This window comes from Aspergillus fijiensis (genome assembly GCF_003184825.1).
Source record: "Aspergillus fijiensis CBS 313.89 unplaced genomic scaffold BO72scaffold_89, whole genome shotgun sequence".
In the NCBI taxonomy this organism is placed as follows: Eukaryota; Fungi; Ascomycota; class Eurotiomycetes; order Eurotiales; family Aspergillaceae; genus Aspergillus; species Aspergillus fijiensis.
The window spans coordinates 1-125,312 of NW_024469065.1; the positions used below are offsets into that span (position 1 = coordinate 1).

General features: G+C 28.6%; 21 protein-coding genes across 21 annotated transcripts; 11 read left to right on the top strand and 10 right to left on the bottom strand.

Moving 5' to 3' along the window:
* Positions 1 to 86: 86 nt before the first annotated feature.
* Positions 87 to 1,100, top strand: BO72DRAFT_391063 (ALDH-like protein; the record flags this gene model as incomplete). The annotated part of the gene is made up of 1 exon (XM_040941833.1): positions 87 to 1,100. A coding segment is annotated over one exon (1,014 nt), but the record flags the coding sequence as incomplete, so codon positions are not given.
* Positions 1,101 to 1,733: 633 nt separating this feature from the next.
* On the bottom strand, positions 1,734 to 4,654 carry BO72DRAFT_501568 (putative glucosamine-6-phosphate deaminase; the record flags this gene model as incomplete). Its single annotated transcript, XM_040948996.1, has 4 exons — positions 1,734 to 2,597; positions 2,652 to 2,800; positions 2,908 to 2,969; positions 4,587 to 4,654. 4 exons carry the CDS (start codon positions 4,652 to 4,654, stop codon positions 1,734 to 1,736), a joined length of 1,143 nt encoding a protein of 380 aa, XP_040795803.1.
* A 528-nt stretch (positions 4,655 to 5,182) lies between these two features.
* Positions 5,183 to 8,121, top strand: BO72DRAFT_463509 (putative beta-N-acetylglucosaminidase; the record flags this gene model as incomplete). The annotated part of the gene is made up of 3 exons (XM_040946598.1): positions 5,183 to 5,240; positions 5,430 to 7,942; positions 8,008 to 8,121. 3 exons carry the CDS (start codon positions 5,183 to 5,185, stop codon positions 8,119 to 8,121), a joined length of 2,685 nt encoding a protein of 894 aa, XP_040795804.1.
* A 2,790-nt stretch (positions 8,122 to 10,911) lies between these two features.
* BO72DRAFT_391088 (PhoG like DNA-binding family protein) lies at positions 10,912 to 12,773 on the top strand (the record flags this gene model as incomplete). The annotated part of the gene is made up of 2 exons (XM_040941836.1): positions 10,912 to 11,057; positions 11,141 to 12,773. 2 exons carry the CDS (start codon positions 10,912 to 10,914, stop codon positions 12,771 to 12,773), a joined length of 1,779 nt encoding a protein of 592 aa, XP_040795805.1.
* A 522-nt stretch (positions 12,774 to 13,295) lies between these two features.
* BO72DRAFT_453333 (cleavage/polyadenylation factor CFT1) lies at positions 13,296 to 18,538 on the bottom strand. The gene is made up of 9 exons (XM_040945956.1): positions 16,389 to 18,538; positions 16,029 to 16,336; positions 15,777 to 15,944; positions 15,352 to 15,711; positions 15,079 to 15,277; positions 14,956 to 15,031; positions 14,435 to 14,888; positions 14,229 to 14,376; positions 13,296 to 14,172 (listed from the first exon to the last, which is right to left on the bottom strand). The coding sequence occupies exons 1-9, from the start codon at positions 18,355 to 18,357 to the stop codon at positions 13,691 to 13,693; spliced, it is 4,164 nt and encodes a 1,387-aa protein (XP_040795806.1). The 5' UTR covers positions 18,358 to 18,538; the 3' UTR covers positions 13,296 to 13,690.
* Positions 18,539 to 18,701: 163 nt separating this feature from the next.
* Positions 18,702 to 21,032, top strand: BO72DRAFT_453335 (putative LMBR1 domain protein). The gene is made up of 3 exons (XM_040945957.1): positions 18,702 to 19,388; positions 19,500 to 20,501; positions 20,692 to 21,032. The coding sequence occupies exons 1-3, from the start codon at positions 18,839 to 18,841 to the stop codon at positions 20,880 to 20,882; spliced, it is 1,743 nt and encodes a 580-aa protein (XP_040795807.1). The 5' UTR covers positions 18,702 to 18,838; the 3' UTR covers positions 20,883 to 21,032.
* On the bottom strand, positions 20,713 to 21,968 carry BO72DRAFT_453337 (uncharacterized protein). The gene is made up of 4 exons (XM_040945958.1): positions 21,430 to 21,968; positions 21,318 to 21,376; positions 21,200 to 21,264; positions 20,713 to 21,144 (listed from the first exon to the last, which is right to left on the bottom strand). Exons 1-4 carry the CDS (start codon positions 21,706 to 21,708, stop codon positions 21,086 to 21,088), a joined length of 462 nt encoding a protein of 153 aa, XP_040795808.1. The 5' UTR covers positions 21,709 to 21,968; the 3' UTR covers positions 20,713 to 21,085.
* Positions 21,969 to 22,332: 364 nt separating this feature from the next.
* On the top strand, positions 22,333 to 26,820 carry BO72DRAFT_481454 (putative ZIP family zinc transporter; the record flags this gene model as incomplete). Its single annotated transcript, XM_040947679.1, has 8 exons — positions 22,333 to 22,431; positions 22,487 to 23,379; positions 23,437 to 24,373; positions 24,408 to 24,412; positions 24,559 to 24,602; positions 25,194 to 25,219; positions 25,447 to 25,607; positions 25,670 to 26,820. Exons 2-8 carry the CDS (start codon positions 22,746 to 22,748, stop codon positions 26,818 to 26,820), a joined length of 2,958 nt encoding a protein of 985 aa, XP_040795809.1. The 5' UTR covers positions 22,333 to 22,431; positions 22,487 to 22,745.
* Positions 26,821 to 26,876: 56 nt separating this feature from the next.
* BO72DRAFT_300656 (uncharacterized protein) lies at positions 26,877 to 27,382 on the bottom strand. The gene is made up of 2 exons (XM_040940433.1): positions 27,354 to 27,382; positions 26,877 to 27,248 (listed from the first exon to the last, which is right to left on the bottom strand). Exon 2 carries the CDS (start codon positions 27,149 to 27,151, stop codon positions 26,933 to 26,935), a length of 219 nt encoding a protein of 72 aa, XP_040795810.1. The 5' UTR covers positions 27,152 to 27,248; positions 27,354 to 27,382; the 3' UTR covers positions 26,877 to 26,932.
* erg10B (acetyl-CoA C-acetyltransferase) lies at positions 26,961 to 29,009 on the bottom strand. The gene is made up of 5 exons (XM_040945959.1): positions 28,766 to 29,009; positions 28,643 to 28,692; positions 28,510 to 28,585; positions 27,957 to 28,446; positions 26,961 to 27,890 (listed from the first exon to the last, which is right to left on the bottom strand). The coding sequence occupies exons 1-5, from the start codon at positions 28,828 to 28,830 to the stop codon at positions 27,372 to 27,374; spliced, it is 1,200 nt and encodes a 399-aa protein (XP_040795811.1). The 5' UTR covers positions 28,831 to 29,009; the 3' UTR covers positions 26,961 to 27,371.
* Positions 29,010 to 29,092: 83 nt separating this feature from the next.
* BO72DRAFT_441175 (116 kDa U5 small nuclear ribonucleoprotein component) lies at positions 29,093 to 32,768 on the top strand. The gene is made up of 4 exons (XM_040943473.1): positions 29,093 to 29,486; positions 29,542 to 29,690; positions 29,746 to 31,974; positions 32,072 to 32,768. The coding sequence occupies exons 1-4, from the start codon at positions 29,467 to 29,469 to the stop codon at positions 32,632 to 32,634; spliced, it is 2,961 nt and encodes a 986-aa protein (XP_040795812.1). The 5' UTR covers positions 29,093 to 29,466; the 3' UTR covers positions 32,635 to 32,768.
* Positions 32,769 to 32,807: 39 nt separating this feature from the next.
* On the bottom strand, positions 32,808 to 33,484 carry BO72DRAFT_391069 (iron-sulfur cluster assembly protein CIA2; the record flags this gene model as incomplete). Its single annotated transcript, XM_040941834.1, has 2 exons — positions 32,808 to 33,181; positions 33,250 to 33,484. The coding sequence occupies 2 exons, from the start codon at positions 33,482 to 33,484 to the stop codon at positions 32,808 to 32,810; spliced, it is 609 nt and encodes a 202-aa protein (XP_040795813.1).
* Positions 33,485 to 35,529: 2,045 nt separating this feature from the next.
* On the top strand, positions 35,530 to 38,585 carry BO72DRAFT_391081 (Zn(II)2Cys6 transcription factor; the record flags this gene model as incomplete). Its single annotated transcript, XM_040941835.1, has 8 exons — positions 35,530 to 35,584; positions 35,688 to 35,732; positions 35,797 to 36,321; positions 36,376 to 36,717; positions 36,789 to 37,070; positions 37,118 to 37,671; positions 37,727 to 38,184; positions 38,258 to 38,585. The coding sequence occupies 8 exons, from the start codon at positions 35,530 to 35,532 to the stop codon at positions 38,583 to 38,585; spliced, it is 2,589 nt and encodes an 862-aa protein (XP_040795814.1).
* Positions 38,586 to 39,169: 584 nt separating this feature from the next.
* BO72DRAFT_463518 (uncharacterized protein) lies at positions 39,170 to 40,951 on the top strand (the record flags this gene model as incomplete). Its single annotated transcript, XM_040946599.1, has 3 exons — positions 39,170 to 39,198; positions 39,719 to 39,870; positions 40,023 to 40,951. The coding sequence occupies 3 exons, from the start codon at positions 39,170 to 39,172 to the stop codon at positions 40,949 to 40,951; spliced, it is 1,110 nt and encodes a 369-aa protein (XP_040795815.1).
* Positions 40,925 to 42,128, bottom strand: BO72DRAFT_453349 (ribosome-recycling factor). Its single transcript, XM_040945960.1, has 2 exons — positions 41,581 to 42,128; positions 40,925 to 41,483 (listed from the first exon to the last, which is right to left on the bottom strand). The coding sequence occupies exons 1-2, from the start codon at positions 42,052 to 42,054 to the stop codon at positions 41,136 to 41,138; spliced, it is 822 nt and encodes a 273-aa protein (XP_040795816.1). The 5' UTR covers positions 42,055 to 42,128; the 3' UTR covers positions 40,925 to 41,135.
* Positions 42,129 to 42,390: 262 nt separating this feature from the next.
* hscA (putative Hsp70 chaperone (HscA)) lies at positions 42,391 to 44,926 on the bottom strand. The gene is made up of 7 exons (XM_040945961.1): positions 44,748 to 44,926; positions 44,603 to 44,653; positions 44,422 to 44,548; positions 44,196 to 44,361; positions 43,432 to 44,139; positions 42,896 to 43,376; positions 42,391 to 42,845 (listed from the first exon to the last, which is right to left on the bottom strand). The coding sequence occupies exons 1-7, from the start codon at positions 44,788 to 44,790 to the stop codon at positions 42,577 to 42,579; spliced, it is 1,845 nt and encodes a 614-aa protein (XP_040795817.1). The 5' UTR covers positions 44,791 to 44,926; the 3' UTR covers positions 42,391 to 42,576.
* Positions 44,927 to 46,784: 1,858 nt separating this feature from the next.
* Positions 46,785 to 47,303, top strand: BO72DRAFT_472952 (cyclin-dependent protein kinase regulatory subunit CKS1; the record flags this gene model as incomplete). Its single annotated transcript, XM_040947170.1, has 4 exons — positions 46,785 to 46,888; positions 46,944 to 47,088; positions 47,157 to 47,215; positions 47,267 to 47,303. The coding sequence occupies 4 exons, from the start codon at positions 46,785 to 46,787 to the stop codon at positions 47,301 to 47,303; spliced, it is 345 nt and encodes a 114-aa protein (XP_040795818.1).
* A 48,835-nt stretch (positions 47,304 to 96,138) lies between these two features.
* On the bottom strand, positions 96,139 to 97,253 carry BO72DRAFT_453353 (uncharacterized protein). Its single transcript, XM_040945962.1, has 2 exons — positions 96,826 to 97,253; positions 96,139 to 96,731 (listed from the first exon to the last, which is right to left on the bottom strand). The coding sequence occupies exons 1-2, from the start codon at positions 96,935 to 96,937 to the stop codon at positions 96,268 to 96,270; spliced, it is 576 nt and encodes a 191-aa protein (XP_040795819.1). The 5' UTR covers positions 96,938 to 97,253; the 3' UTR covers positions 96,139 to 96,267.
* Positions 96,844 to 100,713, top strand: BO72DRAFT_453354 (alanine--tRNA ligase). Its single transcript, XM_040945963.1, has 6 exons — positions 96,844 to 97,300; positions 97,367 to 97,512; positions 97,573 to 97,599; positions 97,666 to 97,701; positions 97,762 to 100,170; positions 100,268 to 100,713. Exons 1-6 carry the CDS (start codon positions 97,207 to 97,209, stop codon positions 100,439 to 100,441), a joined length of 2,886 nt encoding a protein of 961 aa, XP_040795820.1. The 5' UTR covers positions 96,844 to 97,206; the 3' UTR covers positions 100,442 to 100,713.
* cyp3 (putative peptidyl-prolyl cis-trans isomerase) lies at positions 100,624 to 101,738 on the bottom strand. The gene is made up of 4 exons (XM_040945964.1): positions 101,362 to 101,738; positions 101,092 to 101,237; positions 100,901 to 101,038; positions 100,624 to 100,849 (listed from the first exon to the last, which is right to left on the bottom strand). Exons 1-4 carry the CDS (start codon positions 101,429 to 101,431, stop codon positions 100,658 to 100,660), a joined length of 546 nt encoding a protein of 181 aa, XP_040795821.1. The 5' UTR covers positions 101,432 to 101,738; the 3' UTR covers positions 100,624 to 100,657.
* A 120-nt stretch (positions 101,739 to 101,858) lies between these two features.
* Positions 101,859 to 103,316, top strand: BO72DRAFT_416316 (E3 ubiquitin-protein ligase RNF103; the record flags this gene model as incomplete). Its single annotated transcript, XM_040942589.1, has 3 exons — positions 101,859 to 102,442; positions 102,498 to 102,849; positions 102,999 to 103,316. Coding segments are annotated over exons 1-3 (810 nt in total), but the record flags the coding sequence as incomplete, so codon positions are not given.
* Positions 103,317 to 125,312: the final 21,996 nt, after the last annotated feature.

Below are 125,312 nucleotides of genomic sequence, written 5' to 3' on the forward strand. Positions count from 1 at the left end.
CCCCTCTCTCCTCCTCTCCTTTGCAATGTGGAAGATGTGGAAGATGCTTAATGGATGACAAGGATGGCTAAGAATCTATATGCAGTGCGCTATGGAAATCCGCTCCCTGCCTGGCTGCGGGCAATACTATGGTTTACAAGCCAAGCGAATTTACGCCGCTGCATGCACAAACCTTAGCCGAAATCTACACGGAAGCCGGTCTACCCGACGGCGTATTCAATGTTGTCTACGGTGCCGGCGACGTTGGGGCGTACTTGACTGCTCATCCTACGATTGCAAAAGTTTCCTTCACAGGCCAAGTATCCACGGGCATGAAAGTGGCTGGATCCGCCGCTGGCAACATGAAATATGTCACCATGGAATTGGGCGGCAAGAGCCCCCTCATCATCTTGCCGGACGCGGAGCTCGAGAATGCCGTAGACGGGGCCATGATGGCAAACTTCTATAGTACCGGTCAGGTATGTACTAATGGTACTCGGGTGTTCATCCCCGCTAGCATGAAGACCACGTTTGAGAGGCGCCTTCTGGAAAAGATGCAGTACATCCGTCCTGGGCCTTTATTTGATGACTCAACCAACCTCGGTCCCTTGAGCTCGGCTTTACACCTCGAGAAGGTACTCTCTTACATCCGCCACGGTATCGAAACAGACAATGCTACTCTACTTTACGGCGGTTTGGGCAAGCCAAGTGTTCCGAAGGAGTTGGAATCAGGATATTGGGTGCGCCCGACGGTCTTCACTGACTGCACAGATGACATGCGCATTGTTCAAGAGGAAATATTCGGCCCTGTGATGTCTATTCTATCCTATGAGACGGTGGAAGAGGCGGTCAGGCGAGCGAATACCACTGAGCTCGGCCTAGCTGCGGGAGTCTTTACCAAGGATCTCAACATGGCCCATCGCGTTATTGACCAGCTACAGGCGGGAATTACTTGGATCAATAGCTGGGGTGAGAGCCCTGCTGAGATGGCCGTTGGTGGCTGGAAGAAGAGCGGGGTCGGAGTTGAGAACGGACGCAAGGGTATTGAGGCATGGGTAAAGAATAAGAGCACCCTCGTTGATATGAATGGAGCGGTAGCCACTGTCTTCGCCAAGCTGTAATTGTGACATCTTAAAATTTGTATATATTAATTCCTAGAATGCACAGTGAATTACGTACAAGCCATTTATGGGCTGCTAGTAAGTGGATGATTACTCTTCCACTCCAAGTGGTCGTTATACTGAGTAGCTGGTGTTTGGTGGGTCTAGTGCAGGAACTTCGTATAGTGCTGTTGGGATCAACTATTCGTCGACTCGAGCAAATTGGTCCGTATGAAGAGAAAGTAGTATTGTCCGAGGTCGCGCTCAGCACATCCCATCGGCTAACAATCGTCAATCTATTACACTCTGTAATCCAAAGCTAGCCTTTTGAGTTTCAGCGCGATTCCTTTGCCGCCCAACTTCAAATCACAACCGCTTGCAGGTGGCGCTGTTATATGCTTCTTGTCTAATGAGTTAGAGCACAGCCAATCCCTAATCCCCGGCTAAGTAATCTTCCATCTCAGCTCTTCTGCGAAGATGGCGTTTCCGAGGAGTTTCAAACTTGAGAAAATCATGCTAAAATCAACTGAGTAATCAAGCTAAGCAAACAAGTCGATTCAGTCTTCCGCGGTCAGATTACATTTCCCTTTACATTCAGCGGCTCTTCTGTGAATAACGCCAATCCGAATTCTGTTATATCCTTAAGACATGCAATCAGTGTGAAAGAACCCTAGCTCCCATTCGGTCGAAAAACAAATCGCCCTTCAATGCTGAATCCAGCCCGCCTATCGCCGAGTCAACCATTCGTGAGGACATACTGTCAGGTGTTAATTCATCGTCTTCCATGGAGCGACTCAATTCCGTATTGATTCTCAAATCCTTCGGGACCTTTTGTGGTGTACTTTGGGGGGTAAGTTCCTGGTGAGTCTTGCCCAGCCCAACCGGGCCGGGAACGTACATCCGAGGTCGATAAGTAAGAGGCGGGCCTTGAGTGCGCGCGTCTGTACCGGCTTGTTCGATAGACTCAAAATAACGCACTGTTTTAACCTTCAGCTCCAGAGTCGCATCCCGATCGCAGACAATGAGTGGGTGTGGGTGCAACTGCAAGGCCGAGAGCGTCCACATGTGATTGACGCCCCCTTCAAGGCCCTTCTCCACTGCGAGAGCCTTGTGAGCACCGGTAGCAACTATCACCACCTCCCGTGCCTCCATAATGGTCTGAATGCCAACTGTCAATGCATGCCGGGGTACCTGATCTACATCATTGTCGAAAAATCGCGAATTGGCTAAGATCGTGTCATATGCCAGAGTTTTAACCCGCGTACGACTGCTCAATGATGAGCCTGGCTCGTTGAAGGCAATATGACCATCGGGACCCACACCACCTAGGAAGAGTTCGATGCCGCCGTACCGAGCGATTCTGGCTTCGAAGGAAGCACACTCGACCGCGAGATCCGGAGCGTTACCGTCAAGAATGTTAACATTCTGGGGCGGGATGTCCACATGGGAGAAAAAATGCTTATACATGAAGCTGTGGTATGATTCTGGATGATCCCGAGGCAATCCGACATACTCGTCCTGCTTCGGTCAACAAAAGTTATGCAACTTCGCGGAAGAGAGGAATATACGTACCATGTTGAAAGTCACGACATTCTTAAAGGATATCTCGCCCTTCCTGTGCCGGTTTACCAGAGTCTTGTAGATGATCTCCGGGCTACTTCCGGTTGGCAAGCCGAGTACAAATGGCTGGCTTTCAGTTGGTCGAAACTTCTGGATGCGGCCTGCCTGAAGATTAGATGTGATCCACGTAAGAGTACCAATGCAGGCCACGGCCCAACACGATCAACTTTTCAGGCCTCACGCTGGGGCCGGGGGTTCATCTACATACTGATGATATAATCGGCAATGTATTCCGAAGCCTCCAGAGCAGTGTTGCGGATGATAACTCGCCTATTTCGAAGTGGAGTCAGTCTTGATCCAGGTTTGGAGGATATGTAGCACCTTACATTGTGGAAAATATTCCGTTATGCGGGGAGCGACTTGGCCAATGCCGGGGAAGGAAAATACCAATGGGTATGAGTGAGCCAAGCTTGCCAAATGTGATTCCAGCTAGCAGACAAGTAGAATCTGGTATATAGCGCTGGAAGATGTATTGAAACAGAAGAGGATGGGAATGGAGGGCGAAACAGAAGCTGGGGGTAGCGATCCTGGGTACAAATGTGTAGAGTTCTAGCTCCTGGCTGGGGAAGAGAATGAAAGGAATTGTAGCACTTTGTAAGTGCTTGACAGAAGACAGAAGCGTGGCCACTAGCTTTCTGTCAAACCACGGCTCTGTAACAGTTTCAATTTATGGGGAACGAAAGGGGGTGCGACAGAATGATGTTACTTCGATCTGGACGTTTTTGTAGGTGACGTCCATCGAAGCAATTCCGGCTCGGCTTTAAGGATGATGCCAGCCTACATACCTACTGATTTATCCTAATCACCATCTACTGTAGGTCCAGCAGTCATATGAAAGCATGTGCGCTAGAGGCGTGGAGCTATCGATGACGCAGTGGTCATACCACGGAGAGATTACAGCTGCATGTGCCCCGATTGTCACAGTTGCTATAAATTAGTATGTGAGGGAACGACGAGCAGTGCACAAGAAAGAAAGCCTTTGTTACAAATAGCATTGTCGGAAACTCTGGGCTGAGCATGATAGATACTGTTACAGACAAAGGTGGCATGGGAGCGAAGGTCCACCGGTGATCCACCATCATCATCTATAGGTAGTGAACTTTAGTTTGATAACTATGTTGGTTACATAAAGTTGAAGGAGACGTGACTTGACCTTTGGATAAAAAGAAAGAAAAGAAAAGAAAGTAGAAAAAGTATTAGCTAATCAATCGCCACGCCGTCAAGAGGCTGCGGTTGCATTCGGTCATCCATGATGGCAGCAGGCGAAACCTAAAAATTGAAAGAGATGGAAGTGTTTCATTCCACTGATCCATTCCAGCCATGCAACCCCTCGATGGCAGGAAGGAGGGAGATGGAGTACGCGGGCCTGTTCGGTAACGGACAGTTTCAATACTGCCTTTGAAATGTACTGTAACAACAACAAGACTGTAAGATACAGAATATGTACCTCATTGTACATTCCCGTACAGTGCAGTAGGATGTATGCGTTACAGAAGATAACACAGGGATACATACAGTACAGTACAGTACAGTAGTAGTTAACTTACTCATTGCTTCACCCCGTGCTCATCTGATAGTCTGGCATCATGTGGCCTTGCCTGCAAGTGCCAAGCACGGCACTGTTTGATTCAGTTACCGAATAAATTACAGAATTACTAAGTTTTTCTCTCTCCTCTTTGCGAAGTTTCGGGTCAAAGACCCAGTCATGGTGCCTCTCACTTATCTGAATTTGTGATCGCCCCCCACCAAGTGCTGCTGTTTCGACGCGGAGGTCCGGCCCTGATATAAACTAATGAACGACTGGATAGATGAAATGCATGTGCGAATCAAATGAAGGAATAAATGAATAAATGATTCCCAACCATTGGTCTATAGCTATTCAACTACCGGCTGACATCTTTACTGCTTGCTTCCTTGGTACTCACACGTGCACGCTTCATGTTTTCGTCACTCATGGTTCCAGCCATTATCAATCACTCCTACGGTACCCTTGCGATACACCCCTGGCTTTGTCCAATTAGCGAAGCCAGCCTGCCTGCCTGCCTGGGGCTCTGCCTGGGGAATCCGGAGCTTGTCTAAACTACCGTTTCTGGCACTATCCCCCCACCCTTTTCCAAAGCATCCGTTGACGTCTGCAGCTCATCATCATTTGTTTCACTGCACACCCATCTTCGCACCGGCATTATTGGTTTGGAATAGTTCTTCCACACCGGGCCCTCATGGCCCCCAAAGAGATGCTGCCGCCTGGCTGGGAGGATCTAGACAGGTAGGTTTTAACCTTGGTCTTGGCATATTTTGCTCCTCTCGAATGCCCCTCACCATTTTCTCTGATACTGCTGCTGCATTGCTTTGACCCTTGGATTTGCCTTCCTGTCTTTCTATGTGTGTTTTCAGACGAGGGATGCGCCTCTTATAGCAGAGTCTTCCTCAAGTCATTTAGTAGGTGGGTAAGCAGTTCACTGCTGACAGTTGCGTTATCCATAATGGCGCTTGGACAGGCAGATGGGGCAACTTTTCATGATGGGCTTCGATGGAACATCGGTCAGTCCTCAGATTCGCTCACTCATCGAGAACTACCACCTCGGTTCGGTTCTGCTCTCTGCAAAAAATCTCAAATGTACTCATACGCCCCATCCCCTCTACACTGTCTTCATTGTGGCCTTCACTGATGGCTTCTTTCCCTCGGCCGCCCAATTCCGTCTTTAGACATACGCACTGATATACGTCTAGCTGCAGAAGATGCAACACGGTTGGTCCTTGAGCTGCAGACAATCGCTCGGGATGCTGGCCATCCAGTGCCTTTGCTAATCGCCCTGGACCAGGAAAATGGCGGAGTAAACAGCCTGTACGATGATATCTACATCCGGCAATACCCAAGTGCGATGGGTATCGCTGCGACAGGGTCCAAGAGCCTAGCCCATGAAGTTGCGATGGCGACGGCACAAGAGCTCAAAGCCGTAGGAGTCAACTGGATCTTGGGTCCTGTTCTCGACGTGCTCACCAATGTGCGCAACCAACCCTTAGGCGTCCGCACCACAGGAGACGACCCACAAGAAGTATCACAATACGGCGTCGAATTCATGAAAGGCTATCAGAAGGCAGGCCTCGTGACGTGCGGCAAGCATTTCCCCTCCTATGGTAACTTGGAGTTTCTCGGGTCTCAGACGGATGTACCAATCATTACTGAGTCCCTAGAGCAGCTTAGTCTGACCGCATTGGTACCATTTCGCAATGCAATCCTTCATGGTTTGGACTCGATGATGGTAGGGGGCGTTTCAATGTCATCGGCCGGAGTCAATGTGATGCACGCCTGTCTTAGTGAGCAAGTGGTTGATGATCTGCTTCGGAAAGACCTTCAGTTCAAAGGTGTGGTCGTTTCTGAGTGCCTAGAGATGGAGGCCCTGACCCACAATATCGGCGTCGGTGGAGGGACAGTGATGGCCAAAAATGCCGGGTGCGATATCATCCTTCTTTGTCGCTCATTCCAGGTTCAACAAGAGGCCATCAGTGGCTTGAAGCTAGGTGTGGAGAATGGTATAATCGGGCGCGGACGCATCGAGCAGTCGCTCCGCAGAGTGTTGAGCTTGAAAGCCAAATGCACGTCTTGGGAGCAAGCCCTCAGCCCGCCTGGTCTTACTTTACTCACCCAAATGCAACCGTCCCACACGAGTCTCTCCATACGAGCATACAACAGTTCTATCTCAGTTGTCCGAGACAAGCAGAACTTACTACCCTTGACCAATATTCTCGAGCAAAACGAGGAGCTGCTCCTCTTGACACCATTGGTAAAGCCGCTGCCCGCTTCGGCTGTATCGCGCTCCGTGAACGAGCATTTGAACGTATCTCTTGACCCGATTGCGTGGGATCGAACAGCATCTGTTCTGAGTGGCGAAAGTGTCTTCAAAGAGCTTGGGAGGTCCCTTTCCCGACATCGCAGTGGTCGTGTTTTGCATACATCCTACACGGCCAACGGTGTACGTCCGATTCATGAGGACCTCATTGATCGGGCTAGCGCGGTCATCGTCGTCACCGCCGACGCCAACCGGAACTTGTACCAACATGGTTTTACTAGGCACGTGTCTATGATCTGTAGATCCAAATTCACTCCATCAGGCGAACCTCGCGAGAAACCATTAATCGTGGTCGCAGCAAGCTCGCCTTATGACTTTGCAATGGACTTGTCCATTGGAACCTATCTTTGCACTTATGACTTCACCGAAGCGGCCTTGGAGGCCTTGGTCAAAGTACTTTACGGAGAGTTGACCGCCGTGGGGTCACTCCCGGGTTCTATAAGTCGCAGTCAAAAGCTTCACCAGGCGAGGCAACACTGGCTGGTAGAGAGCTGGAATGAGGATAGGGATGCGCATGCCTTAGACTCCCTACTGAATGCTGTCCGAGATGATTGTGTGCAAGGACAACGTCCGGAGTTGCTAGGTGTAACATCTACCAGCTTTCTGCTCCGCAAAGAAGAGATTGATGAGGCACACTTTGTGGTTCGCAACAGCAGTACTCAGGCTTTATACGGATTCTGTTCCACGTATTACTTTCGATCCACGGGCACTGGCGTCATTGGGTCCTTGATCGTCCATCCCGCAAGACGGAAGCTATCTATAGGGAATTCTCTCCACAATCGTGCCATCCGAACTCTTCTGCACAGGAAGGGCATGAGACGGTTTCAGCTGGGCTCTCGCCTTCCGGGGATTTATCTGGGTATCCCATCAGCAAACCCGGTGGACCGCAAGAGGCTGCGCCAATGGTTTGCGAACTTGGGGTGGAATACGGCCCTTTCACGGCCTGTCTGTAGCGCGGTCCTGCGCAATTTGTCTTCTTGGACGCCAACGGACAGCTTGGTTCACGGCATCCAGCATGCGGACGTGGCCTATGATCTTGTTTATGGCTGGGACTATGCAGATTCGATTCTGGACCATATTGGAACGAACTCCAGGCAAGGGGTTCTAGATATCTACAAAGTGGCTTTGAGAGGATCCCCGCACTGTGGGATCATCCGGGCGACCCGCCCCGGTAATGGTGCTATTTTGGGCAGCGTAGTCGTCTACAATGGACGAGCAGCTTTAGCGGAGCACATGCCGGTTCTGAGATCGCTTCAAATTGCCGCCGGAGGTATCTCGTCTCCCGTCATATCTCCATCGGTCGGCGAGTACGCTACAGTCATGCAGGGCCTGATCTTACTAGGCATCAAGCAAATCCGCAAACAAGGTGCTGAGGCCGTGATAATGGATTGCGTGAGTCATTCTTTCCAAATGTGAAGCGGTCTGCAAAAGGGCGTTATTGACGATTTTTGCTACAGATTGATGGTGACAGCAATCTTGACTGCCTTTCCGGCATGGGCTTCAGTGCCCTGCATAGCTTTGAAGAAATCAATTGCGATGCCGCGACATGGACCATGGCACCTTCCTCGTAGATAGTGCTTTCTGAGCAGCCTCAGCTTTAAACTCTGTGTGATAGCTCCCGAGGTCTGTATATAGTCTTCTCACCTTTGCATGATGATCCACCCGCTGTAAATATCAGTCAATACATCGGACAAAGCAATTCTGAGTCGAATTCGGGGCCATAACGAGCTTCTAGCTATCTTTCTTTCTTCCTTTTTTCTTTTTACCTTCTTTCTCTGTTTTTCTGGGGGGGGAAGGGGGGTTAATGTCATCATAGCGACAGAAGAGACGTGCCGCCGGCGATGCAAGCGTTCCGATCCAACGGGGGCATATCTGCATTCGACTAAGAGTCTGATAAACTGTTTTCGGATGCCGGCGCCCCAACATGGTTGACTGGGTTAGCGGCCTAGTCGCACAATGTTCGGCCAGTCATCTTTTTGCGGACAGCATCATATGTGAGACATGCAGCTAGCTCTAGGCCTGCTTCAGTCTTCGGAGCCGATGCTAGACTGGTAGGGCCAGTCTCTACGTCTACAACTAAGTTACTCGTATATGATATATACACCCGAGTACGGTGATGGGTATATTCGCACAGTATCTCCATGAGTACTTCAGTGATCTAAGAAATATCCAAACTCTTCCTGCACTGGCCACAACAAAGGACATGGTTGATTGAGCCTGGAGTGGTGGGTGGAGTTCCGGAAACAGCAAAGGACATCACAGTCATTTCAGGGGAGACTCGGAACTGGGAATTGGAGGGAATCGAGCATTAGAAGCAAGCTCTCACCAGTTGGCGGGCAGTTCCGGTCAGTTCGGCTCCACCAGGCAAGCTGACCGACCGTAAACTTTAATTAAAAAAGTGATCCCCACTACTCTGGTAAGTAACTTTAACACTTTTAGGACCATCACCGTCTCCGGCCACCTAGACTACGACTACATGCATTCGCAATCTTCTTCCTCAGACTTGTTCCTTCTTCTTTCACCACTATGCGTACTGCATTGTAGGTGCATGTACACCTACATGCGTATCTCTAAATGACCGCCCCTACTCAGGCACAACCGCGAATAAAATGAGGCTGAGGCGCTAAGAGAGGCTTACACAGTAATAACTAAGTTTTAACTAGTACTACTTGAGTCCGTACTCGAGAATCTGTTCAACTCCTTGATTTGTCCATCTGTCTTCAGTATTTTTTCTTTCTTTTCAGTTTTCAGTTTTCAGTTTGTTCTTGTTAGATGAGTACGTGGGTTACTACGGAGTACTGTACCTAGTATGTACTCATTCATATTAACTTACTCGTGCCCCGGGGCAGAGCGAGGGTCTGTCTATCTGAATATGGATTAGTCTTGTTTGTCTGTCCCACCCACCCACCTGCAGTCTACGGAGTACTGAGTACTGACTGACTGGAAGTCAATTAGAGCCAGTCTATCTACGAGGCAACGAATGGTATGTTAATATAGTATCTATAGTATCTATAGTCAGTATCTACAAACGACTGTACTCCGTACTTGTCAACTCAATTGAGTTGTGGAGTGATTAAATTGGATTCATAACTAAGGTAGCTCCGTACTGGACTCCGTATAACAAATAGTACTGGGTACTTAACTCTCTCCTCTTTCCTCTTCGCTCCCCCCATAGCTCGATCCAGTCTCCGTGCGCCCCCTTCCCCTTCCCCTCCCCCTCCCCCCTCCCCCGTCTCCGGTCCCGATGGCCCTTTTGATTTGCTTGGCTTCCTGGCTTCGGGGAAATCTGATCCACCCTGCTCTCGGAATCTGGAGTCTCTTTCTTGCTCGTGCTTGCTCGTGCTTGTCTCGTTCTTTTCTGGTCTCTTTCTCTCAGCTTAATACTTCCCTAATTTACTATTACGACTACGACAACAAAACAACAACAACAACTTCTACTACTACTACTACACTAAGTTACTATAGTGCACTACCTATTCACTTCACCTATTCCTTCTGCAAAGCTGAGCTTCTAGCATCTACACATAGTTTCTGCTGGTCTCTCTGTTTTGGTTGGGTTCGATGTCGATAGGTTAACAATTTTCTTTTCCATTTTCCATTTCCATTGTATGTACTCTGTTTTGTCCGGTTTGCTTGTCTCCTCCGCCTACTGCTGATTTCCACTGCATCCCCCGGGCCTCCTCCCCTCCCTTCTTTCCTCCCTTCCTCCCTCTCTCCGCACGCGCACGTGTGTGCCGCACCTTAACGTTACTAGGTACTGGGTATTCATCCCTCTCATATCTATCCACAACAATCCAAAAGGGAACGATTGCGGAACCATCACTGCAACCGGCTTTCTAAACCATCGTTCACCCGCCCGCCCCCCCCCCAACCAATTTACCTTACTCCACCCATTTGCTTCTTTGGCTTCACACTCATCCATCTACTCATCCATTCATCCATTCATCCATTGATTCACATCAACCATATCGGTCTGTCCTTCCCTCATGAACCCCGTCTTTGGCTTCCTTCTGCGGCCGCGCTCGTAGCGCAACACCCCTCCCGCCGGAATCGATCTGGCTTTCCACCTGCTTACCTGCCACACCCTTCTTCACCCTTCACCCTTCACCTTTCGTCCTCCGTCCTTCAACTTCACTCAACTTTTTGCCCTCTCGCATCCTCTTCTCTTCTGCCGCTTCCCGACCTAGCTTTTTGTCCTGTTTCGCCTGCTCTTCCTTTCGCTCTTCCTGCCGCCTCACTCTCCCTCACCCTCTCCTCCCTAGGTCGCCCTCATTGACACTTTGCTTCCAGTCCCGCGGTTGGTCACTCTTCTGCGTTTGGTCTTTTGAGAGGTTCGAGCCCCGAAGGGCCAATCCTTCAACATGGAGGGCTTTGACACTATGTCTATGCCCTATTTGGCCAGCCCGCTTTCCTTGAGCAATCTCCAGGGGTCCGACTACCTCCATTCTATGCCTGGTATGGACATGCATGACCAGCGATCAGCTTTCGAGTCGGAGCCCTTCGTTAGGTAAGTATTATATAGGGCCCTTGAGAGTGGTAATTCCTGCCCGATCTGCGATCTTGCCGTGGCTAATCATTGTCCCGGGCTAGCGGCGACGACATTACCTTTACTCAACATGGTGTACCCCCCACAAGCCTGAAACGCTTTCCGTCAGACTACCAGGACCCCTTCACAGATATAGTGCCAACCTTTGACCCTGCTCCTCCAGAGCAACCTCCAGACTCTTCAATCGACCACAACAACAAGCTCTTAAGCTTTTCACTTCCGGCCTACAGTTTTACATTGCTTGATTACTCACTGCGGCGCACCTCGGTTTCTCTTGCAGCCCAACTGCATGGCATGTTCTTCCTCGCCGAGTCGCCCTGGACTACCTCGCCCACAGAGAATGCTTTACCCCAGCAAGGCGCGGAGTTGACCTGCTATCGGCGAAATCTCTTTCAAATCACCGGCTCGGTGACCCTGCCACGAAGCTTGAGATATATTATGACGGAGCAAGGCGACCGAATACCTATCCTTGCCCAAGAATTGACTGTTTCAGCTACCGAGTCGGTCGAAGGTAACTCGGTCAAGATTATCTCGGTACCTTGGAAGACGCCAGCCGCAAATCAGAATCAATCAACAGATGAGAGCAGCGTTACAGCGAATGGCATGAGTGCCAACCCAAGCACCGCTAATCCCAAAGTCGAAAAAGAGCCGCCACCGATCCCGTTGGACATTATGGCTGGTCAGGATCTTGATACCGACTATGCGACTTTTCCGATTGCATGGAAGCGACTACAATTTCGCGTCGCGACTGCCAATAATGGTCGAAGAAAAGAGCTCCAACAACACTTTGTCGTTCGATTGAAAGTCATTGCCACCTTGTCTACTGGAGCCAGAATTCCCATTTGCGAAGTACAGTCAGGTCCTGTCATTGTTCGGGGTCGTAGCCCACGCAATTTCCAATCCCGCAAGGACTTGCCTCTGAGCGGCAGCGCTGCTGCTTCACGAAAGAATAACCAATCCACTGCGGTGAACCGAACACCGACCAGTGAATCTGCCCCGTCTTCTAACCTAACACCGGCTAAAGCCAAGGCGACGGTGAAAAGTAGCTCACCTGAGACCGCAGTCTCTCAAGGCAGTATAGCTCCTCCTCCACCGGCTACCGCCGACTGGACACAGATCTCGCCTGCCGTTGGGAGAACAACAGCTCCCGCACCATTGCCTCATTCGTCTGTATATGCTCAATCGAGTCCAGATTTCCCGCGGCCTACGGATACACAGCGGCTTCACAATAGCATTCCGGCTCCCATGAACTTGTCCCTTTTCGACGAGGACGAGAGCGGAGAAAGCGTCAACATTCATGATTCAGCCAGAGCAGCTGCATCGTACAGCAATGACGTATCGCATAGGGATTCCAATATAGACGGCACTGCACCCCCAGCAAAAATGCGGAAACTCTCCCATGGCCCGCCCCAAGCGCCATCTCGATCTGCCTCTTCGTCGCTGCCCCTACTGAGTAGTACGAACATGCAGCAATCATTTGCGTCTACGCTTCCCTTCCCCAATGAAAGTGCTGATTTGTTGTACGAGTACTTTCCGTTGGGGCTGGATGATTGGCAGGCGCCTGTTGATGCTGTTTACCGACCGCATGTAGTGCATCACACCAATCTGCCGGAGGTCAAATTTGTGGCCGCGCGAGGAAGAAGCAAGCGATATTTTGCTGCAGAAGACGTCTTCTAGATGGATCTAGTCCATGAGCGATAGCACTGCACTCGAAAATATAGACTGGGAGCAAAAGTTCCCCCTCCCAAAGCAGCAGAGAATGGGTTGCGATATGCCCCCTCACTTGTATGGAAACCTTATCCACCATCGTGCTTCATCGTCTTGGGATGCTGTGTTTGATCTTCCAATCTTCCCTACTTTATCAGGCTTGTCGCCGACAATATGCAACCTGTTCGGATGACTTCTCTCTTGGAACACGACTGACACATAGATTTCTCAGGAACATATATAGGGGTGTACGGTTATGGAAATTAACTCCCGGATCAAACGGGGACGGACTGGCGCATGCTAGGGCATGCTGGAGTTTCTGCTTGTTCGATGTTTTCATCATGGCGTTTGGGGGTTCTTGATTGGTGTTCTTGTTGACTATAAGTTCTTTTTCGTTTCCTTTCGGCCTTTCATTTTTGTTCTTTCTTGCCTATCTATCTTGCAGATGCTCGGGTGCCAGGCTTATTACCTGCCTGCTTACCGCACTACTTTTGTCACTATGAATCGTTAATTTATAGACCGCATTTACCGGTCGTATATTTGACTCCACGTCGTCCTTGCATAAACTTGTTATCTTGCGGGTTGGGTGTTGTAAAGCAGCTTGATAAAGTGTCCGGTTACTGATTCAGGAAGCCAGCTAAGTCTCATTTGCTTGCGAGATGGATGCAAAGGACTAGGAATGTAATGAGTCGTGAATCTGCCATACACTGCGTGCAGCGGACATAGGTTTCTAGGCTTGCGGTACTGAAAAGTGAGCGGAGCTGCACATACACCACATCGTTGTGGGCCAAAAAGCAGTCGGCTCTTTGGAAATAAGACCGACGTAGTGCTTGCAAGTCCGCGTCAACTTAATTTGCTTGCATGAGACACCCGAAAATACAACCGCATCAGAGATATCCAAGTCCATCGCCCCCTATGCTTTCCAAATCCGCCTTGATCTCCCATTCGCTTGCCCCAACGCGGCTTGCTATCTCCGTTTTGCGCTGTGTACTGAGATTGAGCCATTGGTTTAACAAATTGCCGTCCAGCATCCCCCTTCCCGCAGTACCGTCACTCTCAACGGCGCGGAAAGCGCGAGGGTTCAATCCGCAAGGATGCTCAAGAATGTTAGTCAATTGGGACTGCAGAGCGGACAGTCGACGGTATGCCTCTTCTGGAATGCAAGTTATGAGGCCGATAGATCCGTTTTGTGAGGTCATGAGAGACTGGTAGAGCGGTGCTTGGTGATCCAGGTCCATGTCATCCTGTTGAGAAAGTAGCGATTCTGACGAAACCATCGTACGTGGAAGCAGTGTTAGCGTAGAGGCAAAGTTACCCGTATGGAATTTACTACGACTGAGTAGTCTGTCCCCATTGGAGGACTTGGGGTCTGCTTCTGAGTCAGTCAAAATTCTCCCCGAGAACGCCAACCACAGTGTTGCCTACCTTCGGGGTCATATTGTAATATGTGAATGTTGCAGTCGCTATCAGCCACGACGAGGAACAGCCTTCTGCCATCAGGAAGGAAGTCTGCGGCTACCACCTCCAAATAGTCCAGGTCTTTGGCGAACAGACTTAACTTATACGGCTCCTCCTGGAAACACATCAGTTGTCAGATCGGCGGCGGTATGTTTAGGCATGAAGAAACGTACCGAATAGCCAGCGAACCACAGCCCTCTCGTGGCGTCTCCCAGAATGCACATGCCAGTGCCTTTCAGCTCTTTCACAACACTGACATAGCATTGCATATCCATAAATGCCACTGGAAGAAGGCTGCCGTCCTCTTTGAGACCTCTGACCATGCATTTCTGCCCTTGGGAGACAATAATGAAACCCTGACCGCCAATTTCAGACAGTGCAGTTACAGCACCCTTTACCAATTCTTTGCCGATGAGTTTCAATTTGCGGTCCAATGAGGGATTATCGGGGTCCGGAACCACCTTGATCACCTCGAAGACATATATGCAACCTCGCGAGGGTATATCTTCACCGCGCGCAATCGCCGTCCCGACAACTATCATCTCTCTGCGTTCTCGGGTGTTTTCCGAAATTTCGAGACTGATATTTTTCATGGCCATCACATACTCACTAGCATCCAAAGAATAACTTAGGATTTACAAGGAAATGTCAGTACTTCTCGTAACCGAATAGACCTTCCATTGCTTCCTCTCACCTGTCAAGAATAGACCATGTCTTCGGGCTAACTATTTTCAGAGAGCTTCTATGCGCTTCAGGCAGGAATGAAACAACTGATGGCATTTAGCATGCATTCTGAAAACACGCAAAGACAACGAACCTTCGGTGCGCCACTCGGGATGCAGTTCGTCGTCTTCGGGCAGTTTGAATTCTGTCTTTTGGCAAGTCCCCAGTACATACATTCCTGACGAGGACGAGTAGGCTAAGTGATCAACTTGTTCACCCAATGGTACCTTCCGCAAAGGCCATTTGTAATCAAACAGCATGCCACGGGGCAATTGACACAGACGAATGGTGCCCTTCAGCGGGTCAGCTTATCACCTTTCGGGTAGAAAGAGTTGCACCTGGTCAAAGTCTGGGTTCTGAGACTTACATTCAATTCTAGATAGGCGAAACGGCTAATCGACGCCAGAGGGTTAAGAATGCTCACGCTTCGTGGATAATCCCCTCGTAAGCGTACAAAATGCGGCGGGCTGGTAGATGTCCGCACGATGAAACCAGCCGAAGCCCCGGGCATGAAGACGGTGGCGAGCCCGAACAAGTCGGGAAGGATACGCAATGGTTGGTCTTTACATTGACCTTTGTCAGCCGATTCTACGCCCCCACGAGAAGGTACCTTCGGAAGAACTGTGTTGACCTCCTTCGAGAATCGCAGGCTGGGTTTTCCATCTCCGGCACCCGTGGAGACGAAAAATGGTTTATATATGTTGATGCCGTCGTTCTGGCACCGCAACTAATGATAAGAACGCGTCAGCATGGGAGATCAAGTGTAGTGTACACGGAAACACTTGAGCATACAATCAAGTATGGCGAGGCGCTAGAGGAATCCCCAAGGTCGGTAACAATAGCCTCGGTCAATGACTCTCGTGCCCCAGATCGCTTTGGGGCTTCGGAGGACAAGATTGGTGGCAGCCCGGCAACTCCCTCAATAATAGTCACCAGGATTTGATCGGGAAGGCGGTACATCTGAACATCAGGTAAGCAAACGATCGGTGGTGTATACAGCCAGCCAACCAGCTCAAGAAATTTGAATACACACGGTGTACCTACATAGAATTTGTAATCCTGGTCCAGGAGGAATAAATAGAGAACGCCCGGTTCTTTGGAAGCTGAGTCGACAGCAGAGAATGTGCCAGTCTTGTCGTAGTACAGACTACAGGAGATCCATTTTTTTACTGCGAATTGCTCATGTAGGACGACTTCGTCAAGATCCCCACTTTCGTCGGATTGAAGAAATAATAACGTTGAGTCATCCCGAAGAATTGCAAGGCAGGGGTCTGCAAAGCTGGCACTAATAGCCATCCGTTCATCATTGGTGTCATCATCCCAGATGGGATATATTTGGGTTAAACCCAAATCTATGTCTCATCAGCGCAACTATTCCAGCACTAAATTGGGCCGGGGGCTTACCGCTATCGTAAGTTCGAACTTCGTTTTTCAGGACTTGAACTACCCGCTTGTTACCCATCAAGGTGTTGATTTCAATAGTCACATCTTCATTTGGATTGAACTCAGTGGCTTTGAAGGGTTTCAAGACACCGGAATCTTCCAAGTAAACAAGAGACTCTTCTTTATCGACGCTTTTCGTGCGAGAAGCGATGACAAAATGGCGTGATTGAGATCGACAGTCGTCCGAAATGCCGGTTGCCGCCTTTGTGCCTTGAATTACAGAAGCTGTCCAGAGACATTCCGCAGCCTCAACTTCAACGGAGTGTATCACATCAGGATCAAGTTCGCGACTCAGTGCTATCAAACCACCGCCACTATCAGAGCCCTGAGCTGCCACTAGTTCCAACCTAGCAGATTCATGTTCGGAATGATTATATTCCGTTTCCGCAACCACGGAGCGCCTGCCTAGGACAATGTCCCTCACAGGGGCGATGTTGATGAGTCTGTCGAGGACGCGAAAGTAACGTATACCAGAAGTATGTTCAAGCTTTGTGGAACCACCAGTCGGAGCCAATTTTGGTGATGTGGCATATAAATCGTCTTCGTAAACATCGTTTTCACTCTGGTCATCGTCCATGTCCACAGAATCATCCATAGCTTTCGACAATGGCCGAAGCTTTTTCGAGCTCGAGGATGCGAAGGAGTAACCTAAAAGGATAGAGTCCGAACCTTCGCTGCCTAAGAAAACCCTACTTTCACCAATAGACGCTGAGGAGGAAGCAGCTGATCTCATAGAAACAACCCCGGCGTGACTGGATAAGGGGTGTACTGAAATTCCAGAGACTGACCTGCCATCGAGCCTAAATTTCACAATCGCGAAGTCTCCTGTCGATAACACCAGCAGCAAATCACCACTGCCGTCGTCCAAAGTCTCAAGAACGCAGTTTTCTAGACGCAGAGCCAGGTCTGAGTGATCCGACATAGAAAATGCCGAGACAAGTCTGGAAAACTCGTTGACTCCGACCGCGTTGGTCTTACCGGCCTGATCAACATGCACCAGCTCATTGGACCCAATCAACAAAGCGCCGCCAACAGGAGGTGGGAGTGCTACCACTTTAAAGAGATCGCTGGGCAACCTAGATACTGAAAGCAGGGTGGTGGATGCTCGCTGTTCCAGATCGAGAGTAAACACGGAATAGAAGACAATGTCTTTTCTTTCTTGTAGGAGTGCGCTAGACGTCGCAACTTGCGAGTACAGTATTCCAAAAGTCGGTTCCCTATATTCGTAAAGAAATGCGAAACTTATTGGGTGCAGAATTGTTGGGTCCAGTGCACTCAATGGTAAGACGAAGGATGGAGCATACGGGGTTTGATATATTGTGGCCGGATTGGCCTTTTCACGATCGTTATCCCCAGAGCTGTGGCTTCCTGCATTCTGTCCTTCTAAGTCTGAGTCATAATCATCCATCACCAAGTCATCCCCTGGCTGATGAAAAGGAATGATGGCGAAATTCCGGATCCCGAAGTTGAATATCGCACATCTACTGCTTGGGTCCACACTAAGAATGCTGCCACAACTGCTTAAATCAGGGACCCAGGGACTACGGGTCAAGTCATCCCGCTCATAATAATGAATCGAGATTGTTGAGATACCACGGCGTTCCGGATCCCATTCAATCAAGCTGAGTTTGGCATTGCGAAACGAGATGAGAATGGCCTCTCCCCCGCTTCTTGAGTTCAAAATTTTGACCCGGCACAGGTTGGTTGCTGTGCCAGCTAAGGGGTACTCCTTCTCCAAGGACAGTTTCGTTGTTTGTTCGCTGAGCTGCCCATCCACTCGTTTTAGACCACAAGTTTTCCTTTGCAAAGAAAAGATTTGGAGTAAAGAGGTCTTCACGACAACGAGATTGGTAGATGATTCAGTCAGGAAAGGTAGTGCCAATGCATGAGTGACCCCAGTGGGGGCCAGCAATTCTGAATAGCACTGCATCTGCAATGTTGAGCGAGATCTGCGGTCGTCTTTTTAGTATAAATGGTCTGGCCAGCCACCCGGCTGCTTTAACTGCCTTGCCGTTTCCTCAACATTGCCTGATATCAAAGGCGAGGCAGGGTAAGGGGCGAAGAACAGGTCTGTGGCACAACAAAGGGCATACAATGAAAATTGGCGTGAGTCGAAAGGTACGTCCGGAACTTCAACAAAAACACTAGGCTCGGATCAAACAGAGCGATAATTTTCACGTGACGGTTCTATCAGATGATGTAAGACGCCACTGAACGGGCCTAGTCAAGTTATAGCTTTACTGACTAACCAACTCGGCTCTTTTCGCTAGATTACGGGGACGCTTGGCCTACGCTCACGTTCAGTTCAATGGTACTGTAAGTAGAACGGGCGTTGCTCGATGTGTTGACTTCTTCACTTCGATTGTCTCATAATCCGCATACATTTCATGTGAGCTACTGAACTATACCAAATGGCTTCTCTACAAATATCCCTCATTTGGGTCATATATGCCATTGCGATAGTCCTTGCGGTATTGGTAGCCTGGTTCCTCATCCACATTTATCAAGCCCCTCGAGATCGTTCGCGCGCTGTGACCTTAACTTGTATTTTTACCATCACAAGTCTTCTTGCAACTGTTCTCCTACTGCCAGTTGATGTTGCTCTGGTCTCTTCAGCGACGTCATCAAGTCTGGGCCAAAGGAAAGGTTGGGCCGCCCAAAATGATGTCGACAATGTTCTTCTTTCTTTGACTGTCGTATACTATCTACTCTATTCACTTGATGCCATCCTATGCCTTTTAGTCATCCCGTTTATTTATTTCTGGTACGAAGAGTATGATGAGGTTGCTACTGAAGCAGGTGAACAAACCTCGGCCCAACGACTCTGGGCTGCCCTCAAATATACTATACCTTTTGTCGCAATTGTGGCAGTGCTACTTCTGGTCGGCTCTCTTGTTCCTATGTCGAACGTCGAGAATGTCACTGAAAGTGAACCTCTTACGGCCTCAATGGTCGAAAATCGTATGCCCTTCGCTTCCTTTTTGAGCTTTGTTGCCCCTTGATTACCTCGAGCAAAATACTATCTTGATCTATTCCCCTTGCGAAGCTGACTCTTGACTTGCTTATATATAGGAGGCGAGCGGGCCCTTGTGTTTACAGTTGGAGTACTTATGACAATCGGAGTGCCTTTTTATGTCCTATATACGTCCACGGGCCTTGCTCTTCTCCCTCTGCAGGCAGTCAGAGTTCCGTCAGCACCGAAGGATACATGGAAAGCTGCCATCGCCATGCAGCTTGAGTCCAACAGAGAACGCCAACGCCAATTGGATCGGCGCTGCGGAGGAAATTCTGGGCTTTTGTCCTCCAAGGATCGTAGAGAATTGGATACCCTTGTTCGAGAGGAGAGGACATTAATCCGGCGCCAGCGCCTAGCAGACGAAGCACACGCGGAGCACCGAGACTGGGTCGTCAAACTGTTGCTAAAAGCAGAGGCTACATGCCGTCCATTGAGATTACTGGGCGGCATTGGCTTGTTGTTGATCGCGCTTCTTATATTGATATCCATGTTATTGACATCTATCGACAAGGCCAGCAACTCGCTCTGCAAACACCGTTGCGGATACCTCCTCAAACATATGCATATGTTCAATCCGATAGATTGGATCCTGGTTCAATCGACGAGGATATTTCCAATCGACTACATCATGTTCACGGTACTCACTTTACTTCTCGTCTCCAGCTCAGTATTCGGGATCGCTACAATAGGCATTCGATTCCTCTGGATGACAATATTTCGGATCAGAAGAGGCCATACATCTCCGCAGGCTCTTCTGCTGACAACGGTGATCTTGATGCTGACCATTTTAACACTCAACTATTCTTTGTCCATGAATGTGGCCCCGCAGTACGCATTATTTGGTTCTCAAACTTTTTGTGATCGCCCGCCAACCCCTGAAGGGCATCCAGATTGCTCAGATAACACGCAACTCATCAAACGATGTTCGGATATTGCAGAGAATACAGCTGCAAGGCAATCTTGTACGCCTAGCGTTGCTAGCACATTTGTGAATCATGTGACAACAAAGTTTCCCTTCTTTGGGGTGATACTTTTCTGGTCTCAATTCATGTTCATAGGTTTGTACACACCGCCCGTCGCTACTACCGATTGAATGGTTCGGTGAGACCTCCGGACTGGCTCAGGAGGGTTGGCAACGACCCCCCAGAGCCGGAAAGCTGGTCAAACCCGGTCAGTTGGAGGAAATAACACGATTCTACTCCCGCATCCCAGCGAGATCGATATTATTGACCTTTTTGTGTATCACAGGTTTTTATTTACTCGTTGTTGTCACGTTCATCATTCGCTCACCACGACAAGACGAGCTTTTACTTACCGAGGAAGCCGAAGTAGCCGAGGAGGAGAATCTCCTAGCGAGCACCGGAAGGCGTGGCAATACTGGGTTGGATGACACTGTACGAAGGATGGACAGGCAGGATGGCAGCAGAAATTTAGGATAACAATGCTTGTGTATCTCGTTCCAAGCAAGAGCTCAACCCAGTCATCAGAAAGCCGAGCAGCAGTGACACTTATTCGTAACATCATATGGCTAGATTCTCTTGGGTCGCCCACAAGGATGGCCCACCATTGCTGGGCAATTAGCAAAGCAGGAACAGGAGTGTGATCCAAACGACCGGGCTCGATTTTGTGGCCATGTGCATGTCTAAAGACGGTCGTCCAGCAATGCGAGAGCACTCTCAAATGCCTTGACAACATCGGTATCTAAGCCCCTGATCAGCACGGCCTCATTGACAAGAAGGTGTTATCAGGGCTATACAATGCCGCTTCTTCTTCTCCAAGCTCGCTTCGGAATTCTGAACATGTTGCATCTGGGTCTTGAATCTAAAATTGATATGTCAATATCTCACCTCTTGGAGACGAGATAGGAAGAAAACCTTTTGAAGGCTCTTGTTTCGTCGCGGGTAATAGTGGTTTGAGACCATGCCATGAAAATCTATGCAGAAATTAGAACAACACCATGTGAACACAAAGAACCACATGAACAACCTCTAGCATTCTCAAGATATGGTTCTGGAGGGCATCTTCTGCTTCTTTGTGTTGCTCCATGGCCTTGTAGAATCTGTTCTCAAGTTCTTTCCAGTTATATGCATCTAAGTTGCTGATGGGGAAAGCTTCCATTTGCACAGCTTCATGACACTCAATATGTGAGTGGACCTGCGCCTGCGAACAAGGCATTGTCAACTCCATTTCCGTGCTTGAATGTTGCATAGGGACTGGTGATATTGAGTCTAAAACCACAGTTTCAGACCAAGGTGAGGTGATCATCAAAAAGACTGTCAAGCGCAGCCGCTCAAAGATGGCAGGTTTGATCAGGAATGAGGTTGGAGGGAAACAAAAGGAAGGAAGGGGAAGCGGTCAGCTTCCAATAGGTATACTGCTGACACCTAAGTTATAATACTTCTACATAAGTCTCTTTGTGGTTTCATGGGCAGTATCTATAAGAGAGAGACATAGATACCAGACTCGATTTTTAGGGATGAAATTGTGGGTGCTCATATAAAATCAGCTTCGTTCAGCTATAAAATGGTCAGATGGTAATTATGATTATACCTATGAAGTGGTAGTATGTTTTACAGGTGATAAATGCTATTAAGACTTACTGTAATTTTAATACTTCATGAAAACTTTCTATGATGGGCGGTAAGTTAGAGCCTTTGAGTACTGTATTCTCTGTACTCTTACATACAGATACATAATAAAATAAGTAATAATGATATTGATATAGACTAATAATTATGACAAAAGCAATAAAACAAGACTTGCTTATAGAACACTTCAACAGCAATATCTTCAGCTACTAAAAACCCTAATAATCACTGATAACTATATCTCCTGATGTAAGAAGATTCCAACGCAGAGACTTGTGCTTTGAGTACAACAACAGCGCCATTAGAATTCCAGCCAGGGCCAATAGCCATCCTCTTTACAGGTAACTTGAGATTGCTACTGTGGTTCCCGATCTTCAGTCTGAGGTATTGTACGGAATGGGTACGGTAATTGATCTAAGCTTCGGCTTTTGCGTTAACTAACTAACTCGACTTAGCAAGTGACGTAAGCTGGAGCAAACCGTTCTTCCCTTTGGGACTGACTGACTACTGCCTGTCAACTTACCTCTGCGGCTCTATGTGATCGCCACTAGACTTCGACAAGTCATGAGGGATCTGTTCCCTCCAAGTCGGCACGCATGGGTATTATATCAGAGAACTTGACTTATAGCCATTTACTTAAAAGCTATCGCAAGACAGAACCACACCAGTGTCACCCTCAATGTTCAGCCTTCCTAAGAATCGGAGTTTCTTGAAATGAGCTGTCACATATGTTCCCGCCCTCCGACTTCAAACCTACGGTGCATCTGTTCCACATGTGCTCGCAATCGGCTCTACCAGCTACGGATCGAGTATTCCGAACTGCTACTTGAGAAGGAGTCTATAAAACAACAAATCGAGGCTGCAGTGTTACTGAGCAAGCTAGGCGAAGACCCGACGGAAAATGAGAGCATCTCGGATGTCTGCCTCGATGGAGTGTTTCCGTCCTGGGTTTCACGGAGGATCGTTGAAAAGGAAGCTGGGTCATCCGCGAAAGTGACACTTCTTACAAACCACATCGAGGGGCTAGTTGGTGATATCAGAGAAAAAAGACTTGAAATCTCCCGCCGCAGGGTATCTTTAGCACGGCGGCAATCGGACGCAGAATCTGCAAACTATCAGCTTTTCGAGCGAGAGACAGCAATCCTGGCCAGTATTCAGAACAGTATTAAAAGGACTGATCATCTCTGGCACTCGCTTCACAGCAAGACCACAGAAGCACGGATATTTCTGTGCCGAGAAGCAGCCAACCTCTACGATTTGCGACAGGGGGTGAAAAGGGTTGACGGTGCAGTACGAGAGACCTATACAATCGGCGGTATGCACTTGGTCGATCTCAGGCATATGAATGGAAAGTATACCCTGGGGTAATGGCTTGATATGTTTAATTTATTAATTCTTCAAGTAGGCATCTCACCAGCCCATATCTCAACGGCACTCTCATATATCGCACAACTACTTGTCCTCGTCTCCCACTATCTATCTCTAAGACTTCCAGCAGAAATTACGCTCCCTCACCGGAATTATCCTTTGCCAACTATATTTGCGCCCTCTGCATCGTACCTTCTAAGGGATGTAGGCTCGAAGTTGCCTTCTGCACAGCAGCCAGCGCCTGATCCAATGGAACCTCAGCGACTTGACTCACACCGTCTGTCTCGGCCAAGGCCTTTGTCCATCGACAAAAGTCTTCCCAGATTAGCGAAGGAGGATCCTGGCACATACGCCCTCTTTCTCGAAGGAGCGACATTGCTGGCTTGGAATGTTGCTTGGCTTTGCCGCACCCAGGGGCTCAATTCAATGTCAGAGTCTTGGGAAGAAATCTGCGACATGGGAAAAAATCTATGGCAATTGCTTGTGGCACCTCCCGCGCAGCAATCAACGCTAATGAGAGCGTTTGCTGGTCGAGATATTCACGTAAAGGTGAAGACATCCAAAGTCTCACCTAAGACTAGTATTCAACGAACCGTGTCATTCCCTATGCTGGGACACTATTCGCACGGCACTGCGCATTCATTTCTGGGTGCTGCCGAAGGTGCAGAGTTTATGCGCACTTGGAGGCTTCCATCTCCGACCAGAGTCATAGATAAGCTGAAGTCGACATTGATGGGAGAATTGGCGAGTGCAGAATGGGAGTTACTCGAAAGGCGCGAGTTGGATGACATGGCTCATGGCCGAAGCAGTTCCGTGTCTCAATCTTCTTCTATCATTCCCGTTAGTACCTACAAAATGGGATCTGTCGACGCAGATGCAGTCTCGGAAACATGTGATCTGGAGGTTTCAAGTGGTGCTGGCAACACTTCCCGCTTGAAAGGCATGAGTGGCTGGACCAAGCTGAGAAGCAGATAGTATATCCATGATGGAAGCCAATAAGCATTCAAGTTCAAGTACAAATATCGGTATCATATATGTTTGTAAATCGAGAAGCATAGAGCAGTGGCTAGAGTAACGTGACTTTTACCTTTAGAAGTGTTTGCACCCCCCTCTTTCAGATGACTCATCAATTGTCTAAACAAGACTACCTACCTAGTAGCAACACCTTCATACTGCGGGCAGAATCACGGTGAGGTGCTCTTGGTCATACAGATTATTATAGAATAGCGACCAGGTAGACAGTGCATAGGTGAAACGTTTCTGAACCAACTATTTTGGGGCAAGGGGTCTTCCGAACTCATTTCATCCCACTATACTCCGTACGGGGTAGATCTAAACTAATAATCTTAAGTCATGATGGCCTAGTACCAGTGCCAAAACTTCCTACCTTAATATGGTACATGTGATACTATTATTGAATCTGATTGGAATTACGTACTCCGGCAGGATCTTGAGACTTTGCTGACGCCGCGTAGCTAATTATAGCAACAATAGTACATACGTACTCCGTACTCCGTACTCCGTACCCATAGGTCCGCGGTATGTAACTTAATGTGATTACTTAGTCTATTTGGGCCAGTATTATATAATCAGGCTGGGAAGATAAGATGATCAGAAAGTAAACTCGTTTTCACCGAGTAATTCCGACACCAATCCTGCACAATGTGCCTTTGATACGAAGGTTGAAACCAACTTCATATGCCCTTTCCTAGGCAGGTCACTTGGAGCGTCCGTTAATCAGCTGGACATCGTTTTTGTCGTCCCTCACTTTTACTCGAGACCTTGCCGAAGCAGACGGCACGCCCAAAGTCTGCCATAAGGTCATGGATATAGCGGAAGTCGGAATTTCCACGGGCTTTAGACAAGAATGAACCCAACTTCATCATGGGAGCAGGCTAATATCAGCCATATCAGTGAGTCATAGTACACCCTATAAGCAAAGTGAGATTAATCGAGCACCACGACGAAATTGTCATTGCATGTTGTTGCGTTTCCTGAATAGCAATTAATAGACATTTGCTAATGTCGCAGGCTTCAGAAATGCCAGTTTGTTGATTGCGAGTATTCCTGATACTCTTCTACGGGCCGAAATAGCACGGCGAACCTCAAATGACAGTGCTGCAACCTGTGGCTCAAAAGAACGAGGTGCTTATAACACTCCAATTCATGTCCTAGCACTTTTTCTTATACTTGTGTTAAGCACACTTGGTATGTCTTATCTTCTTGTGCAGTACAGTCCAAATCCCAGGGTCTAATACCACAGATACAAGCTTGTTCATTCCCTGTACTTGCCCGCCGATTCCCCCGTTTACCAATACCGCGTCGATTTCTTTTTATATCTAGGCATTTTGGAACAGGAGTTTTGATTGCCACTGCCTTTGTCCATTTGCTGCCCACGGCATTCATTTCCTTGACTGACCCCTGTCTTCCTCGCTTTTGGAGTGAAACATACCGTGCCATGGCTGGATTTGTCGCCATGATATCGGTCTTTGTTGTTGTGCTTGTGGAAATGTTCTTCGCCCTAAAAGGGGCAGGTCATGTTCACGGGAGTGAATACGACAAGCTAATGAATGATGTCGGTATAGACTTGGCAAGTAGGGGTCTGCATGATGACTTAGAGAACGAACACGAGCCCGGAGGTCATGTTTATCTTGGTAGGCTTGAGGCGTATCATAGCACAGACGCGGTACCACCATCGTCAATTTCTAATATCGGAACCTCAACCAACGAGCCTACTCTGTCTAGCACTCTACGGCTTACTGAGTTGAGTGATGGTATAGACTTTGCCCGGCCACACCATCACGCTACTTCTCCTTTGGGTAGGAAGAGTGATCAAATGCATCGGCGCTCATCTTCTAGCGACCGACAAACTCGCGCTGATCTGCACCAAAGGACGAACATGGAATCATCTAGACATAATCCGCAGCGACAGCTACTGCAATGTCTACTGCTGGAGGCGGGGATTCTTTTTCATAGCATTTTTATTGGGATGGCCCTTAGTGTTGCCACCGGTACTTCATTCATTGTCCTCCTCGTCGCGATCTGCTTTCATCAGACGTTCGAGGGGTTTGCTCTGGGCTCAAGAATTGCGTCGCTCATTCCAGACCTCTTTGCCCCGTCTTCCATGAAACCATGGCTGATGTCTCTCGCCTACGGAACTACCACCCCTATCGGACAAGCCATCGGCCTCATACTGCATAATTTCTATGACCCAGCAAGCACTACGGGGCTACTTATGGTTGGGATCACGAATGCCATCAGCAGTGGTCTTCTATTGTTCGCAGGTCTTGTTGAACTTCTGGCAGAAGATTTTTTAAGTGAAACCAGTTACGCAACACTTAGAGGAAGGAGACGCATCGAGGCCTGTGTTGCAGTGCTGGCTGGAGCTTTATTGATGGCGGTCGTTGGCGCATTCGCTTAAGTAGTTAGGTTTCATCCTCAAGGACTCATGTCAGCTTACTCTCGAGTACGTAGTCACTTTTTCCACTGAATATTGAGACACAGGTTAGAGTCTGGTTTCCCATCAAACTCATCTAGCACCTATTGGATGAAACAGAGTGAAACAGGTCAATACATTCGGTTCTCGCGACACTCGTCGGTGCTAGCCATATTCTCTGATCCTTTTCCACTGCACCATATTTCCTAGATCTCTTTGAGCTATGTGTTCCCATAATTCTTTCGAGAGGTCCTTGCGTGGTCCAACATAGGATAGTGATCCAGGCAAGGCCATGGCCTGTATAACTTTTGGACATAGCTTCCACACTACGGCCTTTAATGTCAGAGAATTAGGCAGAAATGCTTAAGGATTGTTTTCTTCGGAAACAAACGTTGCTATATGACGTCTAGCATCTTGAAACCAACATTTGGCGGGAGAATAAATTGTTAGCAGACCACTCGTAAGGGGCTCGTCGGTCTCCTTCTGAACAAGAATGGCCATGAGCTCAAGTAGCTCACCAATTGCGCTTCCGAACATTAGACAAGAGATTCCACAACCATGGCGCTCGCGCCACCACCTCCATTACAAATTCCCACACAGCCAATCTTGCCGTTCCGAGCTTTAAGAACACCAAGCAAGGTAGTCAAGATACGGGCACCGCTGGCACCGATGGGATGACCGATAGCAACAGCACCGCCATGAATGTTGACCTTCTCTTCGGGAATGTTGAGCAATTTCATGTTGGCCAGAGCAACCACGCTGAATGCCTCATTGATCTCAAAGGCATCCACAGCATCCTGGGCAACACCTGCATGTTTGAGTGCCTTGGGAATTGCGAGAGCGGGTGCAGTGGTGAATTTACTAGGTTGGTGAGCGGCATCTCCCCATCCAAGGATTTTAGCAACGGGTTTGAGGTTAAGCTCTTTAACCTTTGCTTCAGAAACCAAAACGACAGCTGCGGCCCCGTCATTCAAAGGGGAGGAGTTAGGGGCTGTCACGGTTCCCGACCCAGGAATGAAAGCAGGCTTGATAGCCCGAAGCTTATCAGGATTAAGCTAGAAGGGAGAAAAGATACAACATCAGCCCGTGTGTGTACAAAAAAGCATTCTGTGAGAACCTACATTCTTCGGCTCCTCATCCTGGGACACCGTGACACCCGGCTTGCCCCTGAATCCAGGCAATTCGATAGGTGCAATCTCGTCATCGAAAAGACCGGCTTTCTGTGCAGCCTGAGCTTTTTCGTAGGTCCGGATAGCATAGTTATCCTGCTGTTCCCGGCTCAAATCGTGGTCTTGTGCACATTCTTCGGCTTGCAAACCCATAAGTTCCTGCTTGCCTGCATCGGTCAGGCCGTCTTTCATGATGCCATCCACCAGATTTTGATGGCCATATTTGGCCCCAGTGCGAAGATTTGGGAGATAGTGTGGGGCATTCGACATGGACTCGGCGCCACCGGCCACAACAACATCCGCGTTACCGGTCATGATTGTTTGGGCTCCAAGAATAACTGCCTTCAGACCAGATGCGCAAACCTTGTTGACCGTGGTACACACCGTAGACTCTTCAAGTCCAGCCCCAAGAGCACACTGTCTAGCGGGATTCTGACCAACGCTAGTAAGGACGTGTTAGAAGACCACTCATGAGCAGAGGCAATCTAAGTGGGAAGTAGCTCACTTTGCAGAGAGAACGTTGCCGAAGAATACTTCCTGAACATCCGATGGGTTAATACCATCGGCTTTGTTAAGGGCCGCTAATCATGAGTCCTGTCAGTTTCGGCACCGAGACTGGAGTAACTGGTATGTCAGACCTTTGATCGCATGGGAGCCCAGCTGCGGGGCAGTCTGGCTTGATAAAGAACTATGTAAAAGATAAGAGTGTGTGAGTTGAGGTTCAACCATTGTACATTAATGGTATCCTGGTGAAGACTCACCCCAAAAATGAGCCCACAGGGGTCCGCACGGCCGAAACAATATAAACAGGAGGAAGCGAAGACATGATGTACAGTTTTACCGTGCAGGTTACAATCCGGAGAAGAGGAAAATCTGTGCTGACTAGACAGTGAGCTAAATTCAGTGAAATACCAGACCTTTAGGGACTGCTGAAAGGAGAGCAAAGAAAGTGAGTCTGTAGGGGTAAATATGAAATGTCAAGCGGGATCGGTGAGACAAACGGAAACTCTTCACCTTGTACGGAGCACCCCACTTACTCCTGCCCAAGCGTAACTTAGCGGCCAGCATCGGACGGGCTTTCGGGGAGGGGCGGGCCAACGGACAAACGTACCACTTACGGAGGGATCAAGCAAAGCAGGACGCCAAGCTCGGGCCGGGATTTGCCTCGTACGTATCAATCTAGGCACAACCTCAACAGCTCGATAGCAGGGAAGCAGAAGGACGGAGTGGAGTCCCTTAACAAGAACAAAATCACATCATAAAGAAAGGCAAAAACAAAACAAGAAAGGGAACCTGACGTCAAACTCAACCGAGGAGCGCTCAAGGCCAGACAAAATAAAAGATTGGCTGATCGTCCCAATCAACATCCCCGAAAAAGAAATGCACTGTCAGTATCAACACTGCTAACTTTTTTGTGAATCTTGCGAGACAGTCTGTCTTCCGACTATAGATTGATATCGCAATGGACGATCTTTACGATGAGTAGGTCCCTGATATTCACTCCTTCTAGATATGCAGCTGACGGATAACTTCCCAGATTTGGCAACTATATTGGTGAAGTGGGAGAATCGGATGAGGAATCTGCTCTCAATGAAGGTGCTGAGCCCCAAGCATTCCAATTTGAGGAGGCTTTCGCGGGCGATGAAGAGGGGGAAGCCAGTGAGCATCAGTTGATGGAAGTGGATGGTACGTGTTTACCCGGTTCGCAATTGAAGCACCATCGTACTAAGCCGTCTATTAGAAGGTCCCTCAAATGCCGTCATCCTTCATGAAGATAAACAGTATTACCCGAGTGCCCAGCAAGTGTACGGGGAGGATGTTGAAACCCTTGTTCAAGAGGAGGACGCACAGCCTCTCTCTGAGCCTATAATTGCGCCCGTCCAACAAAAGAAATTCGCAATCGAAGAAGCTGAGCTGCCGCAGGTCCATTACTCCAGAGAGTTCATGATGGATTTGCTCAATTTCCCTGAGCAGATAAGGAACATAGCAGTTGTCGGTCATCTACATCACGGCAAGACAGCTTTTATGGACATGCTTGTTACGCAGACCCATGATTTAGCTGATCGTCTGGAGAAACGAGCCGGCAGACGAAAGGAGGAGCAGCTTCGATATACCGATGTGCACTTTCTTGAAAGAGAAAGGGGTATTTCTATCAAAATGGCGCCTATGAGCTTGGTCCTCCAGGGCACAAGAGGCAAATCCCATCTTTTCAACATTCTTGACACTCCGGGTCATGTGAATTTTGTCGATGAAGTGGCGGCCGCATGTCGACTAGCTGACGGTGTCGTGCTCGTAGTCGACGTTGTCGAAGGCGTGCAAGCGAATACCGAGCAGATCATCAAGCATGCTATACTCGAAGATCTTCCACTCACGCTGGTGCTAAACAAAATGGATCGGTTGATACTTGAGCTCAAAATACCTCCTAATGATGCTTACTTCAAATTGAAGCACGTGGTTGAGGAGGTAAACACTATCATCGAGAATATTTTACCGGGCCAAGGTGAAAAGAGGCGACTCAGCCCGGAACGCGGCAATGTTTCTTTCGCGTGCGCTTCCATGGGATGGTGCTTCACCTTGCATTCGTTTGCCAAGATGTATTCAGAGACCTACCCTCAGGTTGAGTCATCTGACCTCAGTTTACGTCTGTGGGGCGATATCTTCTACAATCCTAGAAGTCGAAAATTTACCCGGAAAGGATTGGAGGACGAATCAAAGAGGACATTTGTCAAGTTTGTTCTGGAGCCCATCTACAAGCTTTACTCGCACACGTTAAGCGAAAGTCCCGAAGACCTTAAGGTTACGCTGGCTAGTGTCGGTGTTGATATTAAACCGTCGCAGTTGAGATCTGACGCGAAAGCCCTACTTCGCCTGGTTTGTGATCAATTCTTTGGCGCTGCAACGGGATTCGTGGACATGGTACTCCAGCACATACCCTCCCCTGCAGACGGTGCACAAAAGAAGCTGGAGCGGTATTACACAGGACCCTTGGATACAAAGATTGCAGCAGCAATGGCTGCGTGTGACCCTGATGGCCCACTTGTTGTGCATGTCACCAAGCTCTTTACTAGTACGGATGCGTCGAAATTTCACGCTTTCGGGAGAATTATGAGTGGCACGGTCTGCCCCAGTCAACAGGTTCGTGTACTTGGTGAAGGCTATACTCCCGAAGATGAGGAAGACATGGTAGTTGCAACGATTTCCGACACTTGGATTGCGGAAACGGCATACAGCATCCCCACAACTGGAGTTCCTGCTGGCAACCTAGTTCTTCTTGGAGGCGTGGACAATTCCATTGCGAAGACAGCGACTCTAGTGCCACTTCAGCTCGAAGATCACGAAGATGCCTACATTTTCAGCCCAATCCGGCACATGACTGAATCTGTATTCAAGGTCGCTGTCGAGCCCGTCAACCCATCTGAATTGCCTAAGATGCTTGATGGTCTTCGTAAGGTGAACAAAAGCTACCCCTTGGTCTCAACTAAAGTAGAGGAATCTGGTGAACACGTGCTTTTAGGCACTGGCGAGCTCTATATGGACTGTGTGCTTCATGATCTTCGGAGGTTATTCTCAGAGATGGAAATCAAAGTCTCAGATCCTGTTACCCGCTTTTGCGAAACCGTTGTTGAAACATCAGCCATCATGTGCTATTCTATCACTCCAAACAAGAAGAACAAGATCACGATGATTGCCGAACCCTTGGATGATGGGATTGCCGAGGATATCGAGAGCGGCAGAGTTAGTATCAAGGATCCAATCCGCAAAGTGGCTCGCTTCTTCGAAGACAAGTACGAATGGGATAAGCTGGCAGCGCGAAGCATCTGGGCATTTGGCCCAGATGAAATGGGTCCAAACGTTCTGCAGGATGATACCTTGCCTTCTCAAGTTGACAAAAAGCTCCTCAGCAGTGTTAGGGATTCCATTACCCAGGGCTTCAGCTGGGGCACGAGGGAAGGGCCTCTGTGTGAAGAACGTGAGTCTTTTCCTTTTTGTGCTTCTTCGCTACCACTATTGTATACTGGTGTATATGGAGAAGATTAAAATTTCAAATAGCTAACTGCTGTTCATAGCGATCCGCAACACGCGTTTCAGGCTCACGGATGTCTCGCTTGCTGATCAGGCGATCTACAGAGGAGGTGGTCAGATCATTCCCACCTCCCGGCGGGCCATCTACTCCTCTTTCTTGATGGCATCTCCACGTTTGATGGAACCCATATACTCTTGCACAATGACGGGGCCCGCAGACGCCGTCGCCTCGGTGTATACGGTCCTCTCTCGAAGAAGGGGGCACGTACTTTCCGATGGGCCGATTGCAGGGACGCCGCTTTATTCCGTTCGCGGCTTGGTACCAGTGATAGATTCTTTCGGGTTTGAGACAGATCTTAGGATCCATACACAGGGTCAAGCAGCCGTGAGTCTTGTCTTTGACAAATGGAGCGTCGTCCCGGGAGATCCGCTCGATCGTGAAGTCAAGGTTAAGCCGTTGGAGATGGCTCCTGCCATGGCCACCGCCCGCGACTTTGTGCTAAAGACTAGAAGGCGTAAAGGTCTGGCAGAGGATGTTACAGTGAGCAAATTCTTGGAGCCAGAACTTTGGAAGGGATTAAAGGAAAGTGGAGTTCTAGACTCGTGAAAGACATCGTCATGATGATGTTGATTGGAATTACCTGTTGAATATTTTACTTGAAAATCATCTGTAGAATACTACAGATTCACTCATACGAATACCGTGCATTGTATGTAACCCACAAAAATATAAACAATTGCAGTTCAAGAGACATTAAATGATCATGACGTCCACTTAAATCATCGGCACGTTTCGAGCATGTTTGCAATAACACCCATAAGTGTTCCATTTTCCAACGCAGCAGCAACTCTTTCTTTATCAGCTAATTGTTTGTTCACCTCATCAGCTGTGCTATGAGAGCCTTCTTTAATTCGCACATCCACGCGAAACCGTGGCGGGAGTGATTGCTCAAGCCGAACACGTACACCGAGGCCTATTACTGTAGCAAGGCTGCAATGTGTGATCGTTGGTGTTATAAGAACAGATACTGTCCGAAGAGATGAGTCAGGCACATCGGGGAGTGTTGGCTTTATAGCAATATCTGGAAGTGATACAACGGCCAGTGCTCCTAGAGATATCGGATGCTCTGGATCGGAAATTGACGATATGAGATCTGACGGCCACAATCTAGTCAACCCCTTTTCTGGCACACGCAGAGACCAGAGGAAGCAAATAGCTCACCATAAATTTCTTGCTCATCAATCGGCTCTTCTCGCTCCTCTTCTTCGTCGCTAGAATCAGAAGATGAGTGTAGAGCGGTGGGCCAATCACTTGAATATGCAGACGGTGGAAAGATTGATGCAAGATTCTCGGCTCTGTCTGTGCCTGCCTTGCTCAATGTAGCCGAACCCAATCGAGTGGGGAGATCGGCAACATTCAATATGGTCGGGTTTGAATTCTGCACCTCGGACGCCATGTTTTCTGTGACTCCGGGATCCTTGAAGCAAGAAGCAAGAAGCGCGTGCGGAGTTAGATCTCTCCGCGAAGGTATTGAGTACAATACATCATCGACAAGCCGTGGAACAATGATGGCCCGAGTACCAGAGCCAATTGTTGGCAGGGCCGGGTAGACCAGCTATTTCCTCGGACAAGCTGCGTGCCAGCAGCAGCGTTCACCTCGTACTAGTTATGCTTTCAAGGGGGAAAAGCCATGTGCCAACTAAAGTACCTAACACTAGCTCTGATGTAAAGCAGGGTACGGGGTCTTTCTTTCCGTGTACTGGTATCACTGGCCAAAGCCGTGATTCACCAGATAAGTACCACAACACTGTCCTAAGGAATACGAGAGATTCCAGTGCTATCAGTGGAGCGCTGTGAATTCAAGCCAAAATCCTTGCATCGTAGCATGGGGACTCGAGATCTGCTTTAATTATATGCCAGACCACTTACGGAGTACTCCGTACTCATGCCCGACATGCGATAGCCATGGTGGTGATCATCGGACGTGTAAGGATTTATGTACAGGATGACTGCACATAGAAAAGGTATGATAATGCTAATGATGCTTCTCAAAGTCCTCTGGGTAATCAAGGGGGCCAACAAGCCTCTAGACACAACCTTGTGGATAAAATGACTACTATGTACTGGACCTACTACAGTATGTACGTGGATAGTGCCGCCTAGAAGATCGCGGCGGCAACACAACCTGATGACCTAACCAAGGTGGTAGGTAAGTTAACTTAACATGGATTCCTGCCGTAACTCCTCCAGCCCAGTTCAGAGAGTGTTCCTGTGCCTTAGCTGCAAAGACATTATTGCCTCAGTGGGTTTCCTCAATGCACTCAGGGCTTTGATCATATCTCTTTTGCCCCTTTACTGATAAACTGTGACCTCCATGGATTAGCTAAATTACCTGTCATTTATTCGTCCGATCACATCCGCATTGTGCTCGCATTTCATGGGTGAATCTAGATGGTGACCGTCAAATCAGGGTGTGATGCGCCAATACTCACTTCCTTGTCTAGTCAAATATTCACTGGCAGGTCAAATCTACTGGTAGTTTCCACTACAATGCAGACTGGATAACCCTTCATACCCCTCGATACAAGGTAAGTACCCTTGCCTCTTCTCACCCCCTCCCCCGCCCTTCACCATTTCTCCATTTGTGTCCGCTCTCGCTCCGCTCTCGCGCCCCTCTCCACCTCCTTCTGTTATGGCAATCATCACAGCCTCTCCGGCAGCCACGTAGTTAATACCCATCTTCTGGGCATCTCTGGTCGTTTTCATGTTCCTTGTTTCCTATGCCAGCGGGCTACTTCTGTTCGTCTCGCTGTGTTCCATTCAGCTCCTTGTCTTCTGTCAGGCGTCATGTTCTTTACCGAGCGGCGCATGTCTCAAAATAAAACTGACATCTCATAGTTCACGGATGCAGCTTCTTTCTATTCACTCGAAATATCTCTGGGCTGCGAATTACTTGTCTGACTTTCATTCATATTTGTCCGGATTTCGATTCATCTTTGGGTCCGTACTTACGCTGTGACATCCTGGTGCCGACTTGCAACATTTGTCCGGGTCAGTCTATACTGCGAAACAACAAGAGCTTTTTGAATACCTCATTATTGCACCTATAATCTTGCATGTTCGAGCGTATGCATGATCGAATCCGTGGAGTGCATCGTCTTCACCAGCAAGCAGCCTTCGATATAGAGATACTACTTCCCGCTCAGCTTTAGTGACACGGCTCTTCCATGGCATATAATTCACAGCCATAAAAGGGGCTGCTTTGATCGCAATATTTTCAGTGTCAGGCAAAGCGATCAGTTTCGCTCTGCTTCCCCTGCAGTTCTGTCTCAGGCGCTCTCCGTCGGCCGCATTGTCTAATACATTTCGAGTCATCCGGACAAGGCAGGCCTTACGGACATCCTCCAAAAATAGTTGGCAGCAGCGCCCGTTATATGCCGTTCACGAGCTGGCCTTGGCTTCATTCCGAGCTACTTTAGTGACTTTTTCAAGTGCGCCAATATGCAGAGCTATTCATTCGCAACACCCGTTGGTGCCCCAAGAGAAGGGCAAAAAAGTAGGTTTTCTCCGCATTGCATATTTTGAAGTCTTTGCCACCTCATCCATCCTCGCACATCTTAGTCATTTGCTTTTTCAAGTTGTTGATGGCTTGTATGCAGATTATGTCTTTGTCGATGAACATAATCGGCATAAAAGACTCAAAGGTACGCTGTGAAGCTATTTTCTCAAAACCTCGCAGCCAATTGAGACTAAACACTATATCAATAGTCATGCGAGCCTGCAATGGTTGTAGGAAGCGGAAAATCAAATGTGATGCTGCCACGACCAATACATGGCCATGCTCAGCATGTACCCGCTTGAAACTTGTATGCGTCCCCCCCACGATTGGGCAAGACAACGAATATTTTGCTGGGCACGGTATCGAGCCAAACTCCGGAGGTTCTCTATCAACGTCTAATGCACCAGAATCTTCGGTTTCCTCGTTTGCAGTATCGCAAGCCTTCAGAGATAGCGGACAACATCCTGCAGGGCACATGAATTCTTATCACGATGAACTCGGTGTCTATACACAATTTGCGCAGCCCACTTCTAGTCAGTCGGCCGCTTACGACCTACGGTCGTCGCATGTGCCTGTATCGCATGACTCCTATCAGCAACCACAAAGCTTCACAGGTGGCCATGCGCAGACGCTAGGCGCTACGGAAAGGGACGTTTTTAGCGAACATGACCCGTCAACTGCGGAGAATCTGAGTGAAGTTCTCGGCGAGCTCAGGATAGATGAGACCGGCATTGGTAAGCATTATACAGCCTAGCAACTGTTACAACCGGTAGCTTACGGCCACGCAGCGCCATACATCAGACAGCAAAGAAAGGAGAGAGCCGAGTCAGAAATCCCAACTCAGGATGATGCGGACGAGAAGCTCCCTCCTCTCAGTACTGGTGCCGGTTCCACCATACGTATTCCACCTGAGCTTATGCCGTCAGATGATGAGGTCATGAAATATCTCAAGATCTACTTCGATGACATACACCCTTATGTTCCGGTTGTTCATAGGTCCCATCTGTACTTCCAGTGGCAGCATGAACGGAGCTCAATCTCACCGTTGTTACTCGAGGCCATGTTTGCATGCGCTGGAAGGTTGTCGGATGATCCAGCTCAGGGAGCCCAATGGCTAGCGTTAGCAAATAGTGAGCCAGTGTAGCCCCTCTCTGCAGCCTGTCAAGGATCCTCTTGTTCTAATACCAACCTCTTATTCCAGGACACGAATCCAGCTTCATGGATGAGCCGCGGCTGAGCACAATTCAGGCATTACTCTTACTTCTCAAGGCTCGAGAATCACGGCCCAAAAAAGGCTATTACTACCGCTCATGGCAAACAGTCAAGACTATTGTCTCGATGGCCAAAGATTTGGATATACATGAGCATAATAACATTCATGTGGAGGAACGACGCTGTGATTTGAATCCTGTCGAGTGCTTGGTGCAAACAAGGGTGTGGCAAGCCCTCCTAGTCGTCGAGGTCATGATCGGTGCTCCTCAGGGTATGTCGTTAAGTCTTTCGTGGTTCGTAGGATACTGACATTGCCAGGCCGCTCGGATTATGGTGTCGACCCGAGCACTGTGAACATGAGTCCGACACTGGATATTAGGGGTCTTGATGAATTTGAGATTGATCGATCTAGGCAGTATGCGTATTTTGTTAAGAACGCATCCCATATTCGCATCATTGCGGACATATACCACAAGATCAAGAAGCAAAAAGACTGGGGAGCGAACCCTAAATTTGTCGAGAAGAACCCTTTATTCACTGACTGGCTTCAGAGTCTGCCTCCTGATCTACAAGTGAATTATCCGCCTGATGGCTCACCTCCTTGGATTCCCTCCCATTTCGTTGGGAACATGCATTCCCATTGCCATCTTGGGATTATTCTGCTACATCGGCCTCAGCTACTCGCGTCAAAATCTTTCACTGCCGGGGGAGGCTGGAAGATGCATATGGCGTTGTGTTATTCTTCTGCCAAGTACTTATGTAGACTACAGGAAGCCATTCTGAATCGCTTTGGCCTATCTGGCCTTCTTTTCATGCAACGGGGCATAAATTTCACAATCTACACTGTCCTTACCTGCACAATGCTACACCTTGTGAGTCACAACACTCTTTTCTCAATCGCTGGGGCTATCGCTAACCGTTCTCTAGGTCGCTATAACATCACCAGATCCTAATTTCCATACAGACGCCAGGGAGTATTTCACTCGACACATGAGGATCCTTGAGCGATGCTCGACTGCTTGGCCCATGCCAGAATTACAAGCACAAATAGATTCATTGCGTTTCGCATTTTCTGCTGATGTCCATCGACCATTCGAACTGAAGGCAACCTTCCCGTACGGCAGCCCATCCGAGCCATACCACCCAAGCCCACCGCTCGATCCGAGCTACGGTACTCAACTGAATCAATCCTCCAATTTTCCGAATAGAGTGGGTCATGCAGCATATCAAATTACCCCTCCAGTGTCTACTGTTACTGAGGTGTCAAAGTCGGATTCATCTCAGCTTCAGCCGTTGGGATTAATCCCGTCCCAGTCGATTTCGAGCCACAGTATAGATGCGCCTTTGGTCGATGAGAGTAGTTGGGATCCCACTCGTATCATCAAGTAAGAGTGAATCCCTTACCGTTTTATCTCATCTGTCGCAATTATCACTAACACACACCTAATTTCAATGAAGCCAATGGGACATGGCATTCTCTATTGGGCCACCCACGGTCAATACCAATTCCCCGCCTATGGCCATGAGTAATCATCCGCAGGCAATGCAGTCAACTATTGCAGGTCAATTTCCGGTCCAATATAGCACACCGACTACGAAAGTTGGCCCAATCGCCCCCTCTCACCCATTACCACAAGCTCAATTTACAGGGCAACAAGTACTTTTTACTGCACGTGACTGGCAACAGAGCGTTGCCAGCGTGTATGACCCTAACGGGTTAAAAAGACGCTGGAATTATTCTCTCGACTTGGGCACAGAGGAAGTTTCCAAACGACAACATTCATGAGCTTTATGAGATTCTTCTTGCCTATGATAGCACCAGTTATCTTCATGTTCAGCTGCTTCTGCATGCGATTGGTGCCTACTGGTTGGTATTGGTTCAGCAGATCACTTATTTCTTCCATGCACGTCCTTTTACTTTGCCATAAATACTGTCGAGAGTGCTTGTTTCACAGCTCTGATCTCTATACCCTCTATACGTACACTTGCACGGTATCATGCACAATCACTGACAACGGGGACAAAGCATATCATTTACACCTTTGGTGGTCTGAAACGACATTCTTCATGAGCGTAGATGCTCTAGTGTCCTCCCATCTGCAACAATAGCACAACCGGGTTGTTTGAGGCGTGCAATGGCTATCTTTCTTTCACTGGTCAAGTAAATGCAAAACACGACCTGATGTAGATCAGAGATTCTGGACCTTGTGCAAACAGGAAAGTGCAGATATGCAACACTCAAGAATTTCAGGTGAATTTTATACTTTTCAGCCTCGTCTAAGGCTTCGAGTGTTCCAAGAATGAGCATAAAAGGTAGGTTCTGTGTGATGGACATTGGCCGCGTGACAAGGATCTAGGGTACAAGGAACAATGGGCTGTCTCGAAATGCAATTCCCACAGTAAGCCGTGTGAGGCGGGCGAGTAAGATTTGGATAGCATGCAGACCAGCAACGACCTGTCCAAGGTGCAAGGGAAAATTGGTGAGGCAGTCGCGAAAACGAAATTTGCGGTTGTTCAATGATGACGAGAAACGCCTATACGTTCCTCACGCGAACGAACTATTCTTGCCTTGTCTCCAGGCAAAGGTTTCAATTCATCGTTTGGATCAAAGTTGACAGGATAGGTGTCCGTGGCATGATTTGTATTTCCGCTGCTTCGAGTGAACTTGCGAAGTCGCGCTTCTTCGAAAGCAGTAAGGTCTTCTGACGTCACGGCTATCGCGGTTGGTTTACGGCGTAGCATTTTGAGCATAGGTCTTGAATCAATCGATGAATGAAGCGTGTGAAAATAGACACTTTGAACCGGGTTTGGATGGTAAGAATGCAGGAGGATATGATAGCCTGGCGAGGCAATCATAGGCACGTGATCATGTAGCATCCGCGGCTTGGAACAAACAATTTTACACTTACCTGAACTCAGCTGTGATACATCTTCCTCGCCATCGAAGATGTTTCAATCCCGGATTCCGCTTTTACACCAGGGGTGTGCTAAGTTAGGTGAAAAGCCTCATGCATTTATCCGTTGCCTTTCTGCCACTGACTTGTTGGCCCAAACCAATACGCCTCGATCCGGTAAGTCTGCAAATTTTGTGGTGGTGCCAACCATGGGGCTGCCTGATACCTTCGCTTAGGTTGTGTCGATGAATCTTCGATAACACTCTTGGGGGCTTCTATTTGACTTGGGCATATATTTATATTTCACTGTTTGGTCCTAATCATCCCAGATACTCGAGGAGTCACTACCTCGTCCACCTCGAACTCAAGCGAAACCTCCCAGGCTCGACCTAGAAGGCCTATTATCCCGCCAGCTCGCCTGAATCCCAGAAACACGGGCTCCGATCGTCCTCTTCCTCGAAGAGTTATTGATGCAAGATCCTTAGCCGCCGGTCGAAGCGGTTCTCAGCCCACCAACATCATAAGGGGGCCGAGACTTCGGACTCCTCAGAACTTAACATCTGCCCGGAGCCGCGGACCGAGACCTCCCACGCAAAAGTCCACAGCCAAAGATCGGACGCAACGTCGCACACGCAACCCATCAGATGTCGATACGGATGAGGCGATCGATGGACAAGGAATCGAAGACGTTTTCCGTGAACTTGAAGAGCAAGCAAAGCCCGTCTCCGTTCGTTATGATCCAGAGCCCGTCACTTTAGACTCGCTAAGGGAGACGTGGCCATCTCTGCCCACCGATGTCGGTGCCCATACAGCTGGAGTTGCTGAGACACTGTCGTCGATCAGCGCCCGCTTCGCCCACGGTTATGTTTCTCCTACAGAAATGGGCAAGCGGCTTTTCCAAGGCAGATACGTCCGCTTCTTGGACGAGGAGGAGAAGTCATTTGCTGTAGCAGAGGCAAGGAGGCTGTCTCAATTACTTGCGGACAAGCTCTCACAGCGAAAAGGCGATTTGGTTGAGCCTATCGAAGTCACTTTCAGCCCAATTGACGAAAAGGATCGAAAGACTCTGATTGAATTGCTCGTTCAGGGTAAATACCCAGCGACCTTAAGTGGGCAGTCTGCCCAATCTCCCGTCCTAGATCAAATTGCGACGAATTTGAAAAACAATGGGTCATATCTCACAGCTGGAAAGGATACGCAGTTCTTTGCTAAGGTGGAATCACTTCTGACCTCTGGCCGTCCTACAAGACGTGTTTAACCGTCCTCATTTTTGCTGTACTTCCATGTATACTTAGTCATCTATTCTTACATACGTTGCTTTTGCTGATGTGGCTTGGGCTCCCGGTTGTGACTCTCGGCGACTGGAAAGCAGTTTCTAGAAGCTGTAAATGTTCATGACCTCTGGCCTCGCTGTGAGAAAGAGGCGTGATTGCCAGTTCATTTTATGCTCTCTCCATGGCCTTCTTTGCTGTTTCAAATAGTTCTTTCACATCTTTCTGCCCCTTCTCTGAGAGTTTTTCCATCTGTTCCTGTGCCTTTCGCACATCGTCCGGTCTAGCAGTCTTCTTTTTCTGCATGTCTTGGAGTCGTTTGTGTACAACACCTCTCGAATCCCGCACTGCCGTAACCGCTTTTTCCATCGCTTTCTTGGCCATGGTAACTGCCTGTTCCCGGGATTCTTTCGTAGGTGGTGGGATGGGAACATTGAGCTGGAGAGCATTGTGAGGATCGGCTTGAGGGGTCAAAGATAAATTGGAGGAAATGATCGCAGAGATAATTGATTTAACGTGCTAGAACTCAAGGTTAATAGGTCAGAGTAAGCTCAACAGCCAATCATATAGCATAAATATGTCGAAAAGGCCAACTTGGAAGGGTGAATTGCCATACATCCTCTTCCGCAGCCAAGACCGTAACCATGCGTCCGCCCTTCGGTATGACCTGGGCTAAGTCTCCAAGTCTCAGTGTCTCTTTCGTCGCCTTGCTGAGCTGTACCCGAAGGCTCTCAATGGCATTTATATCAAACCGACCACCGCCGCGGAATTTAGAGAGATCATCTTTCAAGCTGGACAAAGCAGTAGAAATACCATCATGAAGTTGTGAGAGATCGTAAGGGTCACCAGAAGATGGTGAGTCTTTAAGGGCTCTATCGTCGGCTACTGCGCTGGAAGATGATCTTAATTTATCCTTCTTCTTGTGAAGTGCAGCTGAGTTGGAAAAATTGCGATATTCCAATACACCTGCAACTTTGTGTTGAGCAGAGAGCCTATGCAAACCGGTGAGCGGTGAGGAAGAAACTATTGGAGCGATTGGAGGGAAGCATCGAGCGCCAAAGACTTGCGAAAGTGTTGTAGTCGCACGCATTGCTTTTAGATAGGTGTTGGTCTGTTTCGCAGAGTGGTTTGGTCTTGACAAGGTCACCACACATGCGAGGTTTCTGCTAAGCTTGAAGCTTTGCATGGCTTACTTAAGACTGGACCAGCCAGTAGCATACTGCGCATGCTGTACATATTACATAACAACATTAGGCTAGACCCACTTGGTATGGGTAACATCGAAGCTTTCTTAAGGTCAGAGTGAAACATTCATGTGTTGATTACGCCCAAGTGCTACTTAATTACTTGTGTGTAGGTCCATGTCTAGTGATGGCACATTGTGTAACCTTTGAACGAGAAAAAATGTACTTTTCATATTTGTCTCCCCAATCATAAATAAACACTCTCAAACCAGAAAGGGTCCGTAGGTAACATCATAGTCTTTGATCTCATGTGTAGCGAAATGATTCTTCACTGAAAATAGCAAGTAAGGGTCGGGGGTAACTCGGAAGGCAGGCTCTCTGGTCTCAAGACGGACGATTATTATAGCAGATGAGGCTTGGAAGAAGGATTAACGAGTAGCCATGGCCTTGGTGATGAGTCTCTTGAGAGCAAGCTCCTTCTTCTTCAAATCCTCGGGAGTGGAATCCTCAATCTCAAGCTGGGCCATGGCATCGCTGAGAGCGGATTCAATCTTCTCCTTGTTGCCACGCTTGAGCTTAAGAGACATGGTGGGGTCGGAGACGATTTCTTCAACGCGAGAGATGTAGGACTCAAGCTGCTGGCGAGACTCAAACTTCTTGGTGAAAGCCTCATCGCTAGACTTGAACTTGGCAGCATCTAGACGTGTGGTTAGTGCAAGGAACTATTAGAGCGGCAAAATGTCTTACCATCAATCATCTGCTCGATTTCAGTGGTAGAAAGCTTGCCAACAGCGTTAGAGATAGTGATATTGGCAGTACGACCAGACGACTTCTCAGTAGCAGTGACCTTAAGGATACCGTTGACATCAACCTCGAAGACAACCTCAAGGGCAGCTTCACCAGCTCTCATGGGAGGGATGGGTGCCAAGGTAAACTCGCCCAATGAGGTATTGTCAGCACAGTTAGTACGCTCACCCTGGTAAACGGGGAACTGCACGGTGGTTTGGTTATCAACAACGGTTGTGAAGGTGCGCTTCTTAATGGTAGGGACAGTCTGGCCACGGGCAACAACGGGGGCGAAGATGTTACCCTCCATAGCAACACCAAGAGACAGAGGAACAACATCGAGGAGCAGAAGATCCTGCGTCTCGGCGGAGGTGGCCTTTCCAGACAGAATTCCAGCTTGCACGGCAGCACCGTAAGCAACAGCTTCATCGGGGTTAATGCTCTGTCAATCATGTCAATTTATGAGTCGATAGGTGATTATTGGGTGGCATGTTTACCTTCTCCAGCTTCTTGCCATCGAAGAAATCGCTGAGAAGTTTCTGGATACGTGGGATACGGGTGGAACCACCGACGAGCACGATCTCGTCAACCTGGCTCTTCTCAAGACCGGAGTCCTTCAGGACCTGCTGGACAGGCTCAAGAGTGCCCGAGAAGGACTTGGCGTTGAGATCTTCGAAACGGGCACGGGTGATGGAGGAGTTGAAGTCCTCGCCATCGAACAGAGAATCGATCTCAACTGTGGTCTGGGTGGCGTTGGACAGAGTGCGCTTAGCACGCTCACAGGCGGTTCTCAGGCGACGGAGGGCTCTAGGGTCACCTGACAGGTCCTTTCCAGTCTTGCGCTGAAACTCCTTCTTGAAGAAGTCTAGAAGGTTAGTGTCGAAGTCCTGTCCACCAAGGTGGGTATCTCCAGCGGTGGCCTTGACGGTGAAGACACCTCCCTGGATGTTGAGGAGGGACACATCGAAAGTGCCACCACCCAGATCGTAAATGAGGACATTACGCTCCTTCTCGGACTTGCCAGAGCCGAGACCATAAGCGATAGCAGCAGCAGTGGGCTCGTTGATAATACGGAGGACATTAAGGCCAGCAATAGCACCGGCATCCTTGGTAGCCTGACGCTGGTTGTCGTTGAAGTAGGCAGGAACCGTGATAACGGCCTTCTCAACCTTCTTTCCGAGCTTGGTCTCGGCAACTTCCTTCATCTATCTCAGAGGTCAGTACCCGACCCGATGACCGGTTTTGGACACAACTCGATTACCTTCATCAAGACCATGGAGGAGATTTCTTGAGGGGTGAAAGTCTTTCTCTCGCCAAGGTATTCGACCTCAACGGCAGGGTTGCCACCCTGGTCGACAACCTTGAAAGGCCACGACTCGATATCCTTCTTCACAATAGGGTCCTCAGACCGGCGACCAATAAGACGCCTAGGATGCATCAGATTCTGCATGTAACAGAGGAGCCCTCGATGGGTTGATAATACTCACTTGATGTCGAAGATAGTGTTCTCGGGGTTCATGGCAGCCTGGTTCTTGGCGGCCTCACCGATCAGACGTTCCTTGTCGGTGAAGGAAACGAATGAGGGAGTTGTGTAGCTACCCTGCTCGTTGGCGACTAATGGACTTGTTAAGCATGGCGGCTAATGTCCAATGACAGGCAGATACATACTGATCTCAACATTGGTGCCTTCATAGTTGGCAACGCAAGAGTAGGTTGTGCCTGAATTTGTTGTCAGCCATGTTCAGAAAACATCTGCACGTTGTACAAAAATTTCACATTCGATGGATGAAGATAGCAAGGTGGGTTAGCATACCAAGATCGATGCCAATGGCACCTTCATAAACCTCGTCAGCCATATTGAAGATGTGAGAAACTGATATGAAGGTGGGAGGAATCTAGGTGAAAATTTTGGGGGAGATTGTTGGAGGGAGAAGGTCTTATAAAAAACGCCCCAGGTGTTGAGGTGGGAGTGATTAAATTTTTATTCTGCAAAGGGAAAGGTAAAAAAAATGGAAGGAAAAAACCCCACTTTTCCTCTTTTTCTTTGGTTCTCGTTTCCCTCCAAGGCTCCAACCCTCCCGCGCCCTCGGCTGAGATGACCTACTATCTTAGTAACACTTGACCCTTAGTAATCGCCGTTGCGCTTCGGTATTATGTTAACTTACATAGTTGCTTAATAGGCTAGGTCATCTAGCCATTACCTCTGTCAAGACTGGCAACTTGGAACCGAGAATATTCAATACGCAGCGCAGCCTCTTCCTTGCCATCTCAGGTACGGCCAGCTGTCAGGCTATGGATACTTATCCAGTCAGGCCTAGTATACTAGTAAGCCTAGGCCTCACTTTATCCTCACAGTCCACACATTATTCCTCACAGCCGTAAAAGTACTAAGCAACTGCCTGCGAGTGTCATCAACCAACTATAAACCGCTATATTGCTGACTATTTTGTAATAAGGGAGTACTGAGTGAAAGGCTACTGATAACATATTCTGTTCCTATAAGTAATCTGCAAAATGGAAACAGAAGATACAAAGAGTATATGAAAAAGAACTCTAGATTTCACATTACAGACTTGCTATAGATGAGGTCTTGAAGCTTGGTATAGAACTATATAGTACATTCTGAATAACACATAAGAGCTCATACTTTTGAACATATTAACGGCCTTGTATACCCGAGTCAATACAATTTCTACCTGTGATTTTCTCGCAGTCAGTCCCTTACTGGACTTATTATAGGTATAACTGTCAATGTTATCTTATGTCCGCAATACACCATCACAATGCCCTACAGAATACAGCGTAGCGATGGATAAGATATTTGAGTGAGACAGTGTGTAATCTTCGGAGAGATTGCTTTGTTTCAGAAGGGCAGAACCCAGAACCCTGATCACAGGCAACTTTTTATTTCTAGAAGGCCATTTGACCCATTTTCTTTTCTAAAAAAAACAGAGTGGTAAAATCATACAGCCTTTGCTAGAATGGCACAAGCTATCAGCTACGGTTCAAACAAAAACCAGACTACCAAGTGTTGTAAACTGTCCTAGAACATCAAGATATCCCAATACTAGAGGTATCTCAAATCGAGTCCAGCCTCCACGCTATTGAACCTATCCCTCTCCCGGCAAGATCAGATGTGTCCTTTGAACAATAGAACCAAGCATTCAATGTATTCATGGAACCATACACAGAGAAACAAGAGATATTGTTTTTGTCATGCTGCTCTAGTTGTTGCGAGGTTTCCAGTTCATTATCAGATTGGTTACTTACATGTTATTGATACTGCATAGGTTTTGCGCTATCGGCTTGTAACTAGCGAAACCTCAATTGGAAGAAGAGAATTTTTAGCACTATCCAATATGCTCAAAAACTTTTGTTCAAATAGAGTAAGACCAGTGCATAGTGTATGAACAAGGGTTTAGGACTTGATCGGTAGAGATATTTCCATCCTATATAATTGACACCTCAGGCACTGAAATTAACCTGGATAATCCCACTAGCAGTATCCCAAAGAGTTGCAAAGCCACTTGGTTAACTTAGTCGACCCCTTCCAATTTTCTCTCCCTCGGCCCGAGAATAATCACAAATCTTGCATGCATATCACGATTCTACTACATCCCGGGTCATTGGAGAGAATTTGATCGCACTGTACCCGTGTTCAAATCTTACTGTTTGTCCCGGTTCCTGCGCCTATTGCAGTCTACTGTTGCCTGAACCGTGAGTTTCCATACAGAACCAGAGATTATCTTCTTCTTATGAAATTCGAATTCTCCACTCACTAACCTAGCTATCTTGCTTATAACTAGAATACTTCGTCTGTACTGTGTCATCAACCCCTTCGTCGTTCCAGATGGATATCGATATGAGCAGAAGAAACAAGAAGCCACGTCTATTACTAGAATCAGAACGTGAGAGACTCGAAGAGTTCATTGACTCTATACACTACTCTGCCAGGTAATTAATTCGACCAGGAATGTATGGGTTGTTCTCACCGTCCTCTGGTTTCTAGATACTCTGATGATCAATTCGAATACCGACATGTCCAACTTCCTAAGAACATGCTGAAAAAGATACCGGCCGACTACTTTGATAGCGCAAAAGGAACTTTAAAACTGCTCTGGGAAGATGAGTGGCGTGCGCTTGGTATAACTCAGGTATGGCTGGTTGAAAATGATGCCTATAACGATTTGATAGGTCAAGGTGGTTCTAATCCACTGTACAGAGTTTGGGCTGGGAGCATTACGAAGTACATGAACCGGAACCTCATATTTTATTGTTCAAGTGAGTTTCAAACATTCGCCCGATTACGATACCTCTGACAACAACATATAGACGTCCTCTCAACTATCAGCCACCGCTGTCCCAGTGAGCAAGAGGAGTACGATTGAGAACTCCGTCGGGCTTGCCTATGCCAAACAGGAGACCGAGGCTCCGAAGCGGACTTTTTGTGCGATCAGAAGAGACTCGTACATGAACATCTAACCAGACAGTTGCTTCACACAAACTGATGCCACGAGTTCGTTCTTCACATGTGATTCCATTTCAGCCTGAGAAGTCACCTCATGTTACATTCTTGGCAATCCATTGCTCCAATTGGGTGGCCGTGAAGCTACTGCCAATTTCTGGTTCTTCAGTTACCTGGCCAACAAAGTCAGTATGAAGACCGAGGCGTCTTAGGCTATACGCTGCCCACATTGAACTAGACGGTTGGGGAGAGATGAGCTCCAATAACCCGGTTCGACTATACCCCGGATCAGCTTATTTGTGGTTGACTTAAAATAGTAATCTATCTGAATACGAACCTTGACCATCAATAAGTTAACCTCGGCTACCTTGTTTCCTGTATTCAATTGCTCTTGGTCCCCAGCTTCAACGCCCACAGAATCAAGCATTCTTCGCATCTCCAACGACACTTGCTGCAACTCTCGCCGACTTTTGATACACTTTACTGCATCGTGTACAGTGCGATGTTGAGATCGAAGGAAACACACCAATATTTGAGAATGCAGTGCTGAATTCCCATGATATCTCGTGAGCTATTTTGAGGGCCGCAGCAGCAGCTTCCTGTGTTCGTATTGATGAATGGTGACAGGGCTGAATATGCTGGTATATTCAAAACATAGACATTTGCATCCATAGGCCTAAGAGCAGATGTAGAAGGTATCGAGGAGCCTCGCGGAGAGTAAGATAGAGGTATTGCTCAGTAGACACCCTCGCAGCAAATATGCTTGAGCACGTAGGAAATTTTCAGCCGGGTCTGTTTGGAAGCGCAAGTTAAATGCTTGTTCAGCATATTAATCGCATTTGTAGACATATAAGGCTCCAAGATATATGCTTGTACAAAGTAGGACCCCATAGACATTGACAAGCCAATCTCAGACGGAGAGTCATTTTCTATCTCTATGTTTTGATCAGGGGAGTACGGATAACGAGCGAAGTAAAACACTACTGATGCCTTATGACCGCGAGAGGGAAAAATAAGTTTTGGGACGATAAAGGACAAGAAGGCAAATGAATGCACGGGACTACAGTCCCGCGAAAGTAGTCTGCGTACTTCCTCCAATGGAGCCTTGTCGGAAAGGGCAGGGTGCTTAAATGGTTGTTAAATGGTTGTACAATAGGTTTGAGGAATAAACAGTAATAAAACAGTAATTAGGCTTTAGATACAAGAAGAAAATATTTATATATAGTAAAATATGGTTTTCGTAGCTATATTTTTATAGTTATAATAGTTTCTAACTATTTTAAGCATTTTTACTGAGAATAATTATTTTTTATCTCTCGAAATATAGTTTTTATATTGTTTTATATTAATTACAAACGAATAATTATTATTAAGCAGCCGGAAAAATACTTTGTATATATATACAGATAATCTAATAGTATATAGCTTATACAGTTTATTTAATAGTATAGGTTCGATTTCAGCTGTTGTGGCATATATCGACCATATCAATTATTCTGCCGTTCCGTCTACAGACCGCTTTATTTATCGTCTAAGCAGAAGAACTTCGGCTTGCCCGATCTTTTGTGTTTTTATCTTATTTAATCAACTTACTTCTTTATAAACTTAATATACTCTATATATAGTAGTATATCCGGCTTATCCAGATTAAGATATATAATTCTAAAGTTGATTTTGGTTGAATTGTTATATTTTTAAACTTTTCTAATTTTTTATATTATATTTTCTATTTTATTATATACTGGATTATTTATATTATTATAGATAATTTCTAAAATCGTATAGTATTCCTAATAGATTAGCTATATATTTTTATCAAAGAAGTTATAATATTAATAATTTTTAATTATTTTAATATATAAAATCATTCGAATCTTAATATATCTAAAAATAGTAAAAACTAGTTTTAAAATAAAAAACCACTATTATTTTATATTTAATTAATATTTTTTATTTTTATAATTCTTACTTTTTTAGTTATTTATTAAGTATAATATATCTTAATAATAGTTTTCAATAAATAATAATTTAGAATTAAAAAACTTTATTATAACTAATAGCTTATTTTTTTTATTATTTTAAGATTTTTATAGAGGATTTTACTATAGTTTAACATATTATTAATTAATTATAAAACTATTAACAGCTATAGATATAAGTTGCTAAATTATAATATAAATTTAATCAAAAAATATTAGATTAATAATAAATTAAATATAAAAAGTCTTTTTTACTAAGTAAATTTAAAATAAATATTAAAATAAAAAATATTCTTTAATTTAAACTTTTTTTAATATTTAAAAATATTAGAAATAGTTTTATAATCTTAATTATAACTTTTTAAAAAAAATTTAAAGCTATTAGTTATATAACTCTAACTTATTAATAAAAATAATATTATTATTTTAACAAGTTAATATTGAAATATAAAGAATATATTAATTATTTCTAATTTATATTTACTAGATTGATTTTATTTAAAATATAGTTATTATTGACTCTGTTTGTTTCTTTTATCTTATTTCTTCTATCTTACTGCTTCTGTTTCATTTCTTTTATTTCTTTTTATTTTCTATAATTATATTTAATACTCTATATTTCATACTTAGAAAGAATAATAACTTTATACTATTATATTATTTTAATATTTTTGTGTTTTCAGGGCTTTTAGTCCAATATATTAATAATAAATTAATAGTATATTTAAGATAATCCTGGGTTTTTTAGATATATTTTTTTAAATATTAATATTTTTTATCAAGCTTGCGCCTTACTTTAATAATATAAAAACCAGAATTTTAACTATTTTCTTTTCTTTTATTTTTTTATCTCTGTGTTATAATATTACTATTTTTTATATATATAGTTATATATTATCAAGCTACTTTGAAATTATGATTTCTAATGTATATTAAACTGGTTCATAAATTATTTATTTTAAAATAAAACTATTTGTAAATTTTTATATTTAGTATATTATATATTAGATCTGCCCGAGTTTTATATCTAATAAAATAAATATAAATTAAATTCCAGATTCTAAACTAAAATATTAAATCTATTAGATTAAATATATCTTTTATTAACTATATTAAGTACTTCTATATTTATTTTTAGTTTTAGTAAACTATTTATATTAAAAATATCTGGCCAGTCCGACTTACTTAATTTAGTATATATATTATTTATTATATTTATAATAATTATATATTACTAATAAACTAAGATTAAAACTATTAAAATATTCAAAATAATTAAGATAATAAATATAAAATAAGGTAATTTTAGTAAAAAACTATTTATAAGTTTGACTGTTTATTCCTCTACTGCCCAACTATTTAGAAATCCGACTAATTTTATTATTATTTTTAATACTTTTATTTTTTGAAAATCTTTTTAGAAAGATTTTTAGCCTTTAACTATTGTACTATAATCCGAAATACATACTATTAATAAGAATATTAATACTTACTTTATAAATATTAATAAATATTTTAATTTTAGTAATTACTTGTGAATGAATCATTAATAACAAAGAGTAAATATATGGAAGTTGTTTATTTGATAAAGAGCCTGGAAGGCCGAAAAGCTAAGTATATCACCTATAGTAAACTATAGATATTATTACTATAAATAATAATATAAAAAGATATAAAAGTCTTAATATATCAAATATTAAATATAATAGTTATAGTTACTTCTGCCGAAAAGATATATTATTCTCAATATTATATATATATATAGAAATATATGAAAATAATATAAATATATTAAAAAATAAAATGTATAAAATATAGAATATAAATAAATATATAAAAATTAATAAAAAGAAAAAATATACTTTAGACAGATAGTCTTAATAAAATATAAAACAGAATATAAATAACTAGTTAATACTATTTTTAAAAGTATAAATAAGATCGGGTGAATTAAAATTAGTTATACTCCGGACCGTATTTAAGCTAACATATAAGATATTTAATATATATAAAATCTTATTTATAATAATATAAATATTTGTTAAGAATATATTTAATTTTCTATTAATTTTTATTAACCGCGGGCAGTTCGGGTAGTTAATATATAAAAAGATTCTTTTAAAATATAAATTTAAGTTATAGTACTAATATAACAGAATAGATTTTAAATATATTAAATAGTTTAAAATAGTATATATAGTATTTAATATATTTAACAATACTAAAAAACCGAAAAACTAATATGCCAGCTTATATAAAATATTTTTAATAATAAATATATTATATTTTTTATTTGGTCTTAAATATATTTTATTACTTATATCAAAGTATATAGATTTATATTTAATATTATATTTATATTTTATATAGACTGTAGTATACTTAATAATAGTTTTTATATTAAAATAAATAGATATAAAGTCTTAAAATATTAAGATAAATAATTTTAATAAATTAAACAGCTGGTTTAACTTTATATTATATATAGTTTTATATATATATAATCTGTTAAAAAATAGATAGATCTATTAAAGAATATAATAAGATCTAGTAATTATATAATCTAGAATAGTTTTTTAATAGTAATATATTATAATATAATTTTTAGAAACTAAATTATATACTCCAAACTACTATTTATTTCAAAATAATAAATAATATTAAATAATTATTAATATTTTAAGTTTTTAAAATGATTATAAGATATATTAGAAATAAGACATTAGTTTTTATTAGAAATTTATATATGAAAATATTCTAGTTATAGGATTATAAAAATATAAGAATTATTTTTTATTTAAGTATCTTTGTCGGCTTTATTTAAAACATATTTTAGTTTTTAATAAATTTATTTATTAGAATAAGTAATTAAATATATCTGTTGTATAAAAAAATTAATAAATAATTAAAAATAATTATATAAAATAGTACAAAAAATAAAGTAATAAATTATAAGTTATTATACAGCTTGTATTTAAGTATTTAATATAAATAATAATTAAAATAATAATATATATAATTGTATAAAAGATATTAATAATAGTAGAATATTAAGGTTTTTAAGATATTAAGGTATTTTTCTAAATTGTAGTAATATTAATTATTATATATTATCTAAAAGATATTTTAAATAGGATTATATAATAAATATAGTCAGAATATTTTAGTTGATATAATATTTTTATTTTTATTATCTTAATATATACTATATTTAGGTATATATAAAAAACTATTATACTTAATATAAAAAAGAACAGTAGGACTTATAGCTTTAATATTATTACATAATATATTTAAAAATTTAAAAATGTAAGAATCTAATATATATTTTTATTTAATATAGTTTTTAAACTGCTTAAACAGATATAAAAATATAATAAATAAATACTTAAATATATAAATAATAAATATTTTAATAAAATCAAATATTTTAATATTTATATTTTTAATATTGAAAATAAATATGTTTTCTATATAATTATTAGAACCTATATTATATAATAGAATTCTTTAAGAATTCTTTTTTCTTTTAGAAAAAATAAAATAAAGTACTTGTTATAATTGATAACATCTCTGAGAGGTGGAGAAGGCTTGTTAATTTCTCTATATAAAGCTATAGAAAAAACTAGCTAAGACAGCCGGTAGGCGGTAAGCTGGCATCTTAGATACTAAAACTCCAGAGCTACTGTTATACCCTCTTAGCTTACTGTATAAATATAAAGCTAAAATATATATAAAGAATTACTATAAAGAAAAAAAGTATAAAAGATTATAAAAATAAAAATCAGATAATATAGTAAAAAAATATCTAATTGTCTTAAAATTTAAGAAATCTATATATACCCGTCTGCTAATTGTCTTAGCTATATAAAAAACTAAAAATATAATAATATAGTATAAAAACTGTCTGATTTTTTTAAAATCTAAAAAACTTATATATACCCGCCGGCTAATTACTATATATAAATATCTTGGCTTAATTTTTAAAGATATTAACTATATACGGTATAGTCAAGACTTGGCTTTCTAGCTTTAGAAAATATTATATATTGGTTTTAAAAAGTTTTTAATTACCAGAATATAGTTTTAAGTATAGATAAAAATAATAATTAAAACTGTATATAAAAGAGCTATAAAAAATATACTTATTATTAATTTATTTAATTAATATAATAATCTAAAGAGCAAAAAATTTCGTATTAAATTAATTAAGTATAAATTTTTTAGTAGATAATTTAATATTATTATTAAAGTTTTTTTTAGTACTTTAACTGCAGAAAATAATATACCGAAGAGATTAATTTTCTTAATTTTTTAGTTTTATTTATAAGACTTTTAAAGTACTAAATTAACTTAAAAAGCTTTATATTATTGAAAAAATCTATATTATTATTAATTTTATTCTTATAGACTATAATTTATATAGAAAAAGTATTCTTAAACTTATATAAAAATATTAAAACTATAGAATATATATTAAGCTTACAGCCGAAATAATAAATATTAAAATATAAAACTTAAAAAATAATAATATATACAAATATATTAATAAAAATTAAAATATAGAAAAATAAAAAATCTAATATAATATTCTGTTTATTTATTACATTAGTTTTATAAATAATATAATATATTTTATTAAAAATTTTATCCGCGTGTATACAGTTAGTATAAATAGTTAAATATTTATTAAAAATTTTAGATAAGAGTTAATCTATAAATTAATTATTAATAGTAATAAACTATTTATTTTATATTATATATTTCTTTTTATTGTTAATTATATATAGACAGAAAAAAACAAAATTAATTAGAATATTAATTTAATTAATATAAAGAATAATCTTAATAAAATAATACTAAATATTTTAGTTAAGATGGTCTTTAAGCAGTTTTACTTCCGGAAGTATTATAAAAAGAATTATAGAAAGAACTTGGTTGCTATATTAATACTAATTAAATAAAAAAATAATAAAAAAAAAGATAGTTTTGTTGTCGGATCTGATTATCTTAATATAAAAGCCTACAGGCTAAAAAGCCTTGTTATTATAAATAAATAAAAGTAAAAAATATATATAAATATAAAATACTAAGAAGTATAAAAATATTAATAAAAAGTAATAAAATAAGATATTATTAAGAGTAAGAGCTTATAATCTAATAATATCTTTAAAAAATAAAGAAGACTTGTTGATTTTTCTATATAAAGCTATAAAAAGAACTAGCTAAGACAGCCGGTAAGCAGTAAGCTGGTACCTCAGATACTAAGGCCCCAGGGCCGCCGTCAATAATATTTATAATATCCGGTTTATAGTAAATATATAGAATAAATTATTATATATATTATAAAATACATAAAATATAAGTTTAATTTTTTAATTATAATAGTAAATATAGAAATATAGTATAATAAATATAAATATTTATAATAAATATATAACCAATAAAAATAATTAATAGCTTAAATATATTTATAAATTTAATTATATAATATAATTTATAAATTATTTATATAAAATAAGCAACTTTTATTTTAGTAAAATAATATCAAATCTTAACAGATTATAAAAATTAATTTATAAAAAATATAGATTATATTTTAGCATAAAAAATAGAATTAGTTTTTTAATAATAGTATATACGGAAGTATAATATATTATAATATTATATTTTCTTTTATATATTAAGATCGATATATAACTATTTATTAAATTACAATTAAAATAAAATATATATATAAACAAAATTATATTAAAATATTTTAAAGATATTAAGCTTTTTTTAATAGATTTAACTAATATATAACTAAATAATTTTTTCTAAAAATATATTTTAATAGAATTCTTTTTAATAAGAATACTTTCTGCTACTAGAATAGTATAGTTTTTTATATATATTAATCTATTTAGTATTAAAAACAGCCACCTAAGTTAAAAAATACTTTAATTCAATAAAAATATAAGAGAATAATAAAATATATAATATAATAAGTTTTAATTTAAATATAATAAATCTAAAACCATTAATTTATAGATTAAACTCTTTTAGTTTAATTTTTAGATTAATTAATTATATATATTCAAGAATCTTATATGAATATTCTAAGTAATTGTTAAGATTAACTTTATTTTTTATTATTTTTTATTATTTTTTATTATTTTTTATTATTTTTTATTATTTTTTATTATTTTTTATTATTAATAATATTATTAAATATCTCGTAGCTAGAAGTAGAATTATTTATATATGTTTTTATTAATATAAGATTATTTAAGAATAATTCTATATTATACTAAATATATAGAATATTATTAAAATATTTTATAAAAATAACATTAAAAATCTCTTAATTTTAATAGTTTCGAATAATAATTTAGTTTTAATAATTATATTATATAAGCTATTAATAGAATATTTTAATAATAATAATAATAATATATTAATAATAATAAATAAGCTTAAATATATTTTTCAATATAAAATAAAATAAATATTTTAAATAGCGTCGGTATTAGTATCTTAAAAATTAATTATTATATAATCTTTATATTTATATTTATTATTTTTAGTCTAAATAATTATTATACTATAAAAATAAAGTAACTAAATAGTATATAAAATTTAATAAACTTTGATTTGTTTTATTTTTAGAAAGATTTAAATATATTATTAATTATTTTTTTATCTTAAGAATTTACACGGTAAATATGGATTTTAAAAATTTGATTTTTCTTATCTATTATATAAAAATATTTAAATATATAGCTGTTAATAATTTTAATTAATTATTTAATAATATTCTTACTATAATTATATATAATTGTTTTATTTAATAAAATAGTAATATTATAGATACTAAAAATGATAAAAACATTAAACTAATAAATATATTTAAAAATTTAATATAGATTACCAATAATTTTATAGGTAGTATTAGAATATAAATTATTTTTTAATGTTTTAATATTTATATTTTTTATTTTTTAATATTTATATTTTTTATTTTGTAATTTTTAATATTTTTTCTTTTTTTAATAATATTTATCAGTATAATAGTTTTACCAGCTATAGTATATATATTTAGGCCCCACAAACGCAATTCCTTGCACGCTTCAACTACAGCCCTTTGGCTTGCTTGCTTGATTTCTTATATGCTTTAACTATAGTTTTTAGATTTACTTGTTTAATTTCTTATATATTTTAACTACAGCTTTTGAACTTACTTACTTAATTTCTTATATATTTTAACTATCGTTTTTTAGCTTGCTTACTTAATATCTTATATATTTCAACTATAATGTTTTAGTTTATTTATTTAATTTTTTATATATTTTAACTATAATTTTTTATTAAAGTAAATGAAATTACGGATATTAATACAGCTTTATATTATCAAATAAATTATAATATATTTTATGTTTTATTAATAACCGACAAATAAGCTGATATATTTTATTAATATTTTATATATTAAAAAATCTAATATTAATATACAGAGTTTTTCTGTGAATAAAAGTAGTATTAATTCTAAAGATTATATATATAATTAATATATTATTATAATTAATAGTAGAGCCGGCGTACTATTTATTAATATATTTTATTATTAGTTATATTATATAATATTAGATTAGCCGGTTAGTTTTAATTATAGCTAAATAGTAAAAAGCTATACAGCCGCTGATTCTACTTATAAATAAATATTTTATTTTTATATTAAATATATTAATATTATTTTTTATTCAATCTTACTTTAGAGTTTAGTACTATATTAAATTTTTTATTATTTAGTTCTATTTTTTAATATACTTTTAATACTATTTAATTTTAATATTTTTAAGTTTATTATCAGACGGTTATATAATATATCAAAAATTATTCTAAAATAAAGCTATAATCTAATATATAATTATATTTATTAAATAGATCTATAAGATTATCAGCTGACTATATTATTAATTTATTTTTATAAAATAAACAAGTCTACAGAATATAACTATAATATTATATTAAATAATATTAATAATCTAGTTTAATCCTATTCAAAATTAGATTTAAATAGTCTTATTAGCTATTTTAAAAATAAAAAAATTAAAAAAGTAGAACTTTATAGTATTTTTTATAGTTTTATTTATTTCTAGCTAAATCCTTATTATTAAATTTCTGCTGGTAGTTTGTAATAACAATATTTTTTAAAAATATATATAGTAAAATAATAATTTATTTTTATATAAGAACTAATATTTAGAGATTATTTAGAAATAGATTTAAAATACTTTTATAAAAATAAATAATATTATAATAATAATATAAATCTAAGTAATAGAATATTTATATTTAAAAAATATTAATTTATATATTATAATCCAGGATAATACTAAAAAACTAATTTATAATACTTAATACTAGCTGTTGGTACGCTGGGCTGGAAGCCCTAAGACAAGAAGATATTAAGATAATATAATAATATAAAGTTATTATTATTTCTATATACAAATAAAATATAGAATATTAAATATAGATATAAAGAAATAAAATAAATAAATAAAAAAGATAAGACAGAAGACATAAATAAGCAAGAAACAAGATAAAAAAAGTAAAATATTAAGATAGAATTAATAGATAATCTTCTTATACTAGTAATATCTTTATTACTTTCTTATATTTTTATTAGAGTAATATAAGATATTATTATTATTACTATTTTTATTAAAAGTACAAGCTTTATTATTTAAATTATTACTTTTATTTAATACTGTTAATATCTTATATTTCTTTTCAATACCAGTTTTTTTTCTTGTCTGCAACGTCTTTAATAATATTTTAAAAAAAATTAATAAATAAAATAAATTCTTAAAACATTATTTAGCAGCTTATAGCTATTCTATTTATTTAATCTAATACTATAACTACTATAGTTAGATTTAAAATAAAAAATATTAGTTATTTATAAAAATAATATCTTACTGTCCCTTGTCTTTCTGATCCATATTAAAAAACTATATATTTTTCTATTATAAATTTATCTGAGCTCTAAAATTTGTCGATTTTATTCTATATTTTATTATTTAGATTTTAATATCTAATATTCTTTTAGAAAACAATATTATTAGCTTTTTACTAAAGTAATTTTATACATTTATTTACACCTGGAAGTATTAGTGTTTTTCTTTTAAATATAATATAAAATATAAAAAGTTTTGTTTTAATAATTTTAAATATATTTATTTTAAATATATTTATTCTAAATATATCTATTTTAAATATATAGGTCTTAGATATATTTATTTAGAATCTTAGCTTAAATAATCTAAATATAATACTAGTTTTATAAAATATATTAAAGATATTTATTTAAATTCTCTTTTCTGGCTTAGATAGTTTAAGCTTAAGATTTATTTTATGAAATATATTATCTAAACTAAGATTATTACAGTTAAATATTTAAATTTCTTATATAATTATTTTAAAAAGCTGTTAGATTTTAGTTTTAACTATATTTTTATTTAGTTGGATAATAGTATTTTAGTTATACTAATATTTATGGTTTTTTCTAGTATTTTAGACTTATTTATATTAATAATATTTATAGATTTAGCTGTTTTAATATGGTTTATATTTATATTAGAAAGATATAATATATAGTTGATAAATAGTTTAAAAATAAATTAAATAGAAATTTTTTTTATTATTAGAATTTCTATTTAATATAATACTGTATAATTAATTATTTTTATTTTTATATATATTATTATTACTAATACCAACCAACATCTTAAATAAGATTTAATCGAAAAAAAATAAAAAAATTATTTTTTTATTATTTTTATTATAAATATAAATTATAATAAAATTATTATTATAAAAATATCAGATATTTATTTTATTTGAATTTAGTTAATTTAATTTTTTTAATACTTATACTTTATAATATTATAATCTATTATAATTATATATATTTATATTTTATTTTAAATATTTTAAATATTCTTAGATTTTATAATATAATATTTAATTTATATAGTATTTTTAGAAAGACTATTAGTTTTTATATCTTACTATTTTATTAAAAACTATAATTATTAAAAATAACCAGTTTTATTATAAAAAATATATTTTTTATATATAATTAGATACTACTAAATTATATATATATCAATTATTATAATTTTATTTATTAATATTTTTTCTATTTAAAATAGATTTTAATAAATAAAATTTATATTATATTTAGCTTATTTAGCTGCTAGTAAAAGTTTATATATTATATAAATAAACTAGTTAAATAAATATATATTATAAAATAATTATTTTTCAAAAATTAGATTTTAATATTTTTTTATTATAAGTCTTGAGATTTAAATAGCTTAATTATATTCTACTTATCTTATCTTATTATTTTTTATTTTTTTAAAAATAGATATAACTAGATTTTTATTATTAAGTTTTTAAATCCCGAAGTAGATATTCTTTTTATTTATCATAATATATTATTTTTATAATACCAGAAGTATACTGTTAAAAAATATAATAATCTTAAAAATAAATAAAAAGTCTAGTATATTAGATAATAAAAATATATTAAAATAAAAAAAATTAAAATATTAGAAATATATTAGAATAGAGAAAGTTAGAATATATTTGAATATAAATATCTTAATAAAAAAATATATTATAATATTTAGAAGATAAGAATATAATAGAAGGGAGAAAAATATAAAAAAAATATAAAAAAAAGAAAATATATAGAGTAATAATATAATAAAAAAATATTGGATAATTTAATATAGCTTAATAAATAAAAAAAGATAATTAGAAATATTAGATAATTTAGTATAGCTTAATTAATAGAAAAAAATAATTAAAAATATTAAATATTTTTAAATTTTTTAATCAGATTTATATTACATATTTTTAAATTTTCTAATTAGATTTATTATGTTAATATCTTTCTTACTTATCTATTTATCTTTTTTAAAATTATATTTTATAAATTAAATAAAATATTTGCTTATTTTAAAGTTATTTTTTTTAATTAACTGTATGCTGGTCTGTTTATAAAAATATACTTAATTTTATATTTATTTTCTTTTTTTTTCTTTTTTATATTACAGGCGGTTAAATATATTATTAATTATATAGATTTTTAGTTTTAGACGCCGGTTCCAGCTGTATAATTAAAACTATAAAATATATTTATTAATTTAATAAAATATTTAAATAATAAATAAGTTTTTTTAATTTATTCTAAAATATATAGACCGGTATATTAATAATTACGTTTATTTTTAATAATTCTTATTTTATTAATTAGAAGATATAAGATTTTATAAAATTTAAAATATATTTTATTTTTAATATTAAATTTTATAAACTAATAATTCTTGTTATAAACACATTTTATTTATATAATTATAAATTTATATATTTTTTACTATCTAAATATATCTTAAAATATTATTTTATAGATAAATATCTAGTCTATATTTATAAATTATCTAAAAATATTTTATATATAAGATTATACAGACTTATTTTATAATTATATTAATTAAATTATTAATCTAATTAATAATTTATAATAGAAATTATATTTAGTAAATTTAAAAATCTTATATATTTATATATTAAAATATAATTTTTACTATCTAATTTATTTTTTGTATTTGTTTATCTATTTATAAATAATATATAATAAAGTATTATTATTTTATATTTAGTTTTTGAAATATTTTAAACTATAAGTTGTTAAAAAATCGGATATTATAATTAAATATTAAAATATAAAATAAACTTTAATTATATTTTTAAAAGTATAATATTAGCTAATATTTTTAAAAGAAATATAAACTATTTTATATTTTTAAATATCAGATTTATTTATTTTATAAACTTATTAATAAAAATTATAAGTTAATTATATTTATTTAGAATATTTATATTTATAATATTTTCAAATTTATATACTAGTAGATATTCAATAATTAGTAAATCTATAATAAAATTAATTATTATTATGTAAAATAAAATAATTAAAAACTAGTTAACTAAAAAATATTAAAAGATCCATATTTTTATATATAATTAAATAGATATTTAGAAGAATAATAATATATATACTTATTAAATATAGTATAATGTTAGTATAATATAAGACTTTTTAGTATAGTAAGATCTTTATTAATATTTTAGTATTTATATTTATTATATATAATATAACTAAGATTTTTAATATAATTAAATTAAATTATAAGAGAATTAAAATATTCTTAAACATATAAAAGAAACTATTTTTATATATATATAAAAAAGCTGCTTTAAGATTATTTTATAATATTTAGATAATATTAAATATTTTAATATTTTTAAATAAGCTATATAAATATATTTTTTCAAATTATTTAATAGTAAAATTAATGGAATATTATATTTTATTATTTTATAATAATATATTAGTAAATATTTAAAAAATGATATAATATTTTTTATACTATTATTAATTCTGCTTTAAAAAGATTATCGAGATTAGAAAATATATATAATATATTTTTAGCGAAAAAACAGAATAGTATATTTAACAAACTATCTTCCTAATTTATAATAGATTTATAAATAATATTTCTATATAAATTAAAATATATAAATAAAATAAAAATTTAAATATTCTAAAATTATTATATTAAATATTATTTTTTCGATAAGTTTTATAGTAATTATATAGTTTATATATATAACTATTAGTATATATATGATTTTAATATAATAATATAATTTATAAAAAATTTATATAAAATAAAATACTTTAAATTTTATTAGTTAATAATCATATTTATAAACTATAAGAAATCTATTAAAAAATAGAATTAATTATATTTATATATATAAAGATAACTTGAACAGTTTATATAACTTATTTTAATTAATATAATATAAAATAATATGATATCTTTTATATAAAATATCTAGAATAATATATAATTAATATTTAGATTCAAAATATATTAAATATTTTATTTTTATTCTTATTAAACTTTATTTATAGATTATTAAATATAGTAAGCTTATTAAATATTAATATTTAAATAATATTATTGAAAAATATCTTTTAGTTTTAATCTTTTACTTTAATAAATCTTTAAAAAATATTATTTTTCTATTTTAAAGTAGCTATATACAGGTAGTATAGTATAATATTTAATATTATAAATAACTTATAATATTAAAATAATACTTTACAATGAATAATATATTAAAAAATATAAAAATGATATTATTACTAGTTTTTTTTTCGAAGTAGACAGACTAAGATTATTAATTTATTCGTTTAATAACTATATAAATTAAAAAATTATAAAGATCTTAATAAACTTAACCTTAATATTTATTATTTTAAAATATTTAAATATTTAATATAGATATTTATTACATTTATTAAAATCGACTAATATAATTATTAGATTATTAATATATATTTTATAAATTATTTAAAATTTCTTAAAATTAAGATTTATTAATTTTTAGATATATAAAACTAAATTAATAAATTCTATAATCATAATATAAAAAACCTTCTGATCTTAATATATTATAACTATTTTATAATTATAATATACATATTTAATAAGCTATTAATAAATATATTTATAAATATTAATTATTGTAATATAAAGACAGCCGGCTATTAGTTAGATAATATTATTTTATAATAAAATATAATAAAGATTTAATATAGTTTTTTTATTTATTCTTTATAGATCTACTACTGTATACTTTTCTATTATTTTTATATTTATAATTAGATTAATTATTATTTTTTAGACTATAAAAAGAGAATATATTATTAGGTTTTGAATATATTTACTATTTTAATATTAGATCTATTAGCTTAATTTATATATTATATTTATTAATTATTTCTATAAAATAATAAATAGTTTTAAAATTTTTATTATAGATAATTTCGCCTGTTAGTAACATAGTAATATTTTCTAAAACTAAATATAAAAATTTATAGTTTTTATCTAGTCCTTTTTTTATTTTTATATTCCTGTCACGGAGCATCTTCGGGTACATATTTTAAAGAATAACTGTTACACTATTAGTAAAAGAACTAGAATATAAAGCCGATGGCTTTATACTATATATACTATATAAGATTATATTAATATAGGATTCAGGCAGGATTTAGACAGATAGGTACTTTTAGTAGTTTTTTAAATATTTTTAGTTTTTAGTAGTTCTTCGGATCTAGGGTCAACAGGAGCTTTTTATTTATATTATAATAGTATATTTCTTCTTTTAATAGTTAGTTTTTTAGCCGAGGGGATATACAGGCAGGCAGACTTTGTGAATATATATTTAATAGAAATTTTATATAGCTAGCTTAGTAGTTGAAAGTTTGTGTTTCCAGCAGATTGAACCGGTAACCGGTAGAATAACTTTATATTATATTATAAAGTATCTTCGGGTATATATTTTAAAAAATAACTGTTGTACTATTAGTAAAAGAATTAGAATATAAAGCTGATAGTTTTATACTGTATATACTATATAGAATTATATTAATATAGGATTTAGGTAGGATTCAGGCAGACAGGTACTTTTAGTAGTTTTTTAGATATTTTTAGTTCTTAGTAGTTCTTTGGATTTGGGGTCAACGGGAGCCTCTTGCTCACACCGTGATAATTCTATGGTTTTTTTATTATTAGTTTTATTTTTTATATCTGGTGTTTAAATATTAATAATATATTTATTTTATAGTCTTTTTATTACTAGTCTTATTATTTTTATATCTACTGTTTTAATATTAATAATATTTTTTAATATTTCTGTTATTATTATTCGTATTATTTTAGTATTTCTATTTTTTTTATCTGGAAGCGATTAGTCTTCTTATAACTAGAACTTTTTTATTTTTTTTAATTAGAATTTTTTTATTACAATTATTTTTAAAATTAGCAGTATATACTAATTATTTTTTAATAAATATTTAGTATATTTTTACAATAAAAAGTAGATAAAATATTATTGCTAGTATTTATTAAGATTAATTAAATTAGTATATTTTAATTTATTTATATAATATAATAACTATTTTAGATTATATTTATTTAAACAATAAGCTAGTTCTATTATATAATTTCTTATTTAATATATAATAATATATTTATTATCTAAAACTACTTTTCATCTGATATATCTAGCTCTTATTATATTATATAAAATTTAATTTGTAATCTATATAAAAATAAAATCTAAATTAACTAAATATATATCAATTATAAGATTTCTTTATAGTTTAAATTTAAATATATAATTTATATTTTTTAATAGGTTTTTTTCTATATAGATAAATAAATATATTATATTATCTACTAATATTATAATATACTTAATTAAATAAACTAATATATTAATTTATTTTTTAGCTTATATCTTAATATTAATTAGTATATTTTTATAATCTTTTAAATATATTTTTTAGTAGTAATAGTTAAGTGGAATATTTTTATAGCTAATTATATGAATATTTATAAATATATTTATTTTAAATTTATAATTATTTATAATAAATATTTTTATAATAATACAGCTGTATTAATGCTTAATATTAAATATTTTAATTAAAAAACTAATATTTTTTTATTTTATTATTATTTTTAGAAAGTATTTTTAAAGAATAATATATTTAATAATAGTATATCTAAACCTAATATTCATAATATAAGTATTTTTATTAATAGAATAAAACTTAATATTTTTTGTATTTAAAATTATTTTACTAATCATAATTAAGCTATATTTTATATTAAGATATATTAATTAAAAATTAGTTCTTTTATTAAAATCTATTATTATAATTACTGCTTACTATATATAGAATATATTAATAGTAATATCTTTTCTATATTTTATAAAAATAATATATTATTAAAAGACTTGATTTATTCTAGTATAGTATTTTTTTAGAAATAATAAAATATTTTTAGATGTATTATTATTATTAGAAAACTTTAATAATATATTTCTAGATTTTATTATATTAGTATCCTTATATTTCTAATTATATATCTTTTAATTTTATAATATATCAAAATCTTATATCTTTATATTTTTTATTATTAAATAAAAATTTTATTATAATTTTATAATTATAATCTCGGTCTCAGACTTCGCCGATTATAGTATATTTAATACTATTAATATTAAGATTTTAAAAAAGTTTTTTATTTTTATATCTTTTATTTTTATATATAAACTATATTAATACAGCCTGTTACAATATATAAAAATAGTATAATAGTAGTTATAAATTACCATAAATTTATTAGATTTAATATTATAAAATAGAAAAATAAAATATATATAATGATTTTTATTTTTATAATTATAATATTACTTATTATATTTATTATAATAGTTACTATAATAAATATTAGTCTAACTTTTATAAAATAGTTATATTTTTTATCATAATTATAATATATATTATTAAACTTATTAAATATAGTAAAATTAATTAAAACTACATATAGCTAAAATTAATTAGTATTTGAAATAAAGATCCAATATATTTATTATGATTTATCTATATTATTTTAAAACTACTATTATTTTATTATCTTTTATATTAATATTTCCAGTTTTTACTTTAATTTTAAAATAATTTATAAAGAATAATTATTTAAAATATAGAAGCTGTTGCTGCAGCTATATTTAAAAATCATTTTATTTTTATATATTTTATTTATTTTAAAAAAATAATTATTATTATTCTAGTTATTAGTAATTAAATTTATATTAATAAGCTCAGACCTTTTAGAATTAAAATTATTATTATACTAGTTATAACTGGATTATAATATAAAGAAATTTTTTAAAAAATAGTTATTGTAATTATTATAATTATTTTTATATTAATTTTTAATAGCTCTAATAATTATTCTAATTTTAGTAGATATTATTAAAATAATTCTAATATATACTATTAAAATATTATAATTTAATGGTTGTTATTATAATAATTATTACTTTTATCTTAATATATTTACTAGATATTCTATTTATTATTTAATTATTTTTATTGAAAAGATATCTTACTATTTAAATAACTAAAAATTTAATTATTATAATAGTTTATATAAATAGAATAATATTAGCTGTAAAATTAGAATAAAAATATATTTATATTAATATTAACTAATTATAAATATTATTAATATAAAAAGATTCTATAATTATATATACTATCTTAAATAAATATTTGAATAGACTTATCTTAATATATGTCTATTTATTTATATTTTATAATAGCTTGTTAATAAGTAAATATTTAAATAATATTAAACTTAAATTTAATATAAAGATTCTTAAGTATTCTATTTGTTTAAAAGAAATATATATATATATATATATATATATTATATTTGTTAAATATAAGATCTTAATTAAAAACTGCTTTTTATAAATAAATAATAATATTTATTTATATTATAGATTTTTAGTATATAAGAATTATATTTTTAATATAGTTAATAAAAAGATTAATTTTCTTAAAATATATAATATATTCTTATTATTTAAAATATTAATCTATTTTTATATTAAAAAAGAAATAATCAATATTATTAGATTTTAGAATCTAAATATATTATACTAGTTATTTATTTATTTATTTATTTTATTTTTATATTAGTTTTATTTTTTATATTTTATATATTTGTTTTAACTAGATTAATTATATTTTTATTTAAAATTCTAAAAATATTAGTTTATATTTTTGAGTTTTATTATTATATCGGCGAGCTGTAGTTAAAACTAAGTTATATTATTTTATTTATTTTTTACTAGATTATTTTTTTATATTTTAGAAAGTTTTAATCTTATTTTAATAGTAATTATATTAGTATTTGAAGGTTCTGTTTTTATAGAAGCTAGTACAGATATAATTAAATTAAAGAATATAAAAAAGTTAAGTAATAATAAAATAAAAAAAATAAATCAAAAAATTTGATAAAGAATAGAAAAATAAATAATTTTTTAAACTGTTTACTACTGTCTAAGCATATAAAAAATAAATATTTATTAAATAAAAAAATAATAGGCTTTCTATAAATATTTTTAGTTCTAGAAATAATTAGAAAAAAGAATATAGAAAAAAATACAAAAAAAAGCTGTAGAAAAAAAATATAAAATTATAAAATACTATTAGCTGTAGATAATTAAATAAAAAAAACTTTACAAAAATATAATAGATTAGGCTTAGTATAAGTATATAATATTTAAATAAATGATATAAATATTCCTAAAATTAGCTGTCTGAATATTTATAAAACTGGATATTTTAATATTTTATTAAAATCTTTTTATAAAAGGTCTATAAAGAAATATTAAGTTTTTTAATATCTAAAATCTTAATATAGAAATATTTATAGTTATAATTTTCGGAAGTTTTAATAATATAATACTAATTAACTTTAATTTTATATATCTAAGAGATTTTTCTAGATTAATATTAATAACTTACTGTTTAATTAATTAAGATATATATATTATTTCTATAAAAAGAATTTTTATAAAATATTCAAATTTTTAAACAGTTTTATTAAGTACTAAATAGTTAATATTTTAGTTTAATAAATAAAAAATTATATCTGCTAATTTAAATAGTCTTAAATTCTAATAATATAAATTATATAATATATTATATTTTTATTTAACTGTTAAATATATCAGTTGATCAATATATTATAGAATATTATAATTTAATATTTTTATTCTATAGATCTTAATATTTTTATATCTAGATTATTTTATATTAAGAAATAATAATATTATAAAATAAAAATACAGAGATGTATTAAAAAAAGATAGTTGAAATTCTGGTTTTTATATTATTTAAGACACAAGCTTGGTAGAAGAAAAAAAATATTAGTATTTAAAAAAATAATTTTTAATATTTTAAAAAATATATTTAAAAAAACCTAGGATTATATTAGATATACTATTAATCTTTTAGTATACTGGACTGGAAGCCCTAAAATAAAAAGATATTAAAATAATATAATAATATAAAATTGTTATTATTTTTATATACAAACAAAATATAGAATATTAAGTACAGATATAAAAAGACAAAAAAAACAAATAAGAAAAAAATAAAACAGAAAATAGAAATAAGTAAGAAGTAAGATAAAAAAAGTAGGATATTAAGACAGAGTTAATAAGTTATAAAATAAATAAATCTATACAATATAACTATAATATTTTATTAAATAATATTAATAATCTAGTTTAATTTTTTTAAAAATTAGATTTAAATAGTTATATTAGCTATTTTAAAAATAAAAAGTTGAAATAATAGAATTTTATAGTATTTTTTATAGTTTTATTTATTTCTAGCTAAATCTATATTATTAAATCTCTATTAGTAGTTTTTAATAATAATACTTTTTTAAATATATTTATAATAAAATAATAATTTATTTCTATATAAAAGCTAATATTTAGAGATTATTTAGAAATAGATTTAAAATATTTTTATAAAAATAGATAATATTATAATAATAGTATAAATTTAGATAGCAGAATATTTATATTCTAAAAATATTAATTTATATATTATAATCCCGGATAACACTAAAAAACTAATTTATAATACTTAACACTAGCTATCTTTTTTTAAAAAAATATATATATTAATTATAAACTATTAGTATACTATTTTAGTTTATAATATTTTATCATTTCTCCTGTTCCGGTCTAAAAAAATAGAAAATAATTATAAAAACTAATATAAAACAGCTTAATAGAATTAATATATTATATATTAGCTGATTCCGAAAAAACTATAATATAAAAACTAAGTATTTTTTAATAATAATTATTTTAGATTTATATACAGCTAATTAACTTATTCATAACCAGCTATATTTATAAAAATAAATATTAAATATAATATAGTTTAATTTTTAAAGATCTTATATTATTTAGTATAGCTAATACTATTTCTTTAAATATATCTAATACTATTTTAATATTTTTATATATTATTTATTTCATATAGAAAACTATAACTTATATTAATATTAGATTTCTAATATTCCGAGTATTTATTAATACTATTTTTATTAAAAAATTTATTTACCTATCTATTAAGTCTGTCTAAACTAAATAAAAAAAATTAAAATAGTATATTATTATAAAATCTAATTTTTTAAGCCATAGACTAATAATATAGCTATTATTAATATACTATAATACTTAATTAATATTAAGCTAAATATAAAAAAACCCAAACTAATATTATTAAATATATTATTAATCATATTTTTAAAAATATACAAGTTCTAGTTAATATATCTAGTTAAAATATATTAATATAAAAAACCTATATTATAATCTTTAGATCCAATTATTTTATTTATTATTAAACTATTTTTAGTTTATTTTATAGTACTATAATTAATATACTTATTAATATTGATATTTATAATTTTTATTTTATTTAATAAAAATATTTATATAGCTGTTTAAAATAGACTACTATAATAAATATAATATTTAATATAATAATTTTTTATAATAATTTTTTTATAATAATTTTTATTAGTATTTTTCCTATTATTTTAATCTACTAATATATAAAAAGTCTTATTATTTACTAAAAACTTAATTAATTAGTTTATTATCTTAATATTAATATTTCTACTACTAACTATAGTAAGATTAGTAATTATATTAATTTCTTTAAAAAAATTTATAAATTTACCGGTCTAAATCTATTACTTAAAAAACCTAATATAGAAGCTACTTACTAAAATATTTATAATTATTAATTAATATTTTAATAACAATAAAAAGTTTAATTAGTAATATTTGAAAAAAATTTAATTATTACTATAATATTTTTATAATATTATTAATTCTAATAATATTATTACTATTAGTATTTTAATTATTAAAAAGTAAGAAGTTAAATATAAATATAATAAAATTTTAAAAAATAATATTAAAAATATTTATAACTAAAATATACTAAAAAAATTATAGTTAAAAATAAAATAGTTAAGTATAGCAGCAAGCTTACTAAAAATAATATTAAATTTTGATAATAATAATTTTTTTATTTTTTAGTCCGGCTGAAAATATATTTTTAAAATTATATTTTTAATAGTTTATTTCTACAGAAATAGCTATATACTTTAGATTTTTTAATACAATATATATTAATTAATTATTCTGGTTATAATAGTTTTATTTAAAAAATATTTATATAAAGAATTATAATATAATTATAATATAAAAACTATAGATCTTAATATATACTAATATTATTTACTATTTTATAAAAATAAAAAAAACTATATATTAGTTTAGCTGATTTTTTTACAGCTATTATATTTAAAAATATATATTTTTATTTAAAGAATTTTTAATAGATTTTTCTTTATTATAATAAATATATTATATTAATATGTATTATCTAAGCCTAGCTAAAAAAAGATATTATTAATACTAGTAATATATAATATTTATAATTTTCTAAAAAATATAAACAAATTTTAAAATAATAATTTTTACTAAAATAATAACAGCTGTAGAAAAGATTTAAGCCTAAAAAATCTAATATTTAATAATTAATAATTTTAATATCTATAATCTTTAATAAATAAAAAACTATTTTATATTTAATTTATAGTTTAATATTAAGTATATAAAACAGCTAAATACTTTAATTATATAGTAGTTTTTAAAAATTATTATTTTAATAAATATTATTATTCAGTCGGCTTAAACTAATAATTAGTTTTAATTAAGTAGTTTATTAATTAGATTATTATTTAATCTGCTAATCAGTTTATTAATTAGTTTATTAGTTGATTGATTAATTAACTATTTAACTAGTCTACTAGCTAGCTAATCTAAATCTATTATACTATAGTAATTTAAATATTTATAAGTTTTATAGTAATAAACTTAGATTATAAATATTTTAAAAAATATTCTAAAAATACTAAAAAACTACTAGAATACTATTATTAATTTTTATTTTATTTTTTAAAAATACTAAAAATAAGTCTGTTATATAAAAACAATAAATTATTTTCTAAATATTTCTAAATATTTATTTATTAAAACTAAACTTAATATATAACTACAGCAGAAGTATTTATATTTTTAATATAATTAAAAAATAATAATTATTATTAAATTTATTATTATTGTTATTTTTTTTATATTTAATAAATAATATTTTATATTTATTATTATTATTATTAATCTTATTAATAAACTAGTAAACCAGATTACTAAAAATATAAAAATATTTATTTTTTAATTATAAATTATTTTATATTTTAAAACTAGTTATAATCTAATATACTACTATCGATAAAAAACTATATAAAAATAAAAATAGAAAATCACTAATTTTAAATAAATCTATTATTATATTTTTATAATCTAGATATTTAAGTACCGGCATACAGTCTAAATAATAAAAAAATAAATTATTTATTTTTATTATAAAATCTATTAAAACTGTATAAATCAGCTAAATAATAATTTATATAAAATATAAAGCTTAATAAAATAAAATAAAACCTGCTTTTTATATTTAAAATATATATTTTCTATAAAAAAATATTATTGTCTATTATTCTTTAAAAACTAAAACTAAAATATTATTTAAAAATATTTTTTAATATTTTTATAGATCTTACTAATATTATCGGTTATATCTATTTAAAAGAAAATAAAATAATAAAAACTATTTATCAGCCGGTATTTAATAAAATTTTTAAATCTAATAATATTTTTAATTAAATATTATAAATAATTATAGCTATTAAAACTCCCGGACTGATTCTTCTACTAATAAAACTATTTTATTACTATATGAAATAAAAATATTATTTTTAAAATTTTTAAAAATTAACTACTGTTGTTTTTATAAGTCTAATAAAATAATTATAAAATATTTAAAATATATTAGTTAATTACTTTATTTAATATTCTAAAAGTGACTTTAAAAAACATAATTACTATTTAATTAAACTATTTAATAAAAATTTATTTATTATTTTTAAAGAACTATTTTAGCGGCTGCTATAATCAGAATATTAAAATAATATTTTAAATTATAATTAAAATTAGTATTATAATTTAAAAAAAATTATATTAATTTTATATCTAAATATCTTCGGTGTCTTTGATAATATTAGCTATTTGAAAATACTATATAATTTTTATAAATATTATATCCTAAAAATAGTTATCTATTAGATTAGGTTTTTTTTAAATAATATATTATTTTAATAGTATCCGAGTATACCTGTCTCCAAAGATAAATAAATATAAAGATTTTTTAAAACTTATTTTTATTTTAATTCTTTATATATTTTATAATATAGATTTTATAATAAATAAATTTATAAAAAATATCAGCTATATTAATAATACTACTATTATTATAATAAAGAATAGTAAAAAAAATTATATTATATTAAATTTAAAATTTTAGTAGATCTATAAGATATAGTCTGTTATATATATATTAATATTTATATTCTTAAAATTTTATTTATTTATTATTATTATTTTTATTGTTTTAGGTAATTAAGATTAATAGAAAGAATTTCTAAATCTATTATTAAGCTAGTTATAAAATCTATTATATTAATTACTTTAAGTTTAAAAAACTATTAACATACTAATATAAATTTTATCAAAACTAGTTTTAATAAAAAATAATTTTTAGATTTATTAGTTAGATTTATAACTAAATATTAATCAGCTGGATTCTTTTTAAAATCTTAAATATCTATTATACTAAATTTTAAATAAAAAAAACTAATTAAAAAAATACTATATCTAATTCTTTAGAATATTATTTAATAAATATTTCATATTTTATATTTATTTTCGGCTTATAGAGGCCCGCGCTATAAAAATCTTATAAATTATTAAAATTTTAAAAAAGTTTAATTAAAAACTTATCTTTATTAGATAATATTTTTTATATTATTTATATAGTTTTTATAATAATATATATTATATTAGTATAATATATCTTCCGGGCTTATAGCTGTATTAAATAGTATAATTAATAAACTTATATAATTAATAAAATTTAATATTATATAAACAAAACTATATTAAAAACTTTTATTTAATAAATATTAATATTTTAATATAAAATTCTAGTTTCTTTTTATTTCGGAGTATTTTTACTAAGTCTGTTTATAGATTTTTTTTTAGTTAATTATTTTTTTATTATATATTTATTTTATTAAGTAGTAAATATTTTACTATAATCTAGTTTTTTAGTTACTACTAAAATCTGCAGAAAGAAATCTAAAGCTTAATACTAATATTAAATTTATTATAATAAAATAAAGACTTTTTTTTAGTTTTTTTATAATAGTATTTTTTAAAAGTAGTAATTAATACTATTAAAAAGAGTTTTTATAATATATTTTATTTATATAACTATAGTATTAACTACTATAAAAATTTATATTAATAAATTAGAAATATTAGTTAATATTAATATAATAAAATAAATTAATATTATTATTATAATTCTTAATCTTCTAATAGTTTTTATAGTCTATATAAAAATAAAATAGAAATATATAATACTAATAATAAAGTTAATTAATATTATTCTTATTTTTTTAGTAATAAGAAATAATCTTATTTATTAAAATCTTCTAAAAATATATATTAATAATCAGAATATTCTTTAAATATTAAAAAATCTAGGGCTTATATTAAAATAATATTTAATATAAAAAATTATTAATTTAATTAATTAAAGACGCCAGCTTAGTATTAATGTTAATATTTTTAAAATTAAAAATATTATTTTTTTGAATACCTATATATATAGATATTCTAAAGAATAGATTTACTAATAAAATAATTAAATAGATTATAAAATAAAAAAAAATTAGCTTTTATAGCCCGCTACTGTAAATTTAAAATAAAATAAAAATAATTTTTAATTTTTTTTAAAAACTTAAATTAAAATAATTAATAAATAGATTTAATAGATAAACTAATAATAATTTATATATAATAACTTTTTTTAATAGTAGATACCGCAACTAGAAAAAACTAAGAATTTTCGGCAGTATAATAAATTAAGTTTCTTTTCAAAAAAAGCTTTATTTTAAATTTATATAAATAAAATAAACTTTAACAGCTTTTTTATTTTTATTTAATAAGTAGATAATCCAGACTGCTTTTATAAAAAGATTCTAAAGATTATATATGTTGCAGTTCTGCCACCATGAACCGCCTTCCTCCCGCCGCCTCGGGCGACCTTTAATATATTACTAGTATAGACAGTAAATAATCAAGTATATATAATCCATTATAAATCTTATTTCAGTTAGCTTTATTATAGTTAATATTAGTAATATATCTATTACTGCAAGTTTTAGTTTATTTAAAAATTAATTTAACTAAATAAATATTAATTAAAGTATATTTAGATTAGTTTATTTATTTAGAACTGATATTTTGTTTGGGCAGATATCTGCGGTATTATTAGCTTTTTTTTAATTTTTTTTTATTGATTATTTACTAATTGTTTTTTTATTAATTTTTTATTTATTATTTATTATTATTTTTTCTACTATTACTTATCTTAATTTTTTTTATTTTATTTTGTAGTATTTAGTAACCAGCTTTTCAAAATAAATTACTATTATAATTAGTTTTACTAAAAATTATAAATATAATTAAATTTTAGTTTTATTAATTAGTTATTATTTAAATTTATAATTATATTAACCGAGGCTTTCGAGTTCTATATATTAATATATTTAAATAATATTATTTAGACTATATATTATATAATCTATTTTATTAAAACTAGTTATAAAAATATTATAAATATTCCTGCGGATATACTTGCTGTAATAAAAATAATAATATTAAATATACTAATATTTTTTATATTAAAAGTTTATAGTAATTAGAATAAGAAAAAAAATAACTATAATTATTTAGTTAAGTAGACTAATAAAAAATTATTTAAAACTATAATTTAAAAATTTAAGCTTATAGTAATATTTTCTTTAAAATATTTATTTATATTAGTATTTTTGCTGTATTTAATATTTTTTAAAAAAACCGAAGCTAATATTATTTTTTTCATTAATATTTTTTTATATTAGTTATTATATTGGTTTAGTCGACTTTAAAACTAATATTTTTAATTTTTAAATTAATTAAGTTAATATTAAGTATTTTAGTATTAAAACTATTAGTTATACTAATTCTAAAAAAAAAACAAAATTTATTATTAATTTATTTTTATTTATATTATATTCTATACTAGGATTATTTGTCGATAATAATATTATATTTAAATAGTTATTAGAAGTTTCCGACAAAGTTTAAAAAAATCAACTTTTTTATATTATTATTAATAAATTTATTATTTATTTTTTTAATTAATATACTAACTTTTTATACTGTTATTAAGATAGTTTTTCTAATACTAGTTAAACTAGTTTTTTAATAATATCTAAATAGATATAAAAATATATAAATTTAAAATATTTATTAGAATATTTTTATATAAATTAAAATAACTAGTTAGGACTTGGGCATATAAATTATATTATATTCATAATATATAAAAACTACTATTTAAATAATAAAAAAAATAATAATTAATATTTAAAAAATAGAATAGACTTAATTATTAATTAAAATAATAATTACTGTATTTAATAATTATAACTAATATTATTAAGAATATAAGAAGTAATATAAAAATAATAAAATATTTTTATTATTTTTTTCTATTTTTTTTTAAAAATAAGATTTTATAATATTAAAATAGGCTGTAAGTAGCAAATAATATATAATAATAAATATCTAATATAAAATATTTTTATCTAAATATATTATTTAATTAGAAATATAAAAATCTGGTTAAATATAATAAAAAGATATATTATTATAGTACTTAAGCTTTTATATATATTTAAAAATTATTTCATATTCTAAAAATATATTTATTATAAGTTAAAATATAAATATATTTTTCTAAGATAATATTAATATCTGGTAGATTTAATAAGTTAATAAAATATAATAAATTAGACTTATTAACTTTAAAAATATTAATCATTAAATTACTATAATTGAAACTTGTTAAAAAATTTAAAATGGTTAATTTTAAAAATAATTTAATAATTACTAATATATTATATAAAATATTTGTTATAACCAGTCTTTAACTATATATATTATTAAAATATCTAGTTTAATATAAAGTTATAATATAATAAATAAATATAATATAATAATTTAAATATAGTATTATATTAATCCCGAGCTATACAAGTAAATTAAAAAATCTAAGTAAAAAATTATTCTAAAGAAATTTAGAGATAAAGTAAATATTTATTATATTATCTAAAATAATTAATAGAATCTAAGTATAAAAAATAAAATCTAAAATTATATTAATAATATTTCTTTTTTTAAAAAATCAGTTACTATAACTGTTTATTTAATTAATCTAATTAAAATCTCAATAACTAAAATAATACTTAATATTATAGAAAATCTATAGATTTTTATAAGCTGTATAACTATAATTAAAATAATTAAAATAACTAATATAACAGTAAATATAATTATAATAATTAATATAATAAAAACTATAAAAAAGATTATAATTATAATTAAAAAAATAAAGATTATAAGAACTAAGAATATAATTAAAATTAATATAACTAAGACTATTAGAATAATTATAATTATAATAAAAAAATTCTAAAAAGTTTATTATAATAATAATAATATTAATAATAATAATAAAAGTTCTTATAATAAATATTCCTACTATAACTAAATTAATAAAATATATAATAAATCTTATAATGTTTAAAAATATTATAAATATAAGAAGAATAATAACTAGTATTATTTTAAGAACTATAATAAAAAAAACTTTTAATTACTATAAAAACAAAATATATTCTATTTTTAATATTTTAATTATTTTATATTATTTATTTCTAATAATATTTTATATAAATACTAATTAAGATATTCTTATAATTAATATAAATAAATTTTTTATTATTTCTAAAAATAGTAAATCTTTAAAAAACTGGTGATGTATAACTATAAAAATTTATATTAATAATAAGATAGATACTATATATTTAGATTCTAAATATATAATATTAATAATTAATAAAATATAGCTTATAGTAAATTTTGAAATATTCTTATAATAATTATAAATTATTATATTTATATTTATAGTATTAAACAGAAATTTAATAGTATTAGATGTATACTATTTTTTATAAAAGTTAATAATAAGTTAGTTATAATTTATATTTATATAAATATATATTTTATCTAAGATTTATAGATATATTTATTTATAGATTATAATATTTTTAATTTATATAAATTTAATATTAATTTTAAAAATTAATTAGTATTAGTAGTATATTATTAAAAGATAATATTTCTATTAATAATTATTTTCAAATCTAACTATTAATAAAGTGGATTAGTTTTTATTAAAAAAAATTATTATTCTTATTTATAATAAAATATTTTTACTAATATAAATACTATATTTTAATAAAAACTATATTCTAATAAAAACTATAATTATATTTTTAAATTTAGGTAATATATTAATAATATTTTTTTTATTTATATTATAGATATATATTTTGTAAGTATAATAGTAACTAATTTATTATTATAAGTAATTATTATTTATTATTATATATAATTTAGTTAGATTATAGAATTTAATATAACTATAGTATATTATATAATTCTAAAATTATAAGATATATTAGAATTATTAATATTAGTCTTACTAAAAATCTAAAATAAACTAAAATTTAATATTAATTTATTAATAATAAGAAAATTAAAGTATAAAGTAACTACTTATAATATAAAAAAATAGTAAAAAATATTTAAAGATCTAGTTAATAAATACTTAAAAATATAAATAAATAAAAATATAATTAAAGTTTTTATAAACTAATAGCTTTATATTTCTTTTTATGATAAATAAAAAAATAAATTTAATAAAACTATAAAAATTTATAAACTAAGTTTAATATATTAGAAAGCTGTTAATAATATATTTAATAAATTATTAAAAACTAATTATATAAGCTGTTTAAAAAAACTTTATATTATTTAATATTCTAGTTTTTATTATTATTAAAATTATAGTTAACAATATCGGCCGGAAATTTTTAGAATTATATCTAGTAATTAATATTTATATTTTAAATATATTTATTAGAGCAGTATATTTATTAATATTTAATATAATTAAGATATTTTATTAATAGCTGGTTTATCCGGATAGTTAAAAATTTACTAATATAATTTTCTATTAAAAATAAGAATTTTTTAAAATATATCCAATAGGCTATCTGAATTTAATATTATATATTTAGCAATAAGTTAAAGATTTTTTTATATAATATAAGTATTTCTGTATATTTATATTAATAATTTTATTTTTTTTCTAGTAAATTTACTTAGTATCTTAATTATTTTAAGAAATTCTTTAATAAATATAAATAGATATACATAATATTATTTCTTAATAAATTATTTTTTAGATTTTTTTTATTAAAATTTTTAGTTAGAATATTAATATTTTTGGTATAATTATAACAGATTTAAAAGTTACTATAACTATAAAATTTAGTTTTTTAAAAATACTAACTAAGTTAAATTATTTTATTAGTTTAATAAATTAGCTGAAAGATTATATTCTATTTTATACTAAAATAATCTGTTTTTTATAATAAAAAAAAACTTTTTTAACTAAAATAATTCTAGAAGACTTGGAAAAGACTATAAAATAAAATTAAATATTAAAATTATTATTAATAAAACTAACTAACTAAGAAATTTAGATTTTTTAAATAATTAAAAATATCTTATATTAAAAGCTAGTTCTGGCTTATTTTAATAAAATTAAAATATTTTTTATTAATATAAATATATTTAAGTAAAAAAATATAAAGATTATATTATTTTATATAATATTAAATAATTCTTTAAATCTAAAATATAATATTAAATAGATACTAATACTAACAAAAGGTTTTATTTTTAACACTATCTACTTAATTTTTTTTAGTTATAAACTAAATATTATAAAAAGAATTATTAGTCTACTAAATTAGAAATATTAGGATTATTATAGACTATAAGAAAATATAAACACTTTATATAAATTATAAGAAAAATAATAGTTTATATTAATTATTAAATAATTAAGCTATTTTTTAAATAAATATTATTAATATTAATATTAATAATATAGCTTAATTTTATTTAATATAAGTAATATAATATTTCTAGTAATTTAAGCTTTTAATTATATATAAATTAAAAAAATTATATATTATTTTTAATATATTATTAAGATTACTGTTTTTTGTTATAAATATAGTTAATAATAATAATTTTTATTTTAATATTCTATAAAATAAGCTAGTAATTTTATTAGTATATCTAACTAATAACTTTAAATAAAAAGTTTAAGATATTTACTTTAATAATAAAAAATAGTTACAGATTATTAATTAGATTAAAAAAAATAATAAAGCTTAAGTTTTAATAAAGTTATTATTTTATATAAAAAATAAGCTTTTTTTTAATCTTTAAAACTTATTATATATGTTTTTTTTATATTTAAGAAAATTTTTAAAAATACTTATAATATTTTTAGATATTTAGAAGAAGATTATATAGTTAAAAAATTTTATAGCTTAATCTTTTTTTGTTACTAGTATTAGATAAAGTAATATATTACTTATTATAATAAATATAATAAAAGAAATATTTAGATACTATTTATTCAGATAATTATAATTTATTTTATTACTATTAATATAATTTTATATATTAATAATTAATATTATTATAATTTTCTCAGATAGAGAAAATAAGAAAAACTATAATATTATATTTACTAAAAGTAATAAGTATATAAAAAAGATTATTATAATTTCTAGTTAATATAACTAGAATATTATATAATAGACTGGATTTTTTCTTGAAAGATTTATACTTAAAGACTAGAATATTTCTAAAATCTTAATTAATAATAAGAAATTAAAGTTTTTATTAAAGCTATAAATAATATTATTTATATTATTAAAAAAAATAATATCTTATTATTACTAGTTATACTTAAATAAATAGCTAAAATAAAAAAATAAATCAGACTATTAAGATTCTTTTTAATATATAATTATTTTTTTAATAGATATTATAAACTAGCCAAAATTATTATTATAAATATAAATAATTCTAAACTTATATAAAAATATTTTTATTTATTTATTTTTATATATTTTGATATATAATATAAAATTACTGATAATTCTAAATCTTAGTATATTTATATAATCCGAAGATTATTCTTAGAATTTTTTAATAAAAATAATTATATTTAAGATTTTTTAAATTATATAAATAGATATAAAGTATTAATATAACATCTAATATTAAGATATAATTTTTTAATAAAAATAATTTTATTAAGCTTTGTTTATACTAAAATTATAAAACTGTAATAATTTTAAAAAAACTTAATATATTTATAAAACTATTCGAAGTTTTAGAAAAGAATTATTATTAGTATATTATTTTAAGCTATTAGCTGGATCATATATATATCTAGTAATTAGTATTGTTTATTTAAAGCTGTATTTAAAAAGACTAAAAAAAATTAAGATTTTTAAAAAAAAATTTTTAACTTAATTCTCTTAGAATCTAAGCCGGTTATAAATAATTTATATAAAATTAAACTTTTTTTAGTTATTATTTTAGAAATATTTAATATAAGTATTTTATAAAATAGCTTGGTTATAGTAATAAGTATAATATTTAATATAAGAAAACTAATTTATTTAATATTTAAAAACTGTTTAGTAAATAGAACTATTAATATTTTTAATTAAATAGGCTGAATTAATTAATATATATAATATATAGCTGCTGCGATTGTCTAAAATAATAATAGAAATTATTTATTTCTATTTTATATTTATTAAATATCTTATTTTATATTTACTAAGTCTTTTAATATTACAGATTTTTTTTAATATTATTAATTTTCTTTTATAATAATAATTATACTGATATTTTTTTATACTAAACTTTTTAATTATTATACTTTTTATTTAGTATTTTTTTATATAATATAAAACTGATATTAGTTAAAACTTGACAAGAAAGCCCGTAATAACAATAAATAAACTAAATTAAAAAAAATAATTTAATATTCTGGATTTAATAAAGATTTCTTCGACTGGTTTAAAAATAATATAACTATTTTTTTTAGATTTTCTCTCCGAAAATTTTCTTCGACTAATATATATCTTAATATTTATATTTATATAAGTATATAAATAGTATAAAATAAAATCTTACTTTTATTAAATAAAAATTATATTAAATAATAAAAACTAAATTAAAAGTCTTTAATTTAAATATTATACAAATAAATAATAATTTTATAGAATCTGGTCTATTTATACTCTATCTAAAAACAAAGATTAATCCGAAATTAGATTTTATTTTAATATAAAATTATTATCTAATTAAAAGATATTTATCTACTCTTTTAATTTTAATATTAAATTATTCTAATTTTAAAATAAATAATTTATTTTTTATATTTAATTAAGCTGAAATCTTTTTAACTAACATATCTCGCGTAATAAAAGAAAAACGGAAGAAAATAAAAATAATACTAAATAATTTAAAAATTTAAATTAAAAACTAAAAACTTTATATTATTTAGAACTTTATTAGAAAATAAAATTAATAAAAAAGTCTTCGATAAAACTAATATTTTATTTATTAAATAATTTAATCAGACTCTTAACTCCAGTAATTTTTTAAATATTTAAATAATATTATTAAAAGTATTAATTTTTATCTTACTAATCTTACTAAAATTTAAAGTTGGCTGGATTATAGATATAAAATATTTTATAATTAATATAATTTATTATAATAAATTAATTAAATATATTTATATAATAGACTAAGTTAGTTTTAAACTTTATAAAATTATTAATAAGCTCGGTATTAACTAGCTTATTAAATAAGTTAATATAAAAATTTTAAAATTTAATATAAATAATAAAATCAGAAAAAAGTACTTATAGTTATAATATAATATTATAATAATATAAAAAAGATTCTAAAAGTGTTTATTAAATATATATATAAATAGTACTTTATATATCTAAACCAAAAAAACTTATTATTTATTTAAATACATATTTTTAATTAAACCGAAAAAAATAAACTTAATATAATTATTTTAGTTTATAAAAATTATAACTATTTATTATAAACAGTAGTCTTATCTACTATAAAAAATTATATAACTATAAAAACTTAAAGAATATAAGAAATTAAATAAATAATATATATATTCTAGCTTTTACTACTGGAAGATAAGAATTAAGAAACTTAATTAAAATATTAATAATCTATTTAAAAAAAATAGATAAAAATAAGAAAATATAAGTAGAAGCTGCTGCTGAGAAAGTAGAAGCCGCTGTTTATATTATAAAAAAATAAAAAAAATATATTATAAATAAAATAAAAAAGACTTGTAATAAAAAAATAATAATAATTAGAATTACCGCTGAGAAAGCGGCCGACGTGAAGAAAATAATTAATAGAAAAAAAACAACCGACTTAAACTCTAATAATTTAATTTATTTAACTTTTAATAAGAAAAATTTAGATAATTTAATCGAGTTGGTTTATTTTTTATTTAGTAATAATAAATCTAAAAATATAAATATTAATTTTGTTAATACTAATCTAGATCTGCTTATATTATATAAATAGATTTAAAACCGGTATTTAATATAAAAGTTACTAGAGCTAATTATATTAAAAAATATATATAAAATAATTTATAATATTTCTAATCTTTTTATTAATATTTCTACTAATATTAATAAAGTTTCTGAAGTAGGCAGAAAACTGCTATAAAATGAATATAAATTTAAAGAAATTTTTAATTTAATTATCTATATTTAAAGCCTTCCCGCGGATATTCTAAAGAAATATTATAAAATTAAGTATAAGATATTAATTATACTAGATAAAAAAATATATCTTTTTTAGTACTATTAAGAAATGATTTTTTAGTCAAAAAAACTATTTTTTTATTAGTATTCTTATTAAGAAGTAGCTACTGTCTGCAGATTCTTTTTATTTTATTTTTAAAAAATTAACTGTTAATATCTAATATTTCTATATATTTTATTCTACTTAATTTCTTGCCTAACCTATATTTTTTTAATATATATATATTTTCTTATCTAACTTTTCTTTATATATATATTTCGTTTTTATATCCGACTTTATTTCATATATATATTTTATTCTATGTGATTTCTTTTTAATTTATATTTCTTTTAGTATATGGTATCTTTTTATATATTTTGTTTTTCTATTTGTCTTACTTTATATATGGTTTGCTTAATAATTAGAGAAAGTACTATAGTTCTGCTATTATAAACTATTTTTCTTCTACCGCCTCGGGTAATCTTTAATATATTAATAGTATAAATAGTGAATAATCAAGCATACATAATCCACCATAAATCTTGCCTCAGTCGGCTTAGCCACGGTAAACATTATATTATATTTTTCTAAATTATTCTTATTATAAAACTTTTTAGAAGATTAATAAAGACTTTAATTTTTTATAAATATTAGTAAAAATACTTATTAAGTTATAATGAATAAAATAAATAGCTATATATTTTATTAATAACTAGCTAATTGTTGGCTTCGAGCCTTCGAAAAAGCGATAAAAAAATGGATTATTAATTATTGATTCTTCTAAGATTTGCTAGCTTGACTGTCTATATAATATTACCAGCCCGAAGACAGTAAAAGAGGGTATTACTTTGCTAGTCCGAGAGAATATTAAAAAGTCGAATATAATATTTTCTTCTACAAAAAAGCGAGGGCGTGTTATAGCAGGCATATTACCAAAGTAAAAATAACAGTAAAAATAAGAAATATAAAAATTAATATTATAAGAGACAGATTAAAAGATAATACAGAAATCGATATTATAAGAAACAGATTAAAAAATAATACAGAAATCGATATTACAAGAAACAGATTAAAATATAAAGAAAAAATAAGTTTATAATTTAAATATAAATATCAGATAAAATATATATTAACAAGTCAAAACCGACAGTAATTGATATATTAAAGTAATAGAAAAGTTAAAGTTAATTAATTTAATAAATACTTATTAATTTTTTACAAATTATCTTATCGAGGGGCTATTATATAAATAGTTTTAATATAAAAATAATATTTTTTTTATTTTTATTTAGAAACTATTTTTTTATATTATATAATAAATGTTGGTAATAAAATAAGAATATTATACTAAGTAATTTATTAATATTTAAAAAGTAGACTTTAAGTACTAATATATAAAAATCTTATATATAATTATTAATAAACTAAGTTATATAATATTTATTTTTTAAAAGATTTTTAAATACAGGAATATTCTTTATATTTAATAAAAAATTTAAATTAAAAACTTTTATAAAGTTATTTATTATTATTTTAATTATAAGCTTTTTTTAAACTAGATATTAATTAATTATCTAATTATAGAGCTTTGGCTCGTCGAGATTGTTATTATTAAAAAAAATTAATATAATAAAAGTTTTTTTTTATTAAATAAAAAATATATAAATTTTTTATTATTATTATTTAAGTTAGAATATTATTATTTTTTTATTTTATTTTTTACTTTTTATTTATCTTAACTTTTTTTTTTAGAAGATTAAAGTTTTTTTTATATTTTTAATATATTAAGAAAAAGACTTTACAGTAGGAATAATATAATTTTTTATTTTAATCTAATTTTAAATCTTATTTAATTAGTTATATAAATATATTTTATTAGACGGTTTTTTATAGCTAATCTACTATATATTATTTTTTTAATTTAATATATTATTTTTTAGTTTCTGGAGTTTATTATTCGGTAAATTAAATATTATATAAAAATATTAATTTTTTAATTAATAATATTTTATTATTAGTAATTTATAGTTTTATTAAAGTTTTCTACTATTTATTTAGCTTTATTAATTTATATTAGAAATAGTTTAAGAATTTTTTTTAATCTTATATTTTAATTTAAACTTGGATAATATATTAAAAAAATTAAAATAGTTTTAGAAATATTCTTTTTATATTAATTAATAATCTAATAGAAATTTAAATAGATTTATAACTAATAAAAAATATAAATAATAAAGTTATTAAAAATTATTTTATTTTATAAATATAGCTGATATTTTATATTTATCTGATTTTAAATTTTAGTAATTTAGGCTTAATATAAGTAGATAATATCAAAAATAATTAAAAATATTAGAAAAATAGATTTATTAATATTATATAATTAATAAATTAAATAATTAATAAATTAAATAATTAATAAATTAAATAATTAAAATTTTTTATTAATTTTATAGTTAGAATATTATAATATAGTACCCGGAATTAGATTAGTATTTTAATAGTTTAGAAATTTTTTATTATTTTTTTTAGATATTTTGTTATTGGAGATATTAGAGGTACTAATTTTAAAAATAATATTTTTAAAGGCTAGTTTTTTTTATATTTAAAAAGTTTATTATACTAAAAAGAATTATAACTAGAAAATTCGGAATTTAGATTATTTAATTATAAGCTAAGATATACAAAACCGAAATCTAATCTAAAATTAAATATTATTTTAAAACAGAATTTAGAAAATCTGTAAAAAAAAATTATTAAATTAGATTATTTCTATATTTAAAATATTATTAGTTTTTTTAATTTTTTAATATTCTTGTTGCTGTTCGGGTTTTAAGCTAAGTTTCTTTTTATTAAAATAATAGTATTTTATTATAAAAAAATTAAAAAAAGTAAGATTTAATATTTCTTTTTCTTATAAAGCCAGACTGTAAAATTCTGTTTTATAAAAATTACTTTAATATTCTAAGTAAGTTTTCTTTTAATCTTTTTTTATTTTTTTTTTGAATTTTTTTCTCTGCTTGAAGAATCTGAGTATATTAGTAATTATAATCTTTTTTAAATTTACTAAGCTCAGAAGATAATATAAAGATTTTATAAAATAAAAAAAACAGCTTTTAATAAAAAAAGAGATAATTTATATAAGAATTAATATAAAAAAACATATTTTTAAAAGAATAGTAGTCAAATATAAAAAAGAATAATTGAGTATTATATATTATAATAAAAGCAAAATAAATAGTTACTAAAAATAAAATATTACTATTATTTTAAAAAATCTCGACTATATTATAAGATATAAGTTATATATATTAATCTTTCCAGGTTTAGATTATTAGTTAATTAAAAAATTATTAGTTATATTTTTTAACTAATTTTTTTACTTTTTATAGATTTTGTTTCTTATATTAGATATTATATTTATTTATATATTCGAGCTACTTTATTAAGTACTTAAAATTATTATTCTAAAAATATTAATTAAATAAAATCTTAATTTTATATAAGTTTTTAATAACTAAATTAGATTTGGATAATTAGTAGTCGAAGAGGTTCTTTTTTAAAATATTTTTTAATTTTTTTGTATATAGTTTTAAATATATAATATTAATAACTAAATAAATTTATAAATTTAAAAACAGTTTAATAAAATATATTAATATCAATTTTTTTTCTAGAATTTTAAAAAATCCTATAAATATATTATTAAGTTTTTTTTTTAAAACTACTAAAGTTTTATAGTTTTAATAAAAATAAATTTTTTTTAGATTATATTTTCTTAAATATTATATTCTTATATTAGATATTATATTAATATTTTATATTTATTTATATTATTTAAAGTATTTTTATTACTGTTATATATATAGAAAAATTCTGTAATTAATTAATTCATTTTATTATTATATTAGAATTTAGGATTATCAGTAACTTTATACTATATATTAATATATAAAACAAAAATTAAATAAAAATATTTTTATAGAAATTTAGAATTATTTATAATTATAAAAATAATTTAAACTAATTAACCATATTTATTAAGAAGATAATTATATAATACAAAAAGATTTCAACTATCTGATTAGTTTTTTTATTTTATTTATTTATTTAGATATAGTTTGCGGTAGTAAACTACTACTTAATATTAAGTAATTTAAATAATATTATTTATAAATTAAATAAAGATTTTAAATTCTGATTGCTAATAAAAATTTTAGAAATTTTTTAATTATTAAAAATAAGCTTTTTAAGTAATAAACTTATTTATTATATTATATTTTCATTATATTAATTTAATATAATTATAATATATTTTATATATTTATAAATAATACTAATTAGAATAGTATTATACTTTTTTTTATTTTTATTATTAAAAAGTACAGTTACAATATTAATAATTAAAATATAAAAAAATATTAATAGTAAAAAAATAGCTTATAACTATTTATATAATTAATATTAAGAATTTTTTTTTAATATTTATAATAATATACTATATATTATTTTATCAAGTATTTATATCTTAAAAAAATTTGTTTTTCTAAATTTTTAATTATTTAATCTTTTTTCTAAATAGCTGAATATATTATAAATATTCTTAAGAATATTTTTAAATATTATATTCGGTATATATAAAGAATACTAAATAATAAAAAGTAGTTTGTTTTTTATATAAAAAAATAAATTAATTTTTATTTAGACTTTTTTATTATTTCTAATTTAATTAATAATTTTTAATTATTTAAGATCTTTTAAATAGGCTTTATATATTTAATTCTTAAAGTTTTTTATAAAATAAATTAATAGTATTATAAGTTTATTTTAAAATATATTTAAATAGAACTTGTTATTATCTATAATTCTAATAGTAAAAAATAATAGTTTTAAAAATATATTAAAAATAAAATATAATCTTCTAGATTTATAAACTATAAGTAAGTAAAAAGATTAAAAATATTATACTATATAAATAAATCTTAAGTTAAGTTATATTATTAATATTAATATTAAAAAAACCTACTTTAAAAATAGCTTAATTATTCAATAATTTATATATATTATTATTTTTTAAATAATCTATATAAGATATTTATATTTTTAGATTATTTAAAATAAATCTAATATTCTAAGTTTTATAAATTAATAGTTATATTCTATACTACTAAACTCTTAACTAAAAAGAATTAGTTAAATAATATATATTAATAGAATTAAGATTAGAGTTTATATTATATTATATTTTAAACTTAACTTATTATCTAAAAAAATATAAAAAAATATTATTTCTTTTTTTTAAATATATTAATATCGATACAGAGTATTTATATTTTATTAAAATATATAAAAACTAGTTTATTATAAAAAAAAGTTTTATTATATAAAAAAATTATAATTTTATATTTATTGGTTTAATTAGTAAAACTTTTACTATATAGTCTTTATATATAATTTTACTAAGATTTTTAGAAATTATTTTTACAAGTAAGAACTTATATTATTAAAAAAAATAAATTATTTTTATATTTAAAGTATATAATTTTTTAACTAATTTATTAGATTAATAAAATAATTTAATTTTATTAGTATTTTTAAAAAGTTAAGTTTTAAAATTATTACTATTTTTACTTTGGTATTTATTATACCAAAAATATTTATATTTTATTTAAAAATTTAATAAATAAAAATCTAAGAAAGAATTTATCAGATAAAAAAATAATTCTTATTTTCTAATATTTTTAAAAAAGTATTTAAAATACGAAAGATAATTTTTAAATATCTTTAAAAATATAATAAAATTATTTATATAAATATATATAAATTTTTTTATTATTTAAAAAAGATCTTTTACTTAGTATTAAATATATAATATTAAGTTAAAATAGTTTATAAAATAAAATTTAAAAAACTTTTATTTATAATAAAATATAATATTTATAAATTACTAGCTTTCCGGATAAACCGGTTATTAATAAAATATTTTAATTATATTAAAAACTAAAAAATATATTATATTAATAAATACTGCTATAATTTCTATCTAGATTAATATTAGATATATATTCGGAATTACTAATATATTTAATATATAAATATTAATTATTAGATATAGTTCTAATAATTTTTATTTTATATTATTGATAATAATCTTTATAATAATAAAAATTAAAATATCTAAAAAAATAAAGTTATTTAATTAATTTATATATTTAGTTTTTATTAACTTATTAAAAATATTATTAATAGTTTTTTAGTATATAAAACTAAGTTTATATACTTTTACTACTTTCTGAATCTTATTTTTTTATTTTTTATATAAAAAAATACAGAGCTATTAATTTATTAGAATTTTAATAATAATATTATTCATTTATATTTTAGAAAATCTAGCTATTATTTTTTTTAAAGTTTTTTATTATTTTAATATATTATAAACTATAATACTAATTTTTAAAATCTTTATTATAATAAAATTAGTTTTAAATTTTAATTTATTTTATATTTTTAGTATTACTAATATAAGATTTTTAAGTAAGTTTTAGAATTTAAAAGTTATATAATAAACTATTATAATATTAAATTCTCAGATATTTTTAAGTTTAATATAATAATTAATAGTAATTAGCTATAATAAAGAATTTAAAATTATAATAAAAATAAAGTTTATATTAATTATATAAATAAAAAAGATTATATTAATATATTATTTAAACTTAAAAATATAATTTTTATTAGCTGTAAGATTAAGACTATAAATTAAAAATATTATTTTATTATATATAAAGATTATTATCTTCTTTTTAATAAATATTAATTAATTTTAATAGTAATTTAGCTTTAAAATAATTATAAATAGAAAAGTTATATTATAATAATATATTACTTTAATAAACCAGCTTTTAAAATTAATTTTAAATTTATATAGTTTAAGAATATTATAATTAATAAAAAATATATTTTTAAGTTTTAGATTAAATATATATTTATATATACTTAAATTAATATTAATTTATTATTAACTTTAGTAAAAAACAGAATTAATAATATTATATATTCTATATTATTAAATTCTTATTTAACTTTATAAATATAAATAGAATATTTTATATTTATTACTAGATTTTAAAAAAAATTAGTTACTAGCTAGATTTTATTAATTATTAATATAGTATATTTAGAATTAAAATAGATAATATTTATAAATATAAATATAAATTTTAACTATTATATATCTCTAATTTTTAAAAAATTCTTTCGGTTTAAAAAATATAAAAAACTTATTTATATTAATTATTAAAATATCTAGATCTATATAAAATATATCTGGTTTATAATTTGTAATATATATATATAAAGTATATTATTAAAAATAAATAATATAAAATAATCTAAATATTATAAATAGAAGATATCTTAATATTCTTAATAATCTAAAGTATTTTAATTTTTATAATTATTTTAATAATTATAATTATAATTATAATAATAGTTATATTTTTAATTATTATAATAATTTTTATAAATTTTTTTATAATTATAGTTTTTTTTTATAATCTTAGTATTTATTCTAATTATTATAATAATTATTATATTTACTATTATATTAATTATTTTAATAATTATTTAATTTATAAAAGTTTATTTAGTTTTTATAATATTAATTTCTATTCTAATTATTTAAACTATAATCGGATTAGTTATATAAACAGTTATATTAATTATATTTTTAGAAAAATTTAAGATTATAGTTATAATTCTAGGTTTTATTTTTTATATTTAGATTTTATTTATTTTTCTAATTTATAAAGCAGGCATTTATTTTATTAATAAATTTTTTTTAAAATAATATCTTATTTAGGTTTTTTAATATATTTTTTAAATTTAGAATTAATATAGTATTATATTTTAATTATTATATTATATTTATTTATAATACCATATATTTTTATTAAGCCGGAAATTTTTATTATATAAATAATTAAAAATTTGTTATAATATATATTTTATATTATATATTAATAGTTATCGAGCTATTTCTAAAAATCGATTATTAAAAATCTTTTAATAATTTTTAATAATAGTAATCTAGTAGTTAATATTCCGAAAATTGATAAGATTAATCTAATATATTTTATTAACTTATTAAGTCTATTATATATTTATATTTTTATAAAAAAATATTTATATTTTAACTTATAGTTATAATATTTTTAGATAGTAATATAATCTTAAAATATATATAGAAAGCTTAAATAGTTTAATAATAAATTTTTTTATAATATTTAATTAAATCTTTATATTTTTAATTAAAAAATATATTTAAATAGAAATATCTAATATCCAAAGCTTATTATTATATATTATTTAATATTTAAAGTCTATTCTAATATTAAAAAGCCGCCTTATTATCTCAAAAAATAGAAATAAAAATAATAAAAAATTACTATTATAATATTTCTATTTTTTATATTATTTTTATTTTTTATATTTAGTATATTTTTATTTATATATATTAAGTACTATTACTATTGTCTAAATAAATAGTTATATAAATTCTGTTTTTTAAATATTTATTATTATTTTATCTATAGTTTAAATAAATTAATTAATATATAAATTAATTATTTAAGTAGAACTATATATATATAAGTTATTAATATAAATAAAATTATTTTTATAATAATTTTAAGTTTAAATTTCTTTTTATTAATATATTTAATATATAGATAATACTAGTATAGTAAATATAATCTTAGTTATTAAATAAAAAATAAATAAGCTTATAAATAGATTAATTAAGATTTTTATTAATTATAATATAAATAAATAAATTTTTTTTATTTTATCTAATATTTAAACTTCTTATATCGGTATTAGTAAGTCGATAAATAAACCTAGTATAAATCTAAATACTAAAAAAATAAATAAATTACTAAAAACAGTCTAAAAATTAAATCTAATAATATTATTATAGATAAAAACTTAAAAACTACTTTAACTAATACTAATATAATTAATTTAATTAAAGATAGTAATAAAATAAAAATAAAAAAAAATATTAGTTTAAAAAAATATATTAATTTTTACTTTCTTAAATATTATTAATAAAAAGAAGAATATTTATAAAAATACAGACATTAATAAATATATAAAAAAATAGTATAATAATAAGTTTGAATCTATAAATTATTATTTTTAAAAACTTTTTATTTATTTATTTAATAGAATAGTTATATTTATTTTTAATAGTCTAATCTCAGCTATTTCGAGTTTTTAAAATATTTATAAATTATAATAATATTTAAAAAATAATTATTTATACGACTGTTAGAACTTTAGTAAGAATATTTATAATATTTTTATATTCTATTTTTATAAAATAAAATATTTGATAGACAGTCCGGATAATATTATTAGAATATATTAATATATATACTGGTTGGAAGTAGATAGGATTATATATAACTAATTATATAAAAGTAGAATTAAGAATTTAGTCGGATATATAACCTATAGTAGTTTAAATATACAAAAAAAAACATAGACTCGAGAACACAATAAGATATATAAAAAATATAATAAATAAAAAAATCAAAAAATCGATAAAATAAGCAAAAAATAGAATAAGTAAGAATATAAAGATTAAAAAAGAGTATATTAGTAGTACTATAAATATTCTACTAATAAAATACTTATCTAAATAAATAAACTAATATAAAGTACTTTCTTAGCTGTTTGATTAAGTAAGTAATTCTTAAATAAACTAAGAATTATAGTAAAATATACTACTAATATTAGCTTCAAGCCTTCAAGAAAGTAATAAAAAAATAGATTACTAATTATTAATTCTTCTAAGATTTACTAGTTTAACTGTCTATATAATATCGCCAGCCTGAAGGCGGTAAGAGAGAACATTACTCCGCCAGCCTGAGAGGACATCAAGAAGTCAAATACAACGCTAATTATTTTATTTATTATTAATAATATTAATAATAATATTAAAAAATCTTAAAATAGAGTCTTTAGTAAAATAAATATATTATAATTTTTAAAAGCTTAATATATTTTAAAAAATATTTTAATAATATCTACTAATTATTAATATTTTATTAATTATTTTTTAATTAACTATTTAGTTCGGCAATTAATAATATCTAATAATTTATTACAAATATAATTAATTAATAACTATTTAATTAATAAAATCAAAAAATTAATTATTAATATTTTTTATATTAGTTTAAACAGCAGCCGATAATAAAACTAATTAACTAAAAAAAGAACAAATTAAAAAAGATATTATATATAACTAATCCGGTATAGGCTTTCGGACTTGCTAATAAAATACAGTAAATAAAAATAAGTAGAAAATATAATAAAAAAATTAAAAAAACTAGTTAATAATTCTAAATAAAAAAATAAAAATTAAAAAAGCTAGTTAATAATTTTAAATAATATTATTTATTAAAAACTATTTTATTATTTAAATCAGCCTATATATATACAGATTAAATATAAAAAAACCGGTTAATATAAAAAAGCTAGTTAGTAATTTTAAATAAGATTATTTATAAAGAATTATTTTATTATATAAATTAATTTATAAATATATAAACTAAAGCTAAAAAAGCCAACTAGTATATATAAAACAAGTTAATATAACTAGAACTACTAACTAGTTAAAATAAAAAATTCATGTTTATATATAGTTTACCAGTGTTTTTAGCTACTTAGATATAGTTTTATATAGGGCCGCACCTGAGTATACTAGATATAATCAATTAATATATATATTTACTAAATTTCTAAAAATATAATAATAACAATTATAATTAACTAAATTAATAACTATATAACTATTCAGCTTTTTATTATTTTTAATATATATAGATATATTTAGTATAGTTATAATTAATATAATATATGTTAATAAGTTTATTATTAAATAAAATATTTAAATAATTATAACAAACTAGAATAATAAATTAAAAAATCTTATCAAATATTTTAATAAAAAAGAACTTATAATTAATTAGATATATATAATATAGTAGTATTAATAGATATAATAATTATTAAATCAAAAATATAATCTTATTTTAAAAAGTTTTAAATATCTAATTTTAATAAAAATATAGATTTTTAAATATAATATTATAATAATATGCTTTCAGAATATTATATAAGTTTTAATATAGTTTATAATTTTATATTAGATTATGAATATAAAGTTTTAATATAAATATATTATATTTATATTATATTCTATATTAAAAATAATATCTTTATAATTTATAATATCATTTTTAATAAATAGATAAAATCTTATATTAAATATTATTTAGGCTTGGATGGTATTATAAATAAATACAAATTATTTTAATTAACAAATTTAAATAAAAAAATTTATTTAAGATATGATATATTTTCTGTTTAATAGTTGGAGCTGAGATTTTCAATATTTAATATTTTAGATAATAACTAAATATTAATTATTATTAATATAATAAAATTTTTTATCAATAATAATAGTTAAATAGTTAGAGTTAATATATATATTATATAATATATTAATATAATTAACTTTAATATCAATAATAATAGAATATAAATCTTATAAAAATACTAGATATTTAAAACTATATACGTTTTTTAATAAGAATTAAATATACATAGTAATATTGGAAAATATTAGTAATAATATAACTAAAATAATTAAATATAAAATATTTTTATTCAAAAATGTCATATAAATAATTTATATAGAATAAACATAATATTAAAAAAGAAAGTTAGTTAAAATTAAATAAGAAATTCTAAAATGTCTTTTATATTAATAAAAAAGATAATATTAATAATATTTTTAAAAGGCAGAAATATAAGAATCAATAAATATATAAATAAATAAATATATTGTTGAAAAAGAGAAGACAACCGACGGCTTACTAAAAATAATTTAAAAATCAATAAAATTAAATATATTTATAAAATAAGAGATAAAAAGATATATAGATATAATATTAAAAATAAAATATAAAAATTGTCAAATATACTCAAAATTTAGATAATAAAAATAAAAATAAAGTATACTACTAATTAACATAAATAAATTATAGAATTAAGTATATCAAAAATAGTTATTTCAAAAAGAAAATCTATAAAAACTGGAATAATTATAGATAAAATATAATAAATTATAAAAAATATAAAGTTGTTTAAAATAATATATAGTAGGAATAATAGCCTCCAGACAGTAAATATATCAGCAATAGCCATAATATACTAAATTTACCGGTTTAAATAATATTAATTATTATATTAATTTTTTCTATATAAATAGTTAAATTCCAGCTTTATCTTTTCCACTTTATAGTGCCTAGTATAGAAAAAGATAATACAAACAAACTTGTATAATGTAAAATATTAAAAAATTTAGGAGATAAGAAGAACTTGTATAACAGTAATAAGAATTTTAAAGCAAATTTATATATAGTCTCAGAATTTTAAAATTTCTAATATTCCGTATTAGTCAGTTATATGTTTTTTATATATAAATTAATACTTACTGGTTATCTTAAAAATTAGAACTGTTTTTATACACATTATTGAATAAGAACGCGTTGTATGGGTATTTTGGTGGAAACGCGGGTGGCCCGGTTCTATGTTACCGCCTCTAGTATCTGTGTAGCAATAGTCCCTGGGATTTAGCTTGGTACCGGTGTATCATATAATACACCGTATTGGTATTAATTGTTTGTGTCAATTTCCATTCTCTCATTGTAGCACATCGGATCTGTAATACCATCACATCTGCCTGCAACAAGATTCGGGACAATTGATTGATGAGGTTGTAGGGAACCGTGCTTCATATGATGTTTCTGCCGGGCGCGCTCCCTAGTAGCAACAAGGGCCTTGCGGACATTATCATCTTCTTTTGGAGCTGTAAGCGGTACGGGCTCACTGTAAAGTACCAGCTCTGTACAGTGAGCCTGGTCGTCGGCCACCAGCATTCTTGGAACTGTAGACAGTGTATCAACCACACCCGACAGAAATGATACTTCATTGTCCAAACTTTCAAGATCTTGTAGCTCCATCTCCAAGTCATGTATATAAATTGTATGATTGGTATCATCAAGCATCATCCGATCGCCCTGATGAGACGTGGCGAGCTTTGGCCGGCCCAAGGTGTCATCTTGAAGTGTCAGAGGAGCTAGAAACATTTTTTCATCAGTGACATGATCTTCCAGAGTATTTCCCAGAATTAATGTTGCTCATCTCATTAAGGGTAGGCGTCATGTACTTACTTAATTGTAGATGACTGAACCTTTTTGTCAAAGGCTGGTCATTGTCAGGATCAGTTTCTGCGGGGCGCTTTTTCCCGCGATAATTGCCCACACAACCAGGTTGCAATGCCATCAGCTACAGGGTACTTGACTTGCTTTATATTGGACGTAAGACACGGAAAGTCAAGCGACAAACGAGCCCATTATTTGTTGCTGGATGAAGAAGGATGTATTAACTGAGCGAATTTCTTGATGAATATCCACAGGTTCTCGTGGGACGGGGAACTGGCTTTGACTCATCTTTTATCGTGCTTTAGGTCAAGACCCAGAATATTCTACCACCTTCACACACCCCCGCCTTGGAACAAACCACCAGGAAAGCTCAACATAAGATCATTCAGCATGGCTTCAAGCGACCCGCCAACGGTGGAATGGACGTCCAAAAAAGTTCGAGATACATTTCTCCAATATTTCAAGGGAAATGGCCATACATTTGGTGAGCAATATGACTTCCTCTGGTGAAAACATTTTGAATTAGCTCACACCTCCCGGGCACACATAGTTCCCTCGTCGCCTGTTGTGCCTCACGCCGACCCAACACTGCTATTTACCAATGCTGGAATGAACCAGTTCAAGTCTATCTTCTTGGGCACAGTTGATCCTCAATCCGACTTTGCCAACCTTAGAAGTGCAGTCAACTCTCAGAAGGTGGCGGATGCTTTCCTGACCCCTGCTGCGCCTTGCCGTGCTAATCATTCTACTATATAGTGCATTCGCGCCGGAGGAAAACACAATGTGATTGCAATCTTATATAACTGCACTCGATTATCGAAATAGACTTGCTAACTGCACTGAATCTAGGACCTTGATGATGTTGGCAAGGACAGTTATCACCATGTAAGGGTCCCGAATTAGAACGGTCACATACTTCGATGCTAATAACTAGCTGCTATTTAGACCTTCTTTGAAATGCTCGGTAACTGGAGTTTCGGTGATTACTTCAAGAAAGAGGCGATTTGCTATTCCTGGGAGTTGTTGACCAAAGTATATGGACTGGATCCTCAGCGCCTCTACGTTACATACTTTGAAGGCAATAAGGAAGGAGGCCTGGAGCCCGACTTTGAGGCGAAGGAGCTTTGGAAATCCGTGGGCGTCCCAGAAGATCACATTCTTCCTGGAAACATGAAGGACAACTTCTGGGAAATGGGTGATCAAGGCCCTTGTGGACCCTGCAGTGAGATCCATTATGACCGTATTGGTGGGCGTAATGCTGCCCACCTTGTCAATCAAGACGACCCCAACGTTCTTGAGATATGGAACAACGTCTTCATACAGTATAATCGCGAGTCAGACCGGTCTCTACGGCCACTTCCAAACAAGCATGTCGACACTGGGATGGGATTCGAGAGACTCGTATCGGTACTGCAAGACAAGCTGTCTAATTATGACACGGACGTTTTTTCACCTCTATTCCAGGTTATCAAGGATGTCACCGGAGCCCGCGAATATCGCGGGAAATTTGGCGCCGACGACGCCGACGGCATAGATACTGCGTACCGTGTCATCGCAGATCACGTCCGTACCTTGATGTTTGCTATCTCAGATGGCGTGATGCCCAACAACGAGGGCCGTGGGTATGTTATTCGCCGAGTATTGCGTAGAGGGGCACGCTACGCTCGCAAGTACTTCCAGGTGGAGATTGGAAGCTTTTTCTCGAAGCTTGTCCCTACTGTTGTGGGACAACTCGGCGACATGTTCCCAGAGCTGAAGAAAAAGCAGTTTGACGTTATGGAAATCCTTGACGAGGAGGAGATGTCTTTCGCAAAGACACTCGATCGTGGTGAGCGCCAGTTTGAACATTATGCTCAGCAAGCCAAGGCCAAAGGGGATGAGAAACTTCATGGCGCCGACGTCTGGAGACTTTATGATACCTTCGGTTTCCCTGTCGACTTAACCCGCATCATGGCAGAAGAACGTGGATTGCAGATCGACGATAGGGAATTTGAGGAGGCGCGCCTCAAAGCGAAGGAAGCGAGTAAGGGCCAGAAAAAAGCGGCAGCCGATACAGTCAAGTTGGACGTTCATGACTTGGGCAAGCTAGAAATGATGAGTGACGTTACCAAGACCGACGATACGGCCAAGTTTGGCAAGGGCAACATCAACGCCCAAGTGAAGGCCATCTATCAAGGTAAAGCATTCCACTCGTCCACCGCAGACATATCCGACGGTGAACAACTTGGAATTATTCTTGACCGCACCAACTTTTACGCGGAGCAGGGTGGGCAAGAGAATGATACCGGCAGAATTATCATTGATGGCAAAGCCGAGCTTGAGGTTGGTGATGTTCAGCTTTATGCTGGCTATGTCCTTCACACAGGTTTCATGAAATATGGGTCACTAGCTGTTGGAGATACGGTTATTTGCGAGTACGACGAACTCCGTCGGTGGCCAATTCGCAATAATCATACAGGCACACATATCCTCAATTTCGCGCTAAAGTCAGTATTGGGTGACGGTATCGAGCAAAAGGGCTCCCTTGTTGCGGCCGAAAAGCTTAGGTTCGACTTTTCTTACAAATCGCCTATAACGGACAAAGATCTGGCGAGAATCGAGGAGATATCGACTGAGTATATTCGTCAAAATTGTGCGGTCTACTCGCAAGAGGTTCCTCTCGCTACTGCTCGCCAAATTTCAGGAGTCCGGGCCGTATTTGGGGAAACGTATCCCGATCCAGTCCGTGTTGTCTCTGTTGGAGTGGAGATTGGAGAGATCCTAGAAAATGTGAAAGATCCGAGATGGGATGAAGTGAGTATCGAATTCTGCGGTGGAACCCACGTGCAGAAAACAGGTGATATCAAGGACCTCATCATTCTCGAAGAAGGAGGTATCGCTAAAGGGATTCGCCGCATCATTGCTGTCACTGGAGAAGATGCGCACACCGTACAGCGCCTTGCAGAGGACTTTAGGAAGCGTCTCGATCGCCTTGAGGCCATGCCCCTTGGCTCGGATAAAGAGAAGGATGCAAAGCAGATCCAGGCGGAGCTGAATCAGCTGTCAATCTCAGCTCTCCAGAAGTCTGGCTTCCGAGAACGCTTCGCTCGCATCAATAAACAGATTCTCGATGACCAAAAGGCGCAGCAGAAGCTTGAGTCCAAAACCGCTGTCGAAAGTGTTACTAGCTATTTCCAGGACCCAGCAAACAGCGACAAGTCTTGGCTTGTGGCTCAGCTTCCTATTTCCGCCAACGCTAAGGCTGTCAGCGAAGCGATTAATTATGTCAAGGCAAAATTGTCTGACAAGACCGTCTATGTCCTGGCTGCAAGCCCAGAGCAAGGCCGTGTAGCACATGGTTGTCATGTCTCTAAGGTAGACGCTCCCTCCCCCCTGAACCCAACTTCTGCCGTTCGCTTTCCTTCCTTGACAAGTTCCTTCTTGTGCGGCTAACTTGAATGCTTATCATTAGGCAACAAGTGATCAAGGCGCTTCTGCCACGGAGTGGGCCACTGTTGTGTCTAGTGCAGTCGGAGGCAAGGCTGGAGGCAAGGGTCCCACTTCTGTTGGCAACGGCGTGAACCCTGATAAGGTTGATGAAGCCATAAATCTGGCATGCGACTATATCACTAAGTTCAAACTCTAGAATGTTTACAGTTTTATGTTTGGCCATCAAAAGTTGCCAGATTTACTTGTGCTTTTGTTCATATTCCTTCCCTCCCACGAGGGATGCATGTCTTTGACAAGCATAATTCTTCAACGTTACTCCCAGTGTTATTCACAAATACTTGAATGTTGTAAAGTGGTCATTACGGATGTTTCTTAAGCTTTGTAATTGCTTTCCAGCACGAACTACAATTCATCACATCTCGCCGCATTGCATAATGACAACATCCTGGTTGGGCTTGTCTCTGGTTGTGCGTGTATTTTCGATCATATGCACGATCTCCATCCCGTCCACCACCTGGCCGAAAACAACATGCTTACCATCGAGGAACGGGGTGGCAGTAGTGGTTATGAAGAATTGGCACCCGTTTGTGTTAGGGCCGGAGTTCTGCATTGTTAGTAGTCAAGCTCGCTATACGTCAAAGGTTTAGAAACATACCGCCATGCTTAGCATGCCTGCATGTTTATGCTTAAGTGAAAAATTCTCGTCCGCAAACCTCGGAGTTCCGTATATGGTACAGGAACCTGTCCCGTCGCCATTGATAAAATCACCTCCCTGGATCATGAAATCTTTGATCTTAGTCAAGTCAGCTCTGGAACACAAGAGGTGAAACTCGAATTTGAACAAACCACGCGATGAAATTTGCAATTCTTGAATCCTTGGGATCGCCCCTGGGAGTTTTTATTCTCTCCAGTACAAAACTGACGAAAGTTTTCTGCTGTGAGCGGAGTGACGTTCGCAAAAAGCTCCATCTTGATACGACCTAGAGGCTCCCCTAGATTCCTCGTTTAGTAACCTGACATTGACCTAAAACATAAATGGTACTTCCGTGGTGAGCCTGCCCCAGCTCATGGGTGTGACTTGGCTATACAAATTAGAAACACTCCTCTCCGACTTACCTCCTAGGGCCACATCGAAGAAAACCACTGGGTTGGCATCTTTATGGGGGAAGCTAGTGTCCTGCTCCATGCTTGACTTTGATTCTCTTTCCCCCGCGTTTGTTAAATGGAACTAACCAAATGGGCGGAATTATGTTTGTAGTATTGAGTTCACTCTGCTTGTCGCTAACACGCACAAGACATTGGAATTCAAGATTGCAAAACTACGGAATACCAACAAGTACATTCTGGTCTTAGCTTTGGGAAATTTGCATCATTCCCCACTTTACACTTTCCGATCTATATGAGTAGTACATTATCTAACCGGCATAAACTGGGCATTTTTCCGAAATCGCCTCAATGTTCCTTCTACTGTCTCATGTTGTTGTAATGGGATGTTTAGCGACTGTGGGTGTAGCAAGGTGAACAGAAGGCTAAAACCTGCTGACTACATAAATGGGTACAGTAACTAACTACAGGCCGGCTGTAAGTTAGTCATTGCGGCACCGTTTTAACTAATATCATAGTACTTGTCTCGTGACTTGTTGTTGCAACCTCAGCCATTTGCAAGCCTGGTGTGGAGGAACCCTCCCTTAGGATCTTATTCCAGTGGTAAATGTACGGCGTACACGATCCATGTCTCCTCCATGCCTGGACAGGGTTTTCAGATTCTTACCTTGAATTGAATCAGTGCTGAACTGTGGCTCTTTTCTTCCACCGTCCCTCCTCCCCTGTGGTCTCCGCCTAGATGAGCTGCATTGCCACCGTGGGTTTTGTCCTTTGAGACTATAATGTCAGTCTGAAGGCGTAGCCTTGACTCGATTAACACCATACAAGGAATCCTCCCCCCTCCCATGATTATACGGACTGTCTTCTGAATTGACTCTTCGTGGTTTGCCTTCTTGATTTGCGAGAGGCAATACCTCTCATACCTTTAACTTTATTACATTTCCTTGGACAAGATGTCTTCTACAACAACTATTTCATCTCCCAGTGCAACCAACACTGATCATAATGGGGCCAGTAACAATACCAGCCCTACAAGCTCACCATTGCTATTCTTTGTTGCACTTGGGTTCGGTGTTGTTTTCACAAATCTATGGTGTGCTCCTGTCGCTCTTGCTGGGATACTTGTGCGGGATTAATCGCTGCTATAGGATCATCGTTGGAGTCAAGTATTGTTTCCGATATAATCAGCGGAACCGACAAATTCGCGGTGAAGAATCAGGGGAACCCATAGATTTACTAGCCATGCCTCGGACACATCGGCGACGGCGCGAAAAGAAGTTGATGAGTATGGACGAGGTTAACGAGCGTTTCCCACTCGTCAAATACAAAGCTTGGCGTTCTTCCCGCGCTGACGAAGGTCTCTCTACTGCCGGTGGTATTGCAGCCTCCATTGTCGGTGATCATAACCTAGATGATGGCCATGGCCGCTTTACCGCATCTTTTGACGCGCTTGCCGCGCCAACACCACAGCTGAACGATAATCTACAGCTTGAATCCGCTGTGTCTCGGACCAAAGAACAAATTCCACGTATTGAAGTGCCCCTAGATAAAGGGGAAAAGGGGAGCTCTGGATTTGTCGGAACTCAAACCCATGTCAGGGAAAGTACCAAACCTCGGAAAATATTGCTCTTAGCTGACCGCCCTCCCAGCCCACGGACGATGACGATGACGACGTCGGAAATCAAATACGTACGGCTATTCCCGCCGAACTTCTGGCGAATCCTGGTGACACCTGTGCCATATGTCTTGATTCTATTGAGGACGATGATGACATACGTGGGCTCACCTGTGGCCATGCATTTCATGCCTCATGTGTCGACCCTTGGCTAACAGGTAGAAGAGCTTGTTGTCCACTATGCAAGGCGGATTACTATGTTCCCAAGCCACGTGCGGAAACTCGTGAATCTGCCATCGACCAAGAACGCACCGGCCGTCGTCTCATCGTGCCAGCTTATCCTCAATCTGTATTCTTGGGTGGAGGCCGAATCAGTAGCGCTGGGCCTCCTACAGTGTCACCGCGCGCACGGCAAGTGCTACCGACATTCAGGACCGCCTTCTCCCGACTCGGACAATGGCGAAGACCTGGCGTTGGCGACGGCCACGATTTAGATAACACAGCTGAAATAGCGCTACGGCCTAGTCGAGGCGGCAGCAGACTTGGCCTATTCTCTTCAGGTCCTTTTCGCCCACGGACTCCTAGGCAAAGCCGCGGTGTGAATGGCCCTGAGCGCCGTACCGTGGTCACTGGGTCACCGGGTTATGATCGCACACTCGGTCAGCTTGAGGCTGGACCAGCTGTTTGAGCTGTGGCTGCCTTTCATTTATTCGTGGCATGAATAAGTCAGTCTATAATTTGTCGCTTCGCATGTCCAGAATTTGGGCTGGAGTATCCCATAAATTCTATAGCCAGTTCGGCACGGATACTTATGTAATTTGTCACTCCAAGGCACCTAACGAACAAAGCTGTCGCTTACTCCGGCTGGGGAACAGTGCACACGCCCTAGGATTCCGTGAATCTATCTCTTTGATGAGTAGTACTTCGTGTGTTTGAAAGCACAACAATCACTTTGGGGAGCCCAGATGTATGCCTCAGGGTTGGTGCTATGTGGGACAAACTCAGACGAAGGTGTTCCTATTATTTTCAATTACAGAGGGGTGGAAAAACTCAAACTTAGCACCTACGATAGGCTAGGGGTGCTCTGTGGCATCTACCTAAGTTCAGCCTATTCTATGCAAAAGTGGTATGGTAGTTAGTACTTTGTCATTTTTTTACTAATTATTTTATATTAATATACTATAATACAGAATACGGTGCTTAAGTGTGGTAGTAGTGTTAATATGTTTGGATATTATCTTTCATCTAATGTTTTTGTCTTCTATCAGTAATAGTATGATATTGTAAAATATATTATTTCTAAAAGTAATAGTCTATATCTTTATATATATAGATTGTTGCTAATGGTAATTTGGTCCTCCTATTCTACTGTTTTTATCTTTCTGTCTATATATGCAACTCTTTTTTGTACGGTGTATAGGTTATTTATAGCTTTTAACAGCTGTATACTTAGAAAGATTTAAAATCATATTAATACTAGAATATATTTTTATTTTTCTATAATTTTTATAATGGTATATCTTTAACTTTTTAAATAATATATCTAATAATTATGAAATCTGTAAAGACTTGTTGTGGTTTTTGTGATGTTGATATTCTGCTGTTTGTTTCCGCCTTCGGGCATCTTTTGGTGGTCTTGACTTTCCAAGACTTTCTTCTTTCTTGATTATTGTAATTATATTTATATTAACATATATAATCCTTGCGCATAGCGAATACTGTAATAATCTGATAGCATGTTCTGCTTTTTATAATAATTTAGGGACTTTTTGTTCTTATAAATATATTATTTTTATATTTTTTCTCATTGATCCTAGGTTTTTTGCATTAATTTTTTTATTTTTATTTTAATATCTTATGATTTCTTCCGGTTGTATTTTCTAATATTCTACTGTTTATATCTACATTTGTTTTTATAGATTATTTATTTTACTTTATTCTTATTCTTGTGTTATAATCTATTTATACTAATTTATATATAACTTATTCTTACCAAATCTATATCTTATGTTTTTATCTTTCTAAATCTTGTATTAAATAGTTTTAATAATATATCTCTTTTGTTTTTTATTTATTTATTTCTATCATATATCTATAGTTTTATATTATAAGTAATATATCTATTAGTTTGAAAAAGTTGAAAATATTTATTTACTGGCTTATATGTATATATAGTATTAATATTATTCAGACTTACTCGTTAACTGTTTTTATATCTTCTATCTCTATATCTCCTATCTCTATGTCTTTCTATATATATAGCCTATAGCTTCTTTTTTATATTTTTATATATAACCGTATAGTTATAAGTTCGTAGTATATCTAGTATAACTCTAGGTTTTTTATATCTATTTTTTTAGAATATTAGAAATTATTTTTTTAAAATATTAATATTTTTTCTTTATCAAGCTTGCGTTTTTTATATATAAATAATATAAAAACTAGGATGTTAACTATTTTTTTTATTTTATCTTCTTATATTTTTATTTATTTTTTATATATTATATATATACTATATTCTTACATCTCTATATTCCCGTCTTATAATATTATTATTTTTTTCAAAAAAATATAAATATAAAAATACTAAAATATATAAAAGTATAATATTAAATTATAATATTCTATAATATATCGAACAACTGATATATTTAATAACGAAATAAAAATATTATATATTATATAATTTATATTATTAAAATTTTAAAACTATTTAAATTAGCTGATATAATTTTTTATTTATTTAACTAGCATATTAAGTATTTAGTACTTAATAAAATTATTTAAAAATTCAAATATTTTATAAAATTTATTTTTACGGAAATAGTACATATATTTTAGCTAGTTAAATAATTAGTTTTAATATTAATCTAAATAAATCTTTTAAATATATAAGATTAAGATTAACTAGTATTATATTATTAAAACTTTTAAAAATTATATCTGCAGATCTTTCTATATTAAGATTTTAAATACTAGAAAAAGATTTAATATTTTTTTAAGACTTTTTGTAAAAGAAGTTTAAAAAAATATTTAAATATTTAAACTTATAGATACTAAAATAAACATTAGAAATATTTATATTACTTATATAAGTTTTATATATTTTTATTAAGTTTAAGTTATTATACTTCTATAAGAAAGTTTTTTTATTATATTAAACATTACGAAAATATTTTTTTAATTTGAATTTTCTATTTCTATAGTTTTCTTTTTTTATATTTTTTTAACTATTTTTAAATTAATATTATTCATAGATTTAAATCTACTATCTTTTTTTTATTTAAGAAATATTTATTTTTAGTATATTCAGATAGTAACAAACAGTCTAAGAAATAGAAATCTAAAAAAATATTTTTTTTATTTTTTATTAGAGTTTTTTTTAATTCTCTTTTTTTATATTTTTATTATTTAATTTATCTATATTTTTTAATCTAACTATATTTATACTAGCTTGTATACAAACAGAGTTCTAAAATACTAATATAATTAATATTAAAATATTAAAATTAGAACTTTTTGAAGTAAAAAAATAGTCCGGTAAGAAATAAATAAAATAATATAGCTTAATTATAATTATAGCTTGCTAATATTATAATAAAGCTAGAAAATATAAACAAAATCTTTAAAATCTTAAATAGAAATATAATTAATATAATTAGAACGAATATATAAGATATAAAAAATAAAACTAATATGAAAAAAACAGACAGCTAGTATAATATATTTAAACTTTAAAATCTAATAATATTAGTTTTTTCCCTAATATAAAAATGAACCAGTATTTTAAATCATAAGAATATATTATATATTCTAAAAATATTAATCTTTTTATCAATTATATTGAAGATATAGTTTATATATATTAAGAATTTGAAATATAGATAGGTATTATTAAATATTTTTAAAATATAGTTTTCAACTGGTATCTTATATTTAGTAAATTTAATATATATATATATATATAAACTGTTTAAAAAATAAAATATTTAAAAAATTTTATATTAAATTTAAGTTTAATATTATATAAGTATTTACTTGTCTATAAGCTATTATAAATTATAGATAAATAAATATATATTACAATAAGTCTATTTAAATATTTATTTAGAATTTTATATACAACTATAAGATCTTTTATATTAATAATATTTATAACAAGTTAATATTAATATAAATATATTTTATCTTAATTTTATAGCTAGTATTAATTTATTTATATAGATTATTATAATAGTTAAATGTCTTAGCTATTTAAATAATAAGATAAATTTTTAAATAAAAATAATTAAATAATAAATAGAATATCTAATAAAAATATTAATATAGAAATAATAATTATTATAATAATAACTACTAAAAAATAATTCTTTAAAAAATATGTTAATAATCTATACTAGAATTACTGTAATAATATTTATTAAAATTAGAATAACTATTAAAGATTATTAAAAAACTAATATAAAAATAATTATAATAATTATAATAATTATTTTTTTCTAAAAGTTCTTATATATTTGCTGTTAATACGCTGGGCTGGAAGCCCTTAAGACGCGAAGATATTAAGATAATATAACAGTATAAAATTATTATTTCTTTTAAGTATAGAATATAAAATATTAAGTATAAATATAGAGAATAAAAAAAACGAAAAAAAACAAAAAAATAATAAAACAGAACTAATAAAATAAATAAAATAAAATAAAAGAAATAAATAAAGTTAATAAAATAGTCTTTTTATTCTAGCAATAATCTTATTATTTTATTATATCTTTATTAAAATAGTATGAAATATTATTATTATTATTATTTTTGATTTAATTAAGAGCACAGACTTTATTATTTAAATTATAGATTTTATTTTTATTTAATACTATTAATATCTTATTTTTTTTAAAAAGTAATATAATATATTTTTTTATAATACTAGTTTGCTTTTTTTCTTATTTATAATATCTTTAATAGTATTTTTAAAAAAGTTAATAAATAAAATAAACTTTTAAAATATTATTTAACAGCTTATAATTATCTTATTAATTTAATTTAATACTATGACTACTACAGTTTGATTTAAAATAAGAAAATATTAGTTATTTATAAAACTAATATTTTATTATTTCTTATTTTTTTTAGTTTAATATAAAAATTATCAATTAAATTTTTAATATAGACTAATTCTAATTAATATAATAATAAAAATATTTTTTATTTTAGCTGTTTTATAGTCTGGATATTAGTATAATATATTTTTCTATTATAAATTTATTTAAATTTTAAAATTTATTAATTTTGTTCTAAGTTTTATTATTTAGATTTTAATATTCAGTATTTTTTTAAAATATAATTTCGTTGGTTTTCTGCTGTAAAAAGTTTATATATTTATTTATATCTAAAAATATTAGTATCTTTTTTTAACTATAATATAAAGTATAATAAGTTTTATTTTAGTAATTTTAAATATATTTATTTAAAGTCTGTTTTATAGCTTAAATAATCTAAATCTAATATTTATTTTATAAAATATTTTAGATATATTACTTTTAAGTCTTTTTTCTAGCTTAAATAGTCTAAGTTTAATATTTATTTTATAAAATATATTACTTAAACTAAAATTATTGAATATGAATATTTAAAGTATAAATATTTAAAATATAAATATCTAGAATGTAAATATCTAAAATATAAATATTTAAAGTTTTTATATAATTATTTTAAAAAGCTGCTGGATTCTAATCTTAACTATTTTTTTATTTCACGAAACAGTTAATATGTTTTAGTTATATTAATATCTGTAGTTTTTACTAAGATTTTAGATTTATTTATATTATTATTATTTATAAACTTAACTATTTTAGATTAGTTTATATTTATATTAGAAAATTATAATATATAGTTAATAAATAGTTTAAAAACAGATTAAAATATTTTTCTATTAGAAGCTGTACTTAGCTGGATATTATATAGCTAATTATCTCTAGTTTTATATATAGTATCATTTAATATACCGACCAACAGCTTGGATAAGATTTAATTTAAAAAAATTAGAAAAACTATTTGTAACGGTAGTTATAATATAGAGAAGAATCATAGTTGTATTTCACTAATTTAGTTACTAGCTATACTAGATATAACTATTCTCTAAAAAATAGTATATTAATTTACAGCTATTATACTGTTTCTTATAATCTTCCACCTGCCGGCCGTAGGAATATCCTTTTTAGATATGATATTATTCTTATTGCTATTGTTACTTGCGGCGATTTTTGATAAGAAAGTATACAGATTAAATAGCTTTATTTTGATTTATTAGCTAGTTATCTAGCTAATCTAGAATTATCTTATATTTTATAATTGAGAGTGTTTTAATAGTCTTAAAGAATTCAGTTACAATACAGGTATATTTAATATTATTATTATTATAGTTAGTTATTAAAGCATTATACTCAGCAATAAATCAAGTATATTAAATAATAAACTTATTATGTTTGGTAATAATATTATTATAGTCGGCTGTTAAAATATTATAATTATTATATTTAATTTACAAAATTTTATAAATCTTTCTATAATCAGTTATCTATTTATTATACTCGGTAGTAAAAACTATGATACTGTTAAATAATTAGTTATACTTTAGGGCTATTTACTTTAAGATCTTCGATTTTTTAGTAAGGTTAATTTTTAATATTTTAATTTTAGACTTAGCCTTTTTATAATTGTATAAAGTATCTACTTTTATAATATTAATTTTATTAAGAAGATTATTAGTAGCTGGATTAGTATTACTAGCGGCTATAATATTAGTATCTTTAGTATTCTTAAAAATAAGTAGCTTTTTTATTAAATTGTTATCTTTATAAAATAGTTCTATTTTCTTTTGGCTTTCTTTTTTAAGATCGAGTTTTAGATATCTAGTCTCTTCTTATATAACTACAAGTTTGTTGTCTACAGCTTTTTTAGTAACAATAGAAGCAGATGGTTTATTCTTAATAATATTAGATATATTCTTATTAGCTATACCATCTTTTTTTAGATTCTTAATCTATATAATGAAATTATTAATCTTATTCTTGAGATTATTGACTTTAATATTAAATTTTTTATAAATCTTTTAGTAACAGATATTTTTTAATTTTTAATTTAATTAGTATAACTTAAGTTGCGATAATAGCTTTAGCCGTAAATTTAAATATTTTAATTATAATATTATTTTTTATATATAGATTTTTTATTTTAATTCTTTTTATTTTAGAATATTTATTTATTTTGTAAAATTTATATAGCTAGTGGTAGATATTATATATATTTTTTTATAAACCGGCTGTAATATATATTTTATATTATATAGCTAGTAATCTATTAATAGCTATTTTATATTAAAAAATATTTTATAGATTAATTAAAAAATTATTTATATAAGCAGGTTGTAAGCTAATATCTATTAATAATTTTATTTTTATTAAATTTAATTACTAGATAACTCTTTGTATATGTATTTTTATTCTTTTTATTATTAGTTTTAATAATTTTATTAAGTTTGGTTTTAAGAGACTTCTTGCTAGTATTAATAAAAGTAAAAAAAATATATTTTTAATATTACTGGTTTTTTTTCTATTATAATATTTTGTTTATAAAGAACTTAAATATACCAAGACTTTTCTTTTAGTACTGTTTAAGAATAGTAATTATTATATAATATTTTATAAAATCTGTTTTATTAATATTTTTACTGATAAAGCTTTTATACTAAATAATATTTTTAGTTATAATTTTACCGGCTTTAATAGTTATATACTAGTTCTAATAGCCGTATTCTATATATAAACTTACGAATCAAAATATATAATTATAAGAAATACTATTATTAAGCTTAATATTATTATTTTTTGTAATACCAATAAAAATTATAAATACTAGACTTTTTTGAATATAGATATAGAAGAAGACAGATTAATATACTAAAATTATTAATAAAAATATAATATGTTTTAGACAGAAGCTTAATAAGTAAAATAATAATTTTAAAATAATTAAAGCTATTATTTTTTTAAATAGTTGAAAACTTTTAATATATTACGGCTCCGAGCTGTTAATTTTTTAATTTTATTATTTTTAAAAAATATTATGTTGAGTAGTATCAAATAGATTAAAATACCAACTTTTAATTTAAAGTATATAGAAAGATTAACAATAAGATAAGCTTCAAAAATATAAATAAAATTTGTTTAGAAGCTAATAAAGTAGAATAAATATAAAAAATAAAATAAATATAAAGATTAAGTTTTAAAACAAAATAAAGTAAATATAAAATAATATTATAAAATAAAAAGTAAATATTAATAGTAAAGTAGATATTAATAGTAATATATTATTAGATTATAAGCTATTAGTTATAGTTTATTATAAGTTAATTAATTTTTTATATATTTTTTTATATTTTTAAATTAGATTATTGACTTTATTATTATAATTACAGATCTACTGATTTTTATTCAGTAAATAATCTTACTAGTAGATTAAATATTTTATATAATATAATTTCCGACTGTATCTTGTATATTATAAAGTAAATATTTTATTAATTTTTTATTTATCTATTTTTTTATTAATTATAGAAGATTTTTTATAGGCGCGACTAAACAGGGTTTTAACAAAATTATAATTAGTATTAAAATTATTAATACTAATATTAGCTACGCAGATACTATTACTCTATAGAATTAGTTTAAATTAAGTAATTAATATTATAAAATAAATATAGAATATATTTAATAGCTTTAATTTATACGCTAAATATTCAACTTAATAAATAGTTTTATAGGATTTAAAAAACTAATAACTGAGCTTTATTAATATTTTTAGATTAGAAAATAGACTATATTCTTAATAAAGATATAAATAAATCTAATCTTTTTTTAAAGAACTTTACCTAATAATATTAATTATAATAGTATTTTATTTAGATTACTGTAAATTCAATTGCTTTTTTAATATTTAATCGCGGTTTATAAAAATCCTGGTATTTTAAAGTCTATATTAATTTAAGTATTATAGTTAATATAAATCTATTCCGAATAATAGTTTATATAGTATATAATCTATTATAATATAGATCGAAGAGTTTAAAAAAATAGTAATTATAAATAATTAATATAGTTATAAAATATCTTTAATAGTTAAGTAGCAAAGTATAATCTTAATAATTTAAATTATTTATTTTATCTAATTATTTATTTAAGAATAATAGACTGTTATAAACAGCTAGTTAATACTTAGCTTTTTATACAGTTTTTTAATTATATTTAAAATAAAATAATAATTTCTATTAGAGATTATAATATATAGTATATTTAAATTATAAAATTAAAAATATTTAAATATTTTCTGGTTTTATTATATAGTATTTTATTTAATATATTCTAAGATATAGCCGACTCTTTTTATAAATTTATTAATTATAATAAATAGCTACTTATACCCGTTGATAGACAAAAGATTAGTAATAAAATTTATTATAATCTAATAAAATTATATTAATAAAAACATTATTAGTTAAAGATTATTAAAGAATTAATATTATGGTTTTGATATAGTAGATATTAAAAGTAATATAATAAATACAAATATAGTATTTAATAATTTTTATAGATAATAAGACTTTTTTGAAAGTTAAGATATTTTTTAATATTCTGGTAATTCTAATTGTTATATATTATTTTAAAGATTTTTTTATTAAAGATCTGGGAATATATAACCACAGGTTATTTAAGATTTTATTATTTTGATTAATATTATTAATATTTTTATGGAGTGTCTGACCTCCTATTGGCTGGGCAGCTCACCGCCTTAGCCGGTAGTTTAGATAGATATTTAGATAGCTGGAATCTATTTTTCTTTATACTTTTTTCAGATTATAAGCTTTTTTTATTTATTATTGTTTTCTTTTTTTAGAATATTAACTTTATTACTATTTTATTAAAAGGCTTTATATCTATTAAATTTATATTATTTATAATATTTTTTTATTTTTTTTAATTTCTAGATTTTTATATATATAAAGTTAGTACTGTGGCTAGTCGATTAATAACTAAAATATTTTTAATATATATTAAATATAAAAAAATTAAAAAGCTAGTAGTAAAAACATTATCTAATATTATACTTAATATTAATAAAAATATAAAGTTTTTTTTAATAAGCTTTTAGACTTTTTACCGATTTTATTAATATTTTTTATAAATAAATAAAAATAGAATATCTAATTATATATTATTAAAATAAGCCTCTACTTTTATTATATAAAAGATTTTATTAATAAGATTTTACTATAATTAATCCCGGGCAAGATATATTCTAATATATAAAAATAATAGTTAATTTTAATTAATAGATAGCTTATAAACTTATTATTAAAAAATATACTTAAAAAAATATTTAAATTAGTTTTTAAAGCTTAAATATATAAATAAGATTTTTATTACTATTTATCAAATCATTTATAAAAAAAATATATTTAAAAAATAAGTTATAATTATTAGTTTTTTTATTATAAAGTTTTTATAGTATATAAAACTATTATAATTTATTAATATATTTTAATATAAATATTTAAATATCCGAGTTTTTAGCTGTAAGATTAATATTTATATTATTATTTTTTTTATATTATTTAAAAAATAACTTTTTATTCTATATAATTATATATAAAAATAATATTAATAAAAATAATAATAGTTCTTATAATAATACTAAATTCTTTAACTTAATAATATATTTTAAGAATATTATAAAAGAATAAAAAATAAATATTAGTTATATAAATACAGTTCTATAAATATTTAAAAAAAATAATAAATTAAAAAATATAATTTTAGTAGATATATTAAAGAAAGAATAGAAGAATAATATTATATAATTATTAAAAAAATCAGCAAATAATTAATCTAATAATTAATTTATTTAGACTTAAAAAATTTTTTATATAAAAAAAAGAATATAAAATATATTTTTTATGATAAATATAAATATAATATTAATTTATATTTTTATTTTTATCTAAATATATATTTTTAGAAATAAAAACTGCAGGCCTGTATATAATACTTTAAATTTTTTATTATAAAGAAAATCTTATAATTATTATATATTTTTATTATATTAATATATTTATTAGTATAACTGTCGCCGAAAAATCTAATAAAAAAAGCTACTTTATTATATAAATATAAGATTCTAGTTTTAAATATATATTAATATCGGACTTTAATTTTTTTATTAAGTATAAGATATAAGTATCTATAAAAAATATATTAATATATTAACTTTTTTAAAAACTATAATAAGACTAAAAAATATAAAAAAATTAAGTAATATTTTAAGATTAAAAATAGTAAAACTATTAAATTAATTATAAAAATAGAATATAATTTTAATATTTTATATAATCTAGTATTAGCAGAAAAAATATTGAATAACTATAATATTATTTAATATATTAAAAATAGAAAGATTAAAAATCTTAATATTAATTATACTATTAAATATATATAAAATAATAAAATATTTATTATTAAGATATATAATAATAATAAATTATTTAAATATTTTTAATTTATTATTATTAATTTATATTTTTTATATTATTACTTAAATTATATAAATAAGCTAAAATTAACTATTATAATAAAAATATTAATAATAAAATAATTAATAAACCGAAATTCGAATATAAAATTTATAATATTAGAAAAATATATAAAAAAATATTATAAAAATTAATAATTAAAAAATAGAGTTTATAAAATATTTAAAATTATAATACTTAGTATTTAAAGCTAGTAAATATTAAAAATAAAAAATATTATTTAATTTTTATTAATTTATTTACCGGCTATATAAAAATCTATTTATTAAAAAATTTTAAAAATAAAACTAGTAATATATTAATTATATTTAATAAATAATATAAAAATATTATAAGCTAGTATATTACTAAATAATAATTTAATAATAACTAAGAATTTATAAAATTTAGAAAATAATATAAATCTAAAAATATTATATATTTTATATTAGTTTTATATTACTACTACTAAAATATTTATATAAAATAATATAAATAATATATTATATTAATAGTTAGAATAATACTAATTAATATTAAACTATTAGAATATTTTTATTTAGAAATAGTTAAAGCAGTAGTATATATTATTAATTATTTAATTTTTTTAAATAAAAAATTATTATTTATATTAAAGTAATATATATATTTTAATATTAAGTTAGATATTATATTAATTAAATATCTTTCTATATATAATTATAGAATATATTTTAATTAATTTAAATAATTCTTAATATATTAAAAAAATATAAATCTAAATTATATATATAGATTAGCTATTTTATTAGCTATGAAAATAATTATAATTATATATTTTATATTTATAAGTAAGAAACTAAAAAAATTATATATTTTAATAGTATTAAATTTTTTAAATAATATATATATAGTAATAACTATAATAACAGTATTAAAAATATTTTTATATAATTTTTTATCAGCTTTTTTTATTATTAAAAAACTAAAAACCTGTTTAAAATAAGCCGCCGAAGAATAATAGTAATCTAATACTAATATAATTAATTATATATAAATAATAAATAATTTTATTAAATATAATTAAATTACTAATTTATGAGTAAATTTAAATTTAGATTTTATTTTTTTTTATTTTTTAAAATATTTAATATATATAACTATTAGAAAAAACTGTTATAAATATCCTTTAAAATTTATAGAAAAAAAAATAATAAAAAAATTGTTCTAAATTATAAATAAATTTTTTTTTTAAGTTTTAATAAAAAAAGTTTATTCGAAAGTATTATTAATAATATTAAATTAAAATAACTTTTTTTAAGTAAAAAAATCCGGCTGGTTTTTTAAATAAAAATTATTTTTATTTTTATTATATACTGCAGAAATCTGGTTTTAAGATTTTAAATAAAAACTATTTCTACTTTTATTATATACTAAAAAAATAAAACTTAATATTATAAAAAAAATTATTTTAGTTTTTAGATAATAAATAATTCTGTTATATTTATAAATATATTATAGTAATCTTAATATTATGAATTATTATTATTTAATATTATTATTAATAAAATCTTATTAAATTTTATTATTATAGTATATACTTTAGTAATAATAAATAATACTAGTCTATAAATTTAATCATATAATTTAATATAAATATATTCTAATATTAAGACTAATATATTAATTATTAGTATATAATATTTTTATATATTTAATCTAAATAATAACTTCTAAAAGATATGTAATAAATAAAATAAAATTAAAAACTAATACAACTAGTAAGATTTTTATAATAAATATAATTATAAATATAAAAAAATAATTTAAAGTTATATTAAAAAAATAATAAATTTTATAATTTTATAAAATATATTATAATTATACTGCCGGAAGATCTGCAGATAAAACTACTATATATATTAATAATAAATATAAAATTATATAATATTAATATTTTACTAAAACTATATTGAATTATAATAATAAAATTTTTTAAAAATTAAAGTAGACGGTAGCTAATATAATTATTAAGATTTTATAATATATAATATTTATAAACTTTAATTTCTAAATTAATTAAAATTTTTAGTTATTATTATTTATTGTTTTGAAAAAATACGCAGATAATTAATACTAAATCTAAAATAAAATATTATTTTTATAAAAATTATAAAATCAAACTGTCTTAAATATCAGATTATTTAAATAAAATATACTATATAAATAGTCTAATTTTAAAAATATATTTTAATTATATAATATAATTTTTTTATATATTAATAAAGTCTTAATTCTAAAAATATATAATACTACTAAAATCTCTTTTTAATAATTAAATTAACTAAAAATAATAAAAATAGAATAAAATAATTAATAAAAAAAATATATTTAATTTTATTAATTAATTATCTAATACTCGCGTGTTTTCTAATAAATAAATATATATTATAAAAACTAATAACAGCAGATAAATATAATATTTTAAAATATATTAAATAATTTATAAAAATTATTAACAGCCCGGTTTTAACTTTAAAAATAATTATATTTTAGTTTTAAATAATATTATATTAAAACTTATAATTACTACTATTTTACTTTATAATTATAATATATTAAATATAATATTATTATAATATATCTTAATATTAAATTTTAGAACTAATTTATATATATATACTAATTAATAGGCCTCTGTAAATTATCTAATAAAATCTAGTATTTAAAAAAAATATTATATAGTTTTTAGTAAGCTATATTTCTTTTAAATAAAATAATTAATAAAATATTATATATATTTAGATTTAACCTGTTAAAATAAGATATTTATATTTATATTTATAAAAAATAATTTTATTTTTATATATAAATAATTTTCTTCTTACTATATTTAATATAGTAGAAATTAATATTATATTATATAAGTTTAAAAAAATTATATAATTAAAATATTTTAATAAACTAGTATAATTTCTAGATAGTTTTATATACTAAGATTATAAAACTAAAATAGTAACTATTAGTTAATAAGTTTATATTAATAAACTTCTAGTAAACTATAATATAACTAATTATTATATAAAAAATATGCTTATAAATTTTTTATATTAAAATATATTATATAAAAATCTTAATCTTATTAACTTGAACTAATATAAAAAATATTAAAAAACTAAATTAACTAGCAATAAAAATATATATTAATATTAAGTTTATTATATATTGATTTTAATATTAAATAGCTTTTTTATAGTTGATTAATAAGAATATTATTAAATATATTTTATATTATTTTAAAAATTTTATATTTAATATTATATATAACCGAGACTTTAGTAAATAATTTAAAGTTTATATTAATATTTTATATATAAATAATAATAATATAAAATCTATGAAAATTTATATTAATATATATATGATTAATTAATTGATTATATCTATTATACTTAGATACAGCCCTATATAAGACTATATCTGAGTAGCTAAAAATACTGGCAGATTATATATAAATAGAATTTTTTTATTTTCTTTTATTTTAGCTAGTTAATAGTTTTAATTATATTAACTAGTTTTATATATACTAATTAGCTTTTTTATCTTTAGTTTATATATATATAGAATGATTTATACAGCAGAATAATTTTTTATAAAAAATATTATTTAGATTATTAATTAATTTTTTTATTTTTTTTTAATTTTTTTTATTTGGAATTATTAACTAGTTTTTCTAATTTCTCTACAATATCTTCAGTCTATTTTTATTTATTATATTTTATTAGTAAGCCCGAAAATTTATATTAAATTAATTATATATAATATTTTTTATTAGTTTATAGCTTTTTTAATTAATTAGTTTTATTACCGGCTGCTGTTATTTTAAACTAGTATAAAAAATATTAATAGCTGGTTTTTAGTTTTATTAATTAGATAATTACTAGTTAGCTGTATTTTCCGCGAACTAGCAGATATTACTAGTTATTAAATTAAATAATTAATTAAAAAATAATTAATAAAATATTAATAATTAATAAATATTATTAAAGTATTTTTCAGAGTATATTAAGTTTTTAAAAATTATAATATATTTATTTTATTAGAAGTTCTGCTTTAGGCCTGCTTTTAATATTAATATTATTATTAATATTATTAATAATAATTAAAACAGCTAATTATTTATTAATAAAAATATAATTATTTATTTTATTTATTACAGCTTAATAAGCATTTTTACTAATATTTATAAAAAATTAAAATCTTTATTTATTTTTTAAAAAAATTTATAATAAAAATAGTTTAAAAAATATAATATATAATTTTTAGAATCTTTTTATAAAAGCAGCCCGGATTATTTATTTATTTAATAAAAATAAAAAAGCTATTAAAGTCTATTTTATTTATATAAACTTAAAATAAAACTATTTTTTAAAAATAATTTATTTTATTATATTATTAAAGATTTTTAGTCTTTTCTAGCTTCGGTATTTACTACTTAAAAAAGTTATTATATATTAATTATTATTAATTTATTTATTAAATTAATTTATTAGTTATTTTAATTTAAATTTTTAAAAAAAATTTTAAAACTATTTTTATTTTATTTTAAATTTATAGTAGTAAACTATAAAATTAATTTTTTTATTTTATTTTACGGCCTGCTTAACTATTTTATTAGTATATTTATTTTTTAAAATATCTATATATATAAATATTTAAAAAAAAATATTTTTAGTTTTAAAAATATTAATATTAGCGCTGAACTAGTATTTTTAATTAATTAGATTAATAATTTTTTTTATTAGATATTATTTTAATAAGAGTTTCAGGTTTTTTAGTACTTAAAAAATATTCTAATTATTAATATATATTTTTAAAAATTTTAAAAAATTAGATTATTTCTTACTATTTAAAAAATAAAAATAATATTAGCTAGTTCTACTATTAGTATTATATATTTTTATTTTATTTTTATATAAATTGTAAAGACTATTAAAAGATTAAAAATTATAATAATAATATTATTTTATTTTATTAGATTAATACTAACTAATAATTCTAATTTATTAATATAAATTTTTATAGTAATTAGAACTATAGTTATATAAATAAAATATATTAAAAAAGTTTTTTTTTAATAGTATTAATTATTATTTTTAAAAAATACTATTATAAAAAAATTATAAAAAGAATCTTTATTTTATTATAGTAAGTTTAATATTAGTATTAAGTTTTAAATTTTTTTTATAAATTTTAATAATAATTAAAGCACTGGATTATAATAAAATATTTATTAATTAATAAAATAAATATATAATAAAAAGATAATTAACTAAAAAAAGATTTATATATAAATTTAATAAAAATATTTTAAAATAAAAAAAGATAGAATTTTATATTAAAAATATTAATATTTATTTAGCAGAATCTTTTAGATATAATTTTATTTATATAATATTAAATTTTATTAAATATATAGATTTATTAATTATATTATTTAATATAGTTATAAATCTAAAGAATATATTAAACTAATATAATATATATTATTATAAAAATTATATAAATAATATAAAAAAATATTATTTAATAAAAATAAGTTTTTAATTAGATTTTTTAAAATTTTAATAATTTATAAAATTTTTAAGACACGGGCTTTTATATACTAAAAATAAATATTAAATATAAAATATTTATTAAATAATATTTTAAAAAATTAAATATAATATTTTTTTAACTAGTCTTTTTTATTTAAGATCTAATACAGTAAATATTTTAGATTTTAGAAAAAATCTAACCAGTTAATATTTAGCTACAGATTTAATTAATAAATCTAAAAATTATTTTTTATTAAAGCTGGTTTTAGTAAGATTTATATTAATATATTAGCTATTTTTTAAATTTAAAATAATTAATAAAGTAGATTTTATAGCTGGCTTAATAATAAATAGAAAGATTTTTTTTTATTTTAATTATTTAAAATAATAATAATAAATAAAATAGAATTTTAAAAATATAAATATTAATATATATATAACCGATTATATCTTATAAATATACTAAAATCTTTAGTTTAATATAATATAATTTTTTTTATTATTTTTTATTATAATAATTGTAATATTTTTAATATAATTAATATTTTTTTTAAATTTATTTATTATAAAATCTGTATTATAAAAAATATAGAAAATTAAAAATAAAAATAAGTTTTAAAAAATCTTTATATTAATTTATTTCTAGAAGTAGATATATTTGGATATTACTAAAATAATATACTATTTAAAAAAAAACTTAATTTAGTAAATAATTATTTTTAAAATATAATATTTACAGAGATTATATAATATTTTTAAATAATTAATATTATTAAAAATATTAGAAATATTTAAATATAGAATTAATATAATTTTTTCTTTTTTTAAGCTGTATAATAATTTTAATTATTATATAAAGTATTATTTTAATATTCTAACTATAGTAGCTGTCGAAGTAGCTTTTTAAAAATAATAAATAGATTTTTATTAAATGATTTAGTTAAATAATAATTATACTTTTTAGAATCTTTTCTAAAATATTAAATAAAATAATTAATTAATATATTTTAAATATTTATAGTTATTTATATCGGGCTTGCAGAAAGTAATAATAATTAACTTTTAAAAATATTAAAAATAATATTTCTATTTTATATAATAATTAAACAGTTTTATTGATAGAAGAATTAATTCAGAAATTTTAGTAGCTATAATTATTTATAATATTTATTTAAAAATACTATTAGATTTAGAAATTTTAGGAGCTATAATTATTTATAATATTTAATTAAAAATACTATTAGATTTAGAAATTTTATTAAATACTAGCTAATAAATAGTTTTTATTATTTTAATAATAATAATAAAAAACTATTTTATTTTCTTTAAATAAATATAGCCGGTAATATTAGTAAAACTTATAAAAAAAATATTAAAAAAAAATTAATAAATAATATTTTAGTTTTAGTTTTTAAAAAATAATAAATAATATTATTTCTTTTTATTAAAAGTATATATATCAAGTATAATAAATAGTTTTTATTTTATTTTATTAAGTTTTATATTTTATATAAATTATTATTAAGCTTTTTTATACAGTTTTAATAGATTTTATAATAAAATTAGATAATTTATTTTTTTATTATTTAGACTGTGTGCTGGTACTTTAATATTTAAATTTTAAAAATATAATAATAGATTTTTTAAAAATTAGTAATTTTTTATTTTTATATTTATATAGTTTTTTATAAATAGTAGTATATCGAATTATAATTAGTTTTAAAATATAAAATAATTTATAATTAAAAAATAGATATTTTAATATTTTTAATAATTTAATTTATTAATTTATTAATAAAGTTATTAATAACAACAGTTAGTATAAAATACTATTTATTAAATATAAAAAAAAATTATTATAATAATAAGTTTAGTAATATTTATTATTTTTTAATTATATTAAAAATATAAATATCTCTACTACAGCTATATATTAAGTTTAATTTTAATAAATAAATAATTAAAAATATCTAAAAAATAATTTATTATTTTAATATAATAGACTTATTTTTAATATTTCTAAAAAATAAAATAAAAATTAATAATAGTACTATAATAATTTTTTAATATTTTTAAAATATTTTTTAAAATATTTATAATCTAGATCTACTACTGCAGAACTTATAAATATTTAAATTATTATAATATAATAAATTTAGATTAGTTAGTTAATAGATTAATTAACTAGTTAACTAATTAATTAATTAATAGATTAATTAATTAAAATTAAATATTAGTTCGAACCGGCTAAATAGTTATATTTATTAAAATAATAATTTTTAAAAATTATTATATAATTAGAGTTTTTAGTTATTTTATATACTTAATATTAAACTATAAGTTAAATATTAAACAGTTTTTTATTTATAAAAAATTATAAATATTAAAATTATTAATTATTAAATATTAGATTTTTTTAGTTTAGATTTTTTTATAGTTATTATTATTTTAGTAAAAGCTGTTATTCCGGGATTATGTTATATTTTTAAAACATTATAAATATTATGTATTATTAATATTAATAGTATCTTTTTTTAGCTAGACTTAAATAAATATATATTAATATAATATATTTATTATAATAAAAAAAGATTTTTAATAATTTTTTTAAATAAAAATATATATTTTTAGATATAACAGCTATAGAAAAATCAGCTAAACTAATATATAAATTTTTTTTATTTTTAAAAAATAATAAATAATATTAATATATATTAAAAACTATAGTTTTTATAAAATAATTATATAATAATTTCATATATAAATATTTTTTAATAAAACTATTATAGCCAGATTAATTATTTAATATATATTATATTAAAAAATTCTAAATATATAGTTATTTTTATAAAAATAAACTACTAAAAAAATAATTTTAAAAATATATCTTTAACCAGACTAAAAAATAAAAAAATTATTATTATTAAAGTCTAATATTATTTTTAATAAGTTTATTATTATATTTAACTATTTTATTTCTAGCTATAATTATTTTAATATATTTTAATTATAAATATCTTTAATATTATTTTTTAAAATCTTATTATATTTATATTTAGTTTTTTACTTTCTAATAATTAGAATATTTACAGTAATAATATTATTAAAATTAAAAATATTATAAAAATATTATAGTAATAATTAGATATTTTTTTAGTATTACTAATTAAATTTTTTATTACTATTAAAATATTAATTAATAATTATAAATATTTTAGTAAATAATTTTTATATTAGATTTTCTAAATAGTAGATCCGGACTAGTAGATTTATAAATATTTTTAAAAAAATTAATATAACTATCGATTCTGCTGTATTTAGTAATAAAAATATTAATATTAATATAATAAACTAGTTAATTACATTTTTAATAAATAATAAAATTTTTTATATATTAATGAATAGAAATAATAGTAAAAATATTAATAACAACTATTATAAAAAAAACTATTATATTAAATATTATATTTATTATAATAGTCTTTTTTAAACAGTTATATAAATATTTTTTATTAGATAAAATAAAAACTATAAATATTAATACTAGTAGATATATTAACTATAATATTATAAAATAAACTAAAAATAGTCTAATAATAAATAAAATAATTAAATTTAAAAATTATAATATAGGCTTTTTATATTAATATATTTTAACCGGATATATTAGCTAGAATTTATATATTTTTTAAAATATAATTAATAATATATTTAATAATATTAGTTTGGATTTTTCTATACCCGGCTTAATATTAATTAAATATTATAATATATTAAAAATAATTATATTATTAGTATTTAACTTAAAAAAAATCAGACTTTACAGCGGTATATTATTTTAATTTTTTTTTATTTATTTTAAACAGATTTAGTAGATAGCTGAATAGTTTTATAATAAAAATAATATTAGTAAATATTTATAATATTATAAATCTAATATTAATATAAATTATAATTTTTTAATTTAAAAAATAAATAATATATAAAAATATTATAATAGTATTAGATATATCTAAAAAAATGATATTAGCTATATTAAATAATATAATATTAGAAATTAAACTATTTTATATTTAATATCTATTTTTATAGATATAATAAATTATAAATAAGCCGGTTAGTTATATATAAATTAAAAATAATAATTATTAAAAAAAAATTTAATTTTTATATTATAATTTTTTAAAACTAGTTAATATATAATATATTAATTCCATTAAACTGTTTTATATTAGTTTTTATAATCTTTTTTCTAATTTTTTTTAAATTAAAATAATAAAAACCAGTTTAGAAAAATATTATAAATTAAAATAATATATTAATAATTTATAATTAATATATATTTTTTTTAAAAAAAATAACTAGTATTAAATATTATAAATTAGTCTTTTAATATTACTCAAAATTATAATATATGACTTATTATTTTTAAAATATAGATATTTTACTGCTTGAATTTATATTATTATTATAATATTATTTATTTTTATTAGAATATTTTAAATCTATTTTTAAATAATCTTTAAATACTAGTTTTTATATAAAAATAGATTACTATTCTACTGCAGATATATTTAAAAAATATTATTATTAAAAACTATTAATAAAAATTTAATAATATAAATCTAATTAAAAATAAATAAAATTATAAGAAATATTATAAAATTTTATTTTTTTAATTTTTTTATTTTTAGAATAATTAATAAAACTGTCCAAATCTAGTTCTTAAAAAAATTAAACTAGATTATTAATATTATTTAATATAATACTATAATTATATTTTATAAATTTATTTATTTTATAAAAATAAATTAGTTATATAATTAACTAATAATTTTATAAGCTTATTTAATAAATATAATTATATATTAAACTAGTAGCTTTATTTTAGAATAGTTTTTTATATATTATATAATTATTTAGTAGTAAGCTTAAAAATATTAGGATTAAATAATATTAAAAAATATATTAAAAAAATAAAATTAAATAATAGAAAATATAATATCATACTAGATTTTAAACTAAGATTAAATAAAAAATAATACTAATATATTTAGTATAAAAATAAGATATCTAACTATAAATAAGATTAGCAGTTATATAATTTTTTACTATTTAATTATAACTAAAGTTAACCAGTTAGTCTAGT

What these genes read in the sequence shown, in the direction of transcription:
- BO72DRAFT_453333 (XM_040945956.1), bottom strand. Translation starts at nt 18,357, where the DNA reads ATGCAGTGCTATTCAGAATTGCTGGCCCCCACTGGGGTCACTCATGCA. An exon ending in AGTTCGAACTTACGATAGCG is followed by an intron (nt 16,337 to 16,388) that starts GTAAGCCCCCGG and finishes GATGAGACATAG; the next exon opens with ATTTGGGTTTAACCCAAATA. An exon ending in GCGCCTCGCCATACTTGATT is followed by an intron (nt 15,712 to 15,776) that starts GTATGCTCAAGT and finishes TCTTATCATTAG; the next exon opens with TTGCGGTGCCAGAACGACGG.
- BO72DRAFT_453335 (XM_040945957.1), top strand. Translation starts at nt 18,839, where the DNA reads ATGGCTTCTCTACAAATATCCCTCATTTGGGTCATATATGCCATTGCG. An exon ending in GGCCTCAATGGTCGAAAATC is followed by an intron (nt 19,389 to 19,499) that starts GTATGCCCTTCG and finishes GCTTATATATAG; the next exon opens with GAGGCGAGCGGGCCCTTGTG. An exon ending in GTCTCAATTCATGTTCATAG is followed by an intron (nt 20,502 to 20,691) that starts GTTTGTACACAC and finishes TGTGTATCACAG; the next exon opens with GTTTTTATTTACTCGTTGTT.
- BO72DRAFT_453337 (XM_040945958.1), bottom strand. Translation starts at nt 21,708, where the DNA reads ATGATCACCTCACCTTGGTCTGAAACTGTGGTTTTAGACTCAATATCA. An exon ending in ATATCTTGAGAATGCTAGAG is followed by an intron (nt 21,377 to 21,429) that starts GTTGTTCATGTG and finishes ATTTCTGCATAG; the next exon opens with ATTTTCATGGCATGGTCTCA. An exon ending in GAAACAAGAGCCTTCAAAAG is followed by an intron (nt 21,265 to 21,317) that starts GTTTTCTTCCTA and finishes TATCAATTTTAG; the next exon opens with ATTCAAGACCCAGATGCAAC.
- BO72DRAFT_300656 (XM_040940433.1), bottom strand. Translation starts at nt 27,151, where the DNA reads ATGTCCAAAAGTTATACAGGCCATGGCCTTGCCTGGATCACTATCCTA.
- erg10B (XM_040945959.1), bottom strand. Translation starts at nt 28,830, where the DNA reads ATGTCTTCGCTTCCTCCTGTTTATATTGTTTCGGCCGTGCGGACCCCT. An exon ending in CCTGTGGGCTCATTTTTGGG is followed by an intron (nt 28,693 to 28,765) that starts GTGAGTCTTCAC and finishes TCTTTTACATAG; the next exon opens with TTCTTTATCAAGCCAGACTG. An exon ending in GGCAACGTTCTCTCTGCAAA is followed by an intron (nt 28,447 to 28,509) that starts GTGAGCTACTTC and finishes CGTCCTTACTAG; the next exon opens with CGTTGGTCAGAATCCCGCTA.
- BO72DRAFT_441175 (XM_040943473.1), top strand. Translation starts at nt 29,467, where the DNA reads ATGGACGATCTTTACGATGA. An exon ending in TCAGTTGATGGAAGTGGATG is followed by an intron (nt 29,691 to 29,745) that starts GTACGTGTTTAC and finishes GCCGTCTATTAG; the next exon opens with AAGGTCCCTCAAATGCCGTC. An exon ending in AGGGCCTCTGTGTGAAGAAC is followed by an intron (nt 31,975 to 32,071) that starts GTGAGTCTTTTC and finishes TGCTGTTCATAG; the next exon opens with CGATCCGCAACACGCGTTTC.
- BO72DRAFT_453349 (XM_040945960.1), bottom strand. Translation starts at nt 42,054, where the DNA reads ATGCGTGCGACTACAACACTTTCGCAAGTCTTTGGCGCTCGATGCTTC. An exon ending in TCTTGGCTGCGGAAGAGGAT is followed by an intron (nt 41,484 to 41,580) that starts GTATGGCAATTC and finishes CTTGAGTTCTAG; the next exon opens with CACGTTAAATCAATTATCTC.
- hscA (XM_040945961.1), bottom strand. Translation starts at nt 44,790, where the DNA reads ATGGCTGACGAGGTTTATGAAGGTGCCATTGGCATCGATCTTG. An exon ending in AACACTATCTTCGACATCAA is followed by an intron (nt 44,362 to 44,421) that starts GTGAGTATTATC and finishes GATGCATCCTAG; the next exon opens with GCGTCTTATTGGTCGCCGGT. An exon ending in CCTCCATGGTCTTGATGAAG is followed by an intron (nt 44,140 to 44,195) that starts GTAATCGAGTTG and finishes CCTCTGAGATAG; the next exon opens with ATGAAGGAAGTTGCCGAGAC.
- BO72DRAFT_453353 (XM_040945962.1), bottom strand. Translation starts at nt 96,937, where the DNA reads ATGGCATTGCAACCTGGTTGTGTGGGCAATTATCGCGGGAAAAAGCGC. An exon ending in GTTCAGTCATCTACAATTAA is followed by an intron (nt 96,732 to 96,825) that starts GTAAGTACATGA and finishes AAATGTTTCTAG; the next exon opens with CTCCTCTGACACTTCAAGAT.
- BO72DRAFT_453354 (XM_040945963.1), top strand. Translation starts at nt 97,207, where the DNA reads ATGGCTTCAAGCGACCCGCCAACGGTGGAATGGACGTCCAAAAAAGTT. An exon ending in GGGAAATGGCCATACATTTG is followed by an intron (nt 97,301 to 97,366) that starts GTGAGCAATATG and finishes GGGCACACATAG; the next exon opens with TTCCCTCGTCGCCTGTTGTG. An exon ending in GTGCAGTCAACTCTCAGAAG is followed by an intron (nt 97,513 to 97,572) that starts GTGGCGGATGCT and finishes TCTACTATATAG; the next exon opens with TGCATTCGCGCCGGAGGAAA.
- cyp3 (XM_040945964.1), bottom strand. Translation starts at nt 101,431, where the DNA reads ATGGAGCAGGACACTAGCTTCCCCCATAAAGATGCCAACCCAGTGGTT. An exon ending in ATTGCAAATTTCATCGCGTG is followed by an intron (nt 101,039 to 101,091) that starts GTTTGTTCAAAT and finishes GACTTGACTAAG; the next exon opens with ATCAAAGATTTCATGATCCA. An exon ending in CAGGCATGCTAAGCATGGCG is followed by an intron (nt 100,850 to 100,900) that starts GTATGTTTCTAA and finishes CTAACAATGCAG; the next exon opens with AACTCCGGCCCTAACACAAA.